At 45.3% G+C, this 144,179-nt stretch overlaps 1 protein-coding gene across 2 annotated transcripts; it reads right to left on the reverse strand.

Moving 5' to 3' along the window:
* Positions 1–2,514: 2,514 nt before the first annotated feature.
* LOC110485175 (noelin-2) lies at positions 2,515–120,567 on the reverse strand. Of its 2 annotated transcripts, none has more exons than XM_036941102.2 (6): positions 119,897–120,567; positions 41,060–41,209; positions 9,708–9,863; positions 7,821–8,040; positions 6,987–7,093; positions 2,515–3,723 (listed from the first exon to the last, which is right to left on the reverse strand). In XM_036941102.2, the coding sequence occupies exons 1-6, from the start codon at positions 119,951–119,953 to the stop codon at positions 3,049–3,051; spliced, it is 1,365 nt and encodes a 454-aa protein (XP_036796997.1). In that variant the 5' UTR covers positions 119,954–120,567; the 3' UTR covers positions 2,515–3,048. The 2 variants fall into 2 exon arrangements, with proteins under 2 accessions (XP_036796997.1, XP_036796996.1); XM_036941101.2 differs by lacking the exon at positions 119,897–120,567 and adding an exon at positions 60,487–61,204.
* Positions 120,568–144,179: the final 23,612 nt, after the last annotated feature.

Genomic DNA, 144,179 nt, shown 5'->3' on the forward strand with positions numbered 1-144,179 from the left:
AGCTTTAACTTCCTGACTGATGTCTTGAGATGTTGCTTCAATATATCCACATAATGTTCCTTCCTCATGATGCCATATATTTTGTGAAGAGCACCAGTCCCCTCCTGCAGCAAAGCATCCCTACAACATGATACTGCCACCTCCATGCTTCACGGTTGGGATGTTGTTCTTCGGCTTGCAAGCCTCCCCCTTTTTCCTCCAAACATAACGATGGTCATTATGGCCAAACACTTCTATTTTTGTTTCATCAGACCAGAGGACATTTCTCAAAAAATACTATATTTGTCGCCATGTGCAGTTGCAAACCGTAGTCTGGCTTTTTTATGGCGGTTTTGGAGCAGTGGCTTTTTCTTAACTGAGTGGCCTTTCAGGTTATGTCGATACAGGATATAGATACTTTTGTACCTGTTTCCTCCAGCATCTTCACAAGGTCCTTTGCTGTTATTCTGGGATTGATTTGCACTTTTCACAGCAAAGTACGTTAATCTCTAGGAGACAGAATGCGTCTCCTTCCTGAGCGGTATGACGGCTGCGTGGTCCCATGGTGTTTATACTTGCATACTATTGTTTGTACAGATGAACGTGGTACCTTCAGGCATTTGGAAATTGCTCCCAAGGATGAAGCAGACTTGTGGAGGTCTACAATTTTTTTCTGAGGTCTTGGCTGATTTCTTTTGATTTTCCCATGATGTCAAGCAAAGAGGCACTGAGTTTGAAGGTAGGTCTTGAAATATGTCCACAGGTACACCTCCAATTGACTCAAATTATGTCAATTAGCCTATCAGAAGTTTGTAAAGCCATGACATAATTTTCTGGAATTTTCCAAGCTGTTTAAAGGCACAGTCAACTTAGTGTATGTAAACGTCTGACCCACTGGAATTGTGATAGTGAATTATAATTGTTGGAAAAATGACTTGTGTCACGCACAAAGTAGATGTCCTAACCGACTTGCCAAAACTATAGTTTGTTAACAAGAAATTTGTGGAGTGGTTGAAAAACGAGTTTTAATGACGCCAACCTGAGTGTATATTGTAGCTCTACAGTGTGTGTATGCATATTTAAAATGGGCAACTGTTAAGATCCCAAAACCATTTCACGCACGATTATTTCCTCCGTTTCATCACAGCTGTACGTGTCCTTCCTCTCCGCTCAACTCAAATGGATGAACAATTGGACCTTGTCATGAAACACAGCCTTTCTTAGTGGACTGTCCGTCAGGGGGTGCATCCAAAATGGCACCCTATTGCCTATAAAGTCCATTACTTTGGACCAGAGCTCTATGGGGTGCACTTTTATAGGGAACAGTGTGCCATTTCAAGCGCAGCTGGGAGTAACCATACCGTAATAAAAGCGTTTTTCTTTTTTTACATGAGACCAATACTCTGTGGGAGATACGGCCTGTGTTATCCTCCATGCTGAATTAGATTGATTTGTGTCTCCGCGAAGTCTCAAAGGAAAGCTATTGAGACAGGTCCTTTGTGTTTTGAGTTCATCGTCTGAGTTTTCGTATTGTCCTGCGTTCCCACACATCCTTCTGCTAGTGAAATGTCAGCCTTGCTCTTGTCTGTGAACTCATCAGGGTCCTGGACTGCATGAAGGCTGACCAATAGAAAGGTCACCTACCAGAGAATCAGATCACCATGGTAACCCAGGGCTTCCCCTCACCACCTCATCCTCCTGTTTTTTTCTCCTGGGTCTCTTCCAAAAAGAGATCTGATTTTGTCTCAACCTGTATAAATGAATAAAATGAAAATAAAATTGTCTCTATCCAAACTCCTCTGCCTTTCAGAGATAAACCTGAAATGCCAAGGGGGATTTTAGAATATTTTGTTGGGAGTTTTGATTTTATGTGTCATTGAATGAACAGGAACACAGTGAAAAGGTCACTGTTTATGCAGGTGGTGTCATACTGAGTGTGTCTGTCTGTCCATTGTAGTGCAGTGGGGGATGGAGAAGAGCTATGCACTTTTAAAGAGATGGAGAGAGCCAAACGCAAACAGCAACAGTTTGTGTCAGTGTTGCCTGGGATCTCAGTTCTCTGCCTCAATGCTAATGTTGTCACATTTATCTTTACAATTTTCATATCTCTCTCTCGCTCTCACACTCTCCAATCCCTTCACACCTCTTTCCTTTTCATCCACACTGTTTATGACCACTCTTGTTCTTTCACAGAGTGATCACCTTGGAAACAACAACATTGTGGCTGTATTCAAACTTTGAGATCTTCAGGTAGTGAGAGCTCAAGATGGACATGGTATTTTGAGTGTTGTTTCTTCTGTCCCGTTAGGATGATTATTGAAGGAAATGGAGCTTTCATAATGAAAATCAATTTTAAAAATGAGCTATTTCAGCTCTCAAAGAGAGTACTGGTGGACGTACTCTACCCAAGAGTCAGGAGCCACAACAAAGAGAGTACTGGTGGACATACTCTACCCAAGAGTCAGGAGCCACAACAAAGAGAGTACTGGTGGACATACTCTACCCAAGAGGCAGGAGCCACAATAAAGGACAACGTTTTAAATGGTAAAGGTTGATATTTATTTCTCATCACAAATAAAAAGAACCATGCTTACTCATCACAGAAAAGGAAATCAGAAAGTCTGTATATATTTACTGACCTTGCTGTCGGAGTGTATTTTTTCTCTGAATGAATAACAGCAGTCTATGAAGAAGATTGAAATGCTTTAAAAAAGTCCAAGCCTCCTTCCGTCCATCTGCCCCCTCCCCCCCCTCCCTCCATAACAGCATTATAGTTCTGTTGTGTGTTCGGTCTGACTCTGCCTCTGGGTTAGCCTGGTCCCAGATCTGTGCTATCTTTCCAACACATATGGTCAATGTCACACTAGGAGTTGTCAAGACAGCACAACAGACCCGAGACCAGGCTAGCTCGGGGTGTCTCTGGAGGCTTGTGAACGGAGGACGGCTCATAGCAATGACTGGAATGGAATCAATGGAATGCTTGTTTGATATCGTTCCATTCATTCCATTCCGTCCATTACAATAGGCCCGTCCTCCGATGTAAAGTGACACCAGCCACCCCTGGTGTCTCTAGTCCCCAGCGGTCTTAACGACCTGGAACAGAGTGACGTTGTAGAGCACCTGGTGTCCGTTGTTCCAGGTGTACAGCACCCTCTCCCTGGGGTTATAGTCCATCATGGAGATGTGGGAGTACTGGTTATGGAAGGGGATGTCTGTGTACTCGTAGCTAGAGGAGTTGGTGTAGTAGGCGAAGTAGATCTTAGCCCCGGCCAGGTGGGAGTTGGTGACGTACAGCGTGCTACAGATCATGAAAGACTCTCCAGCGCTGCGCTTGGGGAACCCTGTGTCCCACGTCTGCAGCACCTCCAGGCTCTGCGGCTCCAGGCGGCTGATGACGATGTTGCCGGCGTTGGGGATGGTGGTGTAGACGGCCCACAGGCCGTTCTCGTCTGCCATCAGGTCGATGTCTGAAGAACCCCCCCAGGAGTAGGGGAAGGTGTTGTTGTAGCCGGCCCCACTGAGACTGCGCTGCACCAGAACACTGCGGGACCTGAAGTGGTACTTGATGATGATGTTGCTCTGGTACTTGTTGTAGTACAGGGAGCCGTTGTAGACCACGTGGCCGGTCCCCGCCCAGGGGTGGGGCAGCAGGTGCTGAACGAAGTTCTGGCCTTTCATGAAGTCGTTTAGGGTGCGGTACTCCAGGACACGACGACCTTTAAAGTAGCCATCCATGGACCACACCTAGAGAGACAGAGAGGGTGAAAACATAGTGATAACGTTGTGCTCCATTACATCAGAGGTGTCTGATCTTCAGGCATGGAGTGTCAGTGTGGTCTTTCTTCCTGGATAACCTGCCTACGGCGGTGCCCTGAGCAAAGTGTGTGTGTGTTCATACGAGCGAGCGTAGGAGTGTGCATTTGAGTGTGTTTGTGTGGTGTGCGTGCAGTGCGTACAGTGCTATTGATCTCCTGTGTGTGTGTGCGTGCGTGTGTGTGTGGACATGTTTAACTATTCAGAAGTCCCCACAAACAAAAATTTGACCAACCGGGGACATTTCTTTAGTCCCCACAAGGTCAAATTCTATTTCTAGGGGGTTTAGGGTTAAGATTAGAATGAGTGTTAGGGTTAGAATTACGTTAAGGTTTAGGGTTAGGAGCTAGGGTTAGTTTTAGGGTTAGGGTTAGGAGCTAGGGTTAGGAGCTAGGGTTAGGGTTAGGAGCTAGGGTTAGTTTTAGGGTTAGGGTTAGGAGCTAGGGTTAGTTTTAGGGTTAGGGTTAGGAGCTAGGGTTAGTTTTAGGGTTAGGGTTAGGGTTAGGAGCTAGGGTTAGTTTTCTGGTTAGGGTTAGGAGCTAGGGTTAGTTTTAGGGTTAGGGTTAGGAGCTAGGGTTAGTTTTAGGGTTAGGAACTAAGGTTAGGGTTAGGGTTAGGAGCTAGGGTTAGTTTTAGGGTTAGGGTTAGGAGCTAAGGTTAGTTTTAGGGTTAGGAGCTAGGGTTAGGTTTAGGGTTAAGGTTAGGTTTTTGGGTTAAAGTTAGGGTTAGGAGATAGGGTTAGTTTTAGGGTTAGGAGATAGGGTTAGTTTTATGGTTAGGGTTAGGAGCTAGGGTTAGTTTTAGGGTTAGGGTTAGGAGCTAGGGTTAGTTTTAGGGTTAGGGTTAGGAGCTAGCTAGGGTTAGGTTGAGGGTTAGGGTTAAGGTTAGTGTTTTGGGTTACGGTAAAGGTTAGGAGATAGGGTTAGGATTAGGGTTAGGGTTAAGGTTAGGTTTTTGGGTTAAGGTTAGGGTTAGGAGCTAGGGTTAGGTTTAGGGTTGAGGTTAATGTTAAGGTTCCGTTTTTGGGTTAAGGTTAGGGTTAGAAATAAGGTTAGGGTTAGGGATGGGTAAGAATACAGTTAGGGTTAGGGTTAGTGGTTAGGGAAAAGAGGATTTTGAATGGGACTGAATTGTGTGTCCCCACAATGTTAGCTGTACACTGTGTGTGTGTGTGTGTGTGTGTGTGTGTGTGTGAGTGAAGAAGTTGTTTGTATTCTCTGCTCTGCAGTCAGCCCAGCCAACCACACTGCTCTCTGCCCTTTTCCAGTCCACACTTACAGAAAATCAATCCTTTTAGCGTCTCTTTCTGTCTTTTCTCTCTCTACTGAGAATGACTGGATCAGGACATTGACAGATCAGCCCCCTTTATGACCCAATCTCCACTCATCCCCTGGCCTCTCCACTATTAATTGATTCAATTAAACCACAGTCAGCTCACATATGTACTTTTTGCTCTTAATGTATCAGGCAAGGATTTAGGTCCTAACTACTTGCTTTCAGGCTGATCCCCGGAGGGAGGGAGGGAGGGAGGGAGGGAGGGAGGGAGGGAGGGAGGGAGGGAGGGAGGGAGGGAGGACAGGAGTGGTGGTGCTGGAATAGCAGCTGAATTATGGAGGAGGGAAGATTATGGAGCATTAAGTATTATTTCCCGTTTTCACTGTTAAATGAGTCCCTAGAGCATGGAGGGGCTTTGCTTGAGCCCTAGTTGGGACACGCACAGGCAGACAGGCATGTCTGAGAGAGAGGTTTTTTGTCATGTAGCATTTGGGAGGCAGTATGGCGCAAATGACATTTCACTCTCAGGAGCCAATGACATTTCCGCTCCCAAATGTGATCACAGTGATGGATATGGGCGTTAATGTGATACTCCTTGGATGTACAGTATATGGGCTATAGGATCAGTGACTGATGTGAATTCTAACGTGATGTCAGTGAGCAACGTGATCATTAAACACAGTAGTCTGCATGGGGGAGACGATGACCTACAACACAACATTCCATCTATTTAGTCTGGGACATGATGACAGTGTTTAGATGAGAAAGGCCATCTTCATTTTTCCCCCACGGAACAAAATGTCTGTCCTCTCCTCCCCTCATCTCTCTCTTACCTCATTTATTCTATCCCCCATTCCTCTCCCCCTCCACACATCCCCTCCCCTCTCTTCCTCCTCCCTCCGCTTCCACCTTTTCTTCCTCTCCTCTTCCCTTCTACCACCTCCTCTCCTCTCCTCTCCTCTCCTCTCCCTGTCCTCTCCCTGTCCTCCCTCTCCTCTTCCCCTGTCCTCCCTCTCCTTTCCCCCCGTCCTCCTCTCCTTTCCTCTCCACTCTACACCAGAGGGTCTTGTTAACGTGCGACCACATGTCATCTCCAATTAGGAAAAGCCATTACTATATCATCTGTGTCCAGGCTCTCAGCCTTGTCTCAGTCTCTGCTGCTCGGCTGGCAGTCACACTGCTGGTAATTACCCAGGTGATTGGAGAAACTTCTGCTTAAACAACTCGTTCATTTCTTCACCCATGACAGAATGATTAATCAGCAGGAGTACTGTGGCTGTGACGGGGTGGGACAGGAGGGAGGGAGAGAGGGAGAGAGGGAGAGAGGGAGAGAGGGAGAGAGGGAGGGAGGGAGGGAGGGAGGGAGGGAGGGAGGGAGGGAGGGGGAGAGAGAGAGAGAGAGGAGGGAGGGCTGCCATCCATCAGTGACTCAGCTCTCAGTGACTCTCAGGAGTCTGACAGACTGTAGGCAAAATAGTCTGTCACCAAAGTAGCATTACAGCATACAACCCCCCTGTGAGGGTCCTGTGGAGCTGTAGTCTAAGCCATGTGATACACTCTGTTTTGGGGGTCAGGAGTCAGTGTGTGTGTGGTTTGGTGTTTACTATCCTTCTGGTGACCAGAAGACCTCACAAGGATAGTAAAACAAGGACAATTCTGAGTGGGGACATTTTGCCGGTCCCCACAAGGAAAAGGGCTTTTTTAGGTTTAAGGAGTAGGCTTAGGGTTACAATTAGGGTTATAATTAGGGTTAGGTTTAGTTTTAGGGGTTAAGGTAAGGGTTAAGGTTAGGTTAAGGGTTGGGGTTAGGTTTAGGGGTTAGAGTAAATAGGATTTTGAATGGGAATCAATGTTTTGGTCCCCACAAGGGTAGTGAATCCAACGTGTGTTCGTGCATGGTGTTCATCAGGAAAACTTACCCGGTTGTCTGAACTAGGGATCATGGTGTCAGTCATCCAGGAGCCGAATCTTGACCCTGACGCACGGATGGTGATGGGGTTACTGACGCCGGTCAACTTCCCACAGCCTGCGACACACACACACACACACACACACACACACAGAGAGAGAGAATATCGTGAAATATTAAACAGCTAAAGGCAACATTTCAGCTGCAATCCCCTTTTCTGTTAAATCATCAGTTTATATATGCAGGATTTTGTAAAATCATCAGTTTAGCTCCACATATTACATGAGAATGATACTTTATCTGGGCATCTCTAGGCCATTACTGGATCATTTATCCAGCTTAATACTAGTATTGAACATGAACATCACTAGAATGTTGACCATTAATCGCCTGCGTCTCAGCTACTGTAGCTACATTTCACATTGCTCTTGGTGATCGTACTCTGGTGGAAAGGTGGCAACCTATGACCTTTATAATAGTGCTTTCAGAGAGCACTGCTTGACTATTCATTGAGAAAAACAGTACGTCCTTCATTCTAAATCCAACAGCATCTCAGGTTGTGAACAAATACGTTTAGCCTGAACATATTCCAAATGATCTGTATTAGGTTTTTCTTACATTGCCTCGTCAATGTGAATAGCCCTCACAGTATTATGTACACGAAGACTACCTCCAACCAGTCATGGTAGAGTAGTCCATGACAAGCCAGGAGACATTCAATGCTGTTGGGATGTCAGCATCTTTCTATCAGTATAATGTCATCCTGGATCTTTACCTTTATGGATATTTATGGATCTCCACAGATACCAACCCCCCCCCCCCTCCCCCCCTCCACTCTCCTCACCCAGTTTCTGCATGCAGGAGTGGAGTCTGGTCTCCAGCAGCAGGACCCTGTGTCTGAGCTCCTCGTAGTCGTAGGCTCCCATCTCCTCCTGGATGGCCATGAGCACCAGCGACAGGTTCCTCACCTCCTCCCTCACCCGGCTGATCTGACGGGCGTCCGTCTTGTACTGCTCCAACACCGGCAGTAGGGGGAGCAGCTGGGTCACCTTGTCCTTCAACTCCTGTGGGTTGGATGGAGAGAGGGGTGACAAAGAGGAAAATTAGATTAGAAAAACAGCAGAAAGACGAGTGAGAGAGAGGAGCCACACTCATAGCAAACAGAAGGGCAGATTTGTGTGCGTGCTGGTGCTGACTGCATTCCAATGTCAGAACTAGTTACCGTTCTCATGACGAATCCCCAAATGTGTTTTCATACACATTGTTGATCCTGGACTCTATTGTTTCATTCTCCAATGCATTCTTCCTCATCCGGGGAACTACGCCATCTATCCTATCCTAGCCTCAGCTCCACATCCATGACTGATCTGCTGTCAGGGAGGTGGTGGGGCTGATTTCTCATAGGCCAGTGGTGTACTGATGAAGGGGGCAGCAGGAGAGGAAAGGTAGCCTGCTATGGTGCGTGGATGCAGTCCTGTGCTGTGAGGCTGTTAGGAGCAGCAGGCACATCAATAAACCTAGTCCACCACAGGGGGGGCTGTTTTCTCCTTGTTAAGGTTTATCGTAAATCTGGTGATGGAGCAGCTCTCAGCCCCACAGCGCCACATTATAAATCTCATTTTCCCCCGTTCAAGCCGCGAAAATTCCCTCTCGTTAATCTCCCGTGCCCTGCCATCGGCGACGTTGAGCCCCACACATTCATCAGGCTGTCTCACAGAAAGTCAAATGCAGCTTTTAGACTTACGCAGTTTGTTCTGGACCCATTGGATTGTGAACGAGTATTTATTCACACTTGGAAAGCTATTGGAATTTGCATGACTTGGCATATGCTAGTGATATTAAGATGTGTTGATGAATGGGGGGGATTTTGTAAACATTGCAGTGATGTTAATAGTAAAACGTGTTGAGAGAGAAACACCGACAGGGCCATTCCCCAGGCTCATCCCTGTTGCCGTGCAGAGTCCCAGCAGTAAATCAGACTTTATGCATTAGGCATTTATCAAAGAATATTTTAATCAAAACATTTTATGGTCCATCTAATACCCGCAGAGTGTAAGAAACGCGTGAGAAGGACCAGCTGACAGCAAGACAGAAACGCTGTCTGATAATGGAGCCTGAGATTCCGCTTGTAGGAAGATAAGGATTAGATAAATGTGAATATATATGGCTGTTAACTAAGAGAGAGAGAGAGAGAGAGAGAGAGAGAGAGAGAGAGAGAGAGAGAGAGAGAGAGAGAGAGAGAGAGAGAGAGAGAGAGAGAGAGAGAGAGAGAGAGAGAGAGAGAGAGAGAGAGAGAGAGAGAGAGAGAGAGAGAGAGAGAGAGAGAGAGAGAGAGAGAGAGAGAGAGAGAGAGAGAGAGAGAGAGAGAGAGAGAGAGAGAGAGAGAGAGAGAGAGAGAGAGAGAGAGAGAAACACTTGCGCTTGGTAGTGGGGTTTTAATAATGTAGGTACATTTGATTGTGCTCAAATTGCCTCCTGTACATGACTCAATTACACTGAAATAGCAGATGAAGATAAGCTATGTGATTGTTAGTGTGTCATTATGTGTTGTGATGTAGAGGAAGCTGTAGTAAGTATACGTTACAAAGGCTGTGCTAAGAGTCCAGGACGTTCCTATAGAAAGTTCTTATCAGAAAGTTCACATACACAGTTTAGAAATATGCTAGAAACCTGTGTGATTGTTTTTCAGTACAGATGAATAGGACACATGCACGCATGTCATGTGCGTTACCTGTAAGCTCTTGGGGTTGAGGCTTCGGGGGTTGTCTGAGGCAGTCTTCAGCTTGACGTCTACAGCCTTCATCAGGCTCTCTGTGTTCTTCACATACTGAAGGTCCCTGTTGGTCCGCAGGTCCAGCAACTCCATGGACTGGGTGATGTTCTGGACCTGTCAGTCAAACGCACACATGCTGTTAGACGCACAGACGCACAGACAGACAGATAGATAGATACAGAAGCCCCGTTTATACCTGGTTCTAACTTGAGTCCTTTGTCCTGATCTTGTCCACATTCCCGATTGTGCCCACATTTTTTGACAGGTGTAGACACTCAAAAGACACAGATCATGCTGCCCAACTCCAGAGGTAGTCAGACACACATTGTGTCTGGATATCTTACTAGCGTAGACCGATCTGTACAAAGAAACCATTTAAATCATCATTATTCCTCCTTCTCAAATCATTGAGAGGTGGCACCATTGACTGACTACATCAATATGTGTCTTACAATAAATAAATATTATTTTGAAGGAATAGCTGTGAAATCATTTGCATAAATGAAGGGACCAGGAACTCTTGTGACAATGCAGACGGATAACAGACACATTATTATACCATGTGTAGACACATTTCTGGACATGTGGGCACAATCAGTATGTAGACAAGATCCGGACGGACCCCTGTCAGCACCATATATTAACGGGGCTAGAGTCAGACCCACCCGGAATCAGACACACAGACTCACAGACAGACACACGCAGTCAGACACACACTAAATGACATGTTTATTCAGTGGCTTGTGTTTTCCTTTTTATTACAATGAGTGTGCTGTGCCGTACTCCCACAGCACTTTGCCTTCACTTCCTCTAATCTGAAGTTAGTTGTGTCTTCCTCCTCCCACCACCAGCTGTCCATCCCACCCACTGAGACATCCTCCCACTGGATCCACCCACTCACTACACACTCTGCTACTGCTCTATTCCACCCACACACTACACCCACTCTCCCACACACATACTGGCCAGGGTTCAACTGGCCAAACCTTATGTAACTAATTAACAGAATGAAATATTCATTTGTGTATTCATTTATGTACATGAATTATTATGAAGTTTGTAGTTCATTCAATTTGTGTATTAAAGTATGTACTGTACATGAATTACACTATATATACAAAAGTATGATAGGTGGATTTGGTTATTTCAGCCACACCTGAGCACAGAGCCATGCAATCTCCATAGACAAACATTGGCAGTGGAATTGCCTTACTGAAGAGCTCAGTGACTTCCAACATGGCACCGTCATAGGATGCCACCTTTCCAACAAGCAAGTTCATCAAATTTCTGTCCTGCTAGAGCCATTCAACTGTAATTGGGCCAGCAGCATACCACCCTGCATACCACTGCTGGCTTGCTTCTGAAGATAAGCAGGGTTGGTATTGGTCAGTCCCTGGATGGGAGACCAGATGCTGCTGGAAGTGGTGTTGGAGGGCACGTAGGAGGCACTCTTTCCTCTGGACTAAAAAATATCCCAATCTCCCAGGGCCAATCCCCCATTGCCCTGTGTAGGGTGCCGTCTTTCGGGTGGGACGTTAAATGGGTGTCCTGACTCCTGACTCTCTGAGGTCATTGAAGATCCCATGGCACGTATCATAATAGTAGGGGTGTTAACCCTGGTGTCCTGGCTAAATTCCCAATCTGGCTCTCAAACCAGTCACCTAATAATCCCCAGTTTAGAATTGGTTCATTCATCTCTCTCCCCTGTAACTATTCCCCAGGTCGTTGCTGTAAATGAGAATGTGTTCTCAGGCAACTTACCTGGTAAAATAACAGATAAATGAAAGTGCTGTTATTGTGAAGTGAAATGTCTAGGAGCACAAAATCATCTGTCCTTGTTTGCAACACTCCCTACAGAGTTCCAAACTGCCTCTGGGAGCAACATCAGCACAAGAACTGTTCGTCAGGGGGCTTCATGAAACGGGTTTCCATGGCCGAGCAGCCCCACACAAGACTAAGATCACCTGTTCTCTGGAGTGATGCTTCACCATCTGGTAGTCCGACGGACAGATCTGGGTTTGGCGAATGCTACCTTCCCCAATGCATACCGCCAAATGTAAAGTTTGGTGGAGGAGGAATAGTGATCTGGGGTTTTATTTCATGGTAGCTAGGCCCCTTAGTTCCAGTGAAGGGAAATCTTAATGCTAGAACATACAATGACATTCTAGAATCTAGACTATTTTATGCTTCCAACTTTGTGGCAACAGTTTGGGGAAGACCCTTTCCTGTTTCAGCATGACAATTTCCCCATGCATAAAGCGAGGTCCATAAAGAAATGGTTTGTTGAGATCGGTGTGGAAGAACTTGACTGGCCTGCACAGAGCCCTGACCTCAACCCCCTCGAACACCTTTGGGATGAAATGGTATACCGACTGCGAGCCAGGCCTAATCGCCCAACATCAGTGCCCGACCTCACTAATGCTCGTGGTTGAATGGAAGCAAGTCCCTGCAACAATGTCCAACATCCATTGAAAGCCTTCCCAGGGTAGTGGAGGCTGTTATAGCAGCAAAGGGGAGACCAAATCCATATTAATGCCCATGATTTTGGAATGAAATATTCAATGAACAGGTGTTCACATAGTTTTGGTCATGTAGTATGTATTATGAAGCCTCCGGTTGTGTGTGACTGTGTAGACACACTGTGTCCTGGCAGGTGTGACAGACAGGTAGCTCCATCCCCAGAGAGGCTTTGAGGTAACACTAACATTAGCTAACGCTAACCACAGACTGCTAGCTAGTTCCATATTCCTTCTCCTGGCTGGTTTAGATACATGTTCTAGTCCAATCTGCTTCTGCTGTCTGGCGGTCCAGCACAATGAGTCATGCTGCTCCATATCTCCTCCTTATCACACTGAGGGAGGTGTGCATTTTTATGCTGTTTAAATGTCTGTCTGTTTAAATGTTAGTCTGTTTAAATGTCTGTCTGTTTAAATGTCTGTCTGTTTAAATGTTAGTCTGTATGTCCGTCTGTTTAAATATTAGTCTGTCTTTCTGTCTGTCTGTCTTTCTGTCTGTCTGTTTAAATGTCTGTTTAAATGTCTGTCTGTTTAAATGTTAGTCTGTATGTCCGTCTGTTTAAATATTAGTCTGTCTTTTTGTCTGTCTGTCTTTCTGTTTAAATATCAGTCTGTTTAAATGTGTCTGTTTAAATGTTAGTCTGTCTGTCTGTCCATTTTTATTTTAGGCAGGGCTAAAGAAACACTATGATATGAAGAAAATGTTTTTCAGAAGAACTGAAAATGAGTTGGCCTACTGTATGTTATCTTGCTGTGCGTCCATGACATAGACTGTAGGCTAGTTCATTTAGCAGACAAGATATGTTTATACAGTTGAAGTCGGAAGTTTACACCTTAGCCAAACACATTTAAACTGAGTTTTTCACAATTCCTGACATTTAAACCTTGTAAAAATTCCCTGTCTTAGGTCAGTTAGGATCTCCACTTTATTTTAAGATTGTGAAATGTCAGAATAATAGTAGAGAGAATTATATATTTCAGCTTTTATTTCTTTCATCACATTCCCAGTGGGTCAGAAGTTTACATACACTCAATTAGTATTTGGTAGCATTGCCTTTAAATTGTTTAACTTCGGTCAAACATTTCAGGTAGCCTTCCACAAGCTTCCCACAATACGTTGGGTGAATTTTGGTCCATTCCTCCTGACAGAGCTGGTGTAACTGAATGGGATTTGTAGGCCTCCTTGCTCGCACACGCCTTTTCAGTTCTGCACACACATTTTCTATAGGATTTAGGTCAGGGCTTTGTGATGGACACTCCAATACCTTGACTTTGTTGTCCTTAAGCCATTTTGCCACAACATTGGAAGTATGCTTGGGGTCATTGTCCATTTGGAAGACCCATTTGAGACCAAGCTTTAACTTCCAAGCTTTAACTTGTCTTGAGATGTTGCTTCAATATATCCACATAATGTTCCTTCGTCATGATGCCATCTATTTTGTGAAGTGCACCAGTCCCTCCTGCAGCAAAGCACCCCCACAACATGATACTGCCACCCCCGTGCTTCACGATTGGAATGGCGTTCAGCTTGCAAGCCTCCCCTTTTTTCCTCCAAACATAACGATGGTCATTATGGCCAAACACTTCTATTTTTGTTTCATCAGACCAGAGGACATTTCTCAAAAAGTACGATCTTTGTTCCCATGTGCAGTTGCAAACCGTAGTCTGGCTTTTTTATGGCGGTTTTGAAGCAGTGGCTTCTTCATGGCTGAGTGGCCTTTCAGGTTATGTCAATATGGGACTCGTTATATAGGACTGTGGATATAGAAACGTTTGTACATGTTTCCTCCAACAACTCCACAAGGTCCTTTGCTGTTGTTCTGGGATTGATTTGCACTTTTCGCACCAAAGTACGTTAATCTCTAGGAGACAGGAACGCGCCTAGGAAGGAATCTCTACGAACGCGTCTCCTTCCTGAGCGGTATGATGGCTGCATGGTCCCATGGTGTTTATACTTGCGTACTATTGTTTGTACAGATGAACGTGGTACCTTCAGGCGTTTGGAAATTGCTCCCAAGGATGAACCAGACATTTGTGGAGGTCTACAATGTTTTTTCTGTGGTCGGCTGATTTCTTTTGGTTTTCCCATGATGTCAAGCAAAGAGGCACTGAGTTTGAAGGTAGGCCTTTAAATACATCAAGAGGTACACCTCCAATTGACTAAAATGATGTCAATTGGCCTATCAGAAGCTTCTAAAGCCATGACATAATTTTCTGGAATTTTCCAAGCTGTTTAAAGGCACAGTCAACTTAGTGTATGTAATCTTCTGACCCACTGGAATTGTGATATAGTGAATTATAAGTGAAGTAATCTGTCTGTAAACAATTGCTGGAAAAATTACTTGTGTCACGCGCAAAGTAGATGTCCTAACCGACTTGCCAAAACTATAGTTCGTTAACAAGAAATTTGTGGAGTGGTTAAAAAACTGGTTTTAATGACTCCAACCTAAGTGTATGTAAACTTCCGACTTCAACTGTAAGTCCCATGTCATTATTTTATATTATATGATATTATAGTATAAAGAATATAATTGAACTTAGCTGAATACAATAAAGGATAGCCAGTGGGCATATGAAGTGGCTATCTTGAGCGTAAAACAATTTGCTACAGTAGACATATGCTAGATTTAGAGTTATTTGGCAACTTTAGCTGTGAATGATACAAACCTTAGAATGTCTTAAATCAAAACAAATATGGGCTGCATGATGTGACAACAGGCTATTGATGATTTGAGAAAGTTGCAAAAAGAACTTGAGCTTTGTTCTTTGCCTCAGGCGTGCAACGCGCTGTTCTCTCATCTAGTGATCATAATTTCATCCTCCTCTTGTTAGTGGCAACCATCAAAACTCTGCTTTCACACAGGATTGCATATCGAAGGAATGAAGGAGCGAGAGGAGGAGATGGAAATGCACTGTGGTGAGATAGGCTTCCAGCTAAAGGTAATGTGTCAGCCTATTCATTATGAACATATAAAAAAGGCCCTATTACTATGCTATTCCAAATCAAATTCAAATTCACTATAATTGTAGGCTAACTCTGGAAGCCACCCTGCACAATCAATTAACCAATAGCATTGCCTAGGCCTATACATTCTCTCCTAGATTAATGGATAGACATTTTGGAGCGTAGCATAAGGTAACCTGACCATCCAGTATGCATAGTACTACAGTCCAAACTCAAAGACGATTACTAGAATTTGGAGAATTTTGGAGTATTGGCTATGTATTGCACAATCGTTCATTTAATTATGTTCATATATAGGCCTATGGTATTTACAAGCTCTAATAGTATGGTCGTTTTGAATGAATCAACACCTTAGAAAGTCCATTTTGATGGGTTCGGCTTTGAAACAACATCCACAACGAGCACAACAAGCACTCAGTTTCAACCTGCTGTTGAACTTCTTTCTTCAAATTGATCATGAGTTTTAAAAGCATGGGACTGTTTTGAATATAAGTGTTTGATGTAACTTTTGAATGCATTTGAGAGGGACAACGAGTCCTGAGTACCAGGCCATTAGGACCTGATGATCAAGTTAGTGAGTTGGGTACATGCATGTCCAGAGTGCATAAGAGGAAATTACTCAACAGTCAGATGGAATTATTATTATCATTATTATTATTGTATTTCAATTAACGGCACACCTGTTAATTGGAATGCATTCCAGGTGACTACCTCATGAAGCTGCTTGGGAGAATGCCAAAAGTGTACAAAGCTGTCATCAAGGCAAAGGGAGTCATCACGGCAAAGAATATATACTGTAAATCAAAAATGTATTTTGATTGAACACTTTTTTTGGTTACTACATGATTACATGTGTGTTATTTCATAGTTTTGATGTCTTATTCTAGACTGTAGAAAATAGTACAACTATAGAAAAACCCTGGAATGAGAAGGCGTGTCCAAACTTTTGAATGGTACTCTACATACTATATACATTTTATGGACACAGTATGTTATACAACAGTTACTTTTGTTTGTTTTTACTCCCATCCTTCAGCTACCCTCAACCCCTCTCATCTATCTCTAAAGACTATCCAATCCCATCCTTCAGCTCTCCTCAACCCCTCTCATCTATCTCTAAAGACAATCCAGTCCCATCCTTCAGCTCTCCTCAACCCCTCTCATCTATCTCTAAAGACTATCCAGTCCCAGCTTACCCTCAACCACTCTCATCTATCTCTAAAGACTATCCAGTCCCAGCTTACCCTCAACCCCTCCCATCTATCTCTAAAGACAATCCAGTCCCATCCTTCAGCTCTCCTCAACCCCTCTCATCTATCTCTAAAGACAATCCAGTCCCATCCTTCAGCTCTCCTCAACCCCTCTCATCTATCTCTAAAGACTATCCAGTCCCAGCTTACCCTCAACCCCTCTCATCTATCTCTAAAGACTATCCAGTCCCAGCTTACCCTCAACCCATCCCATCTATCTCTAAAGACAATCCAGTCCCATCCTTCAGCTCTCCTCAACCCCTCCCATCTATCTCTAAAGACTATCCAATCCCATCCTTCAGCTCTCCTCAACCCCTCCCATCTATCTCTAAAGACTATCCAATCCCATCCTTCAGCTCTCCTCAACCCCTCCCATCTATCTCTAAAGACTATCCAATCCCATCCTTCAGCTCTCCTCAACCCCTCCCATCTATCTCTAAAGACTATCCAATCCCATCCTTCAGCTCTCCTCAACCCCTCTCATCTATCTCTAAAGACTATCCAGTCCCAGCTTACCCTCAACCCCTCCCATCTATCTCTAAAGACTATCCAATCCCATCCTTCAGCTACCCTCAACCCCTCTCATCTATCTCTAAAGACTATCCAGTCCCAGCTTACCCTCAACCCCTCTCATCTATCTCTAAAGACTATCCAGTCCCAGCTTACCCTCAACCCCTCCCATCTATCTCTAAAGACTATCCAATCCCATCCTTCAGCTACCCTCAACCCCTCTCATCTATCTCTAAAGACTATCCAGTCCCAGCTTACCCTCAACCACTCTCATCTATCTCTAAAGACTATCCAATCCCATCCTTCAGCTCTCCTCAACCCCTCTCATCTATCTCTAAAGACTATCCAATCCCAGCTTACCCTCAACCCCTCCCATCTATCTCTAAAGACTATCCAGTCCCAGCTTACCCTCAACCCCTCCCATCTATCTCTAAAGACTATCCAGTCCCATCCTTCAGCTCTCCTCAACCACTCCCATCTATCTCTAAAGACTATCCAGTCCCATCCTTCAGCTCTCCTCAACCACTCTCATCTATCTCTAAAGACTATCCAGTCCCATCCTTCAGCTCTCCTCAACCACTCCCATCTATCTCTAAAGACTATCCAGTCCCATCCTTCAGCTACCCTCAACCCCTCCCATCTATCTCTAAAGACTATCCAGTCCCATCCTTCAGCTTTCCTCAACCCCTCCCATCTATCTCTAAAGACAATCCAGTCCCATCCTTCAGCTACCCTCAACCCCTCCCATCTATCTCTAAAGACTATCCAGTCCCACCCTTCAGCTCTCCTCAACCACTCTCATCTATCTCTAAAGACTATCCAGTCCCATCCTTCAGCTCTCCTCAACCACTCCCATCTATCTCTAAAGACTATCCAGTCCCATCCTTCAGCTCTCCTCAACCACTCCCATCTATCTCTAAAGACTATCCAGTCCCATCCTTCAGCTCTCCTCAACCCCTCCCATCTATCTCTAAAGACTATCCAGTCCTATCCTTCAGCTCTCCTCAAGCCCTCCCATCTATCTCTAAAGACTATCCAGTCCCAGCCTACCCTCAACCCCTCCCATCTATCTCTAAAGACTATCCAGTCCTATCCTTCAGCTCTCCTCAACCCCTCCCACCTATCTCTAAAGACTATCCATTTTTGATTTCTATTTGCAATACATTTTTCAACTGTTCTGTCACAAGGATTTTTACTGTGTTTGTGACTCATGACTGCCGGTGTGGCGGAAATATGGCCACCGCAACAGCCCTAACCATGACCATGGGTATGGAATTTGTACAACTTTACAAATGATGCTAGATATTGTGGCATTTTATTGTGGTATTTTACCATCTCTGGATAGAATTGAACTTTGTACGGTACATTGTTAGCATATCCTTGGCTGTCTGAGGTGAAGATCAGGTCTAGTGCGTTTTAAAAGAGGATGTGATATTGGATGACAGAGTGGCTCCATTCAGCCCACAGCTGCTGTCTTACAAGCGCACACACACCATGCCCCCACACACGTTTGTGCATTCATCAAAAAAGTGTGTGTGTGTGTGTGGGCACAAATGTGTGTGTGTGTGTGTGTGTGTGTCAGTCAAAAACCTGAGCGGAGGAGACACACAGCGTGAGAGGAAGGGGAAAAGATGGCTATCAGTGTGAATGAGATCAGAGAATTCAGGTGTCTCATTGATCCACTGAGGCTTCCACAGCCCATTCAGCATCTCAATTTACCTCAGCTCTCCTCTTCTCTCAGCACCCTATCAATGTCGACCTTCCTATCTCTCTCTATCTTTTTCTCACCAATGGACTTCCCTCACCAGCCCTAACTCAATACTGCCTCCTGCCAGGCTCCAGTGGTCTAGTACGTAGAGCTGGAGATGTGTCTATGAGAAGTCTCACTCAGCAAGCCAAATTATTAGCCACAATACAACCACTGGAGGTGGAGAGATGGAGTCAGACTGACGCTCAGCATCTATTTGTCGATTGATGCAACTGCAGAACAGCAGAGTCAACAACCACCTCTCTCTCTCTCTCTCTCTCTCTCTCTCTCTCAAAATTAAATTCAATTCAAGGGGCTTTATTGGTATGGGAAACATGTGTTAACATTGCGAAAGCAAGTGAGGTGAAGTAACCAATAACAATTAACAGTAAACATTACACATACAAAAGTTTCAAAACAATAAAGACATTACAAATGTCATATTATATATATATACAGTCTTGTAACAATGTACAAATGGTTAAAGTACACAAGGGAAAATAAATAAGCAGAAATGAGTGTAGAGAGATGCTGTAGAGAATGTATGAGTGTAGAGAGATGGTGTGGAGAGATGGTGTAGAGAGTGTATGAGTGTGGAGAGATGGTGTAGAGAGCGTATTAGTGTAGAGAGATGCTGTAGAGAGTATATGAGTGTAGAGAGATGCTGTAGAGAGTATGAGTGTAGAGAGATGGTGTAGAGAGTGTATGAGTGTAGAGAATGTGGGGAGATGGTGTAGAGAGTGTAGAGAGTGTAGAGAGATGGTGTAGAGAGTGTATGAGTGTAGAGACTGTAGAGAGATGGTGTAGAGAGTGTATGAGTGTAGAGAGATGGTGTAGAGAGTGTAGAGAGTGTAGAGAGATGGTGTAGAGAGATGGTGTAGAGAGTGTATGGGTGTGGAGAGATGGTGTAGAGAGTGTAGAGAGTGTAGAGAGTGTGGAGAGTGTAGAGAGATGGTGTAGAGAGTGTAGAGAGATGGTGTAGAGAGTGTAGAGAGATGGTGCAGAGTGTATGAGTGTGGAGAGATGGTGTAGAGAGTGTATGAGTGTGGAGAGATGGTGTAGAGAGTGTAGAGAGTGTAGTGAGATGGTGTAGAGAGTGTAGAGAGATGGTGTAGAGAGTGTATGGGTGTGGAGAGATGGTGTAGAGAGTGTAGAGAGTGTGGAGAGTGTAGAGAGATGGTGTAGAGAGTGTAGAGAGTGTAGAGAGATGGTGTAGAGAGTGTAGAGAGATGGTGCAGAGTGTAGAGAGATGATGCAGAGTGTATGAGTGTGGAGAGATGGTGTAGAGAGTGTATAGAGTGTAGAGAGATGGTGTAAAGAGTGTATGAGTGTGGAGAGATGGTGTAGAGAGTGTATGAGTGTGGAGAGATGCTGTAGAGAGTGTATTAGTGTGGAGAGATGGTGTAGAGCGTATATGAGTGTAGAGAGATGCTGTAGAGAGTATATGAGTGTAGAGAGATGCTGTAGAGAGTGTATGAGTGTAGAGAGTGTGGGGAGATGGTGGAGAGAGTGTAGAGACTGTAGAGATATGGTGTAGAGAGTGTAGAGAGATGGTGTAGAGAGTGTATGGGTGTGGAGAGATGGTGTAGAGAGTGTAGAGAGTGTGGAGAGTGTAGAGATATGGTGTAGAGAGTGTAGAGAGATGGTGCAGAGTGTATGAGTGTGGAGAGATGGTGTAGAGAGTGTATAGAGTGTAGAGAGATGGTGTAAAGAGTGTATGAGTGTGGAGAGATGGTGTAGAGAGTGTATGAGTGTGGATAGATGCTGTAGAGAGTGTATGAGCGTGGAGAGATGGTGTAGAAAGTATATGAGTGTAGAGAGATGCTGTAGAGAGTATATGAGTGTAGAGAGATGCTGTAGAGAGTGTATGAGTGTAGAGAGTGTGGGGAGATGGTGGAGAGAGTGTAGAGACTGTAGAGATATGGTGTAGAGAGTGTAGAGAGTGTAGATAGATGGTGTAGAGAGTGTTTGGGTGTAGAGAGATGGTGTAGAGAGTGTAGAGTGTGTAGAGAGTGTAGAGAGATGGTGTAGAGAGTGTAGAGAGTGCCGAGAGATGGTGTATAGAGTATAGAGAGATGGTGTAGAGAGTGTAGAGAGATGGTGTAGAGTGTATGAGTGTGGAGAGATGGTGTAGAGAGTGTAGAGAGATGGTGTAAAGAGTGTATGAGTGTGGAGAGATGGTGTAGAGAGTGTATGAGTGTAGAGAGATGCTGTAGAGAGTGTATGAGTGTAGAGAGTGTATGAGTGTAGAGAGTGTAGAGAGATGGTGTAGAGAGTGTAGAGAGTGTAGAGAGTGTAGAGAGATGGTGTAGAGAGTGTAGAGAGATAGTGTAGAGAGTGTAGAGAGATGGTGTAGAGAGTGTAGAGAGTGTAGAGAGATGGTGTAGAGTGTATGAGTGTGGAGAGATGGTGTAGAGAGTATGAGTGTGGAGAGATGGTGTAGAGAGTGTATGAGTGTGGAGAGATGGTGTAGAGAGTGTATGAGTGTGGAGAGATGGTGTAGAGAGTGTATGAGTGTGGAGAGATGCTGTAGAGAGTGTATTAGTGTGGAGAGATGGTGTAGAGAGTGTATGAGTGTGGAGAGATGGTGTAGAGAGTATATGAGTGTGGAGAGATGCTGTAGAGAGTGTAGAGAGTGTAGAGAGTGTGGAGAGTGTAGAGAGATGGTGTAGAGAGTGTAGAGAGTGTAGAGAGATGGCGTAGAGAGTGTAGAGAGATGGTGCAGAGTGTATGAGTGTGGAGAGATGGTGTAGAGAGTGTATAGAGTGTAGAGAGATGGTGTAGAGAGTGTAGAGAGATGGTGTAGAGAGTGTATGGGTGTGGAGAGATGGTGTAGAGAGTGTAGAGAGTGTGGAGAGTGTAGAGAGATGGTGTAGAGAGTGTAGAGAGTGTAGAGAGTGTGGAGAGTGTGGAGAGTGTAGAGAGTGTAGAGAGATGGTGTAGAGAGTGTAGAGAGTGTAGAGAGATGGTGCAGAGTGTGAGTGTGGAGAGATGGTGTAGAGAGTGTATAGAGTGTAGAAAGATGGTGTAAAAGGGTGTATGAGTGTGGAGAGATGCTGTAGAGAGTGTATGAGTGTGGAGAGATGCTGTAGAGAGTGTATTAGTGTGGAGAGATGGTGTAGAGAGTATATGAGTGTAGAGAGATGCTGTAGAGAGTGTATGAGTGTAGAGAGTGTGGGGAGATGGTGGAGAGAGTGTAGAGACTGTAGAGAGTGTGGAGAGATGGTGTAGAGAGTGTATGGGTGTGGAGAGATGGTGTAGAGAGTGTAGAGAGTGTAGAGAGTGTGGGGAGATGGTGGAGAGAGTGTAGAGACTGTAGAGATATGGTGTAGAGAGTGTAGAGAGATGGTGTAGAGAGTGTATGGGTGTGGAGAGATGGTGTAGAGAGTGTAGAGAGTGTGGAGAGTGTAGAGAGATGGTGTAGAGAGTGTAGAGAGTGTAGAGAGATGGTGCAGAGTGTATGAGTGTGGAGAGATGGTGTAGAGAGTGTATAGAGTGTAGAGAGATGCTGTAGAGAGTATATGAGTGTAGAGAGATGCTGTAGAGAGTGTATGGGTGTAGAGAGTGTGGGGAGATGGTGGAGAGAGTGTAGAGACTGTAGAGATATGGTGTAGAGAGTGTAGAGAGATGGTGTAGAGGGTTTATGGGTGTGGAGAGATGGTGTAGAGAGTGTAGAGAGTGTAGAGAGTGTGGAGAGTGTAGAGAGATGGTGGAGAGAGTGTAGAGACTGTAGAGATATGGTGTAGAGAGTGTAGAGAGATGGTGTAGAGAGTGTATGGGTGTGGAGAGATGGTGTAGAGAGTGTAGAGAGTGTAGAGAGTGTGGAGAGTGTATAGAGTGTAGAGAGATGGTGCAGAGTGTATGAGTGTGGAGAGATAGTGTAGAGAGTGTATAGAGTGTAGAGAGATGGTGTAAAGAGTGTATGAGTGTGGAGAGATGGTGTAGAGAGTGTATGAGTGTGGAGAGATGCTGTAGAGAGTGTATGAGCGTGGAGAGATGGAGTATATGAGTGTAGAGAGATGCTGTAGAGAGTATATGAGTGTAGAGAGATGCTGTAGAGAGTGTATGAGTGTAGAGAGTGTCGGGAGATGGTGGAGAGAGTGTAGAGACTGTAGAGATATGGTGTAGAGAGTGTAGAGAGTGTAGAGAGTGTAGATAGATGGTGTAGAGAGTGTTTGGGTGTAGAGAGATGGTGTAGAGAGTGTAGAGAGTGTCGAGAGATGGTGTATAGAGTATAGAGAGATGGTGTAGAGAGTGTAGAGAGTGTCGAGAGATGGTGTATAGAGTATAGAGAGATGGTGTAGAGAGTGTAGAGAGATGGTGTAGAGAGTGTATGAGTGTGGAGAGATGGTGTAGAGAGTGTAGAGAGATGGTGTAAAGAGTGTATGAGTGTGGAGAGATGGTGTAGAGAGTGTATGAGTGTGGAGAGATGGTGTAGAGAGTGTATGAGTGTGGAGAGATGGTGTAGAGAGTGTATGAGTGTGGAGAGATGCTGTAGAGAGTGTATTAGTGTGGAGAGATGGTGTAGAGAGTGTATGAGTGTGGAGAGATGGTGTAGAGAGTATATGAGTGTGGAGAGATGCTGTAGAGAGTGTAGAGAGTGTAGAGAGTGTGGAGAGTGTAGAGAGATGGTGTAGAGAGTGTAGAGAGATGGCGTAGAGAGTGTAGAGAGATGGTGCAGAGTGTATGAGTGTGGAGAGATGGTGTAGAGAGTGTATAGAGTGTAGAGAGATGGTGTAGAGAGTGTAGAGAGATGGTGTAGAGAGTGTATGGGTGTGGAGAGATGGTGTAGAGAGTGTAGAGAGTGTGGAGAGTGTAGAGAGATGGTGTAGAGAGTGTAGAGAGTGTAGAGAGTGTGGAGAGTGTAGAGAGTGTAGAGAGATGGTGTAGAGAGTGTAGAGAGTGTAGAGAGATGGTGTAGAGAGTGTAGAGAGTGTAGAGAGATGGTGCAGAGTGTGAGTGTGGAGAGATGGTGTAGAGAGTGTATAGAGTGTAGAGAGATGGTGTAAAGGGTGTATGAGTGTGGAGAGATGCTGTAGAGAGTGTATGAGTGTGGAGAGATGCTGTAGAGAGTGTATTAGTGTGGAGAGATGGTGTAGAGAGTATATGAGTGTAGAGAGATGCTGTAGAGAGTGTATGAGTGTAGAGAGTGTGGGGAGATGGTGGAGAGAGTGTAGAGACTGTAGAGAGTGTGGAGAGATGGTGTAGAGAGTGTATGGGTGTGGAGAGATGGTGTAGAGAGTGTAGAGAGTGTGGAGAGTGTAGAGAGATGGTGTAGAGAGTGTAGAGAGTGTAGAGAGATGGTGCAGAGTGTATGAGTGTGGAGAGATGGTGTAGAGAGTGTATAGAGTGTAGAGAGATGCTGTAGAGAGTATATGAGTGTAGAGAGATGCTGTAGAGAGTGTATGGGTGTAGAGAGTGTGGGGAGATGGTGGAGAGAGTGTAGAGACTGTAGAGATATGGTGTAGAGAGTGTAGAGAGATGGTGTAGAGAGTGTATGGGTGTGGAGAGATGGTGTAGAGAGTGTAGAGAGTGTAGAGAGTGTGGAGAGTGTAGAGAGATGGTGTAGAGAGTGTAGAGAGTGTAGAGAGATGGTGCAGAGTGTATGAGTGTGGAGAGATGGTGTAGAGAGTGTATAGAGTGTAGAGAGATGCTGTAGAGAGTATATGAGTGTAGAGAGATGCTGTAGAGAGTGTATGGGTGTAGAGAGTGTGGGGAGATGGTGGAGAGAGTGTAGAGACTGTAGAGATATGGTGTAGAGAGTGTAGAGAGATGGTGTAGAGGGTGTATGGGTGTGGAGAGATGGTGTAGAGAGTGTAGAGAGTGTAGAGAGATGGTGGAGAGAGTGTAGAGACTGTAGAGATATGGTGTAGAGAGTGTAGAGAGATGGTGTAGAGAGTGTATGGGTGTGGAGAGATGGTGTAGAGAGTGTAGAGAGTGTGGAGAGTGTATAGAGTGTAGAGAGTGTGGAGAGTGTATAGAGTGTAGAGAGATGGTGCAGAGTGTATGAGTGTGGAGAGATAGTGTAGAGAGTGTATAGAGTGTAGAGAGATGGTGTAAAGAGTGTATGAGTGTGGAGAGAGGGTGTAGAGAGTGTATGAGTGTGGAGAGATGCTGTAGAGAGTGTATGAGCGTGGAGAGATGGAGTATATGAGTGTAGAGAGATGCTGTAGAGAGTATATGAGTGTAGAGAGATGCTGTAGAGAGTGTATGAGTGTAGAGAGTGTCGGGAGATGGTGGAGAGAGTGTAGAGACTGTAGAGATATGGTGTAGAGAGTGGAGAGAGTGTAGAGAGTGTAGATAGATGGTGTAGAGAGTGTTTGGGTGTAGAGAGATGGTGTAGAGAGTGTAGAGAGTGTCGAGAGATGGTGTATAGAGTATAGAGAGATGGTGTAGAGAGTGTAGAGAGTGTCGAGAGATGGTGTATAGAGTATAGAGAGATGGTGTAGAGAGTGTAGAGAGATGGTGTAGAGAGTGTATGAGTGTGGAGAGATGGTGTAGAGAGTGTAGAGAGATGGTGTAAAGAGTGTATGAGTGTGGAGAGATGGTGTAGAGAGTGTATGAGTGTAGAGAGATGCTGTAGAGAGTGTATGAGTGTAGAGAGTGTATGAGTGTAGAGTGTAGAGAGATGGATTAGAGAGTGTAGAGAGATGGTGTAAAGAGTGTAGAGAGATAGTGTAGAGAGTGTAGAGAGTGTAGAGAGATGGTGTAGAGAGTGTAGAGAGATGGTGTAGAGTGTATGAGTGTGGAGAGATGGTGTAGAGAGTGTATGAGTGTGGAGAGATGGTGTAGAGAGTGTATGAGTGTGGAGAGATGGTGTAGATAGTGTATGAGTGTGGAGAGATGCTGTAGAGAGTGTATTAGTGTGGAGAGATGGTGTAGAGAGTGTATGAGTGTGGAGAGATGGTGTAGAGAGTGTATGAGTGTGGAGAGATGCTGTAGAGAGTGTATTAGTGTGGAGAGATGGTGTAGAGAGTATATGAGTGTGGAGATATGCTGTAGAGAGTGTAGAGAGTGTAGAGAGTGTGGAGAGTGTAGAGAGATGGTGTAGAGAGTGTAGAGAGTGTAGAGAGATGGCGTAGAGAGTGTAGAGAGATGGTGCAGAGTGTATGAGTGTGGAGAGATGGTGTAGAGAGTGTATAGAGTGTAGAGAGATGGTGTAGAGAGTGTAGAGAGATGGTGTAGAGAGTGTATGGGTGTGGAGATATGGTGTAGAGAGTGTAGAGAGTGTGGAGAGTGTAGAGAGATGGTGTAGAGAGTGTAGAGAGTGTAGAGAGTGTGGAGAGTGTAGAGAGTGTAGAGAGATGGTGTAGAGAGTGTAGAGAGTGTAGAGAGATGGTGTAGAGAGTGTAGAGAGTGTAGAGAGATGGTGCAGAGTGTGAGTGTGGAGAGATGGTGTAGAGAGTGTATAGAGTGTAGAGAGATGGTGTAAAGGGTGTATGAGTGTGGAGAGATGCTGTAGAGAGTGTATGAGTGTGGAGAGATGCTGTAGAGAGTGTATTAGTGTGGAGAGATGGTGTAGAGAGTATATGAGTGTAGAGAGATGCTGTAGAGAGTATATGAGTGTAGAGAGATGCTGTAGAGAGTGTATGAGTGTAGAGAGTGTGGGGAGATGGTGGAGAGAGTGTAGAGACTGTAGAGATATGGTGTAGAGAGTGTAGAGAGATGGTGTAGAGAGTGTATGGGTGTGGAGAGATGGTGTAGAGAGTGTAGAGAGTGTGGAGAGTGTAGAGAGATGGTGTAGAGAGTGTAGAGTGTAGAGAGATGGTGCAGAGTGTATGAGTGTGGAGAGATGGTGTAGAGAGTGTATAGAGTGTAGAGAGATGCTGTAGAGAGTATATGAGTGTAGAGAGATGCTGTAGAGAGTGTATGGGTGTAGAGAGTGAGGGGAGATGGTGGAGAGAGTGTAGAGACTGTAGAGATATGGTGTAGAGAGTGTAGAGAGATGGTGTAGAGAGTGTATGGGTGTGGAGAGATGGTGTAGAGAGTGTAGAGAGTGTAGAGAGTGTGGAGAGTGTAGAGAGATGGTGTAGAGAGTGTAGAGAGATGGTGTAGAGAGTGTAGAGAGTGTAGAGAGATGGTGCAGAGTGTATGAGTGTGGAGAGATGGTGTAGAGAGTGTATAGAGTGTAGAGAGATGGTGTAAAGTGTATGAGTGTGGAGAGATGGTGTAGAGAGTATAGAGAGTGTAGAGAGTGTGGAGAGTGTAGAGAGATGGTGTAGAGAGTGTAGAGAGTGTAGAGAGATGGTGTAGAGAGTGTAGAGAGATGGTGCAGAGTGTATGAGTGTGGAGAGATGGTGTAGAGAGTGTATAGAGTGTTAAGAGATGGTGTAGAGTGTATGAGTGTGGAGAGATGGTGTAGAGAGTGTATGAGTGTGGAGAGATGCTGTAGAGAGTGTATTAGTGTGGAGAGATGGTGTAGAGAGTATATGAGTGTAGAGAGATGCTGTAGAGAGTATATGAGTGTAGAGAGATGCTGTAGAGAGTGTATGAGTGTAGAGAGTGTGGGGAGATGGTGGAGAGAGTGTAGAGACTGTAGAGATATGGTGTAGAGAGTGTAGAAAGTGTAGAGAGTGTAGATAGATGGTGTAGAGAGTGTTTGGGTGTAGAGAGATGGTGTAGAGAGTGTAGAGAGTGTAGAGAGATGGTGTAGAGAGTGTAGAGAGTGTCGAGAGATGGTGTAGAGAGTGTATAGAGTATAGAGAGATGGTGTAGAGAGTGTAGAGAGATGGTGTAGAGTGTATGAGTGTGGAGAGATGGTGTAGAGAGTGTATGAGTGTGGAGAGATGGTGTAGAGAGTGTATGAGTGTGGAGAGATGCTGTAGAGAGTGTATTAGTGTGGAGAGATGGTGTAGAGAGTATATGAGTGTAGAGAGATGCTGTAGAGAGTATATGAGTGTAGAGAGATGCTGTAGAGAGTGTATGAGTGTAGAGAGTGTGGGGAGATGGTGGAGAGAGTGTAGAGACTGTAGAGATATGGTGTAGAGAGTGTAGAAAGTGTAGAGAGTGTAGATAGATGGTGTAGAGAGTGTTTGGGTGTAGAGAGATGGTGTAAAGAGTGTATGAGTGTGGAGAGATGGTGTAGAGAGTGTATGAGTGTGTAGAGATGGTGTAGAGAGTGTATGAGTGTGGAGAGATGGTGTAGAGAGTGTATGAGTGTGGAGAGATGGTGTAGAGAGTGTATGAGTGTGGAGAGATGCTGTAGAGAGTGTATTAGTGTGGAGAGATGGTGTAGAGAGTATATGAGTGTGGAGAGATGCTGTAGAGAGTGTAGAGAGTGTGGAGAGTGTAGAGAGATGGTGTAGAGAGTGTAGAGAGTGTAGAGAGATGGTGTAGAGAGTGTATGGGTGTGGAGAGATGGTGTGGAGAGTGTAGAGAGATGGTGTAGAGAGTGTAGAGAGTGTAGAGAGATGGTGTAGAGAGTGTAGAGAGTGTAGAGAGATGGTGCAGAGTGTATGAGTGTGGAGAGATGGTGTAGAGAGAGTATAGAGTGTAGAGAGATGGTGTAAAGGGTGTATGAGTGTGGAGAGATGGTGTAGAGAGTGTATGAGTGTGGAGAGATGCTGTAGAGAGTATTAGTGTGGAGAGATGGTGTAGAGAGTATATGAGTGTAGAGAGATGCTGTAGAGAGTATATGAGTGTAGAGAGATGCTGTAGAGAGTGTATGAGTGTAGAGAGTGTGGGGAGATGGTGGAGAGAGTGTAGAGACTGTAGAGATATGGTGTAGAGAGTGTAGAGAGATGGTGTAGAGAGTGTATGGGTGTGGAGAGATGGTGTAGAGAGTGTAGAGAGTGTAGAGAGTGTAGAGAGTGTGGAGAGTGTAGAGAGATGGTGTAGAGAGTGTAGAGAGTGTAGAGAGATGGTGTAGAGAGTGTAGAGAGTGTAGAGAGATGGTGCAGAGTGTATGAGTGTGGAGAGATGGTGTAGAGAGTGTATATAGTGTAGAGAGATGGTGTAAAGAGTGTATGAGTGTGGAGAGATGGTGTAGAGAGTGTATGAGTGTGGAGAGATGCTGTAGAGAGTGTATTAGTGTGGAGAGATGGTGTAGAGAGTATATGAGTGTAGAGAGATGCTGTAGAGAGTGTATGAGTGTAGAGAGATGCTGTAGAGAGTGTATGAGTGTAGAGAGTGTGTGGAGATGGTGGAGAGAGTGTAGAGACTGTAGAGATATGGTGTAGAGAGTGTAGAGAGTGTAGATAGATGGTGTAGAGAGTGTTTGGGTGTAGAGAGATGGTGTAGAGAGTGTAGAGTGTGTAGAGAGTGTAGAGAGATGGTGTAGAGAGTGTAGAGAGTGTCGAGAGATGGTGTAGAGAGTGTATAGAGTATAGAGAGATGGTGTAGAGAGTGTATAGAGATGGTGTAGAGAGTGTATGAGTGTGGAGAGATGGTGTAGAGAGTGCAGAGAGATGGTGTAAAGAGTGTATGAGTGTGTAGAGAGTGTAGAGAGATGGTGTAGAGAGTGTAGAGAGTGCCGAGAGATGGTGTATAGAGTATAGAGAGATGGTGTAGAGAGTGTAGAGAGATGGTGTAGAGAGTGTATGAGTGTGGAGAGATGGTGTAGAGAGTGTAGAGAGATGGTGTAAAGAGTGTATGAGTGTGGAGAGATGGTGTAGAGAGTGTATGAGTGTAGAGAGATGCTGTAGAGAGTGTATGAGTGTAGAGAGTGTATGAGTGTAGAGAGTGTAGAGAGATGGTGTAGAGAGTGTAGAGAGTGTAGAGAGTGTAGAGAGATGGTGTAGAGAGTGTAGAGAGATAGTGTAGAGAGTGTAGAGAGTGTAGAGAGATGGTGTAGAGTGTATGAGTGTGGAGAGATGGTGTAGAGAGTGTATGAGTGTGGAGAGATGGTGTAGAGAGTGTATGAGTGTGGAGAGATGGTGTAGAGAGTGTATGAGTGTGGAGAGATGCTGTAGAGAGTGTATTAGTGTGGAGAGATGGTGTAGAGAGTGTATGAGTGTGGAGAGATGGTGTAGAGAGTATATGAGTGTGGAGAGATGCTGTAGAGAGTGTAGAGAGTGTAGAGAGTGTGGAGAGTGTAGAGAGATGGTGTAGAGAGTGTAGAGTGTAGAGAGATGGCGTAGAGAGTGTAGAGAGATGGTGCAGAGTGTATGAGTGTGGAGAGATGGTGTAGAGAGTGTATAGAGTGTAGAGAGATGGTGTAGAGAGTGTAGAGAGATGGTGTAGAGAGTGTATGGGTGTGGAGAGATGGTGTAGAGAGTGTAGAGAGTGTGGAGAGTGTAGAGAGATGGTGTAGAGAGTGTAGAGAGTGTAGAGAGTGTGGAGAGTGTAGAGAGTGTAGAGAGATGGTGTAGAGAGTGTAGAGAGTGTAGAGAGATGGTGCAGAGTGTGAGTGTGGAGAGATGGTGTAGAGAGTGTATAGAGTGTAGAGAGATGGTGTAAAGGGTGTATGAGTGTGGAGAGATGCTGTAGAGAGTGTATGAGTGTGGAGAGATGCTGTAGAGAGTGTATTAGTGTGGAGAGATGGTGTAGAGAGTATATGAGTGTAGAGAGATGCTGTAGAGAGTGTATGAGTGTAGAGAGTGTGGGGAGATGGTGGAGAGAGTGTAGAGACTGTAGAGAGTGTGGAGAGATGGTGTAGAGAGTGTATGGGTGTGGAGAGATGGTGTAGAGAGTGTAGAGAGTGTAGAGAGTGTGGGGAGATGGTGGAGAGAGTGTAGAGACTGTAGAGATATGGTGTAGAGAGTGTAGAGAGATGGTGTAGAGAGTGTATGGGTGTGGAGAGATGGTGTAGAGAGTGTAGAGAGTGTGGAGAGTGTAGAGAGATGGTGTAGAGAGTGTAGAGAGTGTAGAGAGATGGTGCAGAGTGTATGAGTGTGGAGAGATGGTGTAGAGAGTGTATAGAGTGTAGAGAGATGCTGTAGAGAGTATATGAGTGTAGAGAGATGCTGTAGAGAGTGTATGGGTGTAGAGAGTGTGGGGAGATGGTGGAGAGAGTGTAGAGACTGTAGAGATATGGTGTAGAGAGTGTAGAGAGATGGTGTAGAGGGTTTATGGGTGTGGAGAGATGGTGTAGAGAGTGTAGAGAGTGTAGAGAGTGTGGAGAGTGTAGAGAGATGGTGGAGAGAGTGTAGAGACTGTAGAGATATGGTGTAGAGAGTGTAGAGAGATGGTGTAGAGAGTGTATGGGTGTGGAGAGATGGTGTAGAGAGTGTAGAGAGTGTAGAGAGTGTGGAGAGTGTATAGAGTGTAGAGAGATGGTGCAGAGTGTATGAGTGTGGAGAGATAGTGTAGAGAGTGTATAGAGTGTAGAGAGATGGTGTAAAGAGTGTATGAGTGTGGAGAGATGGTGTAGAGAGTGTATGAGTGTGGAGAGATGCTGTAGAGAGTGTATGAGCGTGGAGAGATGGAGTATATGAGTGTAGAGAGATGCTGTAGAGAGTATATGAGTGTAGAGAGATGCTGTAGAGAGTGTATGAGTGTAGAGAGTGTCGGGAGATGGTGGAGAGAGTGTAGAGACTGTAGAGATATGGTGTAGAGAGTGTAGAGAGTGTAGAGAGTGTAGATAGATGGTGTAGAGAGTGTTTGGGTGTAGAGAGATGGTGTAGAGAGTGTAGAGAGTGTCGAGAGATGGTGTATAGAGTATAGAGAGATGGTGTAGAGAGTGTAGAGAGTGTCGAGAGATGGTGTATAGAGTATAGAGAGATGGTGTAGAGAGTGTAGAGAGATGGTGTAGAGAGTGTATGAGTGTGGAGAGATGGTGTAGAGAGTGTAGAGAGATGGTGTAAAGAGTGTATGAGTGTGGAGAGATGGTGTAGAGAGTGTATGAGTGTGGAGAGATGGTGTAGAGAGTGTATGAGTGTGGAGAGATGCTGTAGAGAGTGTATTAGTGTGGAGAGATGGTGTAGAGAGTGTATGAGTGTGGAGAGATGGTGTAGAGAGTATATGAGTGTGGAGAGATGCTGTAGAGAGTGTAGAGAGTGTAGAGAGTGTGGAGAGTGTAGAGAGATGGTGTAGAGAGTGTAGAGAGATGGCGTAGAGAGTGTAGAGAGATGGTGCAGAGTGTATGAGTGTGGAGAGATGGTGTAGAGAGTGTATAGAGTGTAGAGAGATGGTGTAGAGAGTGTAGAGAGATGGTGTAGAGAGTGTATGGGTGTGGAGAGATGGTGTAGAGAGTGAGGAGTGTGGAGAGTGTAGAGAGATGGTGTAGAGAGTGTAGAGAGTGTAGAGAGTGTGAGAGGGAGTGTAGAGAGTGTAGAGAGATGGTGTAGAGAGTGTAGAGAGTGTAGAGAGATGGTGTAGAGAGTGTAGAGAGTGTAGAGAGATGGTGCAGAGTGTGAGTGTGGAGAGATGGTGTAGAGAGTGTATAGAGTGTAGAGAGATGGTGTAAAGGGTGTATGAGTGTGGAGAGATGCTGTAGAGAGTGTATGAGTGTGGAGAGATGCTGTAGAGAGTGTATTAGTGTGGAGAGATGGTGTAGAGAGTATATGAGTGTAGAGAGATGCTGTAGAGAGTGTATGAGTGTAGAGAGTGTGGGGAGATGGTGGAGAGAGTGTAGAGACTGTAGAGAGTGTGGAGAGATGGTGTAGAGAGTGTATGGGTGTGGAGAGATGGTGTAGAGAGTGTAGAGAGTGTAGAGAGTGTGGAGAGTGTAGAGAGATGGTGTAGAGAGTGTAGAGAGTGTAGAGAGATGGTGCAGAGTGTATGAGTGTGGAGAGATGGTGTAGAGAGTGTATAGAGTGTAGAGAGATGCTGTAGAGAGTATATGAGTGTAGAGAGATGCTGTAGAGAGTGTATGGGTGTAGAGAGTGTGGGGAGATGGTGGAGAGAGTGTAGAGACTGTAGAGATATGGTGTAGAGAGTGTAGAGAGATGGTGTAGAGGTGTATGGGTGTGGAGAGATGGTGTAGAGAGTGTAGAGAGTGTAGAGAGTGTGGAGAGTGTAGGAGATGGTGTAGAGAGTGTAGAGAGTGTAGAGAGATGGTGCAGAGTGTATGAGTGTGGAGAGATGGTGTAGAGAGTGTATAGAGTGTAGAGAGATGCTGTAGAGAGTATATGAGTGTAGAGAGATGCTGTAGAGAGTGTATGGGTGTAGAGAGTGTGGGGAGATGGTGGAGAGAGTGTAGAGACTGTAGAGAGATGGTGTAGAGGGTGTATGGGTGTGGAGAGATGGTGTAGAGAGTGTAGAGAGTGTAGAGAGATGGTGGAGAGAGTGTAGAGACTGTAGAGATATGGTGTAGAGAGTGTAGAGAGATGGTGTAGAGAGTGTATGGGTGTGGAGAGATGGTGTAGAGAGTGTAGAGAGTGTGGAGAGTGTATAGAGTGTAGAGAGTGTGGAGAGTGTATAGAGTGTAGAGAGATGGTGCAGAGTGTATGAGTGTGGAGAGAGGGTGTAGAGAGTGTATAGAGTGTAGAGAGATGGTGTAAAGAGTGTATGAGTGTGGAGAGAGGGTGTAGAGAGTGTATGAGTGTGGAGAGATGCTGTAGAGAGTGTATGAGCGTGGAGAGATGGAGTATATGAGTGTAGAGAGATGCTGTAGAGAGTATATGAGTGTAGAGAGATGCTGTAGAGAGTGTATGAGTGTAGAGAGTGTCGGGAGATGGTGGAGAGAGTGTAGAGACTGTAGAGATATGGTGTAGAGAGTGGAGAGAGTGTAGAGAGTGTAGATAGATGGTGTAGAGAGTGTTTGGGTGTAGAGAGATGGTGTAGAGAGTGTAGAGAGTGTCGAGAGATGGTGTATAGAGTATAGAGAGATGGTGTAGAGAGTGTAGAGAGTGTCGAGAGATGGTGTATAGAGTATAGAGAGATGGTGTAGAGAGTGTAGAGAGATGAGTGTAGAGAGATGGTGTAAGAGTGTATGAGTGTGGAGAGATGGTGTAGAGAGTGTATGAGTGTAGAGAGATGCTGTAGAGAGTGTATGAGTGTAGAGAGTGTATGAGTGTAGAGTGTAGAGAGATGGATTAGAGAGTGTAGAGAGATGGTGTAAAGAGTGTAGAGAGATAGTGTAGAGAGTGTAGAGAGATGGTGTAGAGAGTGTAGAGAGATGGTGTAGAGTGTATGAGTGTGGAGAGATGCTGTAGAGAGTGTATGAGCGTGGAGAGATGGAGTATATGAGTGTAGAGAGATGCTGTAGAGAGTATATGAGTGTAGAGAGATGCTGTAGAGAGTGTATGAGTGTAGAGAGTGTCGGGAGATGGTGGAGAGAGTGTAGAGACTGTAGAGATATGGTGTAGAGAGTGTAGAGAGTGTAGAGAGTGTAGATAGATGGTGTAGAGAGTGTTTGGGTGTAGAGAGATGGTGTAGAGAGTGTAGAGAGTGTCGAGAGATGGTGTATAGAGTATAGAGAGATGGTGTAGAGAGTGTAGAGAGTGTCGAGAGATGGTGTATAGAGTATAGAGAGATGGTGTAGAGAGTGTAGAGAGATGGTGTAGAGAGTGTATGAGTGTGGAGAGATGGTGTAGAGAGATGGTGTAAAGAGTGTATGAGTGTGGAGAGATGGTGTAGAGAGTGTATGAGTGTAGAGAGATGCTGTAGAGAGTGTATGAGTGTAGAGAGTGTATGAGTGTAGAGTGTAGAGAGATGGATTAGAGAGTGTAGAGAGATGGTGTAAAGAGTGTAGAGAGATAGTGTAGAGAGTGTAGAGAGTGTGGAGAGATGGTGTAGAGAGTGTATGAGTGTGGAGAGATGCTGTAGAGAGTGTATTAGTGTGGAGAGATGGTGTAGAGAGTGTATGAGTGTGGAGAGATGGTGTAGAGAGTGTATGAGTGTGGAGAGATGCTGTAGAGAGTGTATTAGTGTGGAGAGATGGTGTAGAGAGTATATGAGTGTGGAGAGATGCTGTAGAGAGTGTAGAGAGTGTAGAGAGTGTGGAGAGTGTAGAGAGATGGTGTAGAGAGTGTAGAGAGTGTAGAGAGATGGCGTAGAGAGTGTAGAGAGATGGTGCAGAGTGTATGAGTGTGGAGAGATGGTGTAGAGAGTGTATAGAGTGTAGAGAGATGGTGTAGAGAGTGTAGAGAGATGGTGTAGAGAGTGTATGGGTGTGGAGAGATGGTGTAGAGAGTGTAGAGAGTGTGGAGAGTGTAGAGAGATGGTGTAGAGAGTGTAGAGAGTGTAGAGAGTGTGGAGAGTGTAGAGAGTGTAGAGAGATGGTGTAGAGAGTGTAGAGAGTGTAGAGAGATGGTGTAGAGAGTGTAGAGAGTGTAGAGAGATGGTGCAGAGTGTGAGTGTGGAGAGATGGTGTAGAGAGTGTATAGAGTGTAGAGAGATGGTGTAAAGGGTGTATGAGTGTGGAGAGATGCTGTAGAGAGTGTATGAGTGTGGAGAGATGCTGTAGAGAGTGTATTAGTGTGGAGAGATGGTGTAGAGAGTATATGAGTGTAGAGAGATGCTGTAGAGAGTATATGAGTGTAGAGAGATGCTGTAGAGAGTGTATGAGTGTAGAGAGTGTGGGGAGATGGTGGAGAGAGTGTAGAGACTGTAGAGATATGGTGTAGAGAGTGTAGAGAGTGTAGAGAGTGTAGATAGATGGTGTAGAGAGTGTTTGGGTGTAGAGAGATGGTGTAGAGAGTGTAGAGAGTGTCGAGAGATGGTGTATAGAGTATAGAGAGATGGTGTAGAGAGTGTAGAGAGTGTATAGAGTGTAGAGAGATGGTGTAAAGAGTGTATGAGTGTGGAGAGAGGGTGTAGAGAGTGTATGAGTGTGGAGAGATGCTGTAGAGAGTGTATGAGCGTGGAGAGATGGAGTATATGAGTGTAGAGAGATGCTGTAGAGAGTATATGAGTGTAGAGAGATGCTGTAGAGAGTGTATGAGTGTAGAGAGTGTCGGGAGATGGTGGAGAGAGTGTAGAGACTGTAGAGATATGGTGTAGAGAGTGGAGAGAGTGTAGAGAGTGTAGATAGATGGTGTAGAGAGTGTTTGGGTGTAGAGAGATGGTGTAGAGAGTGTAGAGAGTGTCGAGAGATGGTGTATAGAGTATAGAGAGATGGTGTAGAGAGTGTAGAGAGTGTCGAGAGATGGTGTATAGAGTATAGAGAGATGGTGTAGAGAGTGTAGAGAGATGGTGTAGAGAGTGTATGAGTGTGGAGAGATGGTATAGAGAGTGTAGAGAGATGGTGTAAAGAGTGTATGAGTGTGGAGAGATGGTGTAGAGAGTGTATGAGTGTAGAGAGATGCTGTAGAGAGTGTATGAGTGTAGAGAGTGTATGAGTGTAGAGTGTAGAGAGATGGATTAGAGAGTGTAGAGAGATGGTGTAAAGAGTGTAGAGAGATAGTGTAGAGAGTGTAGAGAGATGGTGTAGAGAGTGTAGAGAGATGGTGTAGAGTGTATGAGTGTGGAGAGATGCTGTAGAGAGTGTATGAGCGTGGAGAGATGGAGTATATGAGTGTAGAGAGATGCTGTAGAGAGTATATGAGTGTAGAGAGATGCTGTAGAGAGTGTATGAGTGTAGAGAGTGTCGGGAGATGGTGGAGAGAGTGTAGAGACTGTAGAGATATGGTGTAGAGAGTGTAGAGAGTGTAGAGAGTGTAGATAGATGGTGTAGAGAGTGTTTGGGTGTAGAGAGATGGTGTAGAGAGTGTAGAGAGTGTCGAGAGATGGTGTATAGAGTATAGAGAGATGGTGTAGAGAGTGTAGAGAGTGTCGAGAGATGGTGTATAGAGTATAGAGAGATGGTGTAGAGAGTGTAGAGAGATGGTGTAGAGAGTGTATGAGTGTGGAGAGATGGTGTAGAGAGATGGTGTAAAGAGTGTATGAGTGTGGAGAGATGGTGTAGAGAGTGTATGAGTGTAGAGAGATGCTGTAGAGAGTGTATGAGTGTAGAGAGTGTATGAGTGTAGAGTGTAGAGAGATGGATTAGAGAGTGTAGAGAGATGGTGTAAAGAGTGTAGAGAGATAGTGTAGAGAGTGTAGAGAGTGTGGAGAGATGGTGTAGAGAGTGTATGAGTGTGGAGAGATGCTGTAGAGAGTGTATTAGTGTGGAGAGATGGTGTAGAGAGTGTATGAGTGTGGAGAGATGGTGTAGAGAGTGTATGAGTGTGGAGAGATGCTGTAGAGAGTGTATTAGTGTGGAGAGATGGTGTAGAGAGTATATGAGTGTGGAGAGATGCTGTAGAGAGTGTAGAGAGTGTAGAGAGTGTGGAGAGTGTAGAGAGATGGTGTAGAGAGTGTAGAGAGTGTAGAGAGATGGCGTAGAGAGTGTAGAGAGATGGTGCAGAGTGTATGAGTGTGGAGAGATGGTGTAGAGAGTGTATAGAGTGTAGAGAGATGGTGTAGAGAGTGTAGAGAGATGGTGTAGAGAGTGTATGGGTGTGGAGAGATGGTGTAGAGAGTGTAGAGAGTGTGGAGAGTGTAGAGAGATGGTGTAGAGAGTGTAGAGAGTGTAGAGAGTGTGGAGAGTGTAGAGAGTGTAGAGAGATGGTGTAGAGAGTGTAGAGAGTGTAGAGAGATGGTGTAGAGAGTGTAGAGAGTGTAGAGAGATGGTGCAGAGTGTGAGTGTGGAGAGATGGTGTAGAGAGTGTATAGAGTGTAGAGAGATGGTGTAAAGGGTGTATGAGTGTGGAGAGATGCTGTAGAGAGTGTATGAGTGTGGAGAGATGCTGTAGAGAGTGTATTAGTGTGGAGAGATGGTGTAGAGAGTATATGAGTGTAGAGAGATGCTGTAGAGAGTATATGAGTGTAGAGAGATGCTGTAGAGAGTGTATGAGTGTAGAGAGTGTGGGGAGATGGTGGAGAGAGTGTAGAGACTGTAGAGATATGGTGTAGAGAGTGTAGAGAGATGGTGTAGAGAGTGTATGGGTGTGGAGAGATGGTGTAGAGAGTGTAGAGAGTGTGGAGAGTGTAGAGAGATGGTGTAGAGAGTGTAGAGTGTAGAGAGATGGTGCAGAGTGTATGAGTGTGGAGAGATGGTGTAGAGAGTGTATAGAGTGTAGAGAGATGCTGTAGAGAGTATATGAGTGTAGAGAGATGCTGTAGAGAGTGTATGGGTGTAGAGAGTGAGGGGAGATGGTGGAGAGAGTGTAGAGACTGTAGAGATATGGTGTAGAGAGTGTAGAGAGATGGTGTAGAGAGTGTATGGGTGTGGAGAGATGGTGTAGAGAGTGTAGAGAGTGTAGAGAGTGTGGAGAGTGTAGAGAGATGGTGTAGAGAGTGTAGAGAGATGGTGTAGAGAGTGTAGAGAGTGTAGAGAGATGGTGCAGAGTGTATGAGTGTGGAGAGATGGTGTAGAGAGTGTATAGAGTGTAGAGAGATGGTGTAAAGTGTATGAGTGTGGAGAGATGGTGTAGAGAGTATAGAGAGTGTAGAGAGTGTGGAGAGTGTAGAGAGATGGTGTAGAGAGTGTAGAGAGTGTAGAGAGATGGTGTAGAGAGTGTAGAGAGATGGTGCAGAGTGTATGAGTGTGGAGAGATGGTGTAGAGAGTGTATAGAGTGTTAAGAGATGGTGTAGAGTGTATGAGTGTGGAGAGATGGTGTAGAGAGTGTATGAGTGTGGAGAGATGGTGTAGAGAGTGTATGAGTGTGGAGAGATGCTGTAGAGAGTGTATTAGTGTGGAGAGATGGTGTAGAGAGTATATGAGTGTAGAGAGATGCTGTAGAGAGTATATGAGTGTAGAGAGATGCTGTAGAGAGTGTATGAGTGTAGAGAGTGTGGGGAGATGGTGGAGAGAGTGTAGAGACTGTAGAGATATGGTGTAGAGAGTGTAGAAAGTGTAGAGAGTGTAGATAGATGGTGTAGAGAGTGTTTGGGTGTAGAGAGATGGTGTAGAGAGTGTAGAGAGTGTAGAGAGATGGTGTAGAGAGTGTAGAGAGTGTCGAGAGATGGTGTAGAGAGTGTATAGAGTATAGAGAGATGGTGTAGAGAGTGTAGAGAGATGGTGTAGAGTGTATGAGTGTGGAGAGATGGTGTAGAGAGTGTATGAGTGTGGAGAGATGGTGTAGAGAGTGTATGAGTGTGGAGAGATGCTGTAGAGAGTGTATTAGTGTGGAGAGATGGTGTAGAGAGTATATGAGTGTAGAGAGATGCTGTAGAGAGTATATGAGTGTAGAGAGATGCTGTAGAGAGTGTATGAGTGTAGAGAGTGTGGGGAGATGGTGGAGAGAGTGTAGAGACTGTAGAGATATGGTGTAGAGAGTGTAGAAAGTGTAGAGAGTGTAGATAGATGGTGTAGAGAGTGTTTGGGTGTAGAGAGATGGTGTAAAGAGTGTATGAGTGTGGAGAGATGGTGTAGAGAGTGTATGAGTGTGTAGAGATGGTGTAGAGAGTGTATGAGTGTGGAGAGATGGTGTAGAGAGTGTATGAGTGTGGAGAGATGGTGTAGAGAGTGTATGAGTGTGGAGAGATGCTGTAGAGAGTGTATTAGTGTGGAGAGATGGTGTAGAGAGTATATGAGTGTGGAGAGATGCTGTAGAGAGTGTAGAGAGTGTGGAGAGTGTAGAGAGATGGTGTAGAGAGTGTAGAGAGTGTAGAGAGATGGTGTAGAGAGTGTATGGGTGTGGAGAGATGGTGTGGAGAGTGTAGAGAGATGGTGTAGAGAGTGTAGAGAGTGTAGAGAGATGGTGTAGAGAGTGTAGAGAGTGTAGAGAGATGGTGCAGAGTGTATGAGTGTGGAGAGATGGTGTAGAGAGAGTATAGAGTGTAGAGAGATGGTGTAAAGGGTGTATGAGTGTGGAGAGATGGTGTAGAGAGTGTATGAGTGTGGAGAGATGCTGTAGAGAGTATTAGTGTGGAGAGATGGTGTAGAGAGTATATGAGTGTAGAGAGATGCTGTAGAGAGTATATGAGTGTAGAGAGATGCTGTAGAGAGTGTATGAGTGTAGAGAGTGTGGGGAGATGGTGGAGAGAGTGTAGAGACTGTAGAGATATGGTGTAGAGAGTGTAGAGAGATGGTGTAGAGAGTGTATGGGTGTGGAGAGATGGTGTAGAGAGTGTAGAGAGTGTAGAGAGTGTGGAGAGTGTAGAGAGATGGTGTAGAGAGTGTAGAGAGTGTAGAGAGATGGTGTAGAGAGTGTAGAGAGTGTAGAGAGATGGTGCAGAGTGTATGAGTGTGGAGAGATGGTGTAGAGAGTGTATAGAGTGTAGAGAGATGGTGTAAAGAGTGTATGAGTGTGGAGAGATGGTGTAGAGAGTGTATGAGTGTGGAGAGATGCTGTAGAGAGTGTATTAGTGTGGAGAGATGGTGTAGAGAGTATATGAGTGTAGAGAGATGCTGTAGAGAGTGTATGAGTGTAGAGAGATGCTGTAGAGAGTGTATGAGTGTAGAGAGTGTGTGGAGATGGTGGAGAGAGTGTAGAGACTGTAGAGATATGGTGTAGAGAGTGTAGAGAGTGTAGATAGATGGTGTAGAGAGTGTTTGGGTGTAGAGAGATGGTGTAGAGAGTGTAGAGTGTGTAGAGAGTGTAGAGAGATGGTGTAGAGAGTGTAGAGAGTGTCGAGAGATGGTGTAGAGAGTGTATAGAGTATAGAGAGATGGTGTAGAGAGTGTATAGAGATGGTGTAGAGAGTGTATGAGTGTGGAGAGATGGTGTAGAGAGTGCAGAGAGATGGTGTAAAGAGTGTATGAGTGTGGAGAGATGGTGTAGAGCGTGTATGAGTGTAGAGAGTGTATGAGTGTAGAGAGTGTAGAGAGATGGTGTAGTGAGTGTATGAGTGTGGAGAGCTGGTGTAGAGAGTGTATGTGTGTGGAGAGATGGTGTAGAGAGTGTAGCGAGATGGTGTAGAGAGTGTAGAGAGTGTAGAGAGATGGTGTAGAGAGTGTGGAGAGATGGTGTAGAGAGTGTAGAGAGTGTAGAGAGATGGTGTAGAGAGTGTAGAGAGTGTAGAGAGATGGTGTAGAGAGTGTAGAGAGATGGTGTAGAGAGTGTGGAGAGATGGTGTGTTCGACTGCTTATTTAAACTGACATTGTGTGTGAACAGTTCGAGTGCAGCTGCAGCAGTCGGCTGGCTGCTCCATTTACTGATCTGGTTCATATTCTTTTTCCTCACTGCTTTTTCTTGACTTTGTTTTTCAGCCTAATGGATCCAATTGGAACAACACTACAAGGCAAAGGCTCAATGAATCCAATCTTCATGGGTACCTTTGTCTCTCTCATGCTACTGCAATCGTCTTGACTAACAAACTAAGTATTATGACACACACTGTTTGCATGCATGACTGATCAAACCTCAGCGGGATAGAGTGAGTGTGACTGTCATAGTGGGACTGTCATAGTGACTGTCATAATGTGACTGTTCATCTCTAAGAGTCTAATTGGTTTACAACAGAAAGAGCCAGGGTGTGGATTCGTTTCTATGCCTGCGTCGTGTGTGTGCGTGCGTGTGTGATTGTACCAGACGTGGGTAACAAAATGTGTGAGTTGTTGACGGCTGTTACCTTCTCCATGAGCTGGCGGAGCTGCCGACTGCGTGGGTCTCGGTTACACATGTTCTGGGCCGGGGCCACCACTGTACAGATACACTTCCCATCTGCATCCTGAGCTGAACTGTAGATCTGCCAGCCCTCCTCTGGGCTAGGATAGAGAGCCTGCACGGAGACACAGAGAGAGAGGGGTGAGTTAGTGATAGAAAGAGAGAGGGGGAGAGAGAGAGCGGGGGAGAGAGAGAGGGGGAGAGGGGGAGAGAGGGAGGGGTAGAGAGAGGGGGTCGGATGAAAGCGACATAGAAAGAGGAGATTGAGTCGGGGAGAGAGGGAGGGGTAGGGAGGGAGAATGGAATCGAGACAGATGCCGTAAAGAAAGGTAAGAAGGAGAAAGAGACGAGAGGATGTAGAGAAAGAACAAGATAATGGGGGGGAAGAGAGAGCGGGGCTTACAAAGTAGAGAAAGGGAGGTAGGGATCAAAGGGCTGGTGAGAGGAGAGGATCTAATAAGTTTGGACACAGAGAGGAAATGGAACTGTATTGGGATCGATAGCGCTGCTCTTTACCAGAGCACCATTGAGGGGCTGAGAGGATGGATGTCTCTCTTAATAATCCAATCAGGAGAAGTAGTGTACACACACACACACACACACATTGACATACTGTACAGAAACACACACCCATATTGACATACTGTACAGAAACACACACACACACACGCCTGTAAAAGACACGTACACACATGCAAACATGGCTTTAGTACAACACACACACATATGGACACAAACCCCTCACACAGAATACAAAGTCAATTGTAATGAGAGAGAGAAGAGCAATGCAATTAAGGACACAAGCCCATCGAAAGTGGAGAGAAAGACGATCAGATTAGAATGGCTTGGGGGACAGACAAGAGGACTATGTGTTTAGAGTATAAAGTAGCAGCCACCCTGGGAGCCAATGTTCTCTCTCTCCCTTTCTCTCTCTCTCTCTCTCTCTCTCTTTCTCGCTCTCTGTGAATTTTAATGCATGCTACCAAAGCTCACATCTAATGCACGTGGTAAACGTTAAACAAGATTCAGTACATTAACTCTAAATGATGACAGAAACATGATGGCAAACAGCAACAAGCAACATGACTTCTGATAAGTATTGTTACACATTCATTTTTCAAGGTGCTTTGGGTGTCAATGTTATTCAAACAGGCAGTCATGTCTTTATGTCACAGTGGCCTGTCTAGCCGGTTACTGTGAGCAATATTCCTGTCTGTGCTCTTTATCATTCCACCTTTACATCGTCAAGTTGCACAGAGTTTCCTCCAACTCAATCTCTCTATTCTCTAGTCTGAGGCTAATCTCTCTCACTCTCCGTCTCTCTCGCTCTCTCCCTACCTCTCTCCCCCTCCCTCTCTCCTTTCCCGTTCCCTTCTCTCTGTCGGCTGCCTAAATGAGAATTAGGGTGGAGCATGTGTGTGTCTGATCAGTCTGAGACACAGAGAGGAGAAGAGAGGGTTCTGGGGCATGACAGAGCGTGGCAGGTCTTAACTGGCTCCTCAATCTCAGACACATTTACTGGTTCAATCTCAGAACCATTAATCTGATTCTCTTCTTCATGCATGATCCTGTTTTATCTTCAAACACACAACTTACACTAGAAAAACACACTACTTACACTACATGAACAAAAGTATGTGGACACCTGCTCGCTGAACATCTCGTTCCAAAATCATGGGCATTAATATGGAGTTGGTCCCCTGTTTGCTGCAATAATATCCTCCACACTTCCGGGAAGGCTTTCCACTAGATGTTGTAACATTGCTGCGGGAACTTGCTTCCATTCAGCCACAAAAGCAGTAGTGAGGTCGAGCACGGATGTTGGGCAATTTGGCCTGGTTCGCAGTCGCTGTTTCAGTTCCTCCCAAAGGTGTTTGATGGGGTTGAGGTCAAGGCTCTGTGCAGGGAAGTCAAGTTCTTCCACACTGATCTTAACAAATCATTTCTTTATGGAGCTCGCTTTGAGCACAGCGGAATTGTCATGCTGAAACAGGAAAGAGCCTTCCCAAACTGTTGCCACAAAGTTGGAAGCACAGAATCGTCTAGATTATCATTTCCATTCACTGGAACTTAGGGGCCTAGGCCGAACCATGAAAAACAGCCACAGACCATTAAACCTCCTCCACCAAACTTTACAGTTGGCACTATGTATTAGGGCAGGTAGCGTTCTCCTGGCATTTGCCAAACCCAGATTAGTCCGACGGACTGCCAGATGGTGAAGTGTGATTCATCACTCCAGAGAACGTGTTTACACTGCTCCAGACTACAATGGCGGCAAGCTTTAAACCACTTCAGCCGACGCTTGGTATTGCACATGGTGATCTTGGGCTTGTGTCCGGCTGCTTGGCCATGGAAATTTCATGAAGCTCCCGAATGTACAGTTATTGTGCTGATGTTGCTTCCAGAGGCAGTTTGGAACTCAGTAGTGAGTGTTGAAACTGAGGACAGACGATTTTTACTCACTTCAGCACTCGGCAGTCCAGTTCTGTGAGCTTGTGTGGCCTGCCACTTCGCAGCTGAGCCGTTGTTGCTCCTAGACTTTTCAACTTCACAATAGCAGCACTTGACCGGGGCAGCGCTAGCAGAGCAGAATCTTGACAAACTGACTTGTTGGAAAGGTGGCATCCTATGAAGGTGCCACGTTGAAAGTCACTGAGCTCTTCAGTAAGGCCATTCCCTGCCAATGTTTGAATATGGAGATTGCATGGCGGTGTGCTTGATTTCATACACCTGTCAGCAACGGGTGTGGCTGAAATAGCCGAATCCACTAATTTGAAGGGGTGTCCACATACTAACTACACCGGCCACTAGAGTGCATCTTCCATCATGCGCATGTTGATTTTGTCCATCCACACCAGACGCGATCATCACACACAGGTTAAAATATCCAAACCAACATTGAAACAACTATATTCATATGGGGGCGTGTCAAACACACATGAAACATTCATGGACATTTAGATATCTTGCTGTTGCTAGCAAATTTGTCCTGGGAGATTGTTATTTCACCTGAATAAAATTTGTTCCTTTTTTTTTGCAGGATCTTGGCAGGATCTTTGCAGGATCTTTGCATGATTTTGACCCGCAGTCTTACAAAATCACGTTTCTTTACTCTGACTATTAACACTAGAAAAGCTGGTCATCTAGCAATCCCGTTCTGAGCCAATGCATTCTAACAGTTTAATAAATACATTTCATTTATGCTATTGCAACAAAAATGATCCAAATTATGCTCTTGGAGTTTTTTGTTAGTTATCTATGATTAATATCTCCTCGTTCATCATTCAAATACCCAGGTGGGGTTGGATGCTCCTGAACACCAATGAGTAGAAAGGAGAGGCTGGTCATTAAGTATCTCAATTAGAACCAACCATCTAGTTTAGCGCTTGGCTACACAGACATTACGCACGTTCCTGGCCTGAGTGGTGTGGCTGAAATGACTGAATAACATGCAGGTGGACATTTATGCGCACGCAACGTGGCCGGTGTGGTTTGCATGTTACTGATCCATTCCTAATTTTCAGTATTCCTCTGCCTAAATGTCAGATCAATTATAGGGCTGGGAATTGCCCGGGAACTCACAAAACGATATTATCACGATACTTAGGCGCCGATACAATATATATTGTGATTCTCACAATTCTGTATGTATTGCAATTTGATACTGAGATTTCATTGTGTTTCAATGTTCCAAACATATTGCTCACCATATGTCTTCTGCAGAGGGACAAGAGGGAGCCAGGAGGAAACGACTTGTGATCAGTCATGGAAATAAAAGTGCAGTAAACAAATTGATGATGGAGAAATACTGGAGTTTGGTGCAGGTACAGCCAATGAAAAAATGATATTGAGATATTGTCAAAAGGCCTCAATACAATATATTGTCTGAATAAATATCCCGATATGAACCAGTATCTGTTTTCCCCCCGTCACTAGCATTAACACTACAAAGCAATGTTTCCCTCACTAAAAATGTATTTAAAGTAGGCCAATACTAACAAGCAAATATCTCGATATGAAACTGTATCCGTTTTTCCCCCCCGTCACTAGTTATTAACACTACAGAGCAATATGCAAAACATTATGCGCAGTAATATTACACACAGCACATGATGCAGCCTACCATACATGCTCCAGCTGTATATAATCAGCCTAATGATCATGAAACGAATATGCAAAACATCTGGGGCAGCAACACATGTACAACACATGCTCCACCATTGCCCTCATATCCTCTTATCTTCACCCATACGGTGACTGTGTTCTCCAGCCAATTCACTGGTGCTGAGAAGGTTCGTGCAGAGAGAGACATCACCTGTTCATTAATGTTTCATAACACTGACTTTTAAATGAAGAGCTTATTAAAATCAGACCCAATTTCATTACCACCCACCTATTACTTCTGGAAGTAATTTCCCTCATCTCCCCGTAATGGCAAAGGAGGGAGTAGGTGACTGCAAGGAGGAGGAGGAAACTGGGGGTAGAGGTGCAGCTGCGCTAATTTGTCTCGCAGCTTCAGGAGCGCAGATACTGTCGATATACGTGTATAAACACACACGCGCACACATACACACACACGCGCACACACACGCGCACACACACGCGCACGCACACCCGCACACCCGCACACACACACACAGGAGCTGCAGATCTATATCCATGTAAACATCAGCCCCCATAAGCAGCAGTAGTGGTGTGTAGGAGTCTGATCTAAGTGAATTGACATTTTGTTACACAACACCCACTCATTTATGTAAATATGATTGTTATTAAATTCCCTCTCCCGGGACGAGAACAGGCACATTTACAATGGTTCATCTAGCATCTGTACACACAGTACACACTCACACCATGCATGCATGCTCCCAGCCTCTCATTAGCATTTTAACAGTAATCTCCTGAGCATCAAGGGAACAGCTATAAACTTCAAATGCCAAGCTTGAATAGTATCTGACTGACTGAGACAGACAGAGAGTTGAATGGAGAACTGTGTATGTAGTACAACATGTATGTTAACTTAGGCTTCAGGATAAAATACCTCTGAAACTACTGAACGTTCAGCAAGGTTTGTAGAGGCAGCAAAGCAAGTCCTGACTATAATCCTATTCTGCCACAGTCGACACAGTCACAGACAGATCCAGACGGGTGTTTGAGGAGAGGAGAGAGGTGCTGCTGGTGTCCCAGAAATGGCTCCATTAGGAACTGCAGATGACATAGAATATGTAAAGCGGCAGATTTGGGGATGTCACAGTCAATGCTGCCATGCGAAAGCCCATTAAGGAGATGACAACGGTAATAAAAACAACGGGGGATTACAAATCAAATGGGGCTTAGTTTGTCAAATGAAAATTACATTGCTCTTAAGACGTCTGACCTGCCCCCTCCACATGAATCATCACTAGGATCGCTCCTCTCTCCTCGGGCGTATCTATCAGACCTGGGCTCAAATAGTATTTGTTTTCTATTGAATGCTTGAACGGTGCTTGATTAAGCTCGTCTGGCATAATGGAACCAATGGAGGAAATCCCAAAGTGCAAATCCCACCAATCTGGCACTCCAGACAGAGAGTGAAGGAAGTAGAGAGAGACATGCGGTTAAAGAAAGGCTGACAGAGAAAATAGGAAAGGGGTCTAATTTCAGTGAGAGGGAAGCAATTTCCTCTAGCTGCTGAGCCGGTGGCTTGTCTCTGTCTCTATCTCTGTCTCTATCTCTGCACAGTCAGAAGAGTGAGTGACACATTCAGTACCATACCTGCTGGAGGCGGGGAAGAGGAGTGGAGAGATGAGGAAATGAGAGATGAGGAGAGGTGAGGTGAGGAGAGGTGAAATGAGGAGAGGTGAGGTGAGGAGAGAACTGGTGAGATGAGGAGAGGTAAAATGAGGAGAGATGAGGAGAGGTGAGATTAGGAGAGGAGAGATGAGTAGAGGTGAGATTAGGAGAGGACAGATGAGGTGAGGAGAGCTGAAATGAGGAGAGGTGAGGTGAGGAGAGAACTGGTGAGATGAGGAGAGGTGAGATGAGGAGAGATGAGGAGAGGTGAAATGACGAGAGGAGAGATGAGGAGAGGTGAGATTAGGAGAGGAGAGATGAGGAGAGGAGAGGTGAAATTAGGAGAGGAGAGATGAGGAGAGGAGAGTTGAGATGAGGAGAGGAGAGTTGAGATGAGGAGAGGAGAGATGAGATGAGGAGAGTTGAGATGAGGAGAGTTGAGATGAGGAGAGGAGAGGTGAGGAGAGGTGAGATGAGATGAGGGGAGAAGGCTGAATTCTGTGGCCATCACTGAGCTCACTCATCATTGAACTATGGGGTGATTGTGTTTCTTTCTAACCTCTAAACATTGTCCTAAAGAGAAACAGTTAGCTGAGTTTAGATTGAGATTGAACGCTAGGAGCTGAGTGGATAAACAGATGAGTGATAAATGCTCAGACAAGTGATCAATGGTCAGGTGATTGACGAATCGGGAGATAGGTAATCAATGGCCAAATAAGTAACCAATGATCAATCTTTGATCACAAACTGACCAATGACCATAAAGACTGATGAATTGAGAGCTCAACACACCTGTGGGTGATATCACAGTGTCTCTATCGTGGTGACCCAATCTCCTGCAGTACCACCACCCTGCCACTGGCATCTCTACCTCCTCAAACCTCTACTATATCTCAACAGCTATCCACCGCCTCACCCATCAGCTCACAGCCAGCCTCATTACAAGTAGAGCCCCAACTAACTAACTACCGTGGGGATTAACCAATTAGGTGTTCGCGGCTGGGCTACGCTGCGGGCTCACGCCTGCAGGATTGACTTCCTCCAGTGTTTCATTAGGCCGACCCTGGAGCGGAGCAGAGCTGAGCGGAGCGCTGTAAAGCTGGGATAAATTAGATTAGAAATCTACAGCTATCCCACTTTATGAGCATGCCGGGAAGTCTATTGCAACTTTCATAAGCAGAGAGAGAGAGAGAGGGGAAGAAGAGAGAGAGAGAGAGAGGGGGAAGAAGAGAGAGAGAGAGAGAGAGAGAGAGGGAAGAAGAGAGAGAGAGAGGGGGAAGAAGAGAGAGAGAGAGAGAGAGGGAAGAAGAGAGAGAGAGAGGGGGGGGGAAGAAGAGAGAGATTGGGTCTGAGAGAAGGGCAAGAGGGGATAAAAAGGGGTCTGAGAGAGGAAGATGAAGAAGAGAGACAACGAGTCAGAGAGGGAGTTGAAGGACAGATGAAAGAGAGAATAGGGGTCTCCAAGCCTGGAGTACAGTATTTGAGGGAAAGTGAGCAGTGAGTGTGTCTCTCTGCAACGTGATGTAGCCTACTTGGTGTTTCCGTCTTTAGCCGCTGCCTGCCCAGCGAAGCCCACAGCCAGGCAGGAAACATCTGTCTCTATCTGCTGGGTTAAAAGATCACCTGAACCTCTCCCTCATTACCGGCCTGCCATGATGAGCTAGTGTGTGTGTGTGTGTGTGTGTGTGTATATATATATATATATATATACATATACATACAGTGCCTTGTGAAAGTATTCGGCCCCCTTGAACTTTGCAACCTTTTGCCACATTTCAGGCTTCAAACATAAAGATATAAAACTGTATTTTTTGTGAAGAATCAACAACAAGTGGGACACAATCATGAAGTGGAACGACATTTATTGGATATTTCAAACTTTTTTAACAAATCAAAAACTGAAAAATTGGGCGTGCAAAATTATTCAGCCCCCTTAAGTTAATACTTAGTAGCGCCACCTTTTGCTGCGATTACAGCTGTAAGTCGCTTGGGGTATGTCTCTATCAGTTTTGCACATCGAGAGACTGACATTTTTTCCCATTCCTCCTTGCAAAACAGCTCGAGCTCAGTGAGGTTGGATGGAGAGCATTTGTGAACAGCAGTTTTCAGTTCTTTCCACAGATTCTCGATTGGATTCAGGTCTGGACTTTGACTTGGCCATTCTAACACCTGAATATGTTTATTTTTGAACCATTCCATTGTAGATTTTGCTTTATGTTTTGGATCATTGTCTTGTTGGAAGACAAATCTCCGTCCCAGTCTCAGGTCTTTTGCAGACTCCATCAGGTTTTCTTCCAGAATGGTCCTGTATTTGGCTCCATCCATCTTCCCATCAATTTTAACCATCTTCCCTGTCCCTGCTGAAGAAAAGCAGGCCCAAACCATGATGCTGCCACCACCATGTTTGACAGTGGGGATGGTGTGTTCAACTGTGTTGCTTTTACGCCAAACATAACGTTTTGCATTGTTGCCAAAAAGTTCAATTTTGGTTTCATCTGACCAGAGCACCTTCTTCCACGTTTGGTGTGTCTCCCAGGTGGCTTGTGGAACACTTTTTATGGATATCTTTAAGAAATGGCTTTCTTCTTGCCACTCTTCCATAAAGGCCAGATTTGTGCAATATACGACTGATTGTTGTCCTATGGACAGAGTCTCCCACCTCAGCTGTAGATCTCTGCAGTTCATCCAGAGTGATCATAGGCCTCTTGGCTGCATCTCTGATCAGTCTTCTCCTTGTATAAGCTGAAAGTTTAGAGGGACGGCCAGGTCTTGGTAGATTTGCAGTGGTCTGATACTCCTTCCATTTCAATATTATCGCTTGCACAGTGCTCCTTGGGATGTTTAAAGCTTGGGAAATCTTTTTGTATCCAAATCCGGCTTTAAACTTCTTCACAACAGTATCTCGGACCTGCCTGGTGTGTTCCTTGTTCTTCATGATGCTCTGCGCTTTTAACGGACCTCTGAGACTATCACAGTGCAGGTGCATTTATACAGAGACTTGATTACACACAGGTGGATTGTATTTATCATCATTAGTCATTTAGGTCAACATTGGATCATTCAGAGATCCTCACTGAACTTCTGGAGAGAGTTTGCTGCACTGAAAGTAAAGGGGCTGAATAATTTTGCACGCCCAATTTTTCAGTTTTTGATTTGTTAAAAAAGTTTGAAATATCCAATAAATGTCGTTCCACTTCATGATTGTGTCCCGCTTGTTGTTGATTCTTCACAAAAAAATACAGTTTTATATCTTTATGTTTGAAGCCTGAAATGTGGCAAAAGGTCGCAAAGTTCAAGGGGGCCGAATATTTTCGCAAGGCACTGTATATACATACACACACACACACACACACTCCTACCTCAAATGAGCAGTAGTCCCACAACCTCTGAATGCACGCAGGCCAGCTGCTGGTCTTAAATATAACTCAATGAAGAATCACACAATCACAGCAACACAGCAGCAGCAGGGCCCCTGGTCTCCCCATGCAGTCCAGAGTAAAACGGATTACCACAATCAGCACAGCATGGCTACTGGCCAATAATATGACTCATAAACTCATCACTCTCTTCTCTCCCTCCTCCCCCCGGTCCCTCTTTAAAAGGTCCCTATTGCTTCTACTCTCTATACGTACAGTATGTGCTTCTTGTGCCGATCTCCCTCCCTCCCTCCCTCTCTCTTGCTCTTGCTCTTGCTCCTGTCACATACTGCTCTTCTCAGTGGAAGGGCCTGAAGTGCTATTAAGGCACGTGGCTTTGCTCCTGTCTATAAAATGGTGTCGGAGTGTAACTTGCCCTGCCCTTTCTTACCCTGACCAGCCTGGCACCAGGCCCTGGCACACCCATACAAAATTCCTAGTGAGGAACATGGGCCAACTTTACATCCTGTGTTAGTGAACTAACTGACTCCTTATGAAATGAACACCCGCAACCATTGGTAAAGTAAGGACAGGAAGAGAATACAATGAATAAAAACAATGCTCTCTTCACAGAACAGCGCAAACTGGCGCTAACCAGAATAGAAAGAGGTGTGGGCGGCCCCAGTGCACAACTGAGCAAGAGGACAAGTACATTAGAGTGTCTAGTTTGAGAAATAAACGCCTCACAAGTCCTCAACTGGCAGCTTCAATAAATAGTACCCGCAAAACACCAGTCTCATCGTCAACAGTGAAGAGGCGACTCCGGGATGCTGGCGTTCTAGGCAGAGTTCCTCTGTCCAGTGTCTGTGTTCTTTTGCCCATCTTAATATTTTATTTTTATTGGCAAGTCTGAGATATGGCTTTTGTTTTCAACTCTGCCTAGAAGGCCAGCATCTCGGAGTCCCCTCTACACTGTTGACGCTGAGACTTATACTTCGGGTATTATTTAATGAAGATGACAGTTGAGTACTTGTGAGGTGTTTTTCAGCAAGACAGATCTTCCAAACGTGGGGGAGTGGTAATCTTTACCAAGGATCACCTTCAGTGCTCGGTTGTCTCCACCAAGTCTGTCCCCAAACAATTTGATTTGCTGGTTTTATGCATTAAACTTTCAAATAGCTCTTTGTTGACTGTTGATGGGCGTTATCGTCCACCATCAGCACCAGCCTGTACCCTACCAGCCCTAAGCGCTCTCCTGGCCCCTTACACTAAGTCTGAATTTGTCCTGCTAGGTGACTTAAACTGGGACATGCTTAAACCACCTGACCAAGTCCTAAAGCAATGGGACTCCCTACATCTTTCTCAGATTATTACCAATCCCACAAGGTATGACTCCAAACACACAGAAAATGCTACTCTCCTTGATGTTATCTGTAATGACCCTAGTTATCACTGTTTTACAGCCTGTGTTCGTAATGGCTGCTCAGTGAAATGACCTGTTCTGATTTGTCATAGATGCTTGCTAAAAAACTTGAATGAGCAAGCTTTCCTTCATGAACTGGCCTCTATAAAATGGTATAGAATCAGCTTGATCCCCTCTGCCGAAGACTCTTGGACCTTCTTTTTTGATATTTTCAGAGGTATTGTTAACAAACAAGCCCCCCATAAAGAAAATGAGAATTAAAAAGAGCACCTGGTTCAACCGTGATTTTGCAGAGTTACTCCACCTCAAGTATTGCATTTGGCGAAAGGCTCAGCACACGCATACTCAGGCTGACTGGCTCTCGTTCAGGCATATGAGAAATAAGTGCACTCAGGCTATCCGGAAGGCCAAAGTTGGTTACTTTAAAGAGCAATTCCCTCTCTGTGGGTCTAACCCCAAGAAGTTCTGGAAAATGGTTAAAGACCTGGAGAATAAACTCTCCTCCTCACAGCTGCCCATGTCCCTTAATGTTGATGATGTGATTGCTGACAAGAAGCAGATGGCTGAGCACTTTAATCACCACTTCATTAAGTCAGGATTCCTATTTGACTCAGATATGCCTCCTTGCCCGTCCAACATTTCCTCATCTCCCACCCCTTCTAATGCGACTATCCCCAATGCTTCTCCCTATTTTTCCCCAGCCCAGCTACAAAGTTTCTCCCTGCAGGCAGTCACTGACTCCGAGGTGCTAAATGAGCTCCTTAAACTTGACTCTGAAAAACATCTGGTTCAAATGGCTTAGACCCTTTCTTCTTTAAGGTTGCTGCCCCTAATATCGCCAAGCCGATCTCTCCTTTCTGGGAAGGTTCCCATTGCTTGGATGGTAGCCACGGTTCGTCCTTTATTGAAAGGAGGAGATCAAGCTGATCCTAACTGTTATAGGCATATTTCTATTTTACCCTGTTTATCAAAAGTGTTGGAAAAACTTGTCGATAATCAACTGACTGGCTTTCTTGATCTCTATAGTATTCTCTCGGGTATGCAATGTGGTGCTGCTATTTTTATTGACTTGGCCAAAGCTTTTGATACAGTAGACCATTCCATTCTTGTAGGCCGGCTAAGGAGTATTGAAATCTCTGAGGGGTCTTTGGCCTGGTTTGTTAATTACCTCTCTCAAAGAGCGCAGTGCATAAAGCCAGAAAATCTGCTGTCTCAGCCACTGCCTGTCACCAAGGGAGTACCCCAAGGCTCGATCCTAGGCCCCAAGCTCTTCTCAATTTACATCAACAACATAGCTCAGGCAGTAGGAAGCTCTCTCATCAATTTATATGAAGATGATACAGTCTTATACTTAGCTGGCCCCTCCCTGGATGTTGTGTTAAATGCTCTACAACAAAGCTTTCTTAGTGTCCAACAAGCTTTCTCTACCCTTGTTCTGAACACCTCCAAAACAAACGTAATGTGGTTTGGTAAGAAGAATGCACCTCTCCCCACAGGTGTGATTACTACCTCTGAGGGATTAGAGCTTGAGGTAATCACCTCATACAAGTACTTGGGAGTATGGCTAGACGGTGCACTGTCCTTCTCTCAGCTCATATCAAAGCTGCAGGCTAAAGTTAAATCTAGACTTGGTTTCCTCTATCGTAATCGCTCCTCTTTCACCCCAGCTGCCAAACTAACCCTGATTGAGAAGATCATCCTACCTATGCTAGAGTATGGAGACATAATTTACAGATCATTTATAGATCGGCAGGTAAGGGCGCTCTCGAGCGGCTAGATGTTCTTTACCATTCGGCCATCAGATTTGCCACCAATGCTCCTTATAGGACATATCACTGCACTCTATACTACTCTGTAAACTGGTCCTCTCTGTATACCCGTCTCAAGACCCACTGGTTGATGCTTATTAATAAAACCCTCTCAGGCCTCAATCCCCCCTATTTGAGATATCTACTACACCCCTCATCCTCCACATACAACACCCGTTCTGCCAGTCACACTCTGTTAAAGGTCCCTAAAGCCCACATCCCTGGGTCGCTCCTCTTTTCAGTTCACTGCAGCTAGCGACTGGAACAAGCTGCAACAAACACTCAAATTGGACAGTTTTATCTGTCTCTTCATTCAAAGACTCAATCATGGACACTCTTACTGACAGGTGTGGCTGCTTTGTGTGATGTATTGTTGTCTCTAGCTTCTTGCCTTTTGGGCCGTTGTCTGTGCCAAATAATGTTTGTACCATGTTTTGTGCTGCTACCATGTTGTGTTGCTACCATGTTGTTGTTATATTGTGTTGCTACCATGTTGTGTTGTCATGTGTTGCTGTCTTAGGTCTCTCTTTATGTAGTGTTGTGTTGTCTCTCTTGTCATGATGTGTCTTTTGTCCTATATTTATATTGTATATATATATATATATATATATTTAAATCCCAGCCCCTGTCCCTGCAGGAGGCCTTTTGGTAGACCATCATTGTAAATAAGAATTTGTTCTTAAGTGATTTAAATAAATAAAACAATGAAATAAATAAAAGTAATGATGGACTGTCGTTTCTCTTTGCTTATTTGAACTGTTCTTGCCATAATATGGACTTGGTCTTTCACCAAATAGGGCTGTTGTCTGTATAGCACCCCTACCTTGTGACAACACAACTGATTGGCTCAAGCGCATTAAGAAGGAAAGAAAGGCACACCTGTTAATTGAAATGCATTCCAGGTGCCAACCTCATGAAGCTGGTTGAGAATGTAAGGGAAGAATTTCCACAACAAAAGAATGTGCAAAGGTGTCATCAAAGCAAAGGGTGGATACTTTGAAGAATCTCTGATTCGTTTACCACTTTTTTGGTTACTACATGATTCCATATGTGTTACTTCATAATTTTGATGTCTTCACTATGATTCTACAATGTAGAAAATAGTAAAAAAATCAAGAAAAAGCGTTGAATGAGTAGGTGTGTCCAAACTTTTCACTAGAACACTGTATATATATTTACACTGAGTGTACAAAACATAAGGATCAAGCTCTTTCCATGATATACTGGAGACTGACCAGGTGCATCCAGGCAAAAGATATCATCCTATATTGATGTTACTTGTTAAATCCACTTCAATCAGTGTAGACGAAGGGGAGGAAACCGGTTAAAACAAGGATTTTTAACCCTTGAGACAATCGAGACATGGGCTCTGTATGTGTGCCATTCAGAGGGCGAATTGGGTAAGACAAATGTTTTCAGTGCCTTTGAACGGGGTATGGTAGTAGCTGCCAGGCGCACTGGTTTGAGTGTGGCAAGAACTGCAACGCTGCAAGGTATTTCACGGCCACCAGTTTCCTGTGTGTATCAAGAATGGTCCATCACCCAAAGGACATCCAGCCAACGTAACACAACCGTAGGATGCATTGGAGTCAAAATGGGCCAGCATCCCTGTGGAACGTAGAGTCCATGCCCTGGCAAATTGAGGCTGTTCTGAGGGCAAAATGGTGTGCAACTCAATATTAGGAAGGTGTTCCTCATGTTTTGTACATTCAGTGTATACAGTTGAAGTTTCCATACACCTTAGCCAAATACATTTAAACTCAGTTTTTCACAATTCCTGACATTTAATCAGAGTAAAATATCAGGATAATTTTAGAGAGAATAATTTATTTACATTTTATTTATTTCATCACATTCCCAGTGGGTTAGAAGTTTACATACACTCAATTAGTATGTGGTAGAATTGCCTTTAAATTGTTTAACTTGGATCAAACGTTTCAGGTAGCCTTCCACAAGCTTCACAAGGTCCTTTAATGTTGTTCTGGGATTGATTTGCACTTTTCGCACCCAAGTACGTTAGTCTCCAGGAGACAGAACGCGTCTCCTTCCTGAGCGGTATGATGGCTGCGTGGTCCCATGGTGTTTATACTTGCGTACTATTGTTTGTACAGATGAACGTGGTACCTTCAGGCATTGGGAAATTGCTCCAAAGGATGAACCAGACTTGTGGAGGTCTACAATGTTTTTTCTGAGGTCTTGGCTGATTTCTTTTGATTTTCCCATGATGTCAAGCAAAGAGGCACTGAGTTTGAAGGAAGGCCTTTAAATACATCCATAGGTACACCTCCAATTGACTCAAATTATGTCAATTAGCCTATCAGAAGCTTCTAAAGCCATGACATCATTTTCTGGAATTTTCCAAACTGTTTAAAGGCACAGTCAACTTAGTGTGCGTAAACTTCTGACCCACTGGAATTGTGATACAGTGAATTATAAGTGAAATAATCTGTCTGTAAACAATTGTTGGAAAATTGACTTGTGTCATGCACAAAGTAGATGTCCTAACCAACTTGCCAAAACAATAGTTTGTTAACAAGAAATTTGTGGAGTGGTTTAAAAACGAGTTTTAATGACACCAACCTAAGTGTATGTAAACTTCCGACTTCAACTGTATGTGTGTGTGTTTGCAGTCAGGATGATTGGTGAATGTGTCCAGTGGAGCATCTCCACAAGTGATCTATCTATCTGATGTATATCTATAACTTCTAACTCCATGCTATATCATACCTCATAAATATTCATCATAGAGATCTAAATATTCATTCATACAGAGGATCTAAGAGCTTCAAATAACAAGAGAAGAGGTTCTACCATCAAACATAAAATAACTATGTATGAATATGGATAAAAGACCACAGAGCGACTTTAATCTGAGTTGGCCCTTTCATCTGCCGTCATAAATCAATCATGGAGTCAGATGTATTAGATTGGTCTTGGGACGTGATAAAGTTTACAGTCATGGACACCATGCAGCCAGACTAGCGTAGAGACCCCAATCTGAGTGGCAGGCCTCTCTCTCTTTGTGTGGGACCATTGTTTGTTCCTTCAGCTCTTTTGATATTTCCCTTCTTCAGCCTTCTGCATGGCTTTATTATTAATACAAGAGATCAAAGGGACAACAGCACTGTGTGGAGTGTGTGTCTGACAGACTGCCCACACACACACTTGTTTCTTGTTTGATAGTGTAATAGAGTTCTGCCATACCGTCTGGTCTCAAGGTTGTGTCTTGTTTTATTGGATTATTCACGGTTTGGTTTTGCACTACCCAGGCTAACCATACCCATGCTAACCATACCCATGCTAACCATACCCAGGCTAACCATACCCAGGCTAACCATACCCATGCTAACCATACCCAGGCTTGCCATGTTTGGACTCAGGCACGTGTTGCTCAGTCCTTTTGAAGAACTCACTATGGTGAACTTCTTTAGATGTTGAGTGCAGTGCCACACGCGCTTGGACCAGCTCAGCTCAGATGGTTGTTAGAAAGGGAACGAAAGCAAGTGGAGCAGACTGATTGTAGCTCAGAGGAGTGTGAATGTGGGACACTGATCATGGGGACACTAGGGTGAAGAGCAGTCATACATGGCCATTGGGACACTGATCATGGGGACACTAGGGTGAGGAGCAGTCATACATGGCCATCGAGACACTGATCAGGGGACACTAGGGTGAGGAGCAGTCATACATGGCCATCGGGACACTGATCATGAGGACACTAGGGTGAGGAGCAGTCATACATGGCCATCGGGACACTGATCATGGGGACACTAGGGTGAGGAACAGTCATACATGGCCATCGGGACACTGGTCATGGGGACACTAGGGTGAGGAGCAGTCATACATGGCCATTGGGACACTGGTCATGGGGACACTAGGGTGAGGAGCAGTCATACATGGCCATCGGGACACTGATCATGGGGACACTAGGGTGAGGAGCAGTCATACATGGCCATCGGGACACTGATCATGGGGACACTAGGGTGAGGAGCAGTCATACATGGCCATCGGGACACTGGTGCCACAACATCACAAGACGACCCAAGAAAGGACTAGCGGGTTTGAAATGAACCTAAACAACAACGTTAGTCAAATGTTCCTCTAATGCTTTAACCCCCATGGCTTCCATAGGTTTAACCTCCAGCTCATCTGCATGGCTGAACCTTAGATTCCACCCAATCTACCATGTCTCATAGTATTTGTCATTGGGACTTTAATATATGAAAATGTTGTTGATGGAAGCCTTCGATGTTGCTTTGAGAGTGATGAAAAATAAGGAGCAACACTAATTGGCTCTTTGTTGAACCAGAACATGTGAAATGGTAAAAGAGAAATAGTCCTCCTCTCTGATGACTCCATCACCACAACAACAAGTCCAGATTCACCACATCAACCATGGAAGCAGAACTGTCAATGCCCCTCCTGAAGTAGCTCTTCCAGACCATGGCTCTGTTTCAATAGCCACACTACTATCAATACTAATATACCATCTACTTCAAATGATGTCATGTACTGGCCATGAATTCTAAGTGGGATGCTGGTATGGACATTGGGACCACAGGAGGTTGGTGGCACCTTAATTGGGTAGGACGGGCTTGAGGTAATGGCTGGAGTGGAATTAGTGGAATGCTATCAAATATATCAAACATGGTCCGTTTTAGCCATTATTATAAGCCGTCCTCCAATCAGCAGCCAGGTCCTGCAGTCCATGTCCACTGGAGAAGAAGTCCACTTAGACCACACCCACCCAGGCAGGAGGTAGAACCACTCCTGTACCACTCATTCAGGGACACTATGGGAATATCATCCTTCCTAGTTCCTCAAAAGATAAAACTCTGAAAAACACACAGATCAGACAAGCTATATTGATATTGAACTTGAAGAGAAATACCTGTCTTGAGCTGCGCTTGTAGAATAGATAAATACATCTCAGGGAATGTTTAGCTAGACCTCTCTCTACAAGGTCAACACCTTCATAGAGCTCAGCCTGAACCGTGAAAACATCAACAATGTTTCCTCCAGTGAGCCGTTGAGACAGTTATTACAGCTGGGTGCCTCAGTGCAATAAAGTGGTATTTGTTGGTGCAGCAGGCTTTTATGATATGACTGGACTGATTGAGGATAGGGCTCTGTGATTGAGGAAAGATTGGGAAGATAGAGTCATAATTCTCTGGACAGATGGACCCAAGCTCTTGAGACCATAGGGAGAAATGACCAATAAATACACACCTGTAAGTGCGCGTGCACACACACACACACACACACACACTAAGGAAGGCAGGCAATGAGGCAGGCATGCGCGCACACAAACACACACACACACGGACAGAGCTGGACACACACACACTGACAGAGCTGGACACACACACACGGACAGAGCTGGACACACACACACGGACAGAGCTGGACACACACAGATGGACAGTGCTGGACACACACAGATGGACAGTGCTGGACACACACAGATGGACAGTGCTGGACACACACAGATGGACAGTGCTGGACACACACACACGGACAGAGCTGGACACACACACACGGACAGAGCTGGACACACACACACGGACAGAGCTGGACACACACAGATGGACAGTGCTGGACACACACAGATGGACAGTGCTGGACACACACACGGACAGAGCTGGACACACACACACGGACAGAGCTGGACACACACACACGGACAGAGCTGGACACACACACACACGGACAGAGCTGGACACACACAGATGGACAGTGCTGGACACACACAGATGGACAGTGCTGGACACACACACACAGACAGAGCTGGACACACACAGATGGACAGTGCTGGACACACACACACGGACAGAGCTGGACACACACACACGGACAGAGTTGGACACACACAGATGGACAGTGCTGGACACACATTTCATCAGGGCTGGGCGTTTAATAAGGGAGCAGATGCCATGAAAATAAACTCAGGAAAGAACCAAAGGCTATCACTCGCTACTAATGATCCTGAACATGACAGATTCATTCCTCTGCTTGACACTTCTCAACACCTCTCATCTCATCCATATGGAGCACCCATATGCACAGTCACACCACACATGCATCACAGTGTACACAGGTGTACATCCACAACAAGCTACACAAACCTTCACATCTCAATCTTTTAACACGCTCCTCACATGAGACCCAACATAATGTACCTTTCAAGGAGATAACAAAATGAAGGTCCCTGGCTTGGATTCTGAACGCATACACCTTTACAGAGTCGGTGGATTTTGACACCGGGGACGAAGGAAAGAGAGATGGGGGAACGAGATACGCATCCAACTGGAATAGGGTGTGTAGGAGCTGGAGCCCAAATCTCCCCTCATCATCATCATCTTCATCATCACCTCAGAGTTGGCATATCATCAGTTACACCATCCAGCTCTCTGACATATCAGTCAACATCCTCATCCCTCACTACAGCAGCAGTATCCCAGCTCTGATCACCCACAGCACACAGAGGATTTACCAGCAGGGCAGTTCTCCCCTGATTCTCCATCTCCTCCCAGCAATCAACACAGCAAAATCATTCTGGATCAGTTCCCTGGGAGCATCACTCACACAAGACCCTGAACATCATTCCCACTTCGTCTGACTCCCAGCAGCATCGCTCTCACATGCACCGCTTTCATCCTCTACCATTTCTCTTAGCGCCGCCCCCGTGAGACAGACCCTCTCCGATACCCACCCCCCAACCCCACTTCAACCACCCTATCGCTCTGAGACCCCTCTCCCGGTCTCCACCCCCACCAACCCCACTTCAACCACCATACTGCTCTGAGACCCTTCTCCCGGTCTCCAACTCATCCACCCAGCAGACAGACCCTCTCCGATACCCACCCCCCAACCCCACTTCAACCACCCTATCGCTCTGAGACCCCTCTCCCGGTCTCCACCCCCACCAACCCTACTTCAACCACCCTACCGCTCTGAGACCCCTCTCCCGGTCTCCAACTCATCCACCCAGCAGACAGGTAGAAAGGATGGGAAAAGAGCCGTCTACTGTACGCACGCTGACGATCCTCTCGGAGGTGCCCCCTCGGGAGACGGTGGTCCCGTTGAGTCCCACCAGAGAGGGCAGTGTCTGGGACATCCAGTTGGTCACCATGGCCATGGTGCTGAGCACCGCCCCAATCTTCAGCAGCGGCACGCTCATTTCGCCTGTCCCCCCACCTCCACACCGCTCCTCGCTCCTCAGCCCCTACCGCCCCTCTGCCCTGCACACTTCCACCCCACTCTGCCTGCACCGGGACCAGTTAGTCAGCCAGGCAGGAGCAGAGAACCAGGAGGACAGGCAGTTAGCCAGAGACACAGCCCCAGCACGGTGGCTCTCTGCTCAGCCCAGGGAAAAAACTAGAGCAGCTCTGAAAACCACAGACCCAGGCTTAGTCAATCAGTCAGCTAGAGCTAGAACCAGAGAGCGGGGCAGAGGAGGACAGGAGCTCACATCCAGCAGCAGCATCACACTGGGTCTATCCGTTTGAGAGCAACTGCCTGCCAGAGCCTCTCTCTCCCTCACTCGCTCTCTCTCAAGATGCAGAGCTGCGCATTGGCTGCCTCCCTCTCTCATCCCCTCCCTGGCTGCCTCCCTCTCTCTCTCTCATCCCTGGCTGCCTCCCTCTCTCTCTCTCCTCCCTGGCTGCCTCCCTCTCTCTCTCTCCTCCCTGGCTGCCTCCCTCTCTCTCGTCCCCTCCCTGGCTGCCTCCCTCTACTCCCTGGCTGTCAGCGTCTCCTCCCTTACTCCAGCCTTTCTTTACATGCTTACGTCCCTCCTTTATTTTCAGTCTCTCCCTCTCTTTCACGCCTTCTGTCGCAGTTCTCTCCTGACTCTTTAGTGTGTTCATTGAAAAGCACACAGTCACAGAGAGAGACGATGAGACTGTGAGGGAGGCTGCAAGGGTATGTAGATGAGTGCAGACAAGACAGGACAGGACATTCAGTGTTCAACACCATGACTGTGTTGGGTTCCACTACTCTGTCCAACTCACAGCTAGCCTGCAGCCTGTTCAGAAAAATCACCTCATACACACCCCCTCTCTACTCAGATGGACTGGAGGAGGAGGAGGAGGAGGAGGAGGAAGATGCAATCAGGGTGGGTCTTAATGAGGAATATGAGGGAGAGGAAGAAGAGGGAGAGGAGGAGAAGGAGCAGGCTGCATGGTGAGGGTATAATGAGGAAGAGGAGGAGTGAGTAGGCAGGCTGTGTGGGATGGGTATTAATGAGGAAGAGGAACGAGGTGTTCCAGCCCACAGCTCCTCTTCTCCTCCTCTCCTCTCCTCTTCTCCTGAAAGCCCATCAGTTACCCTGCTTCCTGACTCCTCCTTAATCACCCTGTAATATGCACACTCAACCGCTACAGCCCCGCTCGCCACCACACACACACACACACAGCTATCTTTTAACTCAAGCTGAATGAACCCCCTCTCTCAAAGTACTGGCCATGCGAGGAGCTTTCAGTGTGGACCTAACTAACTAAACGAGTTGATGAAATAGAAAGTTAATCAATAATAGGAAGGTAATTATAGAAGTGGAGAAAATTGGAAGCCTAATGGATCTGACTGTGAAATGAAGTGGGAATTAATAGGCTTTTCATGGAGCAAAATGGCTGCCATGTCGTGCATCACCCAGGTGGATGCTACAGAGTGGGGGTGGTGGAGTGAGTATGTGCAAAGCAGTTGATTATCATCGTCGTCATCAGGTGGTGGTTGTTATCATCATTACTTTCTCTTGTTCTTGTGAAAGTGTTTCTTGAACCAGGCAATAGTGTCATGTTTCAGACCTTCTGCTTACTCTGCCCATAGAAGATGGTGTCAGTTTACCCTGTAGGGATATTGCGTCAGCATCAAATGACCCTCTAAAACAGCAGCCACTCATAATGATGACAGACTGCCTGGGTGTGACAGTATGCCCATGTCATCCCCTCTCCTCTTTGTGTATGGTGACTGATTGATATTGTCAGACAAGCCTCTCCTACCCAGATACCGACACTGGGCAGGGGCTGGGGAGATGGTGAGTGATATGGGGCTTTCTGTGTAGGGCCATGGGTTGACATGTTATGAGAGGAGACAGCTTGCTGAGCTCTATCCAAGACATGTCAGGCCTCCTCAGCTCACCTGCTGGCTCTCTCTCTCTTCCACTCTGCCTCTCCAGCCTATTGCAGTGACAAGGCTTCCCTCAAGTGGTCAGTAGGAGCATTACAGCTGTTCAGCTCACATTCATTCGCTTGAGGCCAATCAGCCTTTGGCAATTACTGCCTCGCCGGCGTTTACCCGATGGTGGTGACACACGATTGTCACAGTTTAGTATCATGATGGCATGTCAAGGAATAATTTAGTCATACATCCTCTCTTTACAATCATCTGTTGTAATGGTTCTGTATTTTCTATGCTTTCCCTTCTAGGCTGTCGTATGATGCATTCATACATGTAGATAGACTATTCACAGATCACACACACACACAAACACACACACACACACACACACATCCCTGCAGGATCCTTGCCTTACCCTGGATATGAAAGAGTAAAAGATCACAGCAAAGCAGACAGAAATACCCCTAGTCTAGTTGAACCTGAGTACGAGTGGACTCTGAATTGCCAGGGACCTCACAAAACGATATTGTCCTGATACGTTGGCAGGTAGCCTAGATGTTAGAGTGTTGGGCCTGTAACCCAACGGTCGCTAGTTCAAATCCCTGAGCCGACGAGGTAAAACATCTGTTGATGTGCCCTTGAGAAAGGCACTCAATCCTTACCTTTCCAATGTTGCCGTTGATAATGGCTATGAACCCACTATCTCAGGGAGAGCGGGAAATGCAATAATCACATTTCCATTTCATACATGTGTATAATACACACTTGAACATGTGTGGAACAAGACTAAGCACCCATTAAATGATTATTACTTAGGTGCCGACACGATATGCATGTGATTCGATATTGTGCTTTGATGTTACAAAAATATTGCTCACCATGTGCAGACAGTGGCGGTAGATGCCATTTATGATGAGGGAGGACTTTATTTCAATGTTTTTATGAGCGTGGCCTTATTTCTATTACAGCATATTGGATAACTGTCATTCATACTTCACCCTGCTCAATGTAACATGGATAGGCTTAGGCTACTACATGTAGGCGCACAGGTCCAGAGAAATCAGAGTAATGAAGGTGACAGACAGTGACACATTCAATACCGCCATGCACACTCTTGCCTGCATCTAGCTGATCTAGGTTGTAAAAATGAGTCCAATAGTAGTTGCAGACGAGAGTTTCTATTGGACATATTCAGGTATGTTTATCCCCGTTTCTTTCCGTTTTGTTTCTGTTTAAGAAAGGCTTTTCAACAGAATCGGCAGAATGAATACACCCCTGATCACATGCAAACACAGAATTAACAGCCACATATAAACCGCATGATCCCTTAGCTCGATGTAGCCTATATATACTCTGAACAAAAATATAAAATGCAACATGCAACAATATCAAAGATTTTACTGAGTTACAGTTCATACATTGAAATCAGTCAATTGAAATAAATTCATTAGGCTCTAATCTATGGATTTCACATGACTGAGAATACAGATATGCATCTGTTGGTCACAGATACCTTTAAAAAAAAAAGGTAGGGGCGTGGATCAGAAAACCAGTCAGTATCTGGTGTGACCACCTTGTCCCTCATGCCGTTTGGTTACCTGTTCAGGATTCTTATGGCCTGGGGGTAAAATCTGTTGAGAAGCCTTTTTGTCTTAGACTTGGCACTCCGGAACCGCTTGCCATGCGGTAGTAGAGAGAACAGTCTATGACTGGCGTGGCTGGGGTCTTTGACAATTTTTAGGGCCTTCCTCTGACACCGCCTGGTGTAGAGGTCCTGGATGGCAGGCAGCTTAGCCCCAGTGATGTACTGGGCCGTACGCACTACCCTCTGAAGTGCCTTGCGGTCGGAGGCAGAGCAATTGCCGTACCAGGCAGTGATGCAACCGGTCAGGATGCTCTCGATGTTGCAGCTGTAGAATCTTTTCAGGATCACAGGACCCATGCCAAATCTTTTTAGTGTCCTGAGGGGGAATAGGCTTTGTCGTGCCCTCTTCACGACTGTCTTGGTGTGTTTGGACCATTCTAGTATGTTGTTGATGGGGACACCAAGGAACTTGAAGCTCTCAACCTGTCCAACTACAGCCCCGTCGATGAGAATGGGAGCGTGCTCGGTCCTACCCTCACCACCTCACCACCACCTACCCTCACCACCTGGGGGCGGCCCGTCAGGATGTCCAGGATCCAGTTACAGAGGGAGGTGTTTAGTCCCAGGTTCCTTAGCTTAGTGATGAGCTTTGAGGGTACTATGGTGTTGAACGCTGAGCTGTAGTCAATGAATAGCATTCTCACATGCAGTGCCTTGCGAAAGTATTCGGCCCCCTTGAACTTTGCGACCTTTTGCCACATTTCAGGCTTCAAACAAAGATATAAAACTGTATTTTTTTGTGAAGAATCAACAACAAGTGGGTCACAATCATGAAGTGGAACGACATTTATTGGATATTTCAAACTTTTTTAACAAATCAAAAACGGAAAAATTGGGCGTGCAAAATGATTTAGCCCCCTTAAGTTAATACTTTGTAGCGCCACCTTTTGCTGCGATTACAGCTGTAAGTCGCTTGGGGTATGTCTCTATCAGTTTTGCACATCGAGAGACTGACATTTTTTCCCATTCCTCCTTGCAAAACAGCTCGAGCTCAGTGAGGTTGGATGGAGAGCATTTGTGAACAGCAATTTTCAGTTCTTTCCACAGATTCTCGATTGGATTCAGGTCTGGACTTTGACTTGGCCATTCTAACACCTGGATATGTTTATTTTTGAACCATTCCATTGTAGATTTTGCTTTATGTTTTGGATCATTGTCTTGTTGGAAGACAAATCTCCGTCCCAGTCTCAGGTCTTTTGCAGACTCCATCAGGTTTTCTTCCAGAATGGTCCTGTATTTGGCTCCATCCATCTTCCCATCAATTTTAACCATCTTCCCTGTCCCTGCTGAAGAAAAGCAGGCCCAAACCATGATGCTGCCACCACCATGTTTGACAGTGGAGATGGTGTGTTCAGGGTGATGAGCTGTGTTGCTTTTACGCCAAACATAACGTTTTGCATTGTTGCCAAAAAGTTCAATTTTGGTTTCATCTGACCAGAGCACCTTCTTCCACATGTTTGGTGTGTCTCCCAGGTGGCTTGTGGCAAACTTTAACCGACACTTTTTATGGATATCTTTAAGAAATGGCTTTCTTCTTGCCACTCTTCCATAAAGGCCAGATTTGTGCAATATACGACTGATTGTTGTCCTATGGACAGAGTCTCCCACCTCAGCTGTAGATCTCTGCAGTTCATCCAGAGTGATCATGGGCCTCTTGGCTGCATCTCTGATCAGTCTTCTCCTTGTATGAGCTGAAAGTTTAGAGGGACAGCCAGGTCTTGGTAGATTTGCAGTGGTCTGATACTCCTTCCATTTCAATATTATCGCTTGCACAGTGCTCCTTGGGATGTTTAAAGCTTGGGAAAAAATGTTGTATCCACATCCAGCTTTAAACTTCTTCACAACAGTGTCTCGGACCTGCCTGGTGTGTTTCTTGTTCTTCATGATGCTCTCTGCGCTTTTAACGGACCTCTGAGACTATCACAGTGCAGGTGCATTTATACGGAGACTTGATTACACACAGGTGGATTGTATTTATCATCATTAGTCATTTAGGTCAACATTGGATCATTCAGAGATCCTCACTGAACTTCTGGAGAGAGTTTGCTGCACTGAAAGTAAAGGGGCTGAATAATTTTGCACGCCCAATTCTTCAGTTTTTGATTTGTTAAAAAAGTTTGAAGTATCCAATAAATGTCGTTCCACTTCATGATTGTGTTCCACTTGTTGTTGATTCTTCACAAAAAAATACAGTTTCATATCTTTATGTTTGAAGCCTGAAATGTGGCAAAAGGTCGCAAAGTTCAAGGGGGCCGAATACTTTCGCAAGGCACTGTAGCTGTTCCTTTTGTCCAGGTGGGAAAGGGCAGTGTGGAGTGCAATAGAGATTGCATCATCTGTGGATCTGTTTGGGCTGTATGCAAATTCGATTGGGTCTAGGGCAGGGGTGTCAAAGTCAAATGGACGGAGGGCCAAATAAAAAAATCAGCTACAAGACGAGGGCCGGACTGTTCGAATGTTCATTGAAAATTTTTTAAATGACGCATATAGTCTAGTGAACCTAATTGAACCTACTGAAAACCTAACAAATATATTACAATATGATCAGATAAATAAAGCAATATTTTCTTATGGCTCTGTCAGTAATCTTTAATTTTCAACAGACACAAAAGACACATTTCCTTTATATAAATATCCCCATAACATGAACATTAAATGAAAGAAACCGGTATTCAAGGCACCATCAGTAGACTATATTTTCTATTTTAGCAAAAGTGGGCTAAATTTACTTCAAAGAAAAAACAATAATAGCAATTTTCTATCATCCACTCAACTGAAATATTTTTAAAATATAATTGGATTGAAATACAAAAAAATAAAGTGCAAAAATCTATTAATCAAAAACAACACTTTGTTTAAGGAGAAGTAACATGCAGTGAAAACAAATATTAAATTTTAACTTTTAAACTTGAACTGAGTAAAAACTCTAAATATGTGATTGCACAGTAATGTTCACTTGTTTGAGGTTGAGGGTGATACTTGGTGGTGTCCCATCTTTTCCACAAGTTCATCAATGTTCGGGGTAAGGCTCTGAGCTGAAGAAATCCTCAGAATTGAGTGGAGGTGTTCAGCAGTAAGTCGACTTCTGTGTGATGTTTTGTTCAGGTTCATCAAAGAAAACAGTTGTTCACACAGGTATGTGCTGCCAAACATAGACAACGTTTGAGCAGCCTGGATGCGCAGCTGGGGCATTGTGCCGGGGAGGAAACGGGCAAACTCCGCAGCACCCACTGCCGCATATTTTTCCCTCAGTGCATCATTGCATTGGAGGTCAATCAACTCCATTTGGAGGTTTGGTGGTGAGCTTTCCACGTCAACAGCAAATGGGTTACCGAGCAGTTCCAACCTGCTTTTTTGTGCTTCAAAGTCAGCAAATCGGCGTCGAAAGTCAGTGGTAAGCATACCTATTTTATCAGCCAACTGTGTGCTCGGGAACGCACTGGTAGAGAGCTTCTCTTTCATGGTCTGGCAGCTGGGAAAGTGGCTCAAATTTTCTTTCCGCATCTGCGTCTCCCACAGAGTCAGTTTGGTTTTAAATGCCTTCACTGTACTGTACATATCAGAGATGACACGATCCCGACCCTGCAACTGCAAGTTTATTGCATTCAGATGACTCGTAATGTCACACAGAAAAGCCATTTCACACAGAAACATTTCGTCTCGGAGTTGTGTTGTGTCTTTCCCTTTGCTGTCCAAGAATAGACAAATCTCCTCACGAAGCTCGAAACATCTTTGAAGCACCTTTCCCTGGCTTAGCCATCGCACCTCTGTGTGATAAGGCAAATCACCATGCTCCGTTTCTAACTCCGTCAGAAATGCCTTGAACTGGCGGTGATTCAAACCTTTGGCTCTGATAAAGTTAACTGTGCGCGTGATGATGCTCATTACATGCTCCATTTTCAAGGCTTTACCGCACAACGCTTCCTGGTGTATGATACAATGATAAGCTGTCAGCTCACCTGTCGCGTTTTCCTCTTGCATCTTTTCCCGTATCTTCGCCACCAGTCCGCTCCTGTGTCCACACATCGCAGGTGCTCCGTCGGTTGTCAAACCCACGAGTTTTTCCCAAGGCAGCTCCATCTCATTTACACATCTTGACACCTCTTCATACAAATCATGCCCCGTAGTTGTGCCATGCATAGGACGTAAAGCCAAAAACTCCTCTGTCACGCTTAGGCTGGAGTCCACTCCGCGGATGAAAATTGACAACTGGGCAATGTCAGAAATGTCGGTGCTCTCATCCACAGCCAAGGAATATGCAATAAAATCTTTTCCCTTTTTCACAAGCTGCTCTTTTAGATTGATGGACAACTGGTCTACTCTCTCGGCAATGGTGTTTCTGCTCAGACTCACATTTAAAAAGAGTTGCCTTTTTTCTGGGCAAACTTCGTCACAAACTTTAATCATGCAGTTTTTGATGAAATCCCCCTCCGTAAATGGCCGGGCTGATTTAGCGATCTCTTCTGCCAAAATAAAACTGGCCTTGACAGCAGCCTGGCCTTGTGATTTGGCTTTTTTGAACAGAGCCTGTCGAGATTTGAGGCCTCGTTTTAATTCCTCTGCCTTTTGTAGCCTTTGTTCCATGTCCATATTCTTGTTTTTGTCCGCGTGTTTCGTTTCATAATGTCGTCTCAGATTATACTCTTTCAGTACCGCCACACTTTCTCCACACAGAAGACACACAGGTTTTCCAGCTACCTTCGTGAACATATACTCCGACTCCCACCTTGTTTGAAACCCCCGGTTCTCAGTATCCACCTTCCGTTTTGCCATTTTTGATGGGTATCTGAAAGTTAATTTTACTGTGATGCTGACGACTGCTGTGCCAATAAATATTGAAATGAAGCAGCCTACTGCTCGGTGCGTCACCTTTGCATTGTGGGAAATGTAGTATTGGTGCGTGTAAAAGATCTGCGGGCTGCCGGCTTGCTGCGGGCCGGTTCTAATAATAAATCAAGATCATCCCAGGGGCCGTAAAAAACCTTCTTGCGGGCCGGATGTGGCCCGCGGGCCTTGACTCTGACATATGTGGTCTAGGGTTTCTGGGATAATGGTGTTGATGTGAGCCATTACCAGCATTTCAAAGCACTTCATGGCTACGGACATGAGTGCTACGGGTCTGTAGTCATTTAGGCAGGTTTCCTTTATGTTCTTGGGCTCAGGGACTATGGTGGTCTGCTTGAAACATGTTGGTATTGCAGACTCAATCAGGGACATGTTGAAAATGTCAGTGAAGACACCTGCCAGTTGGTCAGCACATGCCTGGAGCACCCGTCCTGTTAAACCGTCTGGCCCCGCAGCCTTGTGTACGTTGACCTGTTTCAAGGTCTTACTCATGTCGGCTACGGAGAGCGTGATTACACAGTCGTCCGGAACAGCTGATGCTCTCATGCATGCCTCAGTGTTGCTTTCCTCGAAGCGAGCATAGAAGTGATTTAGCTCGTCTGGTAGGCTCGTGTCACTGGGCAGCTCATGGCTGTGCTTCCCTTTGTAGTCTGTAATAGTTTGCAAGCCCTGCCACATCCGAAGAGCGTCGGAGCAGGTGTAGTATGATTCAATCTTAGCCCTGTATTGACGCTTTGCCTGTTTGATGGTTCGTCGCAGGGCATAGCGGGATTTGTTGTAAGTTTCCGGGTTAGAGTCCCGCACCTTGAAAGCGGCAGCTCTACCCTTTAGCTCAGTGCGAATGTTGCCTGTAATCCATGGCTTCTGGTTGGGGTATGTACGTACAGTCACTGTGAGGGCAACGTCCTCGATGTACTTATTGATAAAGCCAGTGACTGATGTGGTGTATTCCTCAATGTCATCTGAAGAGTCCCGGAACATGTTCCAGTCTGTGATAGCAAAACAGTCCTGTAGTTTAGCATCTGCTTCATCTGACCACTTTTTTTATAGACCGAGTCACTGGTGCTTCCTGATTAAATTTTTGCTTGTAAGCAGGAATCAGGAGGATAGAGTTGTGGTCAGATTTACCAAATGGAGGGGAGGGAGAGCTTTGTACGCGACTTTGTGTGTGAAGTATAGGTGATCTAGAATTGTTTTCCCTTTGGTTGCACATTTAACATGTTGATAGAGATTTGGTAGAACTGATTTAAGTTTCCCTGCATTAAAGTCTCCGGCCACTAGGAGCGCCGCCACTGGGTGAGTGGGTTCCTGTTTGCTTATTTCCTTACACAGCTGACTGAGTGCGGTCTTCGTGCCAGCATCTGTTTGTGGAGGCGAGTAGTGTGTCCTGCAATTTATCACAATATCCTCTACTTCAGGCGAGCAAAATCTAGAAACTTCCTTAGATTTCGTGCACCAGCTGTTGTTTACAAATATGCACAGACCGCCCAACCCTCGTTTTACCGGAGTGTGCTGTTCTATCCTGCCGGTGCAGCGTATATCCCGCTAGCTGAATATCCATGTCGTCATTCAGCCACGATTCCGTGAAACATAGGATATTACAGTTTTTAATGTCTTGTTGGTAGGATATTCATGATCGTACCGTGTCTAATTTATTGTCCAATGATTGTATGTTGGCGAGTAATATTGACGGTAACGGCAGCTTTCCTACTCGTCTTCTGCGGGTCCTGAAGAGGCATCTGGCTCTTCGTCCTCTGTACCTGCGTCGCTTCCTCTTGTGAATAACTCTTTGGTTTGGAGAATATCATGTGATTCTTGCTTGTTGTTGAAAAAAATCTTCTTCTAATCCGAGGTGAGTGATCTCTGTTGTCACGCCCTGATCATAGAGAGGCTTTTATTCTCTATTTTGGTTAGGCCAGGGTGTGACTAGGGTGGGCATTCTAGGTTCTTTATTTCTTTGTTTTCTATTTCTTTTTTTTGGCCGAGTGTTGTTCCCAATCAGAGGCAGCTGTCTATCGTTGTCTCTGATTGGGAATCATACTTAGGCAGCATTTTTCCCACCTGTGTTTTGTGTGTAGTTAGTTTCTGTTTAGTGTCAGCACCTGACAGAAGTTTTTTTCCCCCTTTCATTTTGTTATTTTGTTCGAGTGTTTTTTGAGTAGTAAAATATCATGAACACTTACCACGCTGCGCTTTGGTCCGATCCTCATTCCAAAAAGGGCCATGACAGCTGTCCTGATATCCAGCAGCTCTTTTCTGCCGTAAGATACGGTTGCAGAAACAATATGTACAAAATAAGTTAAATAAATAAATAAATAAATTGGTTAGGCGCCCGTAAAACTGCTGCCATTTCTTCTTCTTGCTGGATATTGGCGGGAAATGGAACACGTCGATCCACAGCATTCCCAAACATGCTCAATGGGTGACATGTCTGGTGAGTATGCAGGCCATGGAAAAACTGGGGCATGTTTCATCTTCCAGGAATTGTGTACAGCTCCTTCCAACATGGGGCCGTGCATAATCCTGCTGAAATGGCGGCAAATGAATGGCACGACAATGGGCCTCAGGATCTCGTCAAGGTATATCTGTGCATTCAAATCAATAAAATGCAATTGTGTCCGTTGTCCGTAGCTTATGCCTGCCCACACCGTAACCCCAACACCACCATGGGGCACTCTGTTCACAACGTTGACATCAGCAAACCACTCGCCCACACGCTGTCTGCCTTCTGGCGGTATAGTTGAAACCCAGGATGAATCTGTGTACAGCACACTTTTCCAGCATGCCAGCTGCCATTGAAGGTGAGCATTTGCCCACGGAAGTCGGTTACAACGCTGAACTCCAGTCAGGTCAACACCCTGGTGAGGATGACGAGCATACAGTTTCTGACAGTTTGTGCAGAAATTCTTTGGTTGTGGAAATGCACAGTTTCATCAGCTGTCCGGGTGACTGATCTCAGACAATCCCACAGGTGAAGAAGCCGGATGTGGAGGTCCTGGGCTGGACTGGTTACATGTGGTCTAAGGTTGTGAGGCCAGTTGGACGTACTGCCAAATTCCATAAAACAATGTTGCAGGCGGCTTGTGGTAGAGAAATGAACCTTCAATTATCTGGCAACAGCTCTGGTGGACATTCCTGCAGTCAGCAGGCCAATTACACTCACCCTCAAAACTTAAGAAATCGATGGTATTGTGTTGTTTGGCAAAACTACACATTTGAGAGTGGCTTTGGATTATCTTGGCAAAGGAGAAAAGCTCACTAACAGGGATGTAAACAAGTTTGCGCATAACATTTGAGAGAAATAAGCTTTTTGTGCTTGTCTGAAATTTTGGGGATCTTTTATTTCAGCTCATGAAACATGGGACCAACACTTTACATGTTGCATTTATATTTTTGTTCAGTATAATTCCTTCTCTCCTCCTCTCACCTTTTCCCTTCGCTTGTGGACTTCAGTGCACAATACAACAGTTGTCTGTGAACAGGCGAAAAAAACCTTTACAAGCCAAACGTTCCTACCATAACCGCTACACACAGCCTACATCATTGTCACCATATTAATGTCATAGTCAACATAGCTACTGGAACTAACTCGTTAGTAAACCCGCTACAATCATACAGTACAGTGTACAGCAAGCAGTTTAGCAGTTAAACTTGGGGGTCCCGGTGGCAACTCTTAGAAGAGTTCCATTGTTGGAAAGCCATAGCCAGCTAGCTAACATAGCATCCCCTTGTTTGACCCGGGTGTTTGAGTAGGCTAAACTAGCATTCGCTAGCTAAGTCAGTGAAAGTGAAAGTAAAAAATATATACTAAAAAATAAGTCTCTCTTTTGCTTCTCCTTAATTTTAGAATAAATTAATTTGTTAAACTGTTCAACTATTGTCTTTCTCTCTCTTTGGGTGAATGTTATGGACTGCACTGCTACCTAGCTGTAGCTTATGCTTTCAGTACTAGATTAATTCTCTGATCCTTTGATTGGGTGGACAACATATCAGTTCATGCTGCAAGAGTTCTGATACGTTGAAGGATGTCCTCCGGAAGTTATCATAATTACTGTGTAAGTCTATGGAAAGGGATGAGAACCATGAGCATCCTAGGTTTCCTATTGAAGTCAATGTACCCGGAGGAGGACAGAAGCTAGCCGTCCTCCGGCTACACCATGGTGCTACCCTACAAAGCCCTGCTGAGGCTACTGTAGACCTTCATTACTAAACAGTTTGTTTTAATAAATTATTTGGTGAATATATTTTAATATATTTTTATCAAAAAAGTTAAACTTTTGTAATGTTTCACTTTACATTTTTCTGAAATTCACTGAGGAGGATGGTCCTCCCCTTCCTCCTCTGAGGAGCCTCCACTGGCTGCAGAGAGAGAGGAGAGAGCATGATAAAATTAGTTTTGATCAATAATGGAAATAAAAGTGCTGAAAGCATGTTGGCTCACTATTTTTGGGGCTCACTATTTTTGGGGTTATGTATTGTGTGTAATACAGCATGTTTAAGCAACACATCATACATGTGTTAGCGTCAATGGCCACCGGATGGCAGCAGAGGTTTAAAGAGATGATGTAAATAAAGTGACGGATGTATCACCACTGACAACCATACAGTATCTCACCTTGTGATACTAGTACATGTTTCTACAGAACTGATCTATCAAATCTCTACTGATCTCTAGTTTGTAAAACAGATACGCAAGATGAACTAGAGACAGTATTGGCGAAAGCAAGATTTACTGGGAACACAATAACATCTGCCATATCTACTAGAGGAGAATCTATGCATTTCAGTAAACCCACTGTTAGACTAAAGTTGGCACTTTTATGATCAGACAAGCTTTAAGCAAATATTGTCTCCCGTCTGGACTACTGCAACTCGCTGTTGGCTGGGCTGCCCAGTTCAAGCTCTTCTCTGTCCTGGCACCCCAATGGTGGAACCAGCTTCCTCCTGAGAGTCCCTGCCCATCTCCCAAAAACATAAAACATTTGAAACCCTACCTCTTCAAAGGGCATCTTAAAATAATCCCCCCAGTGCCTTTTGTAAAATAACACTTGCACCCGACAGCCCATCCCACCCATCTCTACTGATAGCTACTTGATTGAGTACAAATGTACTATGACTGTGCTTGGTTGTCCCATCAAGCTATCTTAACATGAATGTATCTTAACATGAATGTATCTTAACATGAATGCACTAACTGTCAGTGGCTCTGGATAAAAAAGTATTCTAAATGTAACGTAAAGCCAATCTGACATTTTACCTCCTTTTACCTTTCTCTCCATTTCTCTACTCTCCTTCTCCCTTTCTCTCCAATTCTCTACTCTCCATTTCTCTCCTCTCCTCCCGTTCTCTCCATTTCTCTACTCTACTCATTTTCTCTCTATTTCTCTACTCTCCTCCATTTCTTGTACTCTCCTTCTCTCGATCTCTCTTCTTTCTTTCTCTATATTTTTCCCAGATGTTATCTTTCTCTACTGACCTTTCGCTCTCTCCTTCTCTCTCTTGCTCCCTCCCCCCCTTGCCTGGCTACCCAAACTTCTTGCTAGGCCAAACGCCACCACCACTGACAATTTCTAGAACGCAAACACATTTTAACCGTTCTGATTGGTCCCATAAACCGGTGGATTGAGTCAGAGCCAGAACACACATGGGTAAAGCGACGTTTGGAAAATGTGTCTTTGGCTTTGATACTCTGGTAAGAGATGATCCAATCGCTGAGGACTTTGGTTTGTACAACACCCCTGATTTTGACGTCAGCACAAACGGCTTCAACCATGGCAGTCTCAGACTGGAGTACAGTATGTAGCAAACACAGAGCAGAGGAATAATTATATTTGAGTCATCAGGCAATCTCCCCTCTCGCTCCCTCCCTCTCTCCCTCCCTGTCTCTCTCTGCCCTGTGGCAATGGTGAAATGGCATCACATCCCTGTATTCGGCTTGTGTCCTGTAGGCCTCTCATTCCTTCTATTTCTGTCCAGAGCTCTAAAACTCTCATTAATGATATTAGCCATATTCTCTCACATCTACATCCTCCAATACATGTCTGCATACATACTTAATGTACATACCACGACAGCCAACTCATGTCTTTTGATGTCTTCCCACACGCAACAAGACTAAATAGGGTGATACACATCTAATGGAAAATTACATTGTAGTCGTTGCCCATGGCGATTTTCTATAAAGGGCATTTTTAATCAGTTCCTACTGTGAGAATGCCCACCAACAACAGAAATGGCGGTCTCTGTGTATCGCCCATGGAGGGCAGCAAAGCACTGCTGAGCCCCGAGCTATAAACTTTCTGAGACAACAACACTCACTACTGCCTCGCTGCGGTTTAGACTGCCGACAACTGCATCAATCACACGTATTGACTAGTTACACATGCACCATAAACACAGCTTCTGTCCAGCTCCACTCTCTGTCAGTCATAGCTTGAATATCACCTCACACTTCTTCTGTTGAAACAAACTCAATCCAAGCAACAGTACTAGAGACCAATGCTTTGTCCAAAATGGAATCCTATTCCCTATGGGCCCTGATCAAAAGTAATGCAAATGTGGCCATTTGGCCACATCCCAAGACTCATTACCCCAGCTAGGAGCTACAGTATATCTAGGAGCTAGGCGAGCTACACTATAGCTAAGAGCTACAGTATAGCTAAGAGTTACAGTATAGCTAGGAGCTACAATATAGCTAAGAGCTACAGTATAGCTAGGAGCTACAATATAGCTAAGAGCTACAGTATATCTAGGAGCTACAATATAGCTAAGTGCTACAGCATATCTAGGAGCTACAGTAAAGCTAAGAGCTACAGTATATCTAGGAGCTGCAATATATCTAGGAGCTACAGTATAACTAGGAGCTACAGTATAGCTAAGAGCTACAGTAGAGATAAGAGCTACGTGCCACAGTATATCTAGGAGCCACAGTATATCTAGGAGCTACAGTATAGGAAGGAGCTACATTATAGGAATGAGCTACATTATAGGAAGAAGCTACAGTATATCTAGGAGCTACAGTATAACTAGGAGCTACAGTATAGCTAAGAGCTACAGTATATTTAGGAGCTACAGTATAGCTAGGAGCTACAGTATATTTAGGAGCTACAGTATATTTAGGAGCTACAGTATATCTAGGAGCTGCAATATATCTAGGAGCTACAGTATAACTAGGAGCTACAGTATAGCTAAGAGCTACAGTAGAGCTAAGAGCTATGTGCCACAGTATATCTAGGAGCCACAGTATATCTAGGAGCTACAGTATAGGAAGGAGCTACATTATAGGAAGGAGCTACAGTATATCTAGGAGCTACAGTATAACTAGGAGCTACAGTATAGCTAAGAGCTACAGTATATTTAGGAGCTACAGTATATTTAGGAGCTACAGTATATCTAGGAGCTACAGTATATCTAGGAGCTACAGTATAGGAAGGAGCTACAGTATCGCTAAGAGCTACAGTATATCTAGGAGCTACAGTATATCTAGGCGCTACAGTATAGGAAGGAGCTACAGTATAGCTAGGTGCTACAGTATATCTAGGAGCTACAGTATAGCAAGGAGCTACACTATAGCTAAGAGCTACAGTATAGCTAGGAGCTACAGTATATCTAGGCGCACAGTATTGGAAGGAGCTACAGTATCGCTAGGTGCTGCAGTATAGCTAGGAGCTACACTATAGCTAAGAGCTACAGTATAGCTAAGAGTTACAGTATAGCTAGGAGCTACAATATAGCTAAGAGCTACAGTATATCTAGGAGCTACAATATAGCTAAGAGCTACAGTATATCTAGGCACTACAGTATATCTAGGAGCTACAGTATAGCTAAGAGCTACAGTATAGCTAAGAGCTACAGTATATCTAGGCACTACAGTATATCTAGGAGCTACAGTATAGCTAAGAGCTACAATATAGCTAAGTGCTACAGCATATCTAGGAGCTACAGTAAAGCTAAGAGCTACAGTATATCTAGGAGCTGCAATATATCTAGGAGCTACAGTATAACTAGGAACTACAGTATAGCTAAGAGCTACAGTAGAGCTAAGAGCTACGTGCCACAGTATATCTAGGAGCCACAGTATATCTAGGAGCTACACTATAGGAAGGAGCTACATTATAGGAAGGAGCTACATTATAGGAAGGAGCTACAGTATATCTAGGAGCTACAGTATAACTAGGAGCTACAGTATAGCTAAGAGCTAAAGTATATTTAGGAGCTACAGTATAGCTAGGAGCTACAGTATATTTAGGAGCTACAGTATATTTAGGAGCTACAGTATATCTAGGAGCTACAGTATATCTAGGAGCTACAGTATAACTAGGAGCTACAGTATAGCTAAGAGCTACAGTAGAGCTAAGAGCTATGTGCCACAGTATATCTAGGAGCCACAGTATATCTAGGAGCTACAGTATAGGAAGGAGCTACATTATAGGAAGGAGCTACAGTATATCTAGGAGCTACAGTATAACTAGGAGCTACAGTATAGCTAAGAGCTACAGTATATTTAGGAGCTACAGTATATTTAGGAGCTACAGTATATTTAGGAGCTACAGTATATTTAGGAGCTACAGTATAGGAAGGAGCTACAGTATCGCTAAGAGCTACAGTATATCTAGGAGCTACAGTATATCTAGGCGCTACAGTATAGGAAGGAGCTACAGTATAGCTAGGTGCTACAGTATATCTAGGAGCTACAGTATAGCAAGGAGCTACACTATAGCTAAGAGCTACAGTATAGCTAGGAGCTACAGTATATCTAGTCGCACAGTATAGGAAGGAGCTACAGTATCGCTAGGTGCTACAGTATAGCTAGGAGCTACAATATAGCTAAGAGCTACAGTATATCTAGGAGCTACAATATAGCTAAGAGCTACAGTATATCTAGGCACTACAGTATATCTAGGAGCTACAGTATAGCTAAGAGCTACAGTAGAGCTAAGAGCTACGTGCCACAGTATATCTAGGAGCCACAGTATATCTAGGAGCTACACTATAGGAAGGAGCTACATTATAGGAAGGAGCTACATTATAGGAAGGAGCTACAGTATATCTAGGAGCTACAGTATAACTAGGAGCTACAGTATAGCTAAGAGCTAAAGTATATTTAGGAGCTACAGTATAGCTAGGAGCTACAGTATATTTAGGAGCTACAGTATATTTAGGAGCTACAGTATATCTAGGAGCTGCAATATATCTAGGAGCTACAGTATAACTAGGAGCTACAGTATAGCTAAGAGCTACAGTAGAGCTAAGAGCTATGTGCCACAGTATATCTAGGAGCCACAGTATATCTAGGAGCTACAGTATAGGAAGGAGCTACATTATAGGAAGGAGCTACAGTATATCTAGGAGCTACAGTATAACTAGGAGCTACAGTATAGCTAAGAGCTACAGTATATTTAGGAGCTACAGTATATTTAGGAGCTACAGTATATTTAGGAGCTACAGTATATTTAGGAGCTACAGTATAGGAAGGAGCTACAGTATCGCTAAGAGCTACAGTATATCTAGGAGCTACAGTATATCTAGGCGCTACAGTATAGGAAGGAGCTACAGTATAGCTAGGTGCTACAGTATATCTAGGAGCTACAGTATAGCAAGGAGCTACACTATAGCTAAGAGCTACAGTATAGCTAGGAGCTACAGTATATCTAGGCGCACAGTATAGGAAGGAGCTACAGTATCGCTAGGTGCTACAGTATAGCTAGGAGCTACAATATAGCTAAGAGCTACAGTATATCTAGGAGCTACAATATAGCTAAGAGCTACAGTATATCTAGGCACTACAGTATATCTAGGAGCTACAGTATAGCTAAGAGCTACAGTATAGCTAAGAGCTACAGTATATCTAGGAGCTGCAATATATCTAGGAGCTACAGTATAACTAGGAGCTACAGTATAGCTAAGAGCTACAGTAGAGCTAAGAGCTACATTATAGGAAGGAGCTACATTATAGGAAGGAGCTACAGTATATCTAGGAGCTACAGTATAACTAGGAGCTATAGTATAGCTAAGAGCTAAAGTATATTTAGGAGCTACAGTATAGCTAGGAGCTACAGTATATTTAGGAGCTACAGTATATTTAGGAGCTACAGTATATCTAGGAGCTGCAATATATCTAGGAGCTACAGTATAACTAGGAGCTACAGTATAGCTAAGAGCTACAGTAGAGCTAAGAGCTACGTGCCACAGTATATCTAGGAGCCACAGTATATCTAGGAGCTACAGTATAGGAAGGAGCTACATTATAGGAAGGAGCTACATTATAGGAAGGAGCTACAGTATATCTAGGAGCTACAGTATAACTAGGAGCTACAGTATAGCTAAGAGCTACAGTATATTTAGGAGCTACAGTATAGCTAGGAGCTACAGTATATTTAGGAGCTACAGTATTTTAAGGAGCTACAGTATATCTAGGAGCTACAGTATAGGAAGGAGCTACAGTATCGCTAAGAGCTACAGTATATCTAGGCGCTACAGTATAGGAAGGAGCTACAGTATAGCTAGGTGCTACAGTATAGCTAGGAGCTACAGTATAGCAAGGAGCTACACTATAGCTAAGAGCTACAGTATAGCTAGGAGCTACAGTACATCTAGGGGCTACAGTATAGCTAAGAGCTACAGTATATCTAGGAGCTACAATATAGCTAAGAGCTACAGTATAGCTAAAAGCTACAGTATATCTAGGCACTACAGTACATCTAGGAGCTACAGTATAGCTAAGAGCTACAATATAGCTAAGTGCTACAGTATATCTAGGAGCTACAGTAAAGCTAAGAGCTACGTGCTACAGTATATCTAGGAGCTACAGTATAGCAAGGAGCTACAGTATAGCAAGGAGCTACAGAGCTACAGTATAACTAGGAGCGACAGTATAGCTAGGAGCTACAGTATAGCTAAGAGCTACAGTATAGCTAAAAGCTACAGTATATCTAGGCACTACAGTACATCTAGGAGCTACAGTATAGCTAAGAGCTACAATATAGCTAAGTGCTACAGTATATCTAGGAGCTACAGTAAAGCTAAGAGCTACGTGCTACAGTATATCTAGGAGCTACAGTATATCTAGGAGTTACAGTATAGGAAGGAGCTACAGTATAGGAAGGAGCTACAGTATATCTAGGAGCTAGAGTATAGCTAAGAGCTACAGTATATCTAGGAGCTACAGTATATCTAGGAGCTACAGTATATCTAGGAGCTACAGTATAGCTAAGAGCTACAATATAGCTAAGTGCTACAGTATAGCTAGGAGCTACAGTATAGCTAGGAGCTACAGAATAGCAAGGAGCTACAGAGCTACAGTATAACTAGGAGCTACAGTATAGCTAGGAGCTACAGTATAGCAAGGAGCTACAGTATAGCAAGGAGCTACAGAGCTACAGTATAGCTAGGTGCTACAGTATAGCTAGAAGCTACAGTATAGCAAGGAGCTACATATAGCAAGGAGCTACAGAGCTACAGTATAGCTAGGAGCTACAGTATAGCAAGGAGCTACAGTATAGCAAGGAGCTACATAGCTACAGTATAGCTATGAGCTACAGTATAGCTAGGAGCTACAGTATAGCAAGGAGCTACAGAGCTACAGTATAGCTAGGTGCTACAGTATAGCAAGGAGCTACAGTACAGTATAGCTAGGAGCTAACAGTATAGCAAGGAGCTACAGTATAGCAAGGAGCTACAGAGCTACAGTATAGCAAGGAGCTACAGTACAGCAAGGAGGTACAGTACAGTATAGCTAGGAGCTACAGTATAGCAAGGAGCTACAGTACAGTATAGCTAGGAGTTACAGAGCTACAGTATAGCTAGGAGCTACCGTATAGCAAGGAGCTACAGTATAGCAAGGAGCCACAGTATAGCAAGGAGCTACAGAGCTACAGTATAGCTAGGAGCTACAGTATAGCAAGGAGCTACAGAGCTACAGTATAGCTATGAGCTACAGTATAGCAAGGAGCTACAGTATAGCAAGGAGCTACAGAGCTACAGTATAGCTAGGAGCTACAGTATAGCAAGGAGCTAGTCCTACTAGTCATTAATTTGATCACAGCCATGGAGGCCTACTTGCCTTCCTACGAAATCACGATCAACATCAGTCCAAACTAAGCATGATCTCATTTCCATAGCAACGGTTTCAAACGGCATAAATATAGCCAAAGTTCAGAGAGGATGGCATGCTTGGTGAGTTTTTAAGACAGAGTGGATAGTGAACTATCCCTATTTAACAACCATGGCATTTAAAACCACACAGGGACCACAAGGGGACCATGCTTACATGCATCATGCATTGACCCCTGCAACCACATCATATTGAACTCATTCAATAATGCAAGCAGCAAAATGTCACCACAGAGGAAGTGCAGTCATGTCACACGCAGACCGCAAAGCATCAACTGATATATGACAAGACATTGAATGCATGTATATACAGTGCCGTGCGAAAGTATTCGGCCCCCTTGAACTTTGCGACCTTTTGCCACATTTCAGGCTTCAAACATAAAGATATAAAACTGTATTTTTTTGTGAAGAATCAACAACAAGTGGGACACAATCAGGAAGTGGAACGACATTTATTGGATATTTCAAACTTTTTTAACAAATCAAAAACTGAAAAATTGGGCGTGCAAAATTATTCAGCCCCTTTACTTTCAGTGCAGCAAACTCTCTCCAGAAGTTCAGTGAGGATCTCTGAATGATCCAATGTTGACCTAAATGACTAATGATGATAAATACAATCCACCTGTGTTTAATCAAGTCTCCGTATAAATGCACCTGCACTGTGATAGTCTCAGAGGTCCGTTAAAAGCTCAGAGAGCATCATGAAGAACAAGGAACACACCAGGCAGGTCCGAGACACTGTTGTGAAGAAGTTTAAAGCCGGATTTGGATACAAAAAGATTTCCCAAGCTTTAAACATCCCAAGGAGCACTGTGCAAGCGATAATATTGAAATGGAAGGAGTATCAGACCACTGCAAATCTACCAAGACCTGGCCGTCCCTCTAAACTTTCAGCTCATACAAGGAGAAGACTGATCAGAGATGCAGCCAAGAGGCCCATGATCACTCTGGATGAACTGCAGAGATCTACAGCTGAGGTGGGAGACTCTGTCCATAGGACAACAATCAGTCGTATATTGCACAAATCTGGCCTTTATGGAAGAGTGGCAAGAAGAAAGCCATTTCTTAAAGATATCCATAAAAAATGTAGTTTAAAGTTTGCCACAAGCCACCTGGGAGACACACCAAACATGTGGAAGAAGGTGCTCTGGTCAGATGAAACCAAAATTGAACTTTTTGGCAACAATGCAAAACGTTATGTTTGGCGTAAAAGCAACACAGCTCATCACCCTGAACACACCATCCCCACTGTCAAACATGGTGGTGGCAGCATCATGGTTTGGGCCTGCTTTTCTTCAGCAGGGACAGGGAAGATGGTTAAAATTGATGGGAAGATGGATGGAGCCAAATACAGGACCATTCTGGAAGAAAACCTGATGGAGTCTGCAAAAGACCTGAGACTGGGACAGAGATTTGTCTTCCAACAAGACAATGATCCAAAACATAAAGCAAAATCTACAATGGAATGGTTCAAAAATAAACATATCCAGGTGTTAGAATGGCCAAGTCAAAGTCCAGACCTGAATCCAATCGAGAATCTGTGGAAAGAACTGAAAACTGCTGTTCACAAATGCTCTCCATCCAACCTCACTGAGCTGGAGCTGTTTTGCAAGGAGGAATGGGAAAAAATGTCAGTCTCTCGATGTGCAAAACTGATAGAGACATACCCCAAGCGACTTACAGCTGTAATCGCAGCAAAAGGTGGCACTACAAAGTATTAACTTAAGGGGGCTGAATAATTTTGCACGCCCAATTTTCAATTTTTGATTTGTTAAAAAAGTTTGAAATATCCACTAAATGTCGTTCCACTTCATGATTGTGTCCCACTTGTTGTTGATTCTTCACAAAAAAATACAGTTTTATATCTTTATGTTTGAAGCCTGAAATGTGGCAAAAGGTCGCAAATTTCAAGGGGGCCGAATACTTTCGCAAGGCACTGTATGTACAGCCTGCATCAGCAATTTCTCAGAGGCATCAGAGGCAGGGTAAAAGACGAGGGAGGACTGGAAAGGTTCTATGGATATGCCTAGTTTGGAATGACCATGTATGTGTGCGTATGCGTGTGTAAAGGACGTCATGCTTGCTTTGCAAGTACCACTTCCTCACAATTCAGCCCATACCTGGCGAGAGCTTGGGACCTCTGCCTTGCTAGCACACGTGACCGTCCTCCTGAAAGGTTCTCTTAAAGATTTTATGGATATGCCTAGTTTGGAATGTGAATGTGTCTGCGTTTCCATGTGTGTGTCCGTGTGTGTCCGTGTGCGTGTGCGTGTCCGTGTGCGCGTGTGTGTGTCCATGTGTGCGCGTGTGTGTGTGTGTGTGTGTGTGCACACTAGAAGAGGCTGGTTGGAGGAGCTATAGGAGAATGGCTCATTGTAATGGCTGGAATGGATTAAATGGAACAGTCAGATGTGGTTCCCATATGTTTGATGTGCGTGATACCGTTCCATTTAGTCCATTCCAGCCATTAAAATGAGCCCGTCCTCCTATAGATCATCCCACCAGCCTCCTCTGATGCACATGCATGAGTGTCTGTGCCTCTCCATTGAGCTATGAAGTATGTATCCTGTAATCATTGTTGCCACAGTGGCGTGTGAAGGAGAGAGCTGGCCAATACAAGCATACATCACCACAATAGTCTCTGTATCTGTATATAGGCCTACTGTAGACAGAGTAGACTGAGGTGGGTTGTGGGAGAGTCATCAGTAAACGTGTCTGAATTGTGTTATTGACTATGACAGATTTGTATTGCTGTCTGTTGATGACTGCTCCTACTGACCAATGTGGGGTAGGATTCACATGATAGGCTCATAACTCCATGGTTACTATTAGTGGGAGTTTTCAGTGGGTTATCAGGGAAATCATGTCACTCACGTGTCATGAACTCACGTGTCAAACCCTGCATCAGCCAGTGAAAAGCTATGACGTAAGCCATGAAAAGAGATGCAATCATGGCAATGCAATCAGCCGCCATGTATCCTGCTTCACTTGCTACAGTGGCACTGCCCGTCATCCTGTATAAGCTACCTACTTATGCCCCATGCCCATTGGAGCAGGCTCAATGCAACCACTTACTGTAGCAGCTAATGTCCCTGCCTGCATGTATCCATCCCACACACAATTACCAGGATCACCTCCCTATTCACTGCACCTCCATGACCCAATTACCATCCAGCCATCAGCCCGGGACACGGAACCACAGAACACTCGCTGTGGCGCATCAGAACAGGGAGAAAAGCCAGTGGCACGTGCTGACCTTTCCCTGCACCAGCTAATCAAACACTGACTCTGTGGCGTTTGGTCGGGGGGGGGGGATATTCTAGTAAATGTAGTAATTACTGGCAGCGAATTGGGAGTCTTAAGCCTGACTGACTGAAAGGTAGCTGAGTCTGAAAAGAAAAGCTGATAATTGAGGCTGCCCCCCCATGGCCTCTCACTCTGCCCCATCAAAAACTCCCTTCACTCCCGCTCACCGCTTGTGGCGCTGGCGTTGTCACTGCTATCTCTCAGAATAATTGTCTTTCCCATTCAAAGCCCCAACGATAGATCACTCCTTTCCTCTTTCAGGAGAGGCCCAGCTTGCTTCTCTAGTCCAAATGGTGTGACATTTTTAGACAATCCGCGATCTGAAGTGCATCGTCTCCCGCCCGGCTAATGTTTATAGGCCTACAATACTCTCTCGATACTCTCAACCCACCTGTGTTGTTACAGAGAGGACTCTTCAAAGTATCTGTTCATTATTGTTGTGAAATCGTGGATATCATAGAGTGTCACACCCTGATCTGTTTCACCTATCTAATCTCCACCCCCCTCCAGGTGTCGCCCATCTTCCTCATTATCCCCAGTGTATTAATACCTGTATTCTCTGTTTGTCTGTTGCCAGTTCGTTTTGTCCGTCAAGCCTACCAGCGGGTTTCCCCTTGCTCCTGTCTTTTTCTATAGTTTCTATAGTTTTCACGATTTTTACCATTCTGCCTGCCCTGAGTCTGCCTGCCGCTCTGTACCTTGTCACACCGCCCTGGATTATTGACCGCTCCCTGCCCTGACCCTGAGACTGCCTGCCGTTCGGTACCTTTTGACTCTGATCTGGATTATTGACCGCTGCCTGCCCTGTCCCTGAGACTGCCTGCCGTTCGGTACCTTTTGACTCTGATCTGGATTATTGACCGCTGCCTGCCCTGACCCTGAGACTGCCTGCTGTTCTGGACCTTTTGCATCCTATCTGGATTACTGACCTCTGCCTAAAGTCTTGTTACTTCGACACTGTCTGCATCTGGGTCTTCCCTAAAACGTTATAATAGAGGGCGATTGTACTGTAATGACTAGAAGCTTTCTTTCAGCAACCTTTTCATATACAGAACATTTAATATAAAAGCCTGGGGATTATTTTAAAAGCCTACCACCGTGCCAGTCAGGCATCTCCTCAGACAGCTGATGGGCCAACGGTTTCCTGTCTGTCTGTAGTACCTCATTCCCTCTCCACCTGAGTCAATGTTCACACATGTCAACCAAGAGCAAAGTGAAGGTATTGAAGTGATTAGCCAATCACTATGGGGCATTACACAGAGAAGGCAAATAAAAGAGAAAGACAGGGAAGGAGAGTGCAAGTATGGGTATCGGCAATCCAATATGGCAACCGGAGTATGGGTGAGTGGGTGTGTCGAAAGGAGTGGGTGTATGGGAAAGCTAATTGGGCAGATTTGTTGCCACTCAAGACCGTTTTGCGTGGCTGATTGGGCTGCACTACAAGTCAATAGTACGCCGGCGGGAGCTACGTGGCAATTGTTTTCTCTCACATGATTTTATTTCAAGTAGGATAGCAACGTACACAAGAAATAACTAATATTGATAACCATCTAGATGTCACCTATTACTCAATAATCTAGATGTCACCTACTACTCAATAGTTCTGTTACTATGGGCTATGTACTGTATTTCTGTGACTATGTGCTATATACTGTAGTTCTGTGACTATGTGCTATATTGGGGGTAAAAAAAAGACTAAAATCACCAGGAATTCAGCAAAAAATGTGTTTGGTTTAGGAAATCTGTTCCCAAGTATTGCCACAAATAAAAAAAAGACTTGATCGTGTCTCAATGTAATCAAGATGTGAAATGAATGTTATTTTCAAATACCATCACTCTTTGGGCTTCGTTGTGGTCAATTTGCAGTGTACAAATTATTAAATATGTTCTGGCTCCACGACCATCCATTCTGACAAAAAAATCGGCCTACAGATTATTCTAGTTGCCTACCCCTGGGCTACGGGGTTCTGGTACTATAGGCTATGTAGTTCTTTGACTATAGGCTATGTACACTGAGCTCCAAAAGTATTGGGACAGTGACACATTTTATTGTTGTTGTGGCTCTGTACTCCAGCACTTTGGATTTGACATGATACAATGGCTGAGGTTAAAGTGGAGACTGTCAGCTTTCATTGGAGGGTTTTTTCCTCCATATCGGGTGAAATTACAGCACTTCTTGTACTGTACATAGTCCCCCATTTTAGGCGACCCAAAGTATTGGAACAAATTCCCTTATGTGTATTAAAGTAGTAAAAAGTATTTGGTCCCATATTCATAGAACTGTCACGTTCTGACCTTAGTTCCTTTGTTTTTGTCTTTGTTTTAGTATGGTCAGGGAGTGAGTTGGGGTGGGCAGTCTGTGTTTGTTTTCTATGTTGGTTTTTGAGTTACCTAGTATGGTTCTCAATCAGAGGCAGCTGTCAATTGTTGTCCCTGATTGAGAATCATACTTAGGTAGCCTGAGTTTCACTTTTGGTTTGTGGGTGTTTGTTTCCGTGTGAGTGTTTGGGCCACACGGTACTGTTTCGTTTTTTGTAAATTCACGGTGTCCTTTATTGTTTAGTGTTCTGAGTTTTAATTAAACATCATCGTGAACACTTACCACGCTGCGCTTTGGTCCTCCTCTCTTTCTCCCGACGACAACCGTTACAAGAACGCAATGACTGCATCCAACTTGTAACGACAAATTTGTTGGATGCATTTTCTGTTTGTTTTGGTTGTGTTTCAGATTATTTTGTGCCCAATATAAATACATGGTAAATAATGTATTGTATCATTTTGGAGTCACTTTTATTTAACGCCCTATGGGACTCCCAATCATGGCCGGTTGTGATACAGCCTGGAATTGAACCAGGGTCTGTAGTGATGCCTCTAGCACTGAGATGCAATGCTTAGACCCCCAGTGTGGTGCAGAATAAAATATACACCTGTACATTAATGTGAACGCTACCATGATTATGGATAATCCTGAATGAATCGTGAATAATGATGAGGGAGAAATTTACAGATGCACAAATATCATACCCCCAAGACATGCTAACCTCTCACCATTACAATAACAGGGGAGGTTAGCATTTTGGGGGTACTATGATATTTGTGCGTCTGTAACTTTCTCACTCATCATTATTCACGATTCATTCAGAATTATCCAAAATACCCCACATTAAAGCTGACTGTCTCCACTAGAACGTCATAGTCATTGTATTATTTCAAATCCAAAGTGCTGGAGTACAGAACCACAACAACCACAATTTGTCACTGTCCCAATACTTTTGGAGCTCACTGCAGTTCTGTGACTCTGGGCTATGTAGTGCTGTGACTCTGGGCTATGTAGTTCTGTGACTAAGGGCTATGTAGTTCTGTGACTAAGGGCTATGTAGTTCTGTGACTAAGGGCTATGTAGTTCTGTGACTCTGGGCTATGTAGTTCTGTGACTCTGGGCTATGTAGTTCTGTGACTATGGGCTATGTAGTTCTGTGACTAAGGGCTATGTAGTTCTGTGACTAAGGGCTATGTAGTTCTGTGACTAAGGGCTATGTAGTTCTGTGACTAAGGGCTATGTAGTTCTGTGACTAAGGGCTATGTAGTTCTGTGACTAAGGGCTATGTAGTTCTGTGACTAAGGGCTATGTAGTTCTGTGACTAAGGGCTATGTAGTTCTGTGACTAAGGGCTATGTAGTTCTGTGACTAAGGGCTATGTAGTTCTGTGACTAAGGGCTATGTAGTTCTGTGACTAAGGGCTATGTAGTTCTGTGACTATGGGCTATGTAGTTCTGTGACTATGGGCTTTGTAGTTCTGTGACTATAGGCTATGTGGTTCTGTGAGGGCTATATACTGTAGCTCTAACTAAGGAATACTAGTGAGCGTTCCGTCTCCTAGCTCTGCCTCTGTGGTTGTGTTCCGGCTGCAGGTCATTAGTGTTCAGGGAAGCTGTTACATTTAATTAGAGTTTATTATTGTAATATGGAGCAGAGCAGTCCCAACACATCCCCTAACTGCCTAATGTATTTGTTTTTCCGGGTAATAGCGTCTTGACTCTTTTTAGCCTGTGGAGGGGCTTGGGAAGGCTGCTGGGTGAAAAGCCTGGCCTAGAACCACACACCAGTCAGGTTCATATGCAGTACACTGTACAGCATAGTCTTACTGTAGTTTCCTGGATAGACTCATGGTAGTCTCTTCACAGCCGTGTTTGGGGCCAGCAATACTATACTTATGGAAACAGAGTGGAGTCATTGAGCCATTCAGTTATTACACAAACACACAGAGAAAAACAAGCACACCAACAGGATCAAATGAGTTTTCAGCTGTAGAAATGGGAGCTGGCCATGTGTGAGGAGTAGGGGGCTAAAGTGGGGAGCTACAGCGGGGGCTACAGCGGGGACTCTAGCAGGGGCCACAGCGGGGGCTACTGTGCACTCTATCATTTACACAACAGGGGATCTGTTTGAATCATCAAACAGTGGTAGAGGACACAAGTTGTCCTTTCAATGATACATACTACAGTATAGCTAATAGGTTGAGCTGATGTATGACTGAAGTATTATGTACTACATACAGAAGGTTGTGGACATCGAAAAAAAATGAAATTTTGTCGGAACTAAGCATTCCATGATATTTACACTACCTGTAATAACGATATAATAATTAGGTGGGTGCTTCCTTTTGTCCTATTTCAGACATGTACAAGTGTGTATTATACACATGTGAATAGGAAATTAGTTTTTAGCATATCCAACTCCCCCTGAGAGTGGGGTCACAGCCATTATTGACAGCAACCCTGGAGCAATTAGGGCTAACTGCCTTGCTCAAGGGCACATCGTCAGATCTTTCACTTAAGTCTGCTCAGGGGGAGTTGTTACAGGCCCAATACTCTTAACCACTAGGCTACCTGCTGCCCATGTTCCTTTCCCTCTTTGCAAGTGTGTGTGTGTGTGTGTGTGTGTGTGTGTGTGTGTGTGTGTGTGTGTGTGTGCGTGTGCGTGTAATGTTTATAGGCATGTTCTGTAGTTACAATATGTGTGTCTGTTATCCAGTCCTGTCACGAAGGAAAACGACAGTCCTTAATGATGATATTTGTGCAGGAGCCTTGAAGACATGAGAAATCGGAAAAGACCATCTTCCAAATGAATATTCCATTCATACATGAGCTGGGAATGGACAATGATTTCTCCCTTAAGGAGATGCTTCCTATACTAATCGTTAACATAAATATTCACTCTATTTTCTCTCCCTAAGACATCTCAGCAGTGCTTTCACCTCCTGGGTCGCATCACTGTTGAGTGTATAGCATGACGGCCAGAGGTTACAATGAAGCGGGAAGGAACCAATTAGAGAATAGTTTCAACCCCTAAGGATGGGGGAGAGATTACATTGTAAAGGATATTTCATATCATTATTATAAATAATATGTATGGAAAGTCAAAAAGCTGGTGGATATTTCCTCCCAACAATACAAAACAGCAACGCAAACCTTGATGACAGCCAGGGCCCTTCTCTGCATTACAATAATATCAAATGTATGTCATGGTTGTCGTAAGAATGGGACCAAGGTACAGCGGATGTTGAGTTCCACATATTTATTTCAAAAGTGAAACTTAAAGCAAAAACAAGAAATCAATAAGCGCACAACAAAATGTGACTAAGTGGTGCACATGCACAAACACAAAACAATATCTCACAAACACAGGTGGGAAAAATAGCTACTTATGATCCCCAATTAGAGACTATGATTACCAGCTGCCTCTAATTGGGAATCATACAAAACACCAACATAGAAAAATGGGGAGGGTAGGGGGGGTGATTAGTGTCGGTGGCGGCTCCGGTGTAGGTTGTAGCTCCCTCCAAGACCCCGGATCCTGCCATCGCGTCGGGCTGAACGCCGTGCCTGGACTGGGCATCGGCACAAAGGAGGACTCCGGCCATGGAGATGAGTTGGACGCCATGCCTGGACTGGGAACCGGCGCAGAGGAAGGCTCCGGCTTTGGAGCTGGAATGGCTGCCGTGCCTGAACCGGGAACCGGCGCAGAGGAAGGCTCCGGCCTTGGAGCGGGACTGAACGCCGTGCTTGGACTGGGCACTGGCGCAGAGGAGGGCACCAGCCTTGGAGCGGGACTGGACGCCATGCCTGGACTGAGCACCAGCGCAGAGGAAGGCTCCGGCCTTGGAGCGGGACTGAACGCCGTGCTTGGACTGGGCACCGGCGCAGAGGGAGGCTCCTGCCAGGGAGCGGGACTGGACACCGTGCCTGGACTGGGCCCCGGCGCAGAGGAAGACTCCGGCCTTGGAGCTGGACTGGACGCCTTGCCTGGAAGCTCCGGCCGTTGACCCTCGCAGGAGGTTCCGGACCGTGGCCCTTCGCAGGAGGTTCCGGACCGTGGACCGCCGCAGGAGGTTGTGGACCGTCGCCGGAAGCTCTGGACCGGGTACCGTCGCCGGAAGCTCTGGACCGGGGACTGTCGCTGGAAGCTCTGGACTGGGGACCGTCGCCGGAAGCTCTGGACTGGGGACCGTCGCCGGAAGCTCTGGACTGGGGACCGTCGCCGGAAGCTCTGGACTGGGGACCGTCGCCGGAAGCTCGGGACTGGGGACTGTCGCCGGAAGCTCTGGACTATGAATGCGCACTGGAGGCCTGCATGGAGACGGTACAGGGGGCACCGGTCTGGTGACACGCACTTCAGGGCGAGTGCGGGGAGCAGACACAGGACGTACCTGACTGTGAATGGGCACTGGAGGCCTAGTGCATGGAGCCGGTACAGGCATCAAATATGCTCTGAAAGCAAACATGTTGACATGAGTACCCTGATATCGGGGAATTTGTGCCATTCTGAAAAAATTGTTAGTTTGACTCGCACTTCAGGACGAGTGCGGGGAGCAGGCAGAGGACGTTCCGGACTGGGGAAGCGCACTGGTGGCCTGGTGCGAGGAGCCGGCACAGGTGGCACCGGACTGGTGACACTCACTTCAGGGCGAGTGCGAGAAGTAGGCACAGGATGTACCGGGCTGGGGACCCGTACTTCAGGGCTAGTGCGAGGAGGAGATACAGGAGTACCGGACTGGGGAGGCGCACTGGAGACCAGAAGGGTGGAGCCAGCCCAAGTTGCACCAGACTGCTAACCAGATCCCCTGGTTGGATGTTGAGCAGAACACAATTGCATCTCTCTCATCTCTCTCTTCTAACTTCCCCAATGCCTCCCTGACCGTCTCTGGCACTTCAGGGCGAGCGCAGGAAGCAGGCACAGGACGTATCGGGCTGGGGACACGCACTTCAGGGAGAGTGCGAGGAGGAGACACAGGACGTACCGGACTGGGGAGGTGCACTGGAGGCCAGATGCGTGGAGCCGGCCCAGGTTTCACCAGACTGATTACACGCTCCTCCAAACGCCTGCGTTGCCGTATACCTAGTCAACCTCCTAGTCAACTCCATTCTCCGGTATCCCTCCTCACACTGTTCCATCGACTCCCAGGCTGGCTCTGGTACTCTCCTTTGGTTGACCGACCACCTCTCTATCTCTTCCCAGATGTTCTCTGGATCTTCACCTTGCTCAGCCACCAGCTCCATGTGCCTCCCCCCAAAAAAGATTGGGGTCTCTGTGGCCGCGGTCCCCGGCGTCATCGCTGTCCTTCTTGTGCCCTCTGTGACTCCTGCCAAGGAAGGGTCTCCTGTCCGCTGCTTGGTCCTTGGTTGGTGGGATATTCTGTCACGGTTGTCGTGAGAACGGGACCAAGGCGCAGCGGATATTGAGTTCCACATATTTATTTCAAAAGTGAAACTTAAAGCAAAAACAAGAAATCAATAAACAAACAACGAAACTGTTATGGGATTTTTATGAATAATGACTAAATTATGTAGACATTTAACTTAGAACTATAACTAAACTGAATACTACTATGTTACTGTATGAATCTTATTATAATCATAATACTGAATATAATGTGTGTAGTTTTAGTCAAGAATTAGAACAAGGACTTTCTGTTCCTTGTTAGAAACGAATGGAGCTATCGTCAGACCAGCTGTAATACCGTGTTCCTTAAAGGACATTCTGTCCCTACCCAGGACATTCTGTCCCCACCCAGGACATTCTGTCCCCACCCAGGACATTCTGTCCCCACCCAGGACATTCTGTCCCCACCCAGGACATTCTGTCCCCACCCAGGACATTCTGTCCCTACCCAGGACATTCTGTCCCCACCCAGGACATTCTGTCCCTACCCAGGACATTCTGTCCCTACCCAGGGAGGGGAAAGACCTTGGGCTTATAGTAGATTGTTTAACAGGTGGCAGACAATGCTTGTCAACTATATTGCCATTGTATCTGAGAGGAGGAGAGACATTTATGACGAAATGTGAGGTATATAAACCAATGTACATGGTATTATGACCACAGCTCTCGGGAATAAATGCTAATTGATTCATTTTGAGACTGATCTTTGTCTATTATATGCAAATAAGAACCTTACAAATGATTAAAAACAGACAAAGTGTTTTGCTTTGTTACAATTGAATTGGTTAATCAACATATAGGAATTAAATTCCTCTAACAGAAACGTGACTAAGAGGTGCACATGCACAAACACAAAACGATATCCCACAAACACAGGTGGGAAAAATAGCTACTTAAATATGATCTCCAATTAGAGACAACGATTACCAGCTGCCTCTAATTGGGAATCATACAAAACGCCAACATAGAAATATTAAACTAGAACACCCCCTAGTCACACCCTGACCCACTACACCATATAGAAACAAGGGCTCTCTATGGTCAGGGCGTGACAATATAGATATACTGTATCTTGTAGATATTGATGTGATCCAACTTGGATACCATTCTGCATAATTTCTGATTGGTGAACAATTTTAAAGACTGAACAATTTTAAAGACTGATATTTCTGATACTTAGACAACGTACCAAAGCCCCCCAGCATATCTGATATAGAGCTAACTCTCCATCATTACAACACCAGGCACACAGAGAGGTGCAGTCCCCACTAGCTGGGTCTCTCTAGTCATTTTTAATAGAGCCCGGTCTCACTATGATCAACACAGATATCAGGCTGGCTGCAAATATCGATCGCCAACAAACCGAGTAGAAAAATGTGTCTGACAAGTGAGAAGCACTCCTCTCCCTCAGCTATGTCTCTTCCAGTCCACCTCTCACTAAGGAGTGAGAGAGAGAGACAGGACAGAGGGAGGAACCGAGAGAGAGCCAGAGGGAGACCGAGACCAGCAGCCTAGGGCAATGTGGCTTAAAGGGACCTTTCCTGAATATTTGTTCATTCAATTGGCAGTAAGTGACTTTTACATGCTGACCAGACTGCACACGTGCGTGCGTCTGCCTTCGCGCGCTTGTTGATTTTGTCCACACCGGACGCGATCAGGTTGAAATATCAAAATGAACTCTGAACCAACTATATTAATTTGGGGACAGGTCGAAAGTATTAAGCATTCATGGCAATTGAGCTAGCTAGCTTGCTGTTGCTAGCTTGCTGTTACTAGCTAATTTAACCTGGGATATAAACATTGGGTTGTTATTTTACCTGAAGTGCACAAGGTCCTCTACTCCGACAATTAATCCACAGATAAAAGGGTAAACTGAGTTTGTTTCAAGTAATCTCTCCTCCTTCAGGCGTCTTATTCTTCTTTTGACTTTACATGATGGTTGGCAACCAACTTTACAGCATTACTACAACCGACTTCTACATCTGCATTGCTTTCTGTTTGGGGTTTTAGGCTGGGTTTCTGTATAGCAGTGCTTTATAAATATATTTGATTGAATTTGATTGACTGGAGTGTGGACCTCAGTTCACCCACACTGCTCGTGTGCGTCAGCGAGCGTCTGCGTAGCCAGGCGCTAAAATACAACTTGGTTCTATTTGTTACCCTCAACCACCCTTGCAAGTCCTGCCTCTCCTATCTCCTCATTGGATTTTAGGAGCATATGCCCACGTGGGTGATTAAAAGATGATCTGAGGTCCACACTCCAGTCGGTTGTGGTAATGCGCCTTAAAGTTGGTTGCCAACCGTCATATAAAGTCCAAAGAAGAAGAAGAAGAAGAAGCCTTAAGGAAGGAGAAGAGATTACTAGAAACAAACTCGGTTGACAGTTTATCTGTGGATTAATTGTCAGTGTAGAGGACCGTGTGCATTTCAGGTAAAATAACAACCCAATGTTTATATCACAGGTCAAATTAGCTAGCAACAGTAAGCTAGCTAGCTAAATTGACGTAATACTTTACGACCTGTCCCCAAATTAATATAATTGCTTCAGAGTTTGTTTTGATATTTCGACCTGCGTGTCCTGATTGCGTCTGTACAAAAATCAACATGCGCGCACAGACGCACGCGCACGGGTGGTCTGGTCAGCATGTTAGCCTCTATGTCTCCAGCTTAAATACAGGTGAGGGTTATTGCTCCAGGTCCCATTGCATCCTAAACTGTAACTCATCATTATTAGCTGGTGACTGTAGTATCAAGGATCTGTCATGGTCCATGTGACAGACCATGCTGTAATGGGTAGACTAGCTACACCTCTCTCTCATAGCAGATGATGTGTTGGCAGGCATGTTATGTCCTTAATCCAATTAGCCAATTCCACATTATTCCTCTCCTCATGCACAGTTGCATACCGCTCATGAGGCTAGTTCACACTCTCCACACACACATACGAGAGAAGAAGAGAGGGGGCTGTAATTATATCGAAAGCACCGGATGGATCAGTGTGTGAAGCAATCAGAGAAAAAGTCAAGACCCATCACATTCTCTTCCCCTCTCTCCCATCTCTACATCTTTCCCACTTCCTCCTCTCTGCACGGTGTTTCCTACACTAGCGTGCATCTTGCCCAGGTATACAGTATGTTGGCAGATTCACACGCCATTGTTTGGCCATACTTGTGGCCATATTGATTTAACACTAGAGGCCTAATTACAACCAATCTGTCAGGAGAGGAGTGTGAGCTAGGCGGCAGGCAGACAGTCAGGGGAATGAGGGGAATGGAATGAGAGTGATGGAGCGATGGGGGGGTAATTATTCCTTTCTTTGTCATTAGAGGATGGAGAATAGAATAACCCTGCAGGCAGAGCACCAGGCAGTTTACATATCTCCCTCCCTCCCTCCGTCTATCTTCCTCACTCTCTTTCCACCCCACCCTCTCCCTCCCCAATTTCCTTCTCTGCCTCTCCTTCTGCTCTCCGTTGCTCCCTGTCTCTCAGTAGTAGTCCACTGGGCATTGATTCAAACCCACTGCACATCCGCCCACTGTGTACTCGAACTCTGCCTCATCCTGCCTGCCTGCACACCACCACTGATCATTGCTATTCATACCACAACATGCCTCTCATTGTGTTGGTTCCTGTGTGAGTGAGTGAGTGAGTGAGTGAGTGAGTGAGTGAGTGAGTGAGTGAGTGAGTGAGTGTCAAATCAAATCAAATTTGATTTGTCACATACACATGGTTAGCAGATGTTAATGCGAGTGTAGCGAAATGCTTGTGCTTCTAGTTCCGACAATGCAGTAATAACCAACGAGTAATCTAACTAACAATTCCAAAACTACTACCTTATACACACACAAGTGTAAAGGGATAAAGAATATGTACATAGAGATATATGAATGAGTGATGGTACAGAACGGCATAGGCAAGATGCAGTAGATGGTATCGAGTACAGTATATACATATGAGATGAGTATATAAACAAAGTGGCATAGTTTAAAGTGGCTAGTGATACATGTATTACATAAAGATGCAGTAGATGATATTGAGTACAGTATATACGTAGACATATGAGATGAATAATGTAGGGTATGTAAACATTATATTAAGTAGCATTGTTTAAAGTGGCTAGTGATATATTTTACATCAATTCCCATTATTAAAGTGGATGGAGTTGAGTCAGTGTGTTGGCAGCAGCCACTCAATGTTAGTGGTGGCTGTTTAACAGACTGATGGTCCCAGTCTCTCGGTCCCAGCTTTGATGCACCTGTACTGACCTCACCTTTTGGATGATAGCGGGGTGAACAGGCAGTGGCTCGGGTGGTTGTTGTCCTTGATGATCTTTATGGCCTTCCTGTGACATCGGGTGGTGTAGGTGTCCTGGAGGGCAGGTAGCTTGCCCCCGGTGATGCGTTGTGCAGACCTCACTACCCTCTGGAGAGCCTTAAGGTTGTGGGCGGAGCAGTTGCCGTACCAGGCGGTGATACAGCCCGACAGGATGCTCTCGATTGTGCATCTGTAGAAGTTTGTGAGTGCTTTTCGTGACAAGCCAAATTTCTTCAGCCTCCTGAGGTTGAAGAGGCGCTGCTGCGCCTTCTTCACGATGCTGTCTGTGTGGGTGGACCAATTCAGTTTGTCTGTGATGTGTACGCAGAGGAACTTAAAACTTACTACCCTCTCCACAACTGTTCCATCGATGTGGATAGGGGGGTGTTCCCTCTGCTGTTTCCTGAAGTCCACAATCATCTCCTTAGTTTTGTTGACGTTGAGTGTGAAGTTATTTTCCTGACACCACACTCTGAGGGCCCTCCCCTCCTCCCTGTAGGCCTTCTTGTCGTTGTTGGTAATCAAGCCTACCACTGTTGTGTCGTCCGCAACCTTGATGATTGAGTTGGAGGCGTGCGTGGCCACGCAGTCGTGGGTGAACAGGGAGTACAGGAGAGGGCTCAGAACGCACCCTTGTGGGTCCCCAGTGTTGAGGATCAGCGGGGTGGAGATGTTGTTACCTACCCTCACCACCTGGGGGCGGCCCGTCAGGAAGTCCAGTACCCAGTTGCACAGGGCGGGGTCGAGACCCAGGGTCTCGAGCTTGATGACGAGTTTGGAGGGTACTATGGTGTTAAATGCTGAGCTGTAGTCGATGAACAGCATTCTCACATAGGTATTCCTCTTGTCCAGATGGGTTAGGGCAGTGTGCAGTGTGGTTGAGATTGCATCGTCTGTGGACCTATTTGGGCGGTAAGCAAATTGGAGTGGGTCTAGGGTGTCAGGTAGGGTGGAGGTGATATGGTCCTTGACTAGTCTCTCAAAGCACTTCATGATGACGGAAGTGAGTGCTACGGGGCGGTAGTCGTTTAGCTCAGTTACCTTAGCTTTCTTGGGAACAGGAACAATGGTGGCCCTCTTGAAGCATGTGGGAACAGCAGACTGGGATAGGGATTGAGTCAGAGTGAGTAAAATAAATGCCCAGAATGTGAGGTATTATCTCTTGGTTAGTGAAGCAAACATGCCCTCAGTGGAGCAGGTTAAGTGTTTCTTCCTGGAGGTTTGCTGGGCCTCAAGGACTATGGAAATGTCAATAGGGAACTGAGTTGAGGTTTTAGAGGGGCGGGTTAATCTCGGGGCCAAACAGTAGGGGTGCTTGGGTAAAATCCACTGAGAAGCCAAGCCGGGGAAAAAAAGCCATATAACAACCGATGTGTTGTGATAATTGTGATGTTTGCTCTATAACATGTTAGTTAGTTCATAAGCCTTGCCACTGTGATATATAGGCCTAAAGGCCGAGACAATAAGAAGACACAGTGGCAGAATAAATTCAACCACACCTTTGTTTCATCACAAAACCGGAGAGCAATATCTGTCCGATAAAGTCCACAAAGCATATTGCATGAAACAAACAGTTACATGACCTACAGCATGGTCAAGCAAGTTAATGTTTGTAACATTTTTGGACTGCTAAACAACTATTGATTTAGAACCACAGACAGTTATCGCAAGTCACAAAGAAAACAGGAGCTGCCTCCACTAATCCAGCACCATATCAACTTCAACATCATCAAATCACCTCTGCTTAGTCTAATACAGTAACAACTAAAAGATACCAAAACCTATTTAGTCCAATCAATAGAAGCTAAATATGATGTGGCTGTCCATGGTACTGATTTCTGTCTCTCTCTGTGTGTGTGTGTGGGTGTGTGGATGTGTGTGTGTGCAATTAGACAGAACATGTTATCTCACCCTACTTGTAGAGAAACACCAATGCTTGCTCGCAAGCTCAGCTTCCTTTCATGGGCAACGATGCGCCAGGCCAGCTAGTTGACATTAGCCTACGACGTCTAATGTAGCGAAATGTTGTACTTCCATCCTCTCAGACAAGTGTGAATTAATGATTGGATCAGAATTGCCGTCATAATCATTGTCCAGTACGTAGAATTAAGTAAAACCCCAAGTTCAAATCCCTATTTCCATCCATGGGTAATTTAGTAATTTAGGAAAGGGATGATTTTAGCTAGCTAGCTAGCTAGCCACCAGAGGACAACGAGACAATGAGTTTTCTGTCAATGACGTTTGACTTCTGATGTGATTGGTGTGAAGCCAAATCCAAACAGGCTTTTTTTTGGTGTGCCAGGACCAGTCACAGCTGAGCTCTCTCAGTTTATCTGATTGGCTAATATTATTTATTTTTTTATTATCAAGGGAGGCCAAATGCTCCCTGGCTCCCCTTGCAATCAATGCTATGGGCGGCAACAATGTCATACTCTTTTTGACCAGACAGCATCAGGTAGCATCAGGCTACACATACTGAGACAGAGGGGCGCTGTTTCACTCGCTGTGATACTTTCTCCATGTGAATTGAGGGCCATTTATGGAACAGAGAGACGAAAGAAAAATAATTGTCTATGTTTAAAAAAAAAAGTCTTACACTGAACCCAAACCGGCAGCGCGCGTGCGCCATCGTGCATACATTTATTTTGTCCCCTTACACCAAACGCGATCACAACACGCAGGTTAAAATGTCAAAACAAACTCTGAATCAATGACATTAATTTGGGGACATTTCAAAAAGCATCTAACATGTATGGCAATTTAGCTAGTTAGCTAGCAAGTGCAAGCTAATTTGTCCTATTTAGCTAACTTGCTGATGCTAGCTAATTTGTACTCGGATATAAACATTGAGTTGTTATTTTACCTGAAATGCACAAGGTCCTCTACTCCGACAATTAATCCACACATAAAACGGCCAACCGAATCGTTTCTAGTCATCTCTCCTCCTTCCAGGCTTTTTCATCTTTGAACTTATATGGTGATTGCATCTACACTTTCATAGTATTGCCAAGACAACCGGCAAAGCAGTTCGTCTTTCAATCCCCCACGTGGGTATAACCAATGAGGAGATAGCACGTGCTTCTATAAACCAAAGAGGAGATGGGAGAGGCAGGACTTGCAACACGATCTGCGTCAGAAATAGGAATTATTATTATTATTATTATTATTTTTTTTTTTGAATAACATGGATTTCTTATTTTGCAACGCTCGTGCACTCGACATGTCCGGTCTGGTCAGCATGTTAGTAATTGTTTGGGGGAAGCCTGGCTTCCTTTGGCATCCATGAAAACACACCACTGGGGACAACATTTTGTTCATATTTGCAGTCCCTAGTTGTAAGATATGATGAATGTCTAGTACAGTATTTGTTTTGGTCCAACGTCCAGCTTTTGTCCACACACCACAGTGCAGATAAATAGTTCTCACTTCATCATTACAAGTCGGCTGTCGCTGCTGCATTCTCTGTTATGGTATGCATGGCCAGTGACCGCTACATGGGAATATCTGTGTTTTATCATGTTGAGGAAGTCCCAAAGAGTTGAAATCAGAGAGAATAGGCTAGTGTGTTTACGCTGCTGGCTACATCTTGTTATCTCTATGCCTATATCAAACATATGCTTTGACTGTATAGCTACTAGCTACCACTTTACCTTCCCCACCATGGGCCTACAGAGAGGAGAAGAGAAGAGCCTGGAGGAGCTGCTTGATATGCGCCGTCAGGCTACAGCTCAGGCGCTAACTCCCCTGACTAGCGACTTTCAGGCCCCGGCTCCGTCAGGGAGGCTCCCCTCATCAATGACCCTACTGAGTGGCTGTGACAGAGCGCCCGCTGCTGAAACACATTGATAAAAAGGCTCCTCTCGCCACCCGCCCGCCTCCGCAGCGCCACGCAGCACTCGCCGGTCATCCACAAGATGAAAGCTCTCCGACAGTTATCTTTCAGCAGGAGGGGAAGCGCTGTCACACTCACAATGGAAGGTGAAGAAGACAGAAATCCCAGGGAAGAAAGGTAGAAGTACTATGAGAGGGAGGGATGGAGGGAGAGAGAAAGAGAAAGAAAAGGAGAGGCAGCATTCACGGGGGGTTTCAGTTTAGATTTCCTCCTTGTGTCTGGATGTACCGTTTTGATTTCTTTTGATTCCCGAGTCAGACAGCACTAGAGAACTCATCCTCAGCTGACTGGTGGCCATTGTACCGGTTGCAAATTGCCTGATATCAAGCAGCTTCTCTCTGACATTCTGACATGGAACCTGTGTACTGTGAATGTGTGCCCATTGTGGAAAACTGTACTGAATGAGCTGTCTGGAATGTAATGTGTGTCTACTATCCATTCCAATGATGACATCTTTTCACTATAAAATGGAACGTTGTCTTGTGATTGGGTATGTGAGAGCACTCTGATGTGTGTCTTGTGATAAAAGAGGAGGGTTTTTGTAGGAGAGCACTGCAGTGCAGTCAGGTACACACAGCAGCAGCCCAATCTGCTCCGTCTCCAAGTGAGTATGAAAGCTTTGTATCACAGAGGGAAGCTGTGGGCTTTAGGCGCAACTGCCATATTTATATTCCAATCTTCTTCACAGAAACCCACATCGCCAAGCTCATGAAAGATTCATTGAGCAGGGGAAAGCAAGGTCGTACAGAAAACTGGTCAGGAGGTGCTTACTGCTTACCGCAACATTAAAAAGAGGCTGTGTGATCCCCATGGCTGTAGTTACTACGGTTACTTCTCACGTTGCCCTTTTCACGGTCGTCAGCCTGTCCTACGATGCTGACCGCACACCTCCACGCCCTGACTGTCTGTCTGTCTGTCCATCAGCTGTCACTCTCACCCCAACACAGGTATAAGTAGCCTAGCGGTTAGAGCGTTGGGCCAGTAACTGAAAGGCACTTAACCCTAATTTCCTCCAGGAGCTCTGTACTATGCTGACCATGTAAAATGGCACCTATCTAGCGTACGTGACAGTACAACATCTTGTTATTACGCTGCACGCCTCTCAAACGTTTGTTAATATTCATCTATTCATGTTAAATCCTCTCTGCGTCTCCAGAGAAACACTCATCTATTTGTGTATTAGCAGTAGATAGCAGAGGACACAGTGTGTATGGCGTGTAGCCGAGGCCCAGCCCAGCTCTGGAAGGGTGTTGTCAGAGGGATGTCACATTGGGTTAGAGTCACCCTCCACAGACCTCTGAGAGCAGTGCAGCCTGCAGCGCAGAGGGAGAGACTATCTGGTAAGGCTGATAATCATCCCACCAGCACCAGCCAGCCTGACCTGCCTGGTCAGCTAAGCTGAGGGGAGACATGAGCATATGAATAAAGATACTACACAACCTCAACCTCCCCTCTGTAAGCCGATATTCAATCAATATAATTGGGGTGGAAAAATTATTCGCTTACACTGACTAGAATCATTATGTTACTGCACCTGGAAAAAACAAACCAATGACAGGTAATATACAGTATGATGGAATGATGATGACAGTCCTCTTTAGGTGTTGCTGTTGTGTCGACACCAACCATACAGGACTGGCCAGAATTACTTCTAGAGTTTACCATTTGTTATTTGAATGTGGTCCAAGAAGCAAGGTTGTCTGTAAAAAGGATTGCCTGCTATAAACGTGTCTGTGTAAAATGCACAAAATAATGTAAAATAAAAGGACCACCAAAGATCACTGTACATATATTTTTAAGTGTAATATGCAGTATGTGTTGTAATATGCAGTATGTGCTGTAATACACAGTATGTGTTGTAATATACAGTATGTGCTGTAATACACAGTATGTGTTGTAATATGCAGTATGTGCTGTAATACACAGTATGTGTTGTAATATACAGTATGTGCTGTAATACACAGTATGTGTTGTAATAAATAGTATGTGCTGTAAGAGACAGTGTGTTGTAATATACAGCATGTGTTGTAATACACCATATGTGTTGTATTATACAGTATGTGTTGTATTATACAGTATGTGTTGTATTATACAGTATGTGTTGTATTATACAGTATGTGCTGTAATACACAGTATGTGTTGTAATAAATAGTATGTGCTGTAAGAGACAGCGTGTTGTAATATACAGCATGTGTTGTAATACACAGTATGTGTTGTAATATACAGTATGTGCTGTAATACACAGTATGTGTTGTAATAAATAGTATGTGCTGTAAGAGACAGTGTGTTGTAATATACAGCATGTGTTGTAATACACCATATGTGTTGTATTATACAGTATGTGTTGTATTATACAGTATGTGCTGTAATATACAGTATGTGCTGTAATATACAGCATGTGTTGTAATATACAGTATGTGTTGTAATATACAGTATGTGCTGTTAAAGACAGTATATACCGTAATATACAGTATGTGTTGTAATATATAGTACGTGCTGTAAGAGACGGTACGTGCTGTAAGAGGCGGTACGTGCTGTAATATACAGTACGTGCTGTAAGAGACAGTACGTGCTGTAAGAGACAGTACGTGCTGTAAGAGACAGTACGTGTTGTAAGAGACGGTACGTGCTGTACGAGACGGTACGTGCTGTAAGAGACGGTACGTGCTGTAAGAGACGGTACGTGCTGTAAGAGACAGTACGTCCTGTAAGAGATAGTACGTGCTGTAATATACAGTACGTGCTGTAAGAGGAAGTACGTGTTGTAATATACAGTACGTGCTGTAAGAGACAGTACGTGCTGTAAGAGACAGTACGCGTTGTAAGATATAGTACGTGCTGTAAGAGACAGTACGTGCTGTAAGAGAAAGTATGTGCTGTAAGAGACAGTATGTGTTGTAAGATACAGTACGTGTTTTAAGAGACAGTACGTGCTGTAAGAGACAGTACGTGCTGTAAGAGACAGTACGTGCTGTAAGAGACAGTACGTGTTTTAAGAGACAGTACGTGCTGTAAGAGACAGTACGTGCTGTAAGAGACCGTATGTGCTGTAAGAGACAGTACGTGCTGTAAGAGAAGGTATGTGTTGTAAGAGACAGTACGTGCTGTAAGAGACGGTAGGTGTTGTAAGAGACGGTACGTGCTGTAAGAGACGGTAGGTGTTGTAAGAGACGGTATGTGCTGTAAGAGACGGTAGGTGTTGTAAGAGACGGTATGTGCTGTAAGAGACGGTATATGCTGTAAGAGACAGTATGTGCTGTAAGAGACAGTATGTGCTGTAAGAGACAGTATGTGCTGTAAGAGACAGTACGTGTTTTAAGAGACAGTACGTGCTGTAAGAGACAGTATGTGCTGTAAGAGAAAGTGCGTGCTGTAAGAGACAGTACGTGCTGTAAGAGAAGGTATGTGTTGTAAGAGACAGTACGTGTTTTAAGAGACAGTACGTGCTGTAAGAGACAGTATGTGCTGTAAGAGAAAGTGCGTGCTGTAAGAGACAGTACGTGCTGTAAGAGAAGGTATGTGTTGTAAGAGACAGTACGTGCTGTAAGAGACGGTAGGTGTTGTAAGAGACGGTATGTGCTGTAAGAGACGGTATATGCTGTAAGAGACAGTATGTGCTGTAAGAGACAGTATGTGCTGTAAGAGACAGTATGTGCTGTAAGAGACAGTATGTGCTGTAAGAGACAGTATGTGCTGTAAGAGACAGTAAGTGTTTTAAGAGACAGTACGTTCTGTAAGAGACAGTACGTTCTGTAAGAGACAGTACGTGCTGTAAGAGGCAGTACGTGCTGTAAGAGGCAGTACGTGCTGTAAGAGGCAGTACGTGCTGTAAGAGGCAGTACGTGCTGTAAGAGACGGTATGTGCTGTAAGAGACGGTATGTGCTGTAAGAGACGGTATGTGCTGTAAGAGACAGTATGTGCTGTAAGAGACAGTATGTGCTGTAAGAGACAGTATGTGTTGTAAGAGACAGTACGTGCTGTAAGAGACAGTATGTGCTGTAAGAGACAGTACGTGCTGTAAGAGACAGTACGTGTTGTAAGAGGCAGTACGTGCTGTAAGAGGCAGTACGTGCTGTAAGAGACAGTACGTGCTGTAAGAGGCAGTACGTGCTGTAAGAGACAGTACGTGTTGTAAGAGACAGTACGCGCTGTAAGAGACAGTATTAGCTGTAAGAGACAGTACGTGTTTTAAGAGACAGTACGTGCTGTAAGAGACCGTACGTGCTGTAAGAGGCAGTACGTGCTGTAAGAGGCAGTACGTGCTGTAAGAGACAGTATGTGTTGTAAGAGACAGTATGCGCTGTAAGAGACAGTATGTGCTGTAAGAGACAGTACGTGTTGTAAGAGACAGTACGTAAGAGACAGTATGTGCTGTAAGAGACAGTATGTGCTGTAAGATACAGCTCTGGTTTTCATGTTTTGCATGTAGACCCCTTCTGAAGCTAAACTCCCAATAAGGATCACCCTGAGGAGACGGTCAGAGACACACAGTAAAGTCATTGGTCAGTGGTTCACTCAGGAGCCAGCAGTGGGCCTCTGAGCTGCACTGTCATGGCGGTAACCGAACAACCAAAAGGTCAGTGAGAGCTCAGAAACTCCCAGGGGGTCAGTAGTGGTCAGTCTGGAGCAAACAATCTGGTCTGTAGAATGACCAGACAGCCGGTAACTCAGGACATACTGGGGACCAGACCTGGGTTTTAAATGTGTATACTTTGCCAGATGGGTGGAGTTTGCACTTTTAAGACTACTTAATTTGCTCAATTGTGGCCAGGTAAGTTCAATCAAGCATAACTGAAAAATTATATTAAACTCAGAGCTGCTGTAGACCAGATAGATACGGATCTAGAATACTGAGTGTGACAGTCAGTTTAGGACACATTCTCTCCAGGTAGTTACATTTGCATGTTGGTCACTTATTCAGAGCGACTTACAGTAAGTAGTGAGTGCATACATTTTCATATTCGCTTTGGTACCGGTCCCCAGTGGGATTTAAGGCCACAACCCTGGCATTTCAAGCACTATGCTCTATCAACTGAGCCACACTGGACCACCAGTTAGAAAGGCAGAAACATTGTGGGACAACCCCGTCTCGGAGCGCCATACAGGGACAGTGTGTCAGTGTGAAGGACGAGGAGGCTCATGACCACATGCACACTCCACCCAGCATTCCATCAGTTCTGGTGGTCAAGACCTGCCAAGACCTGTGCTGTTCAGTGCCCATCCCTCACCTGTTTAACCACTGCCTCACAGCAAAATCCCACCCCTTCCTGTACCCAGGACCACACTAATATCACTGCCCTTCCTGTACCCAGGACCACACTAATATCACTGCCCTTCCTGTACCTCAGCCCAGTATCACACTAATATCACTGCCCTTCCTGTACCCAGGACCACACTAATATCACTGCCCTTCCTGTACCTCAGCCCAGCATCACACTAATATCACTGCCCTTTCTGTACCTCAGCCCCCCGTCACACTAATATCACTGCCCTTCCTGTACCTCAGCCCCCCGTCACACTAATATCACTGCCCTTCCTGTACCTCAGCCCCCCGGCACACTAATATCACTGCCCTTCCTGTACCTCAGCCCCCCGTCACACTAATATCCCTGCCCTTCCTGTACCTCAGCCCCCCGTCACACTAATATCCCTGCCCTTCCTGTACCTCAGCCCCACGTCACACTAATATCACTACCCTTCCTGTACCTCAGCCCCCCGTCACACTAATATCACTACCCTTTCTGTACCTCAGTCCAGCATCACACTGATATCACTCCCCTTTCTGTACCTCAGCCCCCCGTCACACTAATATCACTCCCCTTCCTGTACCTCAGCCCCCCCGTCACACTAATATCACTACCCTTCCTGTACCTCAGCCCAGCGTCACACTGATATCATTCCCCTTTCTGTACCTCAGCCCAGCATCACATTGATATCACTCCCCTTCCTGTACCTCAGTCCAGCATCACACTGATATCACTGCACTTACTGTACCTCAGCCCAGCATCACACTGATATCACTGCCCTTCCTGTACCTCAGCCCAGCATCACATTGATATCACTCCCCTTCCTGTACCTCAGTCCAGCATCACATTGATATCACTCCTCTTCCTGTACCTCAGTGTCACACTAATATCACTGCCCTTCCTGTACCTCAGCCCAGTGTCACACTGATATCACTCCCCTTCCTGTACCATAGCGTCACACTAATATCACTGCCCTTCCTGTACCTCAGCCCAGCGTCACACTGATATCACACCCCTTCCTGTACCTTAGCGTCACACTAATATCACTGCCCTTCCTGTACCTCAGCCCAGCGTCACACTGATATCACACCCTGGTCAGCAGTGTCCATTCCGTCTACTGACCTACTTTGTAGAAGAGGTGCACCCACAGACACACAAGTGAACACACATACACAAGCGTGCACGCACGCACACAAACACACACACTCCTCTCAGGGTGGATAAGAAGACATGAAAGAGCCTGAGACATTAGGAGGAATGGAGGAGTAGCCAGCACAACACCTCCTTCTCCTCCCACCCCTCCTTGAACAGACTCTCCTTGTGACATAACCTCCATACACTACAACACACACAATACAGTCTCATTAGCTGGCGCTGCTTCAAGCTCTACAGTAATCAGTTAGGACACTAAAACACACACACTATTCAATCTCCTCAAGCAGCCATGAATCAAACACAATGCTAGCTCATTATCCGCCACAGACTGTGAAGCGGTATACTTCCATATATGACTCTAAATGGAGAGAGCACGTGAATGTGGTGGCGGGCGTGAGACTAATCAATCTATCACTGCCTGTTTGTTCGCCCACATGCTGCTCAACATGATTGTTTCTGTCTGTCACCCACCACAACATTATAATTAGGTGTACGTACCACTGCACAGGACAAGAGGCACCAATCAGTAAGTATGTGTGTTAGCTGTATACTATATGTCTCTCTAATTGTCTGTGTGTATGTGCCTACTAGACATTTTATTCCACTCCATCCACTTCCATTGGCACAGCCCATACAGAGGGGGATGGAGGATGGAGAGAGGATTCAGTGTGGGTCCAGTGTCAGTGTCCGGGGTGTCGTCTTCTCCAGGTTGAGGAGCCATGATGCAGGCCGAGCCTTGTGCGTGTCCTCTCCTCTCCCTGGGAGATTTACACCCCTCTCTCCCGCAGCTTTTCATTTGTCTAATTCCCTGTGTGGCTGGCTGGGAGGTTTAGGCTGCTGCTAGGCAGAGCACGTACTGTCCATCCGCCCTGCGCGGCCTGCCTACCAGCGTCCTTGGGTCCCCAGAGCAATGCAAGGAGGACTCTCTCTCTTACTTCAATGCCCCTTCCCTCTCTCTCACTCTCGCTCTCTATTTGAATGCTGTCCAACTCCTCCCTCTGTCACTTCCACCTCAATTTATAGGAATTTTAACAGCCCAGGTTCACTGATTGTAAACCATTTCATTGCCCAGGAAAGTTAAAAAGGAGTGGTATTATAAGGTTTATGTGTCCGTGTTGTTTTGGTAAGATGATTGTGTAGTCGCCTCCTGGCCGGGGGACAAGGACAGGAATTTAGCCTGTGAGTGGTTCAATCACAGCAGCCTCCGCAGAGCCCAGGGAGGGGTTTAAATGGTCGTCATGCTGCTTCCTCTCATTGGACAAGCACCAAAAAAGGAGATTTCCCGGCACGGGGTCCCACTACCAGGTCAGCTGGGAGCTGATCGGGATTGGACGACAGCCATGCCAGCTGTTTGTCCTGCTGCCCTATGATTGGGCCAAGTTCTGTCCTGCGTGTCCTCTCAATGTCTGTGTTGGAGCAATTTAACACCAAAAGATTGTCCTGTACAGCTATGATTGGCTCTGTGTGAGTTTTGTCTCTGCTCAAAATGCCAGGGTAATAGAAAACCCTGAATGTGACTCTGCAGACAAAGGCTGCACACAGAAAATTGCACTAAATCACCATTGCTTTTCTACTCTGCTTTTCCACTCCTTTGCAGCGTAATCTGCATTTCAATTCAATTGAAATTGGCTTCTTAAATATAATAACTCAACTTATTTGTGAAGTAAAGTGAGACATACTGTACATTTCTGTGAACTGCTATCTTCACTCTAATGTGTAACTAACTATTTACAATCAAATGACTCCAACTGTGGGTATAGTTTCTGTTGCAAACATTATTTCCATCTCAAACAAGGAGGAGCATTTTAAATAGTCTCAAACAGCCAGTTTATTTCAGCCAATTGTTTATCAGCCTCCCTGGTGCAAGGGGATAGAACAAATTACAGATGGAAATAAAGCTTTTGAATTATTTACAGAAGTTTTGTCTTCCTCTTTGAGAATGACAACCAATTAGGCGTTCTCGCCCACTGAGCTCGGCGTTTGAACAGGGAAAAACACCAAAGCAAGTGGTAACTTCCATCACTCACAGCCTTCAAGGCCAGACGGTTTCAAACAGTAAGTACACCCCACTGTCTGCACCAGTCTTTGCTATGGGAACACTGCACTGCACTCATGCTCTCATATCAGTAAGTAAGCAGTGTTGTGTTCACAGGTTGTTTCAAGTACATGTAAAATGTCCTGCCCTCAGCAGACAGCCACTGATTAAACAAAAATAATTATAGAAACACTGAAGTCTCTCAAGACCCCCCAAAGCTCTACTTCCCAAGCCCTCTGTTTAGTTCAAAGTAATGTAATATTTAGATTTGATTGTGGTGTCGACGACTCTGATCTGGATTTTAGATCTGCAAAGACTTGCTAAGCGCTTACTGTGTTTTTGATAACGTTTCAAATGAAACATTTTAATGAAGGAACATACACTGAGCTGAGTATACCAAACATTAGGAACACTTTCCAAATATTGAGTTGCACTCAGAACAGCCTCAATTCGTCGGGGCATGGACTCGAGGTGTCGGAAGCTTTCCACAGGGATGCTGGCCCATGTTGACTCCAATGTTTCCCACAGTTGTGTCAAGTTGGCTGGATGTCCTTTGGGTGGTGGACCATTCTTGATACACACGGGAAACTGTTGACTGTGAAAAACCCAGCATCATTGCAGTTCTTGTCACACTCAAACCAGTGCGCCTGGTACCTACTACCATTCCCTGTTCTAAGGCACTTTTGTCTTGCCCATTCACTCTCTGAATGGCACACATACACAATCCATGTCTCAATTGTCTCGAGGATTAAACAATCCTTATTTAACCCGTCTCCTCCCCTTCATCTACACTGACTTAAGTGGATTTAACAAGTGACAACAATAATAAGTGACAACAATAAGGGATCAGTATATTTTTTGGCTTTCTGTTGTCGTACATTTCCATGCAATCATATTTCTCACATAGACCTCACCCCAATGTCAGCAGTACACTCAGTCCACCAATCAAGCCCCTAATTGTTTCAATTGGATAAGTGTCATGAACTGGCTGAAAACCTCTAGGAACAAAAATCATATTTAAACCTGCATTAACTATAGCATTTACTCTAGCATTAACTCTAGCATTAACTCTCAGCTTTTTTCCATCTACGTAACATTGCAAAAATCAGAAACTTTCTGATAGGAGGCAGCATTTTCACTTTTGGATAAATAGCGTGCCCAATTTCAACTTCCTGCTACTCATGCCAAGAATATAAGATATGCATATTATTATTATATATTTGGATAGAAAACACTCTGAAGTTTCCAAAACTGTTTGAATCATGTCTGTGAGTATAACAGAACTTATGTAGCAGGCAAAACCCCGAAGACTAACCATTCAGAATGATTTATTTTTGAGGTCGCTGTCTTGTTCAATGAGTTCTCATGGGGAAACGATATTTCTTAGGCACTTGTTTGCCATTCCTACCGCTTCCACTGGATGTTACCAGTCTTTGGAATTTGGTTGAGGTTATTCCTTTGTGCAATGAAGAAGTACGGCCATCCTGGAAAAGGGTAACGCTGTTGAGAGTTGGCCAAGACTTGAAGAGTAGCGTTAGTTTCCTCTCGTCCTCTATTGAAAACAGATAGACCAGTCTTCAATTTGATTGATTATTAACGTTTAAAAATACCTAAAGTTGTATTACAAAAGTATTTTTAAATGTTTTGGCAAAGTTTACAGGGAACTTTTGAGATATTTTGTAGTGACTTTACGCAAATTGGAAGCTGTTTTTTTCTGGATCAAACGCGCCAAATAAATTGACATTTTGGATATATATGGACGGAATTAATCGAACAAAATTACCATTTGTGATGTTTATGGGACATATTGGAGTGCCAACAAAAGAAGCTCGTCAAAGGTAAGGCATGTTTTATATTTTATTTCTGCATTTTGTGTAGCGCCTGCAAGGTTGAAATGTGCTACCCTCTTTGTTTACTGCTGTGCTATCATCAGATAATAGCTTCTTATGCTTTCGCCGAAAAGCCCTTTTGAAATCTGACACTTTGGCTGGATTCATAACGAGTGTAGCTTTAATTTGCTATCTTGCATGTGTGATTTAATGAAAGTTAGAATTTTATTTGAATCTGGCGCTCTGCATTTTGCGTCCCCCTATCCCAGAGAGGCTAGAATCCTGACTAGAACCAAAAGAATTGATCATATTACTCCAGTGCTAGCCTCCCTACACTTGCTTCCTGTTAAGGCAAGGGCTGATTTCAAGGTTTTACTGCTAACCTACAAAGCATTACATGGGCTTGCTCCTACCTATCTTTCTGACTTGGTCCTGCCGTACATACCTGCACGTACGCTACGGTCACAAGACGCAGGCCTCCTAATTGTCCCTAGAATTTCTAAGCAAACAGCTGGAGGCAGAGCTTTCTCCTATAGAGCTCCATTTTTTATGGAATGGTCTGCCTACCCATGTGAGAGATGCAGACTCGGTCTCAACCTTTAAGTCTTTACTGAAGACTCATCTCTTCAGTGGGTCATATGATTGAGTGTAGTCTGGCCCAGGAGTGTGAAGGTGAACGGAAAAGCTCTGGAGCAACGAACCGCCTTTGCTGTCTCTGCCTGGCCGGTTCCCCTCTCTCCACTGGGATTCTCTGCCTCTAACCCTATCACAGGGGCTGAGTCACTGGCTTACTGGTGCTCTTTCATGCCGTCGCTAGGATCGGTGCGTCACTTGAGTGGGTTGAGTCACTGACGTGATCTTCCTGTCTGGGTTGGCGCCCCCCTTTGGGTTGTGCCGTGGCGGAGATCTTTGTGGGCTATACTCGGCCTTGTCTCAGAATGGTAAGTTGGTGGTTGAAGAGATCCCTCTAGTGGTGTGGGGGTTGTGCTTTGGCAAAGTGGGTGGGGTTATATCCTTCCTGTTTGGCCCTGTCCGGGGGTATCATTGGATGGGGCCACAGTGTCTCCTGACCCCTCCTGGCTCAGCCTCCAGTATTTATGCTGCAGTAGTTTGTGTCGGGGGCTAGGGTCAGTTTGTTATATCTTGAGTACTTCTCCTGTCTTATCCGGTGTCCTGTGTGAATTTAAGTATGCTCTCTTTAATTCTCTCTTTCTCTCGGAGGCCCTGAGCCCTAGGACCAAGCCTCAGGACTACCTGGCATGATGACTCCTTGCTGTCCCCAGTCCACCTGGCCGTGCTGCTGCTCCAGTTTCAACTGTTCTGCCTGCGGCTATGGAATCCTGACCTGTTCACCGGACGTGCTACCTGTCCCAGACCTGCTGATTTCAACTCTCTAGAGAGTTGTAGGAATGGTAGAGATACTCTTAATGATCAGCTATGAAAAGCCAACTGACATTTATTCCTGAGGTGCTGACTTGCTGGACCCTCGACAACTACTGTGATTATTATTATTGCTAGAGGCAATGAGTTTTAGCATTTGAACATCTTGGCCATGTTCTGTTATAATCTCCACCCGGCACAGCCAGAAGAGGACTGGCCACCCCTCATAGCCTGGTTCCTCTCTAGGTTTCTTCGTAGGTTTTGGCCTTTCTAGGGAGTTTTTCCTAGCCACCGTGCTTCTACACCTGCATTGCTTGCTGTTTGGGGTTTTAGGCTGGGTTTCTGTACAGCACTTAGAGATATCAGCTGATGGCTATATAAATACATTTGATTTGATTTGATTTACTGAAATTATCTTGAAAACCTGACTCTAGCCTCTGAAATTATCCCTAAACCTGCATTAACTCAAGCTTCTGAAATGATCCCTAAACCTGCATTAACTCAAGCTACTGAAATGATCCCTAAACCTGCATTAACTCAAGCTACTGAAATGATCCCTAGACCTGCATTAACTCTAGCTAATGAAATTATCCCTAAACCTGCATTACCTCTAGAAACAGAAGTGATCCTTAAACCTGCATTGCCTCTAGAAACACATGATTCTTATACCAACATTATCTTTAGGTACAGAAACTATGCTAAAACTCATTGCCTCTAGCTACTGAAATGATCCCTAAACCTGCATTTACCTATAGCTATCGAAATGATTCATAAACCTGCATTACCTATAGGAACATAAATCATGGCTGCTGCCTTAAAGCTGCAATATGTCACTTTTTGGAAGACCTGACCAAATTCACATGGATCTATAAATCATTTTTCTGTCATTCTCATTGAAAGCCAGTCTAAATAGTGATATATAAGTTCTAGGCACTCTATTTCTATGCTTCCCGTTCTTAGGTTTAGTTTTACTTTACATTTTGTACATAAGTTTCAAACAGTTGAATACACAATATTTTTGTTTTAATTCAACTATATTTCCCAACAGTTTAGATGGTACAATGATTCTCTATACTATCCATTTCTTGTTTTGTTACATAAACTGAAATTAGCCAAACAACTCAAATTTTAGCAACCAGGAAATGGCAGAGTGATTTATGCCACTTTTCAACCTCATATTTGTCACGTCTACTCCTGCTCCTCCCCTTCGGTGTCCGCTGGTGTACTAACCACCAGTCCTGGGAACCATCATCACGCGCACCTGCGCTTCATTAGGCACACCTAGACTCCATTACCTCCCCTTAATCTGGCACTCCCTTAGGTTCTTTCCCTCGGTAGTGTGGTTTTGTTCATGTCAAGACGCTACGCCTACGTTGGATCATTCCATGTTTCTTGTTAAATTAAACTTACCACCTGCTTCTTGACTCCCAGCATCCACGTTACAATATTCACTATCTCCAGCACCTACATTTATACGTGTGCGTTTCTAATGTCTGTGGATAAAAAGACAAGGTCACAAAAACATGCTTCTCTGTGACTTCACAGGGTCCGATTAAAAGTTTTTTTATTTTTTATTATAGGAGTTTCTAGCCAGAGGGACGGTACTGTATGTTCTTGCGCCCCACGTCACCACGAATCTCCTATTGTTTGAAAATCACTTTTTTTTAAATGATGTTATCGAATAGAACTTTAAATATTTTTGTACAAAACGCTCTGTTTTCACATACAGTGGGGCAAAAAAGTATTTAGTCAGCCATCAATTGTGCAAGTTCTCCCACTTAAAAAGATGAGAGGCCTGTAATTTTCATCATAGGTACACTTCAACTATGACAGACAAAATGAGGGGAAAAAAATCAGAAAATCACATTGTAGGATTTTTTATGAATCTATTTGCAAATTATGGTGGAAAATAAGTATTTGGTCAATAACAAAAGTTTATCTCAATACTTTGTTATATACCCTTTGTTGGCAATGACCAAGGTCAAATGTCAAACGATATTTAGCAAATCAAAGAACCATACAAATTAGAACAAAGTATTTACATAATATTAAATATAATTGAGAAAATATTCCCATTATTATATAAATTGACATTTTTACATGGAAACATGTCACAATCCTGACCCACGTCCACCATTATCCATATCCGGCCACACACTTGAGTTGGTGTCCAGCGCCAAAGAGCTTGGTGTGACATTCCAAGCTAACCTACAATAAGGACAACATTTAAAAATAATAATAATAACAATAAACCTAAAACGGGACAAACACTTCTCCACATCTCCACCAAAGGCTTTTCATGATGAATCATCTTTGCCACTTCAATGGCCTTCTGAGGCCTTCTGACAGTAAACACCTGCTTTGTCCATTCAGTGCTCCAGTACGCCGCTCCAGTATGGAACCCAGGTCTCACAGCCCACCAACACAACCAACTGGAGAACATCCAATGACATGCAACCAAAATCATCATGGGCCCCACCTACACCTCCTACGACTCTGGATGCAATGACCTGTCCTTGCAGTCCCGCCACAACCACCTTTCCAGATCCTTTGCCTAGAAGCTTGCAAAATTCCAGGATTACAACAAATGGCTGCCTCAGACAAGAGGCCATGTCAGTGGCAGATCTACCCGATCCAGTCACAAACTGAACCGTCCCCCTACTCTGCCTGACAGGTACTACAACAGCCCTATGGCTTACTTTGTGAGACTGCTTAATGCTGCTTAAGGTGAGGCACCACATGTTGAAATGAAATGTTTCCATCAACTGATTCACTACCATTCAAAAGTTTGGGGTCACTTAGAAATGTCCTTGTTTTTGAAAGAAAAACATTTTTTGTCCATTAAAATAACATCAAATTGATCAGAAATACAGTGTAGACATTGTTAATGTTGTAAATGACTATTGTAGCTGGAAACGGCTGATTTGTTATGGAATATCTACATAGGCTCGCAGAGGCCCATTGTCAGCAACCATCACTCCTGTGTTCCAATGGCACGTTGTGTTAGCTTTCCAAGTTTATCATTTTAAAAGGCTAATTGATAATTAGAAAACCCTTTTGCAATTATGTTAGCACAGCTGAAAACTGTTGTGTTGATTAAAGAATCAATAAAACTGGCTTTCTTTAGACTAGTTGAGTATCTGGAGCATCAGCATTTGTGGGCTCGATTACAGGCTCAAAATGGACAGAAACAAAGAACTTTCTTCTGAAACGTGTCAGTCTATTCTTGTTCTGAGAAATAAAGGCTCTTCCATGCGAGAAATTGGCAAGAAACTGAAGATTTCGTACAACGCTGTGTACTACTCCCTTCACAGAATAGCGCAAACTGGCTCTAACCAGAATATAAGGAGTGGGAGGCCCCGGTGCACAACTGAGCAAAAGGACAAGTACATTAGAGTGTCCAGTTTGAGAAACAAACATTAAATAGTACCCACAAAACACTAGTCTCAACGTCAACAGTGAAGAGGCGACTCCGGGATGCTGGCCTTCTAGGCAGAGTTGCAAAGAAAAAGCCATATCTCAGACTGGCCAATAAAAAGAAAATATTAAGATGGGAAAAAGAACACAGACACTGGACAGAGGAACTCTGCCTAGAAGGCCAGCATCCCGGAGTCGCCTCGTCACTGTTGAGACTAGTGTTTTGCGGATACTATTTAATGAAGCTGCCAGTTGAGGACTTGTGACACTCTAAAGTACTTGTCATCTTGCTCAGTTGTGCACTGGGGCCTCCCACTCCCCTTTCTATTCTTGTTAGAGCCTTTTGAAAGGTAGTGTACATTTTGAGATTTAAAATGGACATCACACATAATTTAAAAGCCCATTTCATAGAGAACGTTCTAAACTTTTTTACATGTAGTAACTTACTTTGAAGAGATCATGATTAGTTCTAAATAGGTGTTCGGTGATTGGTAGACTAAATTCCTTGTACTTCTCTTGAACTACCATTTCCTGAAAGTCAGACTCTTCCCACACGCTAAGTAATTTATCTCAGCCTTAGTTCATCTCAGCTTTAGACGCACCTGCATTCACCAAATGTTGTGTGGTTATACTGAGATATATTCCCCAGACTTGTACAGAGGGAATTGTTCATATGTTGTCAAATATAGATTTTAGATAACATTTTCTTCTTTCCTTTTCACCAAAAATGCTTTTTACCCACATGGTTTAGTAATTTACAAATAGAGAGAATTTAAAAAGTGTATATATCCACAATCTGCTCAATGTCCAGTCCTGGAAATATGAGCAGATCTAATTAGACATTGCCTCAGTTTGCATATTTTAATACAATATTTCAGAAACGTTGTAACACACAAACAAATGTAGATTGGTGTTTTTATTTAAAATGGTAGAAGTTCATTGTGATATGAATAAGGGAAAACATGACCCTATTAGGGTGTGGTGCCTTGCCTTAACTGTGATATTGTGTACTGCATCTCACATGTTTTGTTTGATTTACTTACGTAGACCTATGTATCCTATTTAGCTGCAAATGTGTCCAATTTAAAATAAACCTTAAATATATATGTATTGTGCTGTCATTTTCAATTATATTTCATTGCTGTGAAATCTTCTCTAAACAGCATAATTACCATCCATTTTATCTACTAAAATACACATGTATTCTCTGCTCAGCCCACAAGTATAATTCAAAGATTATCATGCATAAATATGAACTGCTACACAGACGCACATTTGCAAAGTGCATGCATGGGGTCAGTCGTCTTGTGATGCAACATACCCCATAACAACGGCGTACATACAGAGGTGGCGCCAAGGTCGAGCAGGTGTCCGTCTGTATCACTGGCTGTCAGGACTCCTGGGGTATTGTGGGTACTTAACAAACACATGCCAGCGAGTGCATGTGTCTCATTAAAGCATAGTGCATATTTAATGTAGGGCCCGTGCCCAGACTGTGTGTGGAGAAGATGTGTACATATGAGTGAGATATCCAAACTCCTGCAGTGTAGAGAGACGTCCTATCAGTCGGAAGATACGGCCAGAAGAGTTCATAAATTCTTTATGTCTGCAGAGCTAGGCTACGTTAGGGAAATGGGTGGCGCCATATTTTTTTCCCTCTGTAGGGTTGATAAATATTTAATGTAAACACTTACAACAAATTGTCCCCCAAGGCCAATTATGAGCCATTGGAGGCGGGGAAACAGCTCCACTGATAGAGAGATGATTGTATCTCTTGAGAGTAAGTCTGGGACACACACACATCGTCAGGTCCTTATGCCCCAATTTCGTGGTATCCAATTGTTAGTAGCTACTATCTTGTCTCATCGCTACAACTCCCGTACGGGCTCGGGAGAGACGAAGGTTGAAAGTCATGCGTCCTCCGATACACAAGCCAACCAAGCCGCACTGCTTCTTAACACAGCGCGCATCGAACCCGGAAGCCAGCCGCACCAATGTGTTGGAGGAAACACTGTGCACCTGGCAACCTTGGTTAGCGCGCACAGGAGTTGCTGGTGCGCAATGAGACATGGATATCCCTACCAGCCAAACCCTCCCCAACCCGGACGACGCTAGGCCAATTTTGCGTCGCCCCACGGGCCTCCCGGTCGCGGCCAGTTACGACAGAACCTGGGCGCAAACCCAGAGTCTCTGGTGGCACAGCTGGCGCTGCAATACAGCGCCCTTAACCACTGCGCCTCCCGGGAGGCTAGGTCCTTATGCCTTATGGTTGGGTGCTCACCTGCCTACTGTCTCCTGCCCTGTGACTCCAATGAGCGTCAGCGCTAGACAGACGAAACAGACGGCTAAATAAGTCTCTCCGCAGGTGGTTTCATATGATAAGCAAACCAGGGTTTTCCTAAGTACTGGGGGGCATAACATAGCAAAATATTTTTCCAAAGGAAATTAGGACAGGTCCAGGTAGTAGGTCCCCATTTCAGTCTCTTTCTAAACGTTTTGTCACTAGTGAACAGGACCGAGTTCTCCATCAGTAGGTCACACACACACAGACAGACAGACATACAGACAGACAGACAGAGAGTGAGAGAGAGAGAGCACGAGGACAGAGATGAAGTCTTGTGTTACACTGAGATACCACTGGCTGTGCTCTGCACATTCATTCCTGTCACTGACAGCACCACCTGCTCCTCTCAGTAGGGCCTCATTGTCACCGCCACCGTTTGAAAGGAGCATGGCCTCAGGACAGGTAGCATCGTATCCATTTCTGGGAAAAGGTCAGCTCAAGTCTCAACGCAGCACGTAGACATGGCAGTAAACATGGCACACTTCAGTAGTAGACAACATACTCATTCTGTAGAGCAGGATGTTCTCTCAGTGCTACTGTGTATTAGAAATGAACTACAGCAGACATGTTCATTTCATGGTATGCACACAGTCAGAATACTGTATAAATCTGCAGCTATTGATCAATATGGTTAACACAGTCATATCATTCTCAGAACATTCTTGGGGGTTCAAAAGATATTTGATCAATCTTGCCCAAACATGAGTGATTATCAGGATACTCCCAGGGGGCATATCTATTCAGCAAAACGATGCACATAACATTCTACACTTGGGGGTCAGGCCTGGCATGCCAGAGAATATTATTTCAACTGTAGGTCCATCCCAAGATTTATTATTGACCATTAATGTGTTACCCAGTGATTGTGAGAAGAAAACAAAGGGTTTGGAAACTGTTACACAGTACAACTGGGATACTTGGGAAGTCCCAACTAAAACCCGGGATCCTTGGGAAGTCCCAACTATTAGTGTTAGGTAGGGGTTATTAATTAATTAATTAATTAATTAATTCTCCTGTGTTAAGATTAAGGGTTAAGGGTTGGGGTTAAGGGTTTAGGGTCAACCCGAGGATTACCGAATAGCTCTAACCCTGTTTTTAGGCAAAGGCACTCTGAAGCGCTGTCCATGGGGCTGAAACAGGCCGCATAGACTTCAACGTCAAATCGAACGTAACTGTTTTTTTAAATGAGCTACAGTATCAGTTAGAGCAGACATACTTTTGAAATGTCCACCTTTTTATATATTTGACTTTTGAATTAAGCATGTAAACATGTTCTAGAACTTATTTTGTCTGGCAGCTGAAGACGCAATAACAAATTATTCACGTGTCTTGGACTTTCAAATGTTTTCTGGGTCAGATAATTTACCTTCCTTCACTTCAATTTACAACTGTCACTTCAGAGCTTATCGTTTCATGGAAAGGTCTGTGCTTAGTGCTTCTCTGGTCCAACGTAGGTGCAAATACATGACTCCAGGACATAGGCCTACAGATATGTACACTCACCAGGGAACATGGGTTAGCGTTTGAAGGGGCATTAGAAAAGCACTCATTACAATCCTCTTACTAACACTGAACCTGACACGTGTGTCCACACATTCGCAAATCACACTTGGATTGTGCAGAAGCTCGCTCGAGCGTGATGTACAGTGCCGGCATAATATAGACTTCTGTTGCTCAGAGAAGCCCCAGAGCCTTTCTGTCGCTTCCTCTCTCAACTTTCTCTCTGTCCTGCCCCTCTGAATCCAAGCTGCTGTATTCCAGGCCAGACGGCCGCAGATGTGAGATTCGACTAGCCTACACATTTTCCTTAGGACTGGGGAATAATAATAATACAGATGAATCATCTAAAATCATATTTGGAGTCATTGTGTCATTGTTCGCACTAACACATTTGTGTATTTCACACTCATTCCACTAAACATGATTTTCTTCACACTTGCTCAAGTATTGATTTTAAGCACATTGGCATATGTCTAATAGACACAAGCAAGTCCTCGAATCTGTATTCTGTACCCCCAATGGGCGGCATTTATACAACGTTAACGAATAAAGAGCACTTTAAATATGAGATGTACGTGTGTTCTTACCTCACAGGGCATGGCAGCTAACATCACTAGTAGGAACATGGCACTGAAGAGATGCATTCTTGCCGAAATGACAGCGTTCCAGCCGACACAAGCTCCTCTGTTGCTCTTGCCCTCTTGCCTGTGTCCTTATTGGGGCGGTTTCTTCAGCTCGAGAGGGATTCTGTCAATGCTCTGTCGAGTGTACACGACGAACCTCATCACCAGCCAGTCTGTGCGCTGGGTTAATTCCACACACGGACGCAGAGTAGCCCTCTAGCTCGGTAGGCTACAATGATCAGCGATGTGCGGTTTGGACTTGCGCCTCCTCCTTATGACCAACACAGATCAGTGGACCGCAGATTTTTGCCAGTGAACGCTGAATCAAATCCAAAATATTTCACGCACGATATGTTTGTTAGTAAAGGGCAATGCCTTTAACCTGTAAATGAACACGGGACTCAATGGTATAGTAGCTAATGACAGGGGCAGAAAGTCGCAGAGGTTGGAAGGTGACTTCTGTGCTTGCAAGGTGACGACGCTAGGAGCAGCACATCGATGCGTTGGCAACTGATTCAAAGAAGTACCACTCTGCTGCAGCCCAGCTCGCCCGTGCGTGCATGTGTGCGTGAGAGAGAGAAAGCGTGCAAGAGAGAGAGAGAGGGCTTCATTGACTAGACTGTGTTGTTTGCTACTCTGTATGGATTTTCAGTAGAATGACAGATACACGGAACGCGAGAGAGGGGTGACATTTAACGGAAGGCATTGTCATAATCGACTTCCTTGTTATCTGCACACCAACGCTGATTGGGGCTGATATTGCGTTGTGTAAGAGCCGGATGGTGATTGTGAAAACCACACAATGCCATCAATTTAGCTCTCATCTGCTTCTAATTCGTAAATTAAGGTGCCAATGTAATTCGAATGGATTTCCCAGAATTGGGGTTTAGAGAAATAAGCATACAAATATTTTAATTATGTTGCTAATTGTGTGTGTGTGTGTGTGTGTGCGCGCGCGCTTCGGATTCTCCTAGTTTTTGACAGCCAGAGCTAGTGGCCTCTGGCCATCCTGAACACGGTATGAATAATAGAACCCGCTCCGCTCTTCCTCCTCAGTAATAGCGCTCAACTTCAGTTTTAAATTTCACCGTTTTCCAAAGTTACATCCAACAACAAGCCACTTCACGTCCTTGCCTATAATTACCTATGAATGGCTCAAGTGTTACTTAACTACATATGATAGGGCTGGAACCTTGGCAGTCTACTGCACTTGGCACATGCTGTATCCTCTTCACTAACCCCAATTGTTTATGATACATCAATATCAACACATGACATGGTGTGTGGAACATTATACCTATCATTATGAGTGCCATGTACAGGGTACAGTAGGTTACTGTATAGGGTAAAACCAGTGTAAGACATCCCTCTTACAGCAAAGTGGAGAGTTGGAGTTCCGGCCTCCTCAGAGCTGCTGTTGCCCTCAGATGCACAGTGCACACCCCTCCATTTACCCAGCAGGAGCACACAGAGGCATGGAAAGAGCTTGTGGTTAAGAGAGAGAGAGAAAGAAAGAAAGGGAGAGAGAGTGTGATCGAGAGAGTGTACAGTAGAACAGAGCATTAAAGACCACAAGGAAGCTCTGTCATTGTTACTGTGTCTCTTTGTCATTACCCAATTAACCATGCATCCAAGTAACAGTACCATCAGGGTACGGTACAGTTCTCCTTCAAGCCTTACCCTGGATACATACAGTATGGCATGTGGTTGTGAATAATAGCTTAGGCTCCTTCCTGCCTGAAAGGGAGAGTCAAAGTGATGTTGAGTCATTGAGTGCGGTCATAGTGGCAGCAGCAAAGTGGCTAATGGCAATGCTGAGGAAATATACTGTATTAACACATTCATCTAAGGCTCTCTTCTCTCTCTCCACGTCTCTCCATCTCTCCACTCACTCCCCTGTCACCATCCACAGTCCTGGGGGCTGGAGGATATTTCTGAGGGAGGTGAAGACAATCCATGACCCATTTGTCAAGGAGGCAGCATGTTTCCGTTTTATCTCCAAGCCAGACTAGGCAAGGCAAGAGAAAAGAGAAGGGAAAAAACAGTTACCGGAAGTCCTCTCAGGCATAGAGCTGGTCGGTCAGCCTGTGTCTCTCCACCTCTTTTTCCATCCCTCTCTCTCCCTCTCATGCTCTGCTGCACTCTGAAGTAGATACAGAGCTGAAATGGGCATTTTCTCCTTCTCTCCCTCTGGCCAGAAGGTTCATGCTCTTTGAATTTGTCTAAAATGACTAACCCATAGCATCACCCTCTGATGTTCATTTTGAATCATGGTTATTTTGTCAATTTAGTCTGTGAACATGTTTATGTGTGTGTGTGTGTGTGTGTGTGCCTGTGTATAACGATAGGTCTCAACAACCATGGGTCTCAAGCATTAAAACTTAGCAGTCCAGGTGGGCCTATTTGTACTGAACCAGCGCTGCCAACCATATCATTATATAGATTTAACATTTTTAGGAGTTGATAATCTGTAAATGGGAAAATTAGGAGAATTTAAAATCTCTTATGAGGATAAGAAGGATGACCGGAAGCAGGAGAATGAAGGGTTAGGGACTGTACTATAAGCTGGAAAGGAGGTGAAGAAACTAGAGAATTGCGTCAGTAAGGGAGAGGTCTATAGATCTCCAGAGAGAGAGAGAGAGAGAGAGACTGTCACACTCGTCGTAATGATGAGACCAAGGTGCAGCGTGAGTAGAGTTACACATAATTTTAATAAAACAAAACTCACTGAACATAAACAACCAAACGAAGCTACTGTTGTGCACTCAGGCAACTAAATGTAGATAAGATCCTACACCAGAAAGTGGGAAAAATGGCTGCCTAAATATGATCCCCAATCAGAGACAACAATAAAAAGCTGTCTGATTGGGAACCATATCAGGCCAACATAGAAATACACAACATATAATGCCCACCCCAAATCACACCCTGACTTAACCAAATAGAGAAATAAAACGGCTCTCTAAGGTCAGGGCGTGACAGTACCCCCCCCCCCCAAAGGTGCCGACTCCCGGCCGCAAACCTGAACCTATAGGGGAGGGTACGGGTGGGCATCTACCCTCGGTGGCGGCTCGGGGCGTAGTCCCCGCTCCCTACACTGATCCCGCCTCTTCTGTGGAACCGGACCGTAGATCGTTGCCGGAGGAACTGGAACGTCGCCAGAGGCTCAGAACTGGGAACCACCGCTGGAGGCTCTGGACTGCAGCTTGTCGCTGGAGACCCCGGATTGGGGACCTCCGCTGGAGGCCCCGGACCGGGGACCGCCTCTGAATGCTCCAGACCGGGGACCGCCTCTGAATGCTCCAGACCGGGGACCGCCGCTGAAGGCTCCGGACCGTCGCCCGCCGCTGAAGGCTCCGGACCGTCGCCCGCCGCTGAAGGCTCCGGACCGTCGCTGGAGGTTCCGGACTGTGGACCGTTGTTGTAGGCTCCGGACTGGGGCCCGTCGCTGGAGGTTCCGGACTGGGGCCCGTCGCTGGAGGTTCCGGACTGTGGACCGTCGCTGGAGGTTCCGGACTGTGGACCGTCGCTGGAGGTTCCGGACTGTGGACCGTCGCTGGAGGTTCCGGACTGTGGACCGTCGCTGGAGGTTCCGGACTGTGGACCGTCGCCGGAGGTTCCGGACTGGGAACTGTCGCCGGAAGCTCTGGACTGGGAACTGTCGCCGGAAGCTCTGGACTGTGGAGGCGCACTGGAGACCTGATGCGTGGGACCGGTACAGGTGCCACCGGGCTGATGACACGCACCTCAGGACGAGTGCGGGGAGGAGGCACAGGACGTACTGGACTGTGGAGGCGTACTGGAGGTCTGGAGCGTAGAGCTGACACAACCCGTCCTGGCTGGATGTTTATTTCCGCCCGGCAAATGCGGGGCGCTGGCACAGGAGCACTGGGCTGTGCAGACGCACCGGAGACACAGTGCGCAGAGCCGGCGCAGGATATCCTGATCCGAGGAGGCGTACTGGAGGCCAGGAGCGCTGAGCCGGCACCATCCGCCCTGGCTGGATGCCCAGTCTAGCCCGGCCAATGCGGGGAGCTGGAATATAGCGCACTAGAGACATGGTGCGTATCACCGCATAACACCGTGCCCGACCGGTCACACGCTCCCCACGGGAAGCACAGGGAGTTGGCTCAGGTCTGAACCCTGACTCTGCCAATCTCCCCATGTGCCCCCACCCCCCTCGTGCTTGCCTCGTTGGTACTACTCCTCGTAATGTCACCATTCCGCTTTCGCTGCCTCCATCTCCTCCTGAGGACGGCGATACTCCCCGGCCTGCGTCCAGGGTCCTTTTCCATCCAGGATCTCCTCCCAAGTCCACTCCTTCTGTACACGCTGCTTGGTCCATTTTTGGTGGGATCTTGTGTCACGCTCGTTGTAATGATGAGACCAAGGTGCAGCGTGAGTAGAGTTCCACATAATTTTAATAAACCAAAACTCACTAAACAAAAACAACAAACAACCAACCGTGACGCTACTGTTGTGCACTCAGGCAACTAAATGTAGACAAGATCCCACACCAGAAAGTGGGAAAAAGGGCTGCCTAAAAAAGATCCCCAATCAGAGACAACTATAACCAGCTGTCTCTGATTGGGAACCATATCAGGCCAACATAGAAATACACAACATAGAATGCCCACCCCAAATCACACCCGACCTAACCAAATAGAGAAATAAAACGTCTCTCTAAGGTCAGGGCGTGACAGAGACAGAGTGAGAGAGAGATTGAGAGAGAGCAGAGCAGAGCACAAGGACAGACATGAAAATGGGATTTATTTGTGCTTTCCTGTGTCAGAGAGAGAATTCAGGAATTGACTGAATGGAAAACTGAACTGATCCCAACCCTGAATCAGTCTGTCTGTCCTTTGATATTAAATCACTATTGTGATGTGGCTACTGTGGAGTCATTACGCAATGGGAGCTAGAGAACCATATGCCTGCTAAGAGTTTCCACAGTGTTCCATCAACGTTATTAAGTTTTCCAATGGGTATGAAGAGGATCAAGATAATCTGATGGAGAACTCAAATCTTTGGCATGGATTTTCTGTCATCCTGCTGCCAACAGGATGCAACATAACATGGCCTCATGATGCCAGCCACACACACACGCACAGACACACACCTTCTGAAGGAAAATAGTTTGCTGTTACATTATTGATATTCAAAACCTCCCTTCTACTATTTTCCCTTAAGTTCAAATTGTTTCCTTACAGACCTAGTAATTGTTTTCTTGAGGCCATATTCTTCAGCCCCAGAGTCGTGTCCTTTACTTCAAGGTCAAACTCACCCAGCAGTGTAAAGAGCTGAACAAGGTCACGCTATCTATGGCTGTACCTCTCCAGGCATTCTAGGGTGCCTACTACACAGCCATTGAAAAATGGGCGTATTTATTTATTTTATTTGATATTTTATTTATTTTCCTCACCGCTCGTATCTCAGCTGAAATACTGAATACTGCCATATCAGCCCTGTTGTTCCATTATAATATTCACATACAGAGTATGAGATATTAACTTGAATGCACCGGAAATGAGTCCATAAGTCTCTCCAAAATCTTCTGGGGCAGGAGGTTATAGAGTGCTTGGTTGCCATAGCGATGGCGGTCTGCAAGGGGCAGGAAGGGAAAGGTGTGAAAGCCGGATTGCTCATTGGCCGGCTGAAGAGAGAATTAAACATGGTGTTTCACACCTTCCCCTCGGCTGTTTGTCATGCACTACCTGCACGTTACCACAGAAACCGGGGTAAGGACACGCCAGGTTCACAGGGAGGTGTAATACATTGGTGCTGTAATGCTTTGTCTCAGAGTCCAGCCCAGACCAGTCAAGACAGAATTCTGGTCAGAGCTAAGCTGCTGTGGATCAAAACCAAACGTTGTCCTCTACCATCTACCTCCCAGACACATGGAGAAATGAGGAGAGAGACAGACTGCCAAACAGTCCATCATCTCAAGTTCAAACATCCCAGACACACACACACACACACACACACACACACACACACACACACTATACAGTACACACACACACACATATATACACACACACACATATATACACACACATATACACATATACACACACATACACACACACACACACACACACACACAAATTCTTGCAGAATATGCAGAGCTGGGAGATGCTACCTGTGTTGTGCTCTGTAGCCTGTGTTTGTGTTTAATTGGATGAAAAGATGATGCATAATGCAGGAAGAGAGAAACATGTAGGAACCAAAGTCCATGTCGCCCACGGCAACAGAAACCAGCAGCTAATTGTTGTTGGCATTTTTCTCCCCTGTTTTTCCCTGCTCCATTGAAACAGCAGTAGCCTCATGGTTTGTCATGTATCTGAAGCTTTTTCCTCTCCCAGCTCAGAGCAGAGTTCCTGCGCATGACAGTGTGTTTCTCAACCAGCGCATGCATGCATACCCTTCTCTGTGTGTGTGTGTGTGTGTGTGTGTGTGTGTGTGTGTGTGTGTGTGTGTGTGTGTGTGTGTGTAGGATAAGGGTTAAGGAGCCATATAATGTATGTCACCTACACACACAGCCTATACATAGGTATGAACATGAACCATTGATGCGAGGTCACATAAGTGGCCTTGGAAGGGCAAGGTGAAGGAGTGAGTCTTACATTGTCTGCTACTATATAGAGCACACAGTACCAAGAACACTGAGTTCCTGCTTCTAACATACACTCTCTCAGTGCTCCGCCTCTCAGTGCTCCGCCTCTCAGTGCTCTTTCTCTCAGTGCTCCGTCTCTCAGTGCTCCGTCTCTCAGTGCTCCGTCTCTCAGTGCTCCGTCTCTCAGGATTCTCCCTCTCTCAGTGCTCCGTCTCTCAGTGCTCCGTCTCTCAGTGCTCCATCTCTCAGGATTCTCCCTCTCTCAGCCATTTGGACTGAAACCCTCTAGCAGCAGCTGTCTTTCAGGTTGGTTCCTCCCAGCACGTCTCCTCTTCTCATTCTCTCATTCTACACTGCAGTTCCGTGCACCGTGCCGGTCACATTGCAGGGGGCCTATGGAGAGAGCAAGAGAGGGGAGGGGAGGGAGTAGAGAGAGGGAGTGACAGACGGAGGATAAGGAATGTTTTTTACATAATGAAGCAGATAGAAGCGATTACAGCAGCTTAGCTGCGGAGCAGTGAACTGCTTCACATTCAGCCTCATTATGAAGTTAAATACTCCAAACTGTCACTGACGGCTTACTTACGCTCCTCCCGGAACAATCGATTTACAGCTTTACAGCCACCATCCACAAACCTGCTCCTAAACACACAGACATGACTGAATAAGAAGAGAACACACTGCCTTTGCTCCTTCTGTCTCCCCCTCTCCCTACTCTCCAGCCCTGGAGCTAAAACGCTGGTGATTACAGTAACAAAATGTCCCTCCTCTCCAGCCCTGGAGCTAAAACGCAGGTGATTACAGTAACAAAATCCCTCCTCTCCAGCCCTGGAGCTAAAACGCTGGTGATTACAGTGACAAAATGTCCCTCCTCTCCAGCCCTGGAGCTAAAACGTTGGTGATTACAGTAACAAAATGTGCCTCCCCTGTTGGAAGCCAGGAGAAGAACACTGGCCATACAACTGAGAGTGACCCATTCTTACAGTGTCTTTAACCTCTCCCTGCAGCCCCTCGTGGGTGTGTGCCCTCTGTGGGTCTCCTATCTCTGCCCTGGCCTCTGAAGTGTTGTCCCAGTCTGCAGGTGCTCCAGAACCTGCCTGGCTGGCTGTCTGGCTATCTGGCTGGCTGTCTGCCTCCACACAGGGAGCAGCTAGACCACAGAGTGTGGAGTGCGGACTCAGCACTTCTCTGGAGCTGTCTGAGACCACGCACCAGGGCTTTTATTCTTCAGCCTACTTTTGCATTATTGAATCAGGGCCCTTCTCCAAACCTGCGACTGGACAGCCCTGGCCCAGAGGCTACATGCAGATTTGATGAATCAAAAATATTACAATGCAACCGTGTGGAGAGGAGAGGTTGCAGCAAGGGACATTATCGTGATTGGAACCGATACAATGGAGCTGCTTCACTCGCTTCCTTATCTGCCTTTACACACTTCTTTCTTGATTATGTTCACACACACACACATTATATGGACCAGCTCCTTAACCCTTATCCCACACACACACACACACACACACACACACACACACACACACACACACACACACACACACACACACACACACAAAATCAAGTGAGTGCTTATAATTGTCCTATTTCACACATGTAAAAGTGTGAATGATATACATGAAATGGAAATGTGATTTTGCATATCCCAACTCCCCCTGAGACAGAGAGTGGGGTCGTGGCCAGGGTCAGCCATTATCACCAGCGACCATTATATGGACCAACTCCTTAACCCTTATCCTACACACACACACACAAATACAAACACACACAAATGCAAACACACAAATCAAAATTAAGTGAGTGCTTATAATTGTCCTATTTCACACATGTAAAAGTGTGAATTATACACATAAAATGGAAATGTGATTTTGCATATCCCAACTCCCCCTGAGACAGAGAGTGGGGTCGTGGCCAGGGTCAGCCATTATCACCAGCGACCATTATATGGACCAGCTCCTTAACCTTATCCTACACACACACACACACACACACACACACACACACACACAACCTCCCTCCCTCCCCTTAAGGCCTTCATTAGATAAAAGGAGATCTGCTCTTTCCAGAGCTACAGTGCAATTATTCAGTGTAGTCAGGCATGTCTCTGTGTGACAAAGCAAATTGCTTTTTCAGCTTGCTGTTCCTGATACAGATACGGCTTTCAGAATCGAAGAGGAAGACCCGCGCCAGTGCTCCTAACGCCGCAAGAGATGCCAGCAGCCCTCATTTAGCCCCTGTGTGTGTGCTCAACTGTTTGTTGAGTGATGGTGGCCATGCATGTGTGCCTGTGAATGTGGATTGGCAGGCAAATGTGTGTTTGTGTGTGCATTTGTATTCTGTATGGTGTGAATGTTGATGTGCTACAGTACATTGTGGCTCGTGATTCTCCATCTGAGGGCACACAGTACAGCACTTGTTTAAGCACATTATCACTGTATACAAGGATGTGTAGACACCAAACATAACGGGTTAGTGACAGGATAAGACGGGCTTAATTCAGAAATAATAGTCACGTTCAAGAAAAGATGCAATATGTAGGTCGGGGGGTTTAGACTGGTGGAAGATCTGTTTCTACTTCAGCCAACTCCTCCCCATTCAACATGTCTTGCGTCAACCATTTATTTCTCAGTTCCCAAATGATTCACCTCTGAAGGTCTGGAACCACAACCAGCCTAGTGTAGCTCAGGCGAGCCATCTCCAAAGCCAACAGATAAACAGAAAGATAAAAACTCTCTGGGGCTCATGTCTTAAAGGGTTCAGACCAGAGATGTCTAGGGCCCGAAGGAAGGAGCCAGTGTTTTTACCAGGGGAGGTGTGTCAGGTGCATTGTGGTTAGGAGGACTGCACGGGCTCTTTCTCATGGCTGGCAGATGATTATCCTTCCCTTCATGTCAGGGTGACTGAGAGAGCTGTTCATGGCCACTGACTCAGTATTTATCCTATCTTCCTGCTCCGTACACTCAGAGACCAATCAATACACTGGGACCAAGAGAGACAGGGGGACGAGAGAGGGGAAGAGTGAGAGAGAGAGAGAGAGAGAGAGAGCGAGAGGGGGAGACGGAGGAGAAATCATCTATGGCGACTGAGCAGAGCAGAGAGGACAGAGAGGAACATGGGATTTATTTGTGCTCTCCTGTCAGGCTGCGTCGGCCACACACGGCACGGGGGAGAGTAATGGACATGCTATGGTAATGGAAAGGAAGGCTGGGGAATCTGAAGGGTTTAAATGGACCACATGGAGGACTTTTGTAATGAGTATTGGTTTTGTAAGGCATTGATTTAGTAATATGGATTAGTCAGTGATAATGTTTATTTGTTGATGATTGGTTTTCAGCTAAAATTATGGTCTGTGAAAGAGCAGGAAATGTTTACCATTTGGGATTGCACGTGGGTTTTCTAAATTCACATTTATTTTCTATGTTTGAAATGTCTTAGGGACTTTCCAGTCATGCATTTACACAAATGGTTGTTTGCAATATGGGTTATATGGGTTGGGTTCTTTAAAAAGCAGAGCCATACAGGATTCATGTATGAATTATTCTGGCCATGAGTGAGTTCCTTGAGTGAGTTATTGATTTGGAGCGGCTAGCCCACCAGGCAGAGGATCTGGGGAGGCCTGGAGCGCTGGGACAGACCAGCAGCACAGGAATCGCCTGGGAACACCGTCGCCATGGAGACCTGTTGTTGTCATGCCGACACGCTTGATAGAATGTAGCGAGAGAGAAAGAAAGAACGAGAGAGAGAGAGAGGGAGGGAGAGAGAGAGAGAGAGCGAAAAAGGGAGATTCAGTCAGAAAACTTTTTTCCATTGTTTACTCAATGGAGTGCCTGTGGGTTCAAGTCCCATTTGAAAACCGGTTGCCTCTTCTCTCCATCCCATCTTCCACAGAGACAGATAGTGGAGGGGTCAGGAGAAGTGCCACTGCTCACGCATTGGGCCGTATAAGGATGAACGTGGTAGAACGACTGAGTGAAATCCTGTGTGCAACGAGGGAGGTGGAAGTCTGGGTTGACATTGGAGCTAGGACCAGCTGTGCGTGTGTAGAGGATGTGTGGGAGAGTAAGAGGGGAGAGAGAGAGACAGACATAGAGGGAGACACATAGAGAGAGATTGAGAAACAGAAGGAGAGATATGGGAAGTAGGAAAAGATAGGGGGAGAGAGGGGTGCAGATAGAAAATAGAAAGAGAGAAAAAGGTAGATAGAGAAAAAAGAGAGCGATTGAGTGTTGTCCTGGCCTGTGGAAGGCAGTGACCACTTTAATTATCCTCTATTTTCTTCAAACATGCCGGAGCCTTTGTGAGTCTGTCTCCTGGGACACACCTCCCTCCTCATTTCCTCTGGGATTCAATTCCACTTCATCCCTCTCTGTCTTTTACATATAAAACACTTTCTTCAATTATTCCTCTGATGTTCGTATCTGTATTATTTGACTGCCGGGCCTATTCAGAGTGACTGCTCATCTCGCCCCAGCTCTGTGTGACTAGAATCAATCCCAGCCTCATTGCAGGAGAGCCACTTTCTCTCTTTCACTGTATGTGTTCTCATGTGAGTGTATATGTGTGTGTGTGTGTGATTGGAGAAGATGTGCGATATGGAGATCTGGTGATTCACAGTGTGTTCCGCACGTTACTGTATCTGTTAATGGTCATGAGTATGTGTGTTTGTGAGTGTCTGTAGGAGGCAGACGTCAAGGCAGAGAATGCTGTGTAGTAATGAAGGCATGCTTGTCCCTGGTTCTGCTCTCCCCTGGGTGGGAGAGGAACAGACACTTTATTAGAGATCAAATGGGCCTTTAATTACGTGGTGGATGCCTCTGCTTCTACATCGATTACAAACAAAAGGTGCATTCCATCAGAGTCTGTTAACCAGAGAAGAGACACTACTCTCTGAAAGCATGGTCCCATAGCAGCCAGCTCACTAACTTGGTATTCTTAGCAGGGGAATGTGGAATGGTTTCCAGGCATACCCTTACCTATTGCAATGAGAGTTTTATTAAGAATTTACAGCTGGCATGATAGGCCGTTCCATATTCAATGAGGGGCCTGCCCTGGTGGTGGTGGTGGGGGGGTATGGTTCTACCCAGGTATGGTTCTACCCAGGATGTGGAGCAGGCACAGGGGACAGAGATGAAGGGACTATGGACAGGTGTGTGTGTCTGTGTGCTCCTTCAGTCTGCTAGCTGACAGTCTCGCGGTTAATGAGCAGCTGTTGAACATCACTATTCATGAGACCTGTCAGTCACCTCTCCTCTCCTCACGTCTCCTCTCCTATCCTCACCTCTCCTCTCCTCTCTCACAGGGCCAGCCAGCACCTGAAATCCCCAGTTCCTCATTAACTCTCCAGCATCTCACCAAGCAGCACAGACACTACGGACGGGAACCAGAAAACACACCCAACACACCCTTCAGCCAAGTACTTTCTCAACACCCCAGTAGGCCAGATCCAACCACCAGGAAACAGGTTGTAGTTTATTCAGCTAGCAGAGCCATCAGTGATTCCACATAACATCCTCACAGCACTTTCATCGTGTTGAAGGAACAGACACATGGGAGTAGAGGGTGTCTGATGTCCCTGTGGGATTAATGGACCACTGTTTTTGACAGTGTGTGTGTGTGTGTGCTACCTTTTCGTATGTACATATATATATATATTTTGAATATGTGTATGTATAGTGTGTCTGTGTATAATGTCTTTACTGCTACTATGTACATACATGAAGTGTATGTGAAACAATGGTCTGTCACGACTTCCGCCGAAGTCTGTTCCTCTCCTTGTTCGGGCGGTGTTCAGCGGTCGACGTCACCGGTCTTCTAGCCATCACCGATCCACCTTTCATTTTCCATTTGTTTTGTCTTGTCTTCCCACACACCTGGTTTACATTTCCCTCATTACTTGTCGTGTATTTAACCCTCTGTTCCCCCCCATGTCTGTGTGTGGAATTGTTTGTTGTAAGTGCTTGTGCACATTTTGACTGGTGCGCGACGGGTTTTCTACCCATATTTTGTTATTCTGGATGCTGCTGGTTTGGATAATTAAACTGCGCCGGTTATTACCCTGTTCTTCTCTCCTGCGTCTGACTTCCCTGCCACCAGCTAAGCACCCCTTACATGGTCTGAGTAATAAGACGAGAGTTAGTGGTGCAGAGTATATTCCTGCAGCAGATTCAGATAAACTACACCTCTCTATTTCTTAGGTTGGAGCTGAATTATTGAAAAGCAACCGTGGGAAACCATTGAACACATCAATTCACAACTGCAGGCCTACACTTACAGCCACAGAGTAAACCAGTCCCTATCTAGTACACAAACAAATCAGATATACAATACATACGGGGCACTGGAGTTTTTCTATTTATTAGAATAAACCACTGCGGCACTTACTGTACTGTTCAAATGACAAACAGCCCAGTGCTGTCGGACTGACAGCATTCATTATCACCTTCAGCTCCCTGCTATCTCTAGCTATGTATTTCATCTATAGCAGTAAAACACCAGCCAGGCTCTCAGCAGCCCAGTGTCTTTTAACCCAGCTCCGTACCCACCGACAGGAGGCTAGGGTTGTGTCCCAAATAGCACCCTATTCCCTATTTAGTGTACTATTTTTGACCCGGGCTCTCATCAAAGGTAGTGCACTTCAAAGGGCATAGGGTGACATTTTGTACTCAGCCTAGGTGAGGCTCATAGCAGTCAGACAGAGAGAAAGACAGTCCTGTTCTGCTCACACAAAGGTTCTGCTTCCTCTGCAGTTCACATCTAGTCAGCAGCGAGGCCAGCTAAGATTTATGAAATGTGTTCAGGGCGTTCATGAAATGCTGCCATGTTGGATTCATCCTGACAGAATAACAACCATGTCAGCGTTTGTCGAGCAGCCGATACTACGGGACAGGATTCATTGATCATCCTGAGCGAGAGTTGGGAGAGAAGGAGGGGAAGGAGAGAGGGAGGAGAGGGGGAGAGAGAGAGGGGGATGGAAAGAGAAGGGTGAAGAATGACGAGAGGGGGTAGAGGAGAGAGAGAGAGAGAGAAGGATGGAAAGAGAAGGGTGAAGATTGACGAGAGGGGGTAGAGGTGAGAGAGAGGGTGATGGAAAGAGAAGGGTGAAGAATGACAAGAGGGGGTAGAGGAGAGAGAGAGAAGGATGGAAAGAGAAGGGTGAAGAATGACGAGAGGGGGTAGAGGAGAGAGAGGGGGATGGAAAGAGAAGGGTGAAGAATGAAGAGAGGGGGTAGAGGAGAGAGAGGGGGGATGGAAAGAGAAGGGTGAAGAATGAAGAGAGGGGGTAGAGGAGAGAGAGAGAGGTATGAAGGAGGATCCTACTACATTCCGTTCCACAGAGGGAAGGAGTCATGCAGCCTCATATACTGTAGGAGCCGAATGGAAAGGATTACTTCCCCTGACTAAACACTCAAGTGGACTACGACCCCACTATACACTCATCATTATAACATTCAATCTGCCCTCCTCTCCCTTCTCTGCCGCCAATGATTTATGTGCAAATCATATTTATTGAACAGTGGAGTCCTTCATGGACAATGGAGTCGCTCTAACACACACACCCCCTCTCACACACCAATCCCCCGTGACCCATTCTGACAATTTGTTCCAGCTCCTGATACGAGTGTGGTTTGTTCATTACAATGTATTAATATGTTTCTCCTTTATGAACAGGCTGTGTCCACACTTAAATTGGCCTGAGTGATTCTCCCATCACTCTCCCTGGTTAGTAATAATATGAGTCTGCTGATTACCTCGGCTGTGCGTGGAGGGAGCGAAGAGCTGCTGGGACGACTGACGCTGTCCTACGCACTGAGGACTAAACTAAGTGAGAATGACACAGTGGAGATGGGAGTTGAATCAGGAGACAGGGGGGCATGAGGGGAGCGGTGGAAGGGTGTGATGCAGCAAGGAGGACAAAGGGCGGGAGGGGGTTGGGGGGGATAGTGGAGGGATCCAAGGCTGTGTCTGGTATCTCTTCTGTCTCCCAGATAATCATCTGACACTCTTTCAGACAGCCACAGGATCCGGGCCTCTCTCTCCCTGCTACTCACCGCTCTGCAGACACCTCCGCCTAGGGAATAATTATATTTCCCTCCCTCCCTCTCCTCCCACCTTCCCTCCCTTCAATTCTTTACTAATGTTAGCTTTGTCGATAACCACTTTTGATGGGAGAAGAGAATCTGCAGAAATAATCTCCCCTCTTCCGAAGACAAAGAATCTGTGGAAGGGAGTCGACAGGAGGAGAAACGCTCACATGCACACTAATGAGTGCACGTTTGTTCACTCAGTCACATGCATACATACACACGTGTTGGAAACATTCATTTACATTTTAACAGACTCTCTTATCCAGAGCGACTGACAGTTATTGCATTCATCTTAAGATAGCTAGGTGGGACAACCACATTAATCTCAGTCATGGGGGGGGGGGGGGGGGGGGGTATGCTCCATAGGCAAGTACCATGGTCTTGTAGAGGATGCGAGTGTGTGGAGGATTGGGGTGACATGGGAGAACTTGGGAAGGCTGAACAACAGGTGGGCTGCAGCATTCTGGATAAATTGCAGGGGTTTGATGGTACAACCGGGGAGCTCAACTGACAGCGAGTTGCAGTAGTCCAGATGGGAGAGGACAAGTGACTGGATTAGGACCTGCACCACTTCCTGTGTGAGGTAGGGTCATACTCTATGGATGTTGTAGATCATTAACCTGCAGGAGCGAGTCATAGCTTTGATATTTGCAGAAAATCGATAGGGTGTTGTCCAGGGTCACGCCAATGTGGTTTGCACTCTGGGAGGGGGACACTGGAGTTGTCAACCATGACGGAGAGGTCATAGAGCGGGCAGGCCTTCCCCAGGAGGAAGAGCAGCTCCATCTTGTCGTGGTTGAGCTTGAGGTGGTGGGCTGACGTCCAAGTTGAGATATCTGTCAGGCACACAGAGATGCGTGTCACCACCTGAGTGTCAGAAGGGGGAAAGGAGAAAAGTAGTCAAGTGTCATCCGCATAGCAATGATAGGAGAGATCATGTGAGGATATGACAGAGCCAATGGTACAGAGAGAAGAAGAGAGGGCCTAGAACCGAGCCCTAGGGGACACCAGCAGTGAGAGTACGTGGTGCAGACACAGTGATAGCATGGAATTCAAATGAGGTGTACAGGTGAGTGAGGGAGAAGAGAAAATCTCCACTTAGGAGCGACGACCAGGTGCTCTCGGACTATGAGAAAACACGTACTCAGATCAAGAGAGAACCGCTGGAAAAGCAGTGTTCTCTGGGGTGATCCATGTCTCTCCATCAGGACCAAAAAGTATACAGACTGAAGGGCAGCATAGGCTGAGATGAACTCGGTGATCTTGGCCACAGATTGACAGTTCCAAATACCGCTGGAGACCAGGACTTCCACATGGGTTGTGCGCGCAGGGTTCACTAAATTAGAAGGGTTGCAGCCAAGGGGTGGTGAGTGTCTAAAGCCTATAAAAAAAAAATCAATAAATTAAAACGTCTACAGGGAGAGGAGCGAACAGGTATACAAAACACACACATAGTTGCCAAATTAGATCATATGAAAATAACTATTGTAAGATATTCAAGTCAGAGACTGTTGTGGAGCCTTCCACTCATTCCTTCTGTAAATAACTCCACAGAGCAACTCAGCAGAACCATCTTAGTTTTGACCACGAGACCGCCACCGACACGACCGCCATTTACAGCTGCCACTGAGAAAACAGGGGAGACTGAAGTACAAACACTAATTGCTAATTGCCTAGGAGAGGAGAAACCACTCCCCCTCCAATACAGCCACTGATTACGAAAACAACAACAATCACAAATTGCCCTGCCCCTTAATCCTGATCGATGTGTCAACAATGAGCTGGAAGTTATGAGCAGTCAGCCGTTCACACACCAAGTAGGACACTGGGAAGACAGGCAGCACTTAAAGTTGATGGCCCTAGCTAGCAAAAAGACAGTACTAGACAACAGATAAAGACAACATTTATAATTATCACTCCTGGAGATATCAGGAGTCATCTAGATATAGACATACAGCTTGCTTATAAATATACAGGACGAGTCATACATGAGTAAATATGTATCACAAAACGTAGTGCTTTCACAAGAAACCAATCAATCTACATATTCACACAACGCTGATGTGGCTAAATAATGTTTCCAGTTATGGATTGTGACACAACAGAAAGATGTAGTGGCATCGGTAGAGCTGTTACAGCCAGGAGTCTACGGGAGATGTAGATCTCCCCACTCTCTCATGAATCTAAACGCCTGTATAATATGTTCATCTCTCACACTGACTTGGTGACATGTTCAGCCCAGTTACAATCAGCGTCACTGAGACGCATAGGAGAGGAAACCTGGGGGCTGGGAAAGAGAGGAGAGCGAGAGGAAAGAGCGGGAGAAAGAAAGATGGTTAAAAGGGAGTGAGGGAGGAAGAGAAGTTGAGCTCCAGCTACAGAGTTCTGAGACTAGTGAGAGATGGAGAGAGAATGAAAGAGATGAATGAAAGAATATCTTGTTACAGTAGCACTGAAATAAATTCTCCGTGTGCTATAGGGACTGGAGAATTCGTCAGATCGTAGGACAGATCACAGGACAGCAAAGCGAGCCCAGAGATCAAAGGGTATCAGACAGAAATACTCCTACACAGATACAGAAGATAAAGAGATAGAGTACAGGAGATACTATTGTCGCGGTAATTATTTGAGAGGGGTAAATATAAAGATTTTGTTCGGGCGCCGGGCAGGTATTAACCATGCCGAAAGGAAAAGAGTAGAATAGAGAGAGTACCACTACCAGACTCAGCAGAAGAGACTGCCTAGAGTGTAGCCTGTTTACCAGATAGCCATTTTAGAGAAAAGATAATACACACCCTATAAAACCCACATCACAGGGGTAACCCCACCAAGAATACCTCATACAATAATAATAATAATAATAATAATAATACATGGCAGAGCAATTGAACAGCAACTTCATACAAGAAAGAACCCAGTCATCAACAGATGGTTTGTATGTCAAAGCTTCGCAACAATGTTGCTACTAATCCATGCGATCCATAACCGGCGAGGTACCAAATGATAACAACCACGACCTAGAACTGTCACACCGATGAATGAGTTAAATACTTTATAAACTACACACGCTGAAAATAAACCAAACTTTTGCAACATAGCACACACAATCAAACTGTCGCACCAACCAAGAGCTCCTCCCCAAAGAGCTGAAAAAGCGGTCTTTATTTCCTCCTTCCTTACTGCTGATGCTCTCTTAAAGTGGCAGCGCACTTTAAGGCTCCGTACAGGATTTCGCCACACTCCTCCCCCCATGAAAAAACGAAGCCTGCAGAAACAGAGAGGATGCAGGCTTTGACAGGTTCATGTTCCTGCTACACAAAACCAGGGAAGTCCTCCTCATTAGTGTCCTCCACGAAGAGGTCCTGCAGGTCTTGCTTTTGCCTGCGATCCAGCTCTTCTGCCGTAGGGTAGCAGGGCTTTAGGTCAACAACATGCACTGTCCTGACATCTTCCCCAGTGTCCTCCAAATAGACCAAGTAGTTCACTGGTCCCAACTGCTGCACTATATGGTATGGACCTTTCCATCTCCAAGCTAGCTTGGCAGTGAACTTCTTAGACGCCTTTGACAGATGATGTGACCGTACCCATACACGAGACTGGGGTGGAAAACACACGTCTCGTCTATGTTTGTCATAGTTTCTCAGCTGTCATTGTTTGGCTTTGGTTTTGCTGGCCTCCACTCTGGCTAGCAAGGTGTGGTGGTGTTGAACGGCATCAAACGCTGGGCAGTCAGGTGAAACATTCGAACTTTGCAAGACTCTTTCCATCGGACCTTTTAGTGGTCTTCCGAGGTGGAGATCGACGGGAGTGACCCCAGAAGTCTCCTGCACGGCAGAGTTCAGTGCAAAGCGAAAATCTGGAAGATACTGATCCCACCTTGTGTGCTGATCCCCCACGAATGAAGCAATCATCCCCTTCAGGGTTCGGTTTACCCTCTCGGTCAGGTTGGTCTGAGGATGGTAGGCTGTGGTCAGCTTGGCAACTACACCCCAGTAGGTACAGAGCTCTTTGTAGATTCCTGATATGAACTGCAGACCTCAGTCAGAGAGGATTTGGTCTGGAATCCCGAATCTGGTTAAGACCTGCATTCGCAGAATTAGAGCAATGGCTGATGCAGTGGCTTTGCGGATTGGAAACAACTCCACCCAGTGTGTGTAGTAGTCCACTACCACCAATAAAAATACATTCCGGGTCCCCCGGCTGGGAGGAAATTTCCCAACATTTCATTTGGATGGTTCACCACGGTCTGCTGCCAATGTCTGGTTTGCATTTCTGGCAGACTTCACAGTGCTGTACAAACTTCCAGGTATCAACCCACATGCCTGGCCTGTAAACCACCTCTTGTGGTCTTCGATAAGTCTTAACTCCAAGAGGGCCACTCATGGGATTAGCATGATAAACTTGGATTATCTGGTCACTTAATGTAGAGGGAATGAAGATGCAATGATGGGTGCTGTGTATTCCATCTCCTCTTGGAGTTTTTCGATACACTTTATCCTGAATTATGTTCTACTTATCATTGAAGCGACTCTTGAAGTCTTCTTCAGACAGACTCTTGTGGATCGCCATGATGGCAGCATCCTTCTGCTTTGCTCTCCATACGCTCATCATCCAGAGGAAAGGAATCATCCAGACATTTAGCGGTAGTATAAGTACTGCACAAGGGAGGACAAACATTGGCAGTCTCTGTAATCCGAGAAAGGGCATCTGGTACAACGTTCAGTTTTCCTTTGCGATACTCAATGATGAAGTCAAACTTCTGCAGTCTGATAGGCCAGCAAATAAGACGGCTGTTGGTCTTGCCTGATGCCAGAACCCACTGCAGAGCAGCGTGGACTGTGACAACTGTGAAGATCTTGGCCTCCAAGTAGTAGCTCCATTTCTCCAAAGCCCAGACCACAGCGAGGCACTCCCTTTCAGTCGTTGAATAATTCCTCTCGGCTGAATTAAGGGTGCAACTTGCATAAGCAAGAACTTCCTCTGTTCCAAGTCCTGTTTGTTGAGCCAAGACTGCTCCAAGTCCTGTCTGACTTGCTTCCGTGTACACAATGAAATTAGCATTCAGGTTAGGATGTCCAAGCACTGGAGGAGTAAGAAGACTGTTTTTGAGTGCTTCAAATGCACTTTGGCGTGCAGGGGTCCATTGGAATTTCACACCTTTCTTCTTAAGGTGGTTGAGGGGTTCGGCGACCTTTGAGAAGTCAGGCACAAACCTGTGGTACCATCCAGCCATACCCAGAAACCGTTGAACAGCCTTGAGGGATGTGGGAATTCCTGCACGGCTGCAACTTTGGCTGGATCTGCATGGATACCATCAGCATTAACCACATGACCAAGGAACTTGAGTTCTGGCAGACAGAAATGGCACTTCAAGTTCAAGGTCAAACCTGCAGCCTTTAGTCTGTCGAAGACGGACTGTATGTCTTGCAGATGATCCGCGACAGGAGGAGGAGATAATTTCTACCCCTCAGATCTCCCAGGACAGTCTCCATCAACCTTTGGAAGGTTGCTGGAGCATTCTTCAAACCAAAAGGCATGACTTTGAAGGAGTACAAACCAGCAGGGGTGACAAAGGCAGTCTTGTCCTGACTAGCAGGATCCATTGACACCTGCCAATAGCCACTGTTCAGATCAAGATTACTAAAGATGGATGCTCCTGCCAGAGATTCCAGTATGTCATTTATGTTTAGTAGAGGGTAAGCATCGCTTTCTGTTATGGCATTCGGCTTCCTGTAGTCCACACAGAATCGATATCCACCATCTTTCTTAGGAATCAGGACAACCGGAGAAGCCCATCCGGAAAAAGAAGGTTCCACAATTCCATTCTCCAAAATGCCTTTGAGCTGTTCATTGAGAATTGCCAGTTTGGCGGGGGACAACCTGTAGGGACGCTGCTTAATGGGGACCTCATGCCGGGTATAGATTTTGTGTTTGAGGACGGTTGTACGGCCGAGTGTAAGAGTACAGACCTCACTGTTCATGTCCAACATCTGGGAGAGCTGCCACCTTTCATCATTCGACAGACATGCTTGTTCCACCGCTTGTTTGATGTAGAAATCAGCATCAGGTTTGCTTTTGCTCTCGGATAGAAGGTAGAAGGGTACGACGGTAATCAGAGTGATAGTTGGGTTCTCACACTTCACTGGTGGAACATGTTTTTGTCTTTGTCTCTTTATATTTTCTCTGTCTCTGACTTGACCTTGTCCGAACTCTGCATAATGTAGCAGGCTCCAGCCTGAAATCAGTGCATTACCAGGTTGAAATGGATGAGGCTGGGAATAGTCAGAGTGCAGCCGATAGGAGGGTTCGGACATAGAGATGGTCAGTCCACTGAAGAACAGGAAATCTAGGCCAAGGACTACAGCAAATGCAAGGCTTGAATCTGCAAGAATAGCCACAGGAAGGTTAATAGTCTCACCATGCAGTTTTATTATTATACTAATCCAGCCCAAGGGGGTGGTAGGTTCTCCATTGGCCAAGTACAATGGTCCCTCCTCCCATGTTCGTAGCTCCTCATGAGGTAATGCCATGTTCTGCCACAGGGCCTCTTGCATCAGGGTGTAAGAGTGTCGATTAGGGCCTTCCCTCTCCAGTTCCTAACAGTCAGAGGAACCAAAAGTTGTTGCGGAATAGGAATAAGACCACTAGCTGTGCCGTCTAAAGGATTCATGGTGGGCATTAAATCTGACCCAATTGTATGCAAGCCACCACGCCTGTCTAGACGTTCAGTCTTCGGTCCTTTCTGACCTTTTCCTGAATCCTGAAGCTGGATATAGAGCGGGCAAGAATCTGGAGGATGTTGGACTTTACACCTCCAACACATAACTGGACTTTTGCCTTGGATCTTGGGTACAAATATCTGAGACGTTTAGCCCCAGGAGAGTTATGGGTATACTGAGATGAGGGAACAGGGTTTTTAGTTTGGAGGTGGTGCTTCCAGTCCTTCTCAAACTGAGTCCCAAGACGCACCAGATCATCCACGTTGTTGACTAGCAAGGCAGGGAACCATGTTCTTAAGAAGGAGTTTGACCATCTCCTGCTCAGTACTGTCAGCCTTCCATCTCCTACATAGAACTCGATAAGAGAAGGCAAAGTCCCGTATTGGCTCTGCTTCACCCTGGACTCTGTTACAAACACGTTCCGCCAGTTCATCCCCATTGTCCTCTGAGAGGAAGTTTTTTGAAACTCCTCCCAGGTTGACACATGTTCACGGGCTATCTCCCACCAGTCTCTTGCTGTACCATGGAGAACACTGCGGAGGGTGGCAAGAACCTCCAAGTCAGTAAGGGGCCGGATAGAAAGAAAATCATTACACTTAGATAAGAAAAACAGTGGCTCAACATCATCTTCTGGGCTGCCAAAAGTGGGTGAAAAGTGGTTTGATTGGGAGGGAGCGCTCTAGAGGAGGCATGACAGTGGCAGCGGGAGTTCTGTTGTTTAACAGTATCTTCAGAGGGGTTTTTGTAGTGCTACCGGTTCCTATTCCCATACTGGCCAAGCCAGTGGCAGAGGTAAAACCTGAGGGAGGTGCAGAAGATTTGTCCAGAAGGGAAAAGCACTGCATTACCTCCTGGTGCAGCTCTTCCATTTGAAGGTCTGTGGCCTTCTGTGCTTTTCCCATCTCATTAACAGCGTCCTTTTGAGTCTGTTCAATCAAAAATCATAGTTCCCCTGTGAGAGAGTTCTTCATGTCCTCCATAACCTCCTTCAGATAAGAACACACTCCCTTCACAACAGAGGCCGACTCCTCTGCTCTCTGTTTTTGTTCCTCCTCAAGAAAGATTATGACTTGATGGTTAGTTTCCATTGGTGTTTTGAACCGGTGCAGTTTTCCTTGAATATCCTGCTTCAGAGAATCTTGTAAATATTTGTGTCGCTGAACACAACAATCCAACCTCCGCTGCACATCTGTCTGATGAGCCTCCACACATTCACTGAGTTTGCGAATGGCATTCTCCTGCATTGTCAAACTATGATTGGTGTATGTCCATTGATGTTCCATTTGTCCAGTGATCACAGAGACACCTCTCCCAGTCTCTCTGGACAGGGTAACAGGAAAGGTTTGAGGGGAGGGTAATGGTGGAGATGTTATAGGTGAGCCGGAAGCCTGGGGATTAGGGTCAGTGCTATCCAACTCCATTAGTCCATTGAGTCCTTCCACAATGAAAGAATCCCAAACATGATTACCATCAGGTGTGTCCACATTGACACAGTATGTGGTTCCAACAAAATACATGATTCAACCTTGTGTGGATGGTGTCATGGGTGTTTCTCTTCAAGTCCCTGTTTGGCCGCCAATTCTGTAGCGATATTTATTTGAGAGGGGTAAATATAAAGATTTTGTTCGGGTGCCAGGCAGGTATTAACCATGCCGAAAGGAAAAGAGTAGAATAGAGAGAGTACCACTACCAGACTCACACACATCAGCAGAAGAGACTGCCTAGAGTGTAGCCTGTTTACCAGATAGCCAGTGTAGATAAAAGAGAATACACACCCTATAAAACCCACATCACAGGGGTAACCCCACCAAGAATACCTCATACAATAATAATAAATGGCAGAGGAATTGAACAGCAACTTCATTCAAGAAAGAACCCAATCATCAACAGAGGATTTGCAATAATCTGTATTGTCTTCCAGTTCATAGTGGAGGAGTGCAGAGGCTATGAATGTGGGGGGTGTTCGTAGTGGAGGAGTGCAGAGGCTATGAATGTGGGGGGTGTTCGTAGTGGAGGAGTGCAGAGGCTATGAATGTGGGGGGTGTTCATGGTGGAGGAGTGCAGAGGCTTTGAATGTGGGGGGTGTTCATAGTGGAGGAGTGCAGAGGCTATGAATGTGGGGGGTGTTCATGGTGGAGGAGTGCAGAGGCTATGAATGTGGGGGGTGTTCATAGTGGAGGAGTGCAGAGGGTATGAATGTGGGGGGTGTTCATGGTGGAGGAGTGCAGAGGCTATGATGGGGGGGTGTTCATGGTGGAGGAGTGCAGAGGCTATGAATGTGGGGGGTGTTCATGGTGGAGGAGTGCAGAGGCTATGATGGGGGGGTGTTCATGGTGGAGGAGTGCAGAGGCTATGAATGTGGGGGGTGTTCATGGTGGAGGAGTGCAGAGGCTATGATGGGGGGGTGTTCATGGTGGAGGAGTGCAGAGGCTATGAATGTGGGGGGTGTTCATGGTGGAGGAGTGCAGAGGCTATGAATGTGGGGGGTGTTCATGGTGGAGGAGTGCAGAGGCTATGAATGTGGGGGGTGTTCATGGTGGAGGAGTGCAGAGGCTATGAATGTGGGGGGTGTTCATGGTGGAGGAGTGCAGAGGCTATGAATGTGGGGGGTGTTCGTAGTGGAGGAGTGCAGAGGGTATGAATGTAGGGGGTGTTTATAGACACAAAGGCCTTAAAAATGTCCACAATCTTGTCGGCCACATGTCATTAGTACACCACACCTCAATACATTTCAAATAACAATACACAACTTACAAGCAACCTCACTTTTAACTAAAATGTCCACCCAAATACTTCTGGCAGGGAAATAATAGTCC

This window comes from Oncorhynchus mykiss, chromosome 13 (genome assembly GCF_057628025.1).
Source record: "Oncorhynchus mykiss isolate SJ-2025 chromosome 13, ASM5762802v1, whole genome shotgun sequence".
In the NCBI taxonomy this organism is placed as follows: Eukaryota; Metazoa; Chordata; class Actinopteri; order Salmoniformes; family Salmonidae; genus Oncorhynchus; species Oncorhynchus mykiss.

What these genes read in the sequence shown, in the direction of transcription:
- LOC110485175 (XM_036941101.2), bottom strand. Translation starts at nt 60,630, where the DNA reads ATGAGCGTGCCGCTGCTGAAGATTGGGGCGGTGCTCAGCACCATGGCC. An exon ending in CCTCCGAGAGGATCGTCAGC is followed by an intron (nt 41,210 to 60,486) that starts GTGCGTACAGTA and finishes GTCTCCGTGCAG; the next exon opens with GCTCTCTATCCTAGCCCAGA. An exon ending in TCCGCCAGCTCATGGAGAAG is followed by an intron (nt 9,864 to 41,059) that starts GTAACAGCCGTC and finishes TTTGACTGACAG; the next exon opens with GTCCAGAACATCACCCAGTC.